The 144,179-nt window shown below is 35.5% G+C and overlaps 5 protein-coding genes and 1 long non-coding RNA gene across 7 annotated transcripts; 4 read left to right on the forward strand and 2 right to left on the reverse strand.

Moving 5' to 3' along the window:
• Positions 1-11,250: 11,250 nt before the first annotated feature.
• LOC132558755 (uncharacterized) lies at positions 11,251-12,195 on the reverse strand. Its single transcript, XM_060223353.1, has one exon. It carries the CDS (start codon positions 12,193-12,195, stop codon positions 11,251-11,253), a length of 945 nt encoding a protein of 314 aa, XP_060079336.1.
• A 5,020-nt stretch (positions 12,196-17,215) lies between these two features.
• Positions 17,216-23,739, forward strand: LOC132558756 (dimethylaniline monooxygenase [N-oxide-forming] 2-like). The gene is made up of 6 exons (XM_060223354.1): positions 17,216-17,286; positions 18,520-18,735; positions 19,459-19,597; positions 20,701-20,837; positions 21,261-21,438; positions 23,107-23,739. Exons 1-6 carry the CDS (start codon positions 17,216-17,218, stop codon positions 23,737-23,739), a joined length of 1,374 nt encoding a protein of 457 aa, XP_060079337.1.
• Positions 23,740-27,443: 3,704 nt separating this feature from the next.
• Positions 27,444-43,581, forward strand: LOC132558757 (uncharacterized). Its single transcript, XM_060223355.1, is given in 7 exon segments — positions 27,444-27,568; positions 28,505-28,607; positions 38,892-38,960; positions 39,306-39,380; positions 41,022-41,066; positions 41,068-41,247; positions 42,949-43,581. Coding segments are annotated over 7 exon segments (1,230 nt in total).
• A 9,013-nt stretch (positions 43,582-52,594) lies between these two features.
• LOC132558760 (cryptochrome-1-like) lies at positions 52,595-70,414 on the forward strand. The gene is made up of 11 exons (XM_060223356.1): positions 52,595-52,607; positions 53,150-53,374; positions 54,634-54,828; positions 56,250-56,353; positions 57,258-57,412; positions 64,769-64,915; positions 65,925-66,089; positions 67,278-67,418; positions 67,969-68,120; positions 68,705-68,919; positions 70,119-70,414. The coding sequence occupies exons 2-11, from the start codon at positions 53,160-53,162 to the stop codon at positions 70,232-70,234; spliced, it is 1,605 nt and encodes a 534-aa protein (XP_060079339.1). The 5' UTR covers positions 52,595-52,607; positions 53,150-53,159; the 3' UTR covers positions 70,235-70,414.
• A 1,310-nt stretch (positions 70,415-71,724) lies between these two features.
• LOC132558761 (centriolar satellite-associated tubulin polyglutamylase complex regulator 1-like) lies at positions 71,725-97,183 on the reverse strand. Of its 2 annotated transcripts, XM_060223357.1 has the most exons (10): positions 96,874-97,183; positions 95,163-95,265; positions 94,891-95,021; positions 93,906-93,990; positions 93,436-93,521; positions 92,333-92,525; positions 92,024-92,133; positions 89,138-89,192; positions 78,565-78,630; positions 71,725-73,764 (listed from the first exon to the last, which is right to left on the reverse strand). In XM_060223357.1, the coding sequence occupies exons 1-10, from the start codon at positions 96,917-96,919 to the stop codon at positions 73,518-73,520; spliced, it is 1,122 nt and encodes a 373-aa protein (XP_060079340.1). In that variant the 5' UTR covers positions 96,920-97,183; the 3' UTR covers positions 71,725-73,517. The 2 variants fall into 2 exon arrangements, with proteins under 2 accessions (XP_060079340.1, XP_060079343.1); XM_060223360.1 differs by lacking the exon at positions 78,565-78,630.
• A 15,274-nt stretch (positions 97,184-112,457) lies between these two features.
• On the forward strand, positions 112,458-118,462 carry LOC132558759 (uncharacterized). The gene is made up of 4 exons (XR_009554568.1): positions 112,458-113,141; positions 113,519-113,636; positions 114,612-114,712; positions 115,168-118,462. It is a non-coding gene; the product is annotated as an uncharacterized LOC132558759 (long non-coding RNA).
• The last annotated feature ends 25,717 nt before the right edge of the window (positions 118,463-144,179 follow it).

Consider the following 144,179-nt stretch of genomic DNA (forward strand, 5'->3'; position numbering starts at 1 on the left):
AATATACATGCACTAGTGTTATCGTTATTCGACAGAAACTTCCGAATAATTTGATCGTAAGATCACCCCCCTCCGGTCTATGAAACATGATATATAGAGGCAAGTACTCACACTATCATTGATAAAAAAAATATATACTATTAACAACCGGAACTCGTATGTAATTAAATGCCCTGCTTACACTTTCTGAAAGAATGAACGAGATAATTGAAATAAGATTTGTTTTGCATGTTTACATTGTCTTCTAAACAGTTCTAAATTAGTCAACCCTATTCTCGTAAATAGAGAATACATGGTTAGTGTCTCAATCGTGAGCTGTATTCTGGCGAGGCTGAAGAAAGACAAAAGTGGCGAGGTTCTGGCGAAAAACACAGCTTATTTGTTTAAACATTGACCATATATTCCATTTATTCTGCAACATTGATTGAAAATCAGACTATAGTAACTTAAACAGTTTTTTGTTGTTCAATCTGTGTTTACCTGACAATGACGTTACGCTGAATTTGCCTGAGGACGGACGCCAAATTGATTGCTCCGCATGGAAACATAGTTCCAAACTTCATCGGATATAACAGCGATTTCATGAATTTTTATAGATCAACATGTTTATAACAACATTTAAAATCGTTTATTTCAACAAATATTTATATTTCTAAATGTGATATTTGTGATTTTCCGTCACTTTCGAATACAGCAAAAATATATGCGCCAGGTGCAAGCAGTGCCAGTTACAGGATAAATACCGATATTTAGTTTTATCAACACCTTACGCATTAATTTCATTACACGAGATCGTTGCGTATGTTTGTTTTTACTCAAATATGCTAAATGTAGATTCATTAGGGCTTTTCACCCTATTATGTAGAGGAGGGTAATATATAACCGTTTTTTTCCCTTAATGTATATAGAAATTATTTCAAATAAAAAAGCTCAGCAAGGGGTCAATGTCTCCTAAAAATAGAGAGAGAGAGAGAAAAAAACAACACAGAATGTGAATACGATCATTTTAGTGTCTACATTTCTTCTGTGCCGTCCTTCTTGGACGTTTAACGTCATTTTAAAAAAAATCACTATTTCAAAGTGCAAACAAAAAGTTGGAACTTAAATTAGTCCAAAACCCTACAATGAAATTTTGTTTAGTAGTTATGGAATAAGTTTGGTAACGTGCCCTCTAAATTATTACGTGAATTTCAACTTTGTGGGGAAAATGGCCAGCATGACGCCATTTTTGATTTTTGGCCTAAAGTCAATATCTCAATATTGACGTGACATTTTGAAATCATCTTTGGATATGTTGGAATTGGAAATAATGGCACTTCTCATAGAACATTTTTGTGTAAATCGTCAAGTTCCGGTTTTCGGTAGGGGTCAAAGTTCAAAAGTGCCATTTAGGGTACCAAATTACCAGAAACTTCTCAAGTTTGGAAAGGTCTAGACGTTCGATATTTCACACACATAATAGTAAGGTAATTGTATATTAGGATTGTTAATATGAAAGACCTTTACTTACTTTAAGGTGACAGTGGTCAATTATATTGATATCATTAAACGACGTTATCTTACATTTTAAGAGTAAAACAGTTTATGATTTGGTTAACAACCTCCTGTAGAGACTTGCTTTTGGTTGGTTGAAGCAAAAATTAGACAAAAAACCAACTTCCAGTTTTTCTTAGGGTCAAAATTCAAACTTCAATGTAGGGTACCAATGGATACGAAACTTCTTCTTAAGTTTGGAAATGCCTAGAGGTTCTATACATCACAGAAACAAAAATATAATGCTCAGATCATTATTTAATAAATTTGTTAATATGAATGACGTTGACCCACTTTCTAGGTCACGGGGGTCAATTATATTGATATCATGAAATTATGTTTTCTTACCTTTTAAGAGGAAAACAATAACGTATTCCGGTTAACAACCTTCTGCGGAGACTTCTGTTTAAAGAAAAACTTCCAAAGAAGATTAACTTCCTTTTTCCATAAGGGTCAAAGTTTTCATTAAGTGCTATTTGGACTACCAAACGTTTGGAGTCTTTTTATGTTCTGTGAAGCCTGAGGAATTGATATTTCACATTTATAGCATGCTGACATGATGGGCAATCGAGTTTGATAATATAAATGACCTTTACCCACTTTTAAGGTCACAATCAATTTATTAGTTTTAGAGATTAGCAAACCTCCTGTGGTACTGATACTGGTACTTATTGATAGCAAGTAATGTTTTTCAAAAATTCAACTTCTGTTTAATTTTCGGAACAGTTCAAAAGTAACATTACACAGCATAAATACAGTACGCGCAGGGTTATTTAACAATCGATGATTCCTTTTGTACTTTGATTCCATACAGAGTGCCAATGTATTGCAGTCATTGTCTTTAATTAAAGGTAAATATATGTGAAAAACCCGTCAAAATTGTCTATGACAATTTCTTGTTCAAATTTTCGTCGTTACTACTACACCCACTTCTGATTAGGATTGGCTTACAGCTTTAGCTGAAATTACATCATATATCCCACCAATAATTCAGAGGTCGAAGCACAAGTATCGACAATCATGTAATCTGATTAAAAAATTCATAATTTTATTTCACACCTTTGTAAGGTGACAATATATATATTAAATTCTCTTTCGTAATCATAATTATCGATGAAATGACAACGCTTCATGTACCTAAGGTAATTTGAAAAGTTTTAATTGCAAACAGTGCTTGATTTTAAGGATGTTTCTCACGCGAAAGCCTCTAAAATTTATGGGTAAATACATGTATGTAGGTTTGCAGTATTTAGGATGTAAAATAAGGAAAACCATTTTTGGCATTTATTTCTTGCAACGCTGTCCTGTGAATCATACGGAAGTTTAAAAACAATAACGTATATAGATTAATTGTTATGTAAAGTAAAAATATGTCATTTGGAACGGAATCCCTTGGTATCGAGGTTAGTGTTGACGTAGTCATCCATGGAATATGTTATCATTTTCTTTTATTTTGTTCTCCGCCACTACATAAACGTCCTCAGTACTGTTACGGTGCTGTGGTTCATCATAAGCCAACTGGAGTATTCCTTTGAATAAAATTTCTTGACGCCCTAATGTAAATGCAGATCACTAAAATCACATTCCTAACACAAGTCGATATGTGAAGCTAATAAACAAAAAGGCCCAACAGACCTGCATCGATCACCTTGTTATTAAATTCTTTAAAAAAATACATCTGTAAATGACATCAGTGAGAGTCAACTTGTGGTCTAATTGAATTAAATTAAAAACGACTGATACATTTTGGGAGAAATAATACGATCGCTGTCCTCGAATATAAATGTATTTGTTGTGTAGACATCGTCCGACCTCATCCTAGGACTCTGCTATTGACATGCGAAAATTTCTAAAAATGGCGATGTAATAGTTACAGCCGTACTTGTATATTATATGTTCACTGCAAACGGTTTCATGTTATATATAGAAAGTATGCTCTAAAAGTAGTTAAGATAAGGTCTTTACGAAAACCTATTTCTCTCGGTGGTCAGTTCAACAATCAACATGTATCTCAAAAATGCAAAGTGTATCAATATATACTATAAACAACACGTTGATATAGTCTAGCATTGAAAATAGGTCAAGTGATATCACATAGTACAGCAAAGACACAGTCAAGTTAAGATGCACAATACCATTAGTATGTAAAGGACATGCTAATTCATGCATAACACCGAATGATAGAATGATGTAATAAAAAAATCAGACATTACCAATACGTCAACAATATCATAATCCAAACTCAAATTCAATGAAATAACATGAACAAAAAAAAAAAAAAAAAAAAGAATGAAGCCAGGTCTTCTGTGACACCCGCCATGTTAATTTGAGATCATTTTGACGACAGTAAAAATTCTTCATAAATTTAATAAACTTATCATCTTATAAGACCCCGTGTTACGAGTTTGTCCGTCAGCTGTCGACTTGGTGTTAATATGAACAGACTCTAGGACATCAAATTAACTACGATATGTACATACCCTTGGTTGGAGATACAGAGATGTCGCTATCAGCACATGCAAATCCATGTTCCTAAATTTAGAACAGATAAACTACATGAAATATGCAGTATCGGTTTTGGATATGCATTTATATGCAAGACGGTTCTTAAGAAGCCTTCCAGTTTCGTCCAGCTGAAAGGATTAATTTGTTAAGATTTCAGTATTTGATTATAGGATACACTTATTGTCATATCAGATATATAACAACCCCAAATTCGAAGAAAAGAATTCTTCATAACAGTCATACAATACCTTAATAAATCGTGGGTACAAATGTAACATAAATGTGATTCTATTTCTCAAAAACGTGATATCAAACTAAACTTGTGATATAGTGCTTCCTCCGCAGTCAATATTGTTTCTAGTTAATATAACACTATATTGACTTATTCAAAGATCAATAACTTATAGATATGTGTAAATGAAATGAAACGTCTAATATTAACCTCATTTCAGAAAGTTGTACTGAATTTAATTGAATGAAGAGCGGATTTGCCCCCTTCTGATTCCAGTTTTTATATAGTGCATGATCATACACACCAGAAATACAAAATATGAATGTTTGTTATGATGTATTGGTCACTATATTACTTGCAGGAGTAAATCTAAATGGAAGAAGTGTGACAGGAACTCCTGTTCAAGTCCTACCTCCAAGAAGACCATGAAGTACCCCAGTGCTTCTCTGACGCCAGAAACATCAAGGCGAGGAAGAATGCAGTGGAAAGCAATGTTCTTCAAGTGGTGTGACGACAAAATGCTGGAAAGTTGTGAGTGGCGGCGAGAGCAATCTATGTAGGCCATCATTATCCTACCTGCTGTAATAATGTAGCAAAAGGTTTGTTCTCTGCAGTTCACATCGATGATGTACTTCTGCTAACTGCAAGAATTCTCTCTCCAGAGAAGGCTAGGAAGAGGAAAATCGATTGCATGGCGTTCTTCTTGATAACGGCATATGTGTCACATGTCATAACTAGTCCACTGTTGACACGATCAATCTGAAGGAGAAGCGCTGGAACGATGTCGAATTCAATGACTTTGTGCATCGATCTCAATATACTAATTCTGTCCAACACTTGCCTGGAATTGCCAATGTTCTCACCATTCAATCGTCCAAATCGAGAGATCTTTCCCATGAACACGACCGAAAATGAGCATTTGCAAGTTATTGGTATACCTAGACGCCAATATATCTCCAAAGACAGTATGGAGTGTACATTAATACGATTGTTGTTGTGTTGAGGCGTTCTAATCGGACGAACATATCACGGGATTGCTTTATGAATACGTCTTTTCGACATAATATATATGTACGGCTTTCACATATGCGGTTTCAGTCCTCTCCATAGACCGATAGAGAAGTTCCAAAACTTAGATTGCGGGAGGTCAATATGAGCTCGCGACGTCTTACTATCGGTAAAGTGAAGCAACGTCATTGTGTTGGTGGTCTGCATGGTGCAGGAAATATTTGCAATTCACCAATAAGGACTGGTCTGGCTATTATCTAACAAGTCCAAGTTTTAACGTGATAACCGAAGAACGTTACGCTGATGTTTCTATAATTTAACACTGTCACTTCAGCGGAGGAAGAATTATAGTCTGGGTTGGTTTTACGGTGCACTGACATACCCATCTTGTTATATTGAAGGCAACTTTACCGTTGTGAGCTTCCGTAACGAAATCATACGTCTTCACTTTCTTTTGTCTGTAAGTACCAGCATGCTAGCATATGACAGAACATTCCCATGTATGACTGCATAATTTGATCAGTTCCAAGCGTTGAAAATCAGTGGCATGCACCATTGCAAATGACGGACATACAACTTACTAAAATTGTGAGACCTTTTGCTTTAGTACCGGATGTTTTCAACACACTATCAGTGATATCAGCATGTGTGAATATTCTAAAAAAAAAAAAAAAAAAAAATGGAGCGTTAGTTTTTTCCCCATGCCTCAATGAATATTACCATGTTTTCTTTTTCATGTTTATCATTAGTGTGACTGAGTTGTAATATTTTTTTGAAATACATCAAAAATCAAGATATGGTGATCATGTTCTTTGACTGTTTATGTGACCAGTTGAAGGCTGCATAAAGTGGGTTATATAAATACGAATTAAACAAAAATCGTGGAAGCGAGATAGACACCTATTTTCAAGCAAACTTGTTAATGTGTACGAAGGACAATTCGGTTTTCTTAGTTTTGTTACACACAATAACATGACAAAACAGCTTTAACTACTGTTGTGGGATCAAACGATGCTTCAGAAACTTTGTGTGTGCACACGTACAAACCAGTATCTAGCACATAACTGTGCGATAGGATCGTACATTTTGTGCATTTTGGTACAAATGATTGATTAGTATTACAGATTGAAAAACAGTCGGAAACTATGTTTTGTCCTGACTGAACAGCGTGTTAGTGTTGAACAGTAATTAAAAAGTTAGTCTTTGATTTTTATAGTTATCGAAAAACAACCAGAAAAAGCTGTGTTAATTAGTTTCTCTAATGTATAGTTTATATACCTCAAACAGTGGGAGCGGTTTGCTCCCGACAGAAAAGTTTACTTGTGGTCTCTTGTATAACAGACACAAGCATTTAAAGTTTACCTGTGCATATATTTATGCTTCACAAACATCAAAGAATGGGAGTAACACAGAACGAATGTAAATAAATTGATTTTCTAACTGTATAAGAATTTAGCTGTTTTGTTACCAAGACAAGAAGGAGATGTTAGCTTTACGTCCTAATATCAGTCAGGATAATTTAAGGACTTGCGTGGTTTGAATGGCCTAATGGCGGTGCAATAAAACACCACTTTGTGCGATCCCACAATTGTACAAACCTTTTCTTATTTATTGTTTCGCACTTCTGCCCAATTGGATGCCAGCCAGATCCACACAGACTAGGTGCATATTTGTGAACAGAAAACAGAAACAAGACTTGCTTCAAGACGGTGTGTTGTCTCCAATGGTTATCGAGTAGAATGTAGCATTTTAATAAAGAAATAAATCAAATAATAATGATAAGGTGATATATCGAGTTTGTCTTTTGTACAATCCTTTAGATACCTTTTGGAAAATTGCGCATTTCAGATTCAAAATCGGAATTCCTTGTTCCTTTTACAGTCTTATGTAGAATTTATATGCAATCACACTTACAGTGATCTTAGTTAACGTATATCTATCATCAGCGCTCTTAGTTCACTTATATTTAACATCAGTGCTCTTAGTTCACTTATATCTATCATCAGCGCTCTTAGTTCACTTATATTTAACATCAGTGCCCTAAGTTCACTTATATCTATCATCAGTGCTCTTAGTTCACTTATATCTATCATCAGTGCTCTTAGTTCACTTATATCTATCATCAGTGCCCTAAGTTCACTTATATCTATCATCAGTGCCCTAAGTTCACTTATATCTATCGTCAGTGCTCTTAGTTCACTTATATCTATCGTCAGTGCTCTTAGTTCACTTATATCTATCGTCAGTGCTCTTAGTTCACTTATATCTATCATCAGTGTTCTTAGTTCACTTATATCTATCATCAGTGCCCTAAGTTCACTTATATCTATCATCAGTGCCCTAAGTTCACTTATATCTATCATCACTGCTCTAAGTTCACTTATATCTATCATCAGTGCTCTTAGTTCACTTATATCTATCATCAGTGCTCTTAGTTCACTTATATCTATCATCAGTGCTCTTAGTTCACTTATATCTATCATCAGTGCCCTAAGTTCACTTATATCTATCATCAGTGCTCTAAGTTCACTTATATTTAACATCAGTGCTCTTAGTTCACTTATATCTATCATCAGTGCTCTTAGTTCACTTATATTTATCATCAGTGCTCTTAGTTCACTTATATCTATCATCACTGCTCTTAGTTCACTTATATCTATCATCGGTGCTCTTAGGTCACTTATATATATCATCAGTGCTTTTTGTTCATTTATATGTATCATGAGAAACGGAAAAACAATGGTTAGACTGACTTACTTGTCACGTAATAATAAAAACACGTAGGTAATTGATCAATACAACCTGTTCAACACACTTTTCATGCTAATGCCATACGTAATACGACCATTTCTTCCTTGGTAGGATTTGTTTTATAAAGTGTAAGCAGACATAGAAATTTACGTGAGTGTGTGAAGTATCATTTTAGTTAAAATTAGGGTTTAAAAAGATCAATGCGTAACTTCAGATATCAAATTAACCCCCCATTCAGTTCAATGTTAGGAGGACACAAATAACAAGGATGACATGAAGTCCCTGTATGATTTTGTGTAAGTAATCCATTCAAAGTGATCAATTTGGTATTAAATATACAATTAAAAGGACTTCTATGTCAAGATGCTTTTATCGATAATTAAACCACTGGCGCAGCATTCATTGATATAGAAATATATAATAAAATGCATTTGCAAAATGTTAATATGTATCTGTATGAAAAATACTTTAATAAATCACTAACTTGTCTTATCTGCTATGTGCATGACGTGTCACTCACCAATAAGAAATATATAACATTGCAGTGTGGGTACACCTACCGTATTACTTGGAAAACATTGATATTCTCTTTCACTTTCATTTTAATGGTAACACTATAGGCTCCCTCCTACCCTTCACCCCTACACACACACTCCGATAAAATTTATTTTGCCTCAAAGGAGCACTCGAGCGCAATATTTGTTGAGTATAATAACAAGGTGTAGCAGTAGATTTTACTAGTATTGTGACTAGGTATTTGGATTATATTTGATAGTTTTACGGGAATCATCACCATCAATATTTCTTAAATATACCTAGAATTTTAGGCAGGGGCTGTCCAAATCACAGCACGACATCATATATGGAAGCTGAAAAGTACTTAGCGTATGCTGTATTTGAGACATCTTTCAGTTATATTTTGACTCATTTTTATTCACTGTTTACAACAATGTGAAAGTAACAATGTATAAACAATAAATAGGATTATTATATTTAAAATCACACCCTAAATATATATGTATATGATACTCTGTGACCTGATTAACGACAGATACAGTGTAATTCAAACATCGAGGGCTGCTATCAGGTGGAGGGCTGTTAAAGGATGTGATATCAAAATAGTTGTACCATGTATTTGTCACACATTCTGGAAACAAACTAAAGCAAAATGTGATTCGAAAATGCAACTATGTTAATATTATCAACAATAAGAGTAATAGATAAACCATGTTGAATTTCCTCACCACGTGACAAAAAATATAAAATCATTTGCAGATTCGGAAACAGGATAAATAAAAAATTAGTGTTTAGTTGAAAGCGACAACTTGGAGGCAATAATCCTGCAAATTACAGGCCTATCGCTCTACTAAGTACTGTTGGTAAAGGTTTTGAAAGGCTAGTTGCTAAAATTTTACATAACTTTCTTTTAGAGAACTTACTCTTTCACAAATTTCAGTCAGATTTTCAACCAGGACATGCCACAGTACATCAGCTAGTTGAAATTTATCATAATATATGTGACAATCTTGAAAATAATTAGCCTATGTGTTTAGTATTTTGTGACGTTTCTAAGGCATTCGATCGCGTGTGGCATAGGGGACTGGAAATGAAATTGGCTAGTTATGGGATACCAAGTAAGCTACTTGACAGCTTGCAAACCAAGTTAAGAAACAATGCTAGTGTTCTTGAAAGTGATCTATTCCGAGTAAATCTATCTTCCAAGGATCATTGTACATGTGACTCTCCTGTTGAATACAACTATCATTTCTTTTTTTATCTATGATAATTTTATTGACCAACGAATATAGTTGTTTCGTCAACTAAATCAATATATACCCTTAAACTTGAATTTACTCCTGTTCGGGGAAACTTCTCCTTCTGAACAAGAAAACCAAACCATACTTTTGCATACTCAGCAATATAGCCATGGAACAAACAGATTCTAGCAAGAATATTTCTGAATTTCTCTATCCCGCTCTTCCTCACTCTTCTGAAGTCATTTATCTTATTATTAGTATTTGTAAATGATATCATTGATATGAAATGCGATGTAACGTCTAAAATTAATACAACGTTTTATTATGGAAAAGCATTTGTAGATGTGTACCGTGTACCTGCTCTTTTTCTGTGCAAGCGAACAAATGGAGACGGATATATACATGAAAGCAACGAGTGACAAGGAGAAAGTATACAAAGCACGGGAAGTGATGAACATTGACAAGTTGTGAGTTTAGGCATGTGGACAGTGTTTCGCCTGTTTCGCTTGCATGAAGCAGGAACAGATTCATGATCTACACATATACAAAGTATATATCTCGTGTTATACAATTCCTCCCCCTACCCTCCTCTCTCTCACTAAACTTGTTCATGATTATTTCATTGCTATCACATCCTACTGCCACCTTTTAAATATATTGTGTGTGTATTAATATGTTTGGAAAGTTGTAAAACTTGTGCCCAATCCTACTGCTACTTATGTGCACTAAAATATATTTATATCAATTTTAATCAAAAGGAGTCAAAGACCTCTGCGTTACGTCGTATCTCCTCAAGTTGATGGCAGTCTTCAGTTCCATGTGTGGAGGCATCAAAGCAGATGATGGCCACACACGGCCAGTAACTTCAGGACTTGATTTGTACCTCACTTCCTTGCTGTGGCTATGAGTTTCAATTCCGATTGAACAACTGTCTGATTCACTGTGTCATTATGAATTAGAGAAGCTTTGTTACCAAATGTAACATATCATTTTGTTTATGAATACATAAATTCATTATTCGAATTCACATTTTTCTGCGTAATAATGTTCTCATATTCATTAACTTAGAAAAAACGAACGACAACAAACTAATTGGTTACATGATTTATTAGCCATTAAAATACTTAATGTTAAAGTGGACAGTAGGAAGAAATATAAATGCTAGAACAAGCGAGAGAGACACCCATGCTCTATGCCAAATTGTCCATGCATTCCGATTAGCATGACTTATAATACGCAAGCGAAATGGAGGCGGTCCAAATTTCCGGCCAAGTAATATTGTATGCTCTCCCCACCAGACCAGCGTGTAGTTGTGAATTGCAGTCTTTGACATGTACAATACTACTCTAAATGTTATTGTTCTAATGAAGCGGGAAAAAAATCCATATAAGCTTGTATATAACACCAATGTTCTAAATTTTACAAGTGTTCCATGAATTATTGGTCAGTGTATTCTGTAGATTTTTACATCAAAATGCATTTACCGCTTTCATCATACACAGAGCAGAGTTCTCTGAAAGAATCTATCTTCTTAGGGTTACAAAGTTCAAAGCTTTCGGCGTAAAGTGGGCGCAAGTCAGCTTGCATCCGTCCTAGAGAAAGCCGAGCCTGTACAAAATGATCTCCTGGGATATGTTTCAGCAGATTGAGACGTTTACTGCCGATCTTTGGTGAGAGCATTGAAAACATATCAGCGATATTTGAATTACCGTAAAAATAGTGTGGCAAGAACTCCTTTTCAAGGCCTATCTCCAGAAAAATCATGAAGTAGCCCAAAGCTTCCTTTACGCTGGAAATATTAATCTGCAGAAGAATGCAGTGGATCGCAATGTTCTTCAAGTGGTAAGACGACAGGAGACTTGAAAGCTGTGAACAGCCGCTAGAGCCGTCTATGTAAGCCTTTAAAACCCTACAAGCTGTGAGGATGTAGAGGTACCTTTCGTTTCTACAGCTAATATCGATGATATGTTTCTCGTATCCGCATGTGCTTTCCCTCCAGAGCAAGTCAGGGCTAGGATAATCATCTGCATAACGTTCTTTATGGATCCATTTCATAACAGCGTATCTGTCACATGTCATTGGAATCCAAGAGTCCGGATTAGGAACTAAATCTGTTTGAAGGAGAAACCCTGGAACGATGTCAAATTCGATTATTTTTCTTTCTTGGTTCCATTCTTGATTTGAGCTTTGTGCACAAGGATAATCCCTGCTGTGAACGCGGTCATCTTGCAAGCGACGAAATGTATTTCGAATGTGAGAGAGTTCATCAAAATCAGCATCGCTATTCATGATTATTTTGAATCTGTACGTTGGTGGAAACACACTAGCTTTACAGAGAGTGAAAGAACAACTTTCATGTGGCATCTCTTCGGCGATTGCTTTCTTTATCTCTGCAATCGCAGTATCCATGATTGATAATATCGTCAGGATAACGAATTTTTCGAATTACCTTGTTTCACAAAGTCCAAGAGATAAGGCAAGGGTATTTCCTAGAAGTGAGCGTCTTCTGAAATAATGATCCGTGATAACGTAGTCTATAAAAATCTCATACCTTTGTCACTGCGCTGAGTTTAATCCCTTTAACTGTCCGAAGGTTTGTGCATATCAGGATAAGTTCAAATGACTATTTACTTTATTTACCTGTGGAACGTTCACATGAGATACGAATATTACAGGAAGAAGTATAGAAAACTACACTCGACTCGTACTTGAATCGTGTAGAATGATTATAGCTTAGTAATTTATGACATGACAAGGCCTATCTACAGTACAATACGTCCGTACTCTCCTACGCTGAGCCCTCTGCACATGATACTAATTTACAAACATTGATATCATATTCCGAATGCATTACTGTTAGAGAGAGAGAGAGAGAGAGAGAGAGACAGAGAGACAGAGAGACAGAGAGAGGGAGGGAGAGAGAGAGAGAGAGGCATTACCTATATATCGTCGTCTTATCTGTTGGATGTGCTTCGTGCAAATCACCAACAAGTTAGCGCAAAGAAATGCATCATGGGTTTACTTAGAAGCAGTATTAATCTGTCATTTTCGGTTTCGGTTTTTGCTGCATGGGTCAAGAAAGATAACTCTTGAATTCTATGTACACAAGATGTTTATCGTTTCCCCTAAAGTGTTTTAAACATGCCAGAATATCGTAATAAACAGAATCAGCAGATGTTTCCAAACTGTTTTCTGGATAATTATGTGATATTATCAACGAACAACTATTAAATAAAAATCAATCATAAAAATATTCAGATTATGAAATGAAAAGTTGATGTGACAAAATAATATATATTGATAATTTTGACAATTTCATCATAGACTGAAATCAACATCAATTACAGGAATTAAATCTAAATTATTATGATGTTCTTGTGTTTCTCTGTTTACAAAGAGAAGAACATTTTCCCCCATTTATTTCATGTGCTTGTACATGCTTATTTTTTCAATAATTTTGATTAAGGTCAAACAATTGTAGAATTCTCGATAATTATAAGCTTTAACTTTTTTTTAAAATTTCAAATAATTAATAATATTCTATTAGGTTACTTGAAAATCGGTTATAAAGTCACAAAGAAATAGATATACACATACATGTTTAATTATGCACAGCAGAAACGCCTATATTATAGCATGTTTATATACGTATGTGCTATAACAGTAGGACTTATATGGTTAAATTATCTCTTTTGTGTGACTGTCACATTCTCTTGTATGGTTAACAGTGGACAGGATATTACTTTGACGATTTACAATGTAAATAACGGGTGCCTGTGGAAAAAAAATAAAAATAAAATCGATTAGTTAGTGTTGTCAGGGATGTCGCCATAGTTTTGCCTGACGTCATACTTTGACCTGACCTTGAGGTCAACTATTGGCAGTTCGTAAGCAATTTACAGAGGTGCGTGCACTGTGACTGTTTAGGAACAACTCTTAAACATTTGTCGAAAAAAAAAAAAACTTTTTTCGCATTTCTATCTGACATGAAGGATAGTTTCTGGTTCGTTTATCTATTATTCCTAATTAGAGTTAAGGGTTTAACCTCTCTGGTAAGGCTATGAATACTTGTATATTACACTGCATTAACAATTCGAGTCATTGTCGTGTATACTGTACAATTATACTGTATCTACAATGCATTATTTTAATTAAAGGTATCTTCCTTATTAAAAAAGAGATACATTGTTCTTTTTATCTGTTCCTGAATTTAATATTTACAATACAGCTGAAGCAAAATGTAAAAATGTAAAAATGTTTCTCTTTCCAGCAATTTGGCAACAAGCGCAACTGTCACTACTAAGAGGTATTTTTAGAACAGGATAATATGGCTAACTGAAACAGGTTGTCATGTGTCGTCCTTATTCTTATAGATTTTTCCATTACTTACCTATCTGGAAGTATTTTGTTTAACTTTACTAATATAGTATGATATCGCAATGAAAAAATAATGATAATAAATAAATAAATAGGAACGACCTGCATTGCTTAAATGTAAGCCCTTTATGCATTTCTGTTTTTTTTTTTTTTTATTTTGCACATGCCAATGACTCGCAGGCAGTACAGGTAACAGGTAAGAAAATCTAAAGTAATTTATCGTCAATGTTGAGTGCATTACAAGAATGTCGAAACAACATCACACACATACGTATATATATTTAGTACCAGTTGATACATACTGTACAAATGTCAAAAATGAAATAAATTGAATAAAATCAGCTGCAACTTCCAATATACATTACTTTATATGAATATATCACGATGACAAATAGTTGCTATTTATAGCCCGGTAACATGGAACAATCTGCATTTTAAGACGTGTTATTGTTTCAAATCGATTTTCCTTAAAATGTCTATTTTTTTTAATTTCTGTAACTTATTATTATCATTATTACAATCTTAACGGCCCATCAATACATAAAAGGTCATAAGGGTCATCAACCGGTGAAGGAAGCACCGATGATCCGAAAGTAAATGGCATCAACACACTAAAAGGTAAAAGACAAATGCTAAAAATCTCAAATGGTTATATTATCATAAAAGATAAAAATGATCAGTCATATTCTGTAATATAGACCAACATCTTTCAGATAACCTAGAATTTTATAAATCTCAACAGTTTCTAAAAGAGTCTTTAGACTTGTAACGTTAATATAACGTCTCGATGGCTGTCAGTATATAAATGTTTTTTTTTTTTTTTTTAATTTTAACTGCAATTTCGAGAAGGATGAACGAAAGCTGCAAATGTCTGTGTCTGATTTACCCATTTCATGAATTGAAAATTCAACTTGAGGTGAATTATATATAATACAATATAGAAAGAAAAAAACAACAAATATCATCATACTTTTGAAATATGTCAGATGATACATTTCAACAGTTACAACACTAGCTACAGGAATGTAGTAATTTGAACAGCAGAAGAAATATAAACGGCAAGGGATGGGTATTTAGTGTAGACCAGGAATGAAAAAAATATATCAAAACACTATTTTGCAAAGGGTGTGTGGAACACAAATCTGTATAATATATCATAAGCTTACTTATTTTGGTGCAATCCAGTTTAATGAATAACCAAATATAAACAATTAGGAGCAATTATCAATTGTCGCATTCACTTGTTGAAGAGAGCAATGTACATAAAATATATTTAGCGCAATCAAAATATAGCGGAAAGTTTTCAGCACGAAAATCACTAAAATAAGACTACCACCAGAATTTAAACGTTAACAGTAACTATGTTTGTCGATTATATCATTTGCAAAGCTGATGAGCCTTCGAAGTATATAACAAAAATATAATTAAAAATTACGCATTTTTTTTATAACATTTGAATAAATATTGACGAATTAAATGTTTCGCCATGCACCGCCATGATCATAAATATATGATAGGACAAACGTTGCAATTCACGTACCTAGTTATCACGATTTCAAATAGGGAGTCCATAAAAAACCTTCTCGCCTCAGCATTGCCATGTCTTGCACTTTTAAGATAACCAATCGCTAATCTATTCATCAAGATAACTGTCATTTAGTGATAAATTATGGTATAAAATTGGTAAAATATCAGAAAAAGCATATAAATTCAATAATAATAATAACAAAAATCACACATGCTAGTATAACGAATACATAACAGACAAGCATAAAGAAAAGGTAATCGTTGGTTTGAAATATCCTGGTTTTGAGTATGTAATTTTGAACGGCTTGAAAAACTGTAGTATTTCCTTGATGGGTCAAGGAATCATCACCAAGGAGTAGATAAGTGATGCGGCAAACTAAGGATATGATTACTTCTAATTACTGCATATTTGTTACATTAGTAAATTATATTGTTTAGTTTTCAATGGCAACGCAGGAACAAAGCCGGGAGAATATGACACTATTAGAATAGAAGTGTTCATTTAGGGAGTAACATGGTGTACCAGTCTTGCATGATAAATGTTATCTGGTTGGCGTGTGATAAGTCAGACTATTCAACATCACAGAACCTATTGACACTTAAAAAAAGAAAAAAATATAAGAACGTAAACGGCAGGCCATTAAATATCCTCTAGATCCTTACTTATTTTTGATACATGTTCATTGATTTTCCTGCGTGATTGTGAAAATTCGTTTATATAAATGTTGATAAAACCAATCGCAGGTGCCTGAGTTTACCTATACTTATTTTCCCCCTAGAGTGAGCGAAACCAAATGCGGTGTTAAGATATGACCTTTATTTAAATACCGCTAAGTAACATACAGCACTAATAATAGCAAAATCGTGTAAATTCTTTGTCAATCTATGAAAGTAATGTTACATTCACAAATGAGAACAAGGCAAACAACAACAGATATTAAAATCATAATACAGCGTGAACGAAAGCTGTCCATGTTTGTCTTATTTTAACAAAAAGGATCAAGGAAGGAAGTTGACTGACGTATAAGAGACTCTCTTGTCGTTGGTTTCCAGTTCTGTGTGGTTTATACGACGGACGTGACATATAAAGTTCTGATAAAATCGACGCTTAAGAAAACTGAATACCTACACACTGCACACATATATATATATGTTCGTGTGTACTTATAAATGTAATTATTCATGCATTCAAGAAATATAAGATATTCTTTTGTGTAACTATGTAAGATTTAAAAAGCTGGTTTTTTTCGCTTTATTACAACAAATGCATGACCTGAATATTCTAGCGCAATAAGACTGGAATGATAAGTTATGTATTAACGGTTTACATACAGACTGGTACGAGTGTTTAAAAACAGTGTGGAAATTGCCGAGTCATTTCGCGTATTTTTTATTGGATATTGCGTCACGTGCACACAGAAATTGACACAAGATGCTTTGCTTCATTACAGTTCGCCTTCATTTGTAGATATATTAGTGTAAATAGTGCGCAAAGTCTCTCATCGTGGTGTGTAGCGATTAAAAGATGGAGTTAAGTGACTTTGAGAAGACCTGGATTTTTCCTGTATCTAACACAGACATGAAAATTGCACCCAGGTAAGCATAACGTGACACTATTCGGATGGATCTATTTTAAGGAATAAAATATGTCCTTCAATCCTTGTGACGGAAATAATTCACACTGATGGCATGAAAACATCAACATCTAAACGTTTATTCAAGAAAGATTTATTGTACAAAACAACACGAACCTATATAAATAGCTAAACCTGGCCTAAATGTTTAACTTTTACTGTTCTAGTCCTTTTGAGTACCTTTTAACATAAGCAAAAAAACTTTTATTTCATAGCGAACTCAAAAATCCAGTATATATAAAATTAGAGCACATCCTTGTATAAGTTTTAGTCAGTGTAGTCTCTTTAAGTATAATGTCCTTGTACATAGAGTTTTTTTATCATATGAAACTATTTACATATTCCATTTAGCTTTGTTTACCTGATGTAGAACTTTACTTTGCAATATTTCTAAGTTTTTAAAAACGACTTCAGAGAAGATCTCTGTCTTTCATTATCTTGGTTTTCTTTGTTTTTCCTGTCAGATTATGTGTCACCTTATAATAGGCCTAAATTGATATTGAAATAATGTTTTAGCTCAAGTCGCATAAATGTTAGAGACGTCATTACAAAAATAGAATGATCCTGTCAATTATGAAGCTTATACTTGTAATTGTTTCAGATCTAACTAAATTTATTTACCCATTTAGTCATTGAAATACATTTGAATTGAACTTGAACAAACATTATCTTGTTCCTGGATTCAGGAACACAAACTTTCCATTATAATATACAACAAACACACTATGGCGGTACGCAGTATTTACATAAATATCAACAAAAATTATTGTCGATAAGAGAAAAAATTGATATGCCTATTAACACAAATCGAAAATACCAATATTTCCACTTAATCATAATCCAAAGCCAATTAATTTCCGAATTTAATAAAATTATGGCAAAATATGGACAAAAGAAAGATTGACATAGAAGCTCCTGAAAAAGTACTGGGAGAATAAGACCAAGTGTTCTTGAAGAGTAAGCGTCCTCTGCTTTATTGCTGCCACCTGCCACCTTGGTCAATGTAATCAGTAATGTCACGTATTACACGAGTACAAGGTATACAAAAGCAAACTACAAGCATCAAAAACCTCCAGCTTCATATTACACAAGGAAATTTTTAAAAATCCTCATTTAGATTACTACGACGGTTATAATCTTTCCTCGTACTTTTCATCAATCTGATTGTGTGTGTATATATATATATTACTTTTAGAAGTGAAGACCGCTTTGTAAACAGAAAGAAAATAGCTGTTATAGGCGCCGGAGTATCTGGGCTTTGTGCGCTCAAACATTTGACAGAAAACTTGGAGGATTTTGTACCAACAGCCTTCGAAAAGCTTCATGGAGTCGGTGGTATTTGGTCCTATACAGAAACCGCTTTTGACGAATGTGGCAATCCAACACACTCAGGGGTATACAACAACTTAATGTAAGTCGTATGCATTTAAAGTTTTCTCTGCTGTAGTCATGAACGTGACACCTAAACGTAACGCATTCTCGTTTGTATATCCAAAAGAAAAGACGACCCGAAGGATAATGAGAAATTAAAATAAGTACATATTGTTATTTTTTATACCCAAACCCTTCCTTTCTGGATTAAAAAAAATAATTTCATGTTGCTCCATATTTTCGAGTTTTTACTTTTAAATAGGAAACAAAGTGCCTGTTTTATGACACATTGTACTTGAAACATGGAATTCTTACACCAGTTATCAGTGTAGATATACCTGTCCAGGGTTTATCTCACATGAGGTGGAGAAAGACAGCTGAAAGGCTTCTCACAATGCGTTGCGCCATCATTTTATGTGGAATCGTCATGTCGCAAATGTATGACGTCATTAATATTGATGCCCGTTTTATGGGACATTGATGACTGCGCAATGAAAAGGTTTCACACCAACTTACAAATGTACATAGTGTTAATGTTTATCAAGGATGCGAGAAAAAAAAAATCCAATATACCATCCCTAACTCTTTCCTTGTGTATCTTTCGAAACATCCTTTACAACACCATCCTTCAGAAAATTGTCCGATGATGTTTACTACTCATTAGATTTAGTTTCATTCTCTCAAAACTGAAGGACAATCAAACATATGTACCTAGAGCTTTGATACAGGGATTTCTGTGACCCCTGTTGGTCTTTCGTTACAGGACAAATGGCCCTAAAGAGCTAGTAATGATACCCGGATACCCGCACAAACAGACCGGAATATCCTATCTTCATCACACAGAGATGCTAGAGTATATTAAAGGTTTCACTAAGCACTTCCACCTGGACAAGTATGTAAAGGTAAAAACATAGAGAATATCTATTATCATAGAGACATTTTGATTTATATGTATATGTATGAATATATTCCATTCCCGAAGGTAATAAAAGTGGCAAAAACCCGAGGCTCTGACTATGCTAATTACACACGTTTAAAATGTATTTGAATCCGATTTTCACACTCTGCGATATAAAAACAATTTATTTATTCCACCGAAAACCAAAGGGCGCCATGTGGTTAGAAATTGAATTTTTTTCTGATATGTTAAAAAATTTGAATCCCCACATCCATATCTAGGAAACGTCGATAAAAGCAATGTCGACAAAAAGCAACAACATTCGAAGTCAATGCGTATATCATGTTGTGTCCAGCGACGTTCAAAGTGGACGAGTCTTTTGGTCATCAGTCAAATTAGGATGCTAGTTAAAATATAGTTCTGTATCATTTAGACTTTTGAATTTAAATAATTTTATCACTTGATAACTTTTACAAAAGACAGCGCCATTAGTCACTACATTTTGATGAATTTTCTAAAGTGTTCATTATAAATGGTAGCCGTAAAACTACTCGTATCGATCCGAGGCTGTATTACCCTAACCGACTTGTAATACATATCCAGTTGAACGTATTACTTCCCACAGAGGTATTATACACAGGTAAATAAAATAATGATGAGTGAGAATGTTGAAATTGTTTACTTCCAACTTGTTTTTTGCTCGAGTCTAATTACATTAAATATCAAACTAACATCTTTGTTTAGTTATTTTATGCCATATATGATCATATTTTGGTAAATTTGAAGAATAGAGACACTGCACAAGTTTTATCATCCAATATATTAAAAGTAATAAGCAGTTGCCCTATTATCTATTAAAAGATCCCAACAAAACTGAAAAATGTGACGGGTTTTATAAGTCACATATGAAAAAGAATCAAATCATGTCAACACGATCATTTGTTTTTTCTTCAAATATTGCCGATGACCTTTTATCATCATCTCAAACTTGTATCCAATCTTTTCTTTGATACCTTAAGTGAAGTAATAAGCAACTCTTTTAATTATCTTCAGTTGAAGTCACATTAGGCCATACACATAAAACAAGACCTTATTATTCAATTACAGTTCAATACCGTTGTTAAGAGTGTTCGTCCTGTGCAGAACGAAGGCGATCAGGTTAAGTGGGATGTAACCTATTGTGATAGGTACTATGCCGAGGAAATTCATACAAATACATTCGATGGAGTCATCATTTGCAACGGGTACAGATAATATATTATCTTACTCAAATATGTCTTTCTTTTAAATTTTTATTCACTGCGTTATATATTATCATATATTATATGACACGTTATATATATTACATTATTTGTGAACATAATTTGATAGCATAATTGTGAAATATATTTATACATTAGCATATTTTACAATACTTCATCCAAACTTTTTTTAAGTTGAAAGAAATTACTTTAAAACATGCCAGTCATGCAAGCCCCTGTAGTACTATAGTTACCAAATACTATATGTGTAAATCTTCATATGCAGATTATCAATATAAGGAAATTTATGAGTTGTAAGGAATTACAGATCATCTAAACGATAACATTGATGTATATTTTATTTTCGTGGGTGGTTTCTGAAGATTGCTTTCATGTTCTGTTTTTAATTTATTAATTTCCTCATAGTAACTACTCGAAGTGTCATATTCCCAATGTGAAGGGGATCGAAAATTTTACTGGGCATGTGATTCACAGCAGGGATTACAGGACGCCGGAGGTTTACCAGGGACAGAGAGTACTGATTCTTGGAGCGTCATTCTCCGGTCTGGACATAACGTTCGATTTATCAAAAAATGCTGCACAGGTGAGGCTGATAAAATTAAGGAAAGGTTTGTTATTTCATTGTTTTTGATAATTTTATAATCAATATTTTGTTTGATTCAAACAGATTTACTTATTTTGTCTTTTGCAAAATCTGCTAATGGTTTTCAGTGCACGAAGTTAGCCGTAACCTATATGCAAAGGTTTGATTGTGATAGTGCTATGGTTCAGAACATGTATATCCGATATTGAGTGAAAAAATATGAAAGTGAACAATGCAGCTACATTTATACCTTTAAATAACTACGAGGCGACTAGTAACGCTCAAAATTGATGGAGCGAAACATTATAATCTCAATGGGGAGACACAGTGACCGCATACTGAACTTACTGAATGATAATGACATAGCGCACCTCCATATCTTCATTTTGACATTCACTGACGAGTGCTAGAAGGACGAAACAGGTGTATGATGCAGTTAAACTCATATATGGCTCTTTTTTAATTCTAAATTAGTTCTCATTTGGTTTCATTTGCGCAATCCTTCATCATTGATAAATTCGTTATGTTTCTTAATAAAACCAGAACATGGTACGAGGGATTTTAAACGAAAGATTACAAAAAAGGTTGCAATGAGAAATGAGGAACAAATTAGGTAGTTATGATGAATATAGTGTTGTGAGTATTTTCATCCTATTATTATAATCTATTGTTTATTCATTCACTGCAGTCAATGCTTTACATGAAAATTTATGAAGTTATGACATTGTATATTATCAATCGCAATACAAAATGAACTAGACATTCTATGAAATAGTTATGAAAAAACCCACGTTAGATAATTTATTTCAGAAAAATTATCATTATTAAACATTCGTGAGTTCTAACATCACTTCCGAGACCATTCTCGGTCCCCATCGGCTGTCAAGCTTGTGAAACAAAAGGCAGTAACTCTGCGAGATGAGAATGTTTCCAGACTGACTCGGAAATTGCCTTCAACGATAAATGAATCACTGTGTAACTCATCGATATCGCGATCTGTAATGTGATGTAAAGAACGAAATGTAATGTTAGATTATCAAATCTTCATGTTTCCTGGTTTTGTTATGGTTTTTGTTTCTTCTTTCGAGAAAGACATTTCCGTAATATTACAAAGTGGGATATTCATAAAAATGAGTATATTGATGAAGTGACATTTTAATAAATAAGTTATATATCATTTATTATCATATTTATTCATTAATTTTGTTTTTAAAATCTCCCCTTTTAAGAAGTCAAGATAGGAATGCACGTTTCAACTAACCAAAGTAGGATCAATTTACAATGCGTGCCTAAAAGTGCAGCGGTCGGGTATCACACGAACTTTGAGTATGAAATGCAGGCAAACTATATATAACACTGCAATAAAACTAATGTTGAATTTGTCAGTGGGCTATCGTTCACCTTTATGCTTGTCGGAGTATCCCAGAAATATCGCGAGAGCCATTAGGTTATATATATTTAAACATCAAAGTAATCGGTAAGATCAGACATTACCTTCATATTCATACACAGGTCTTAAATGATAAAGAATTGATCAGTCATCAAGCGACAGATGGAATGATTCGTCAGTTTATCGAAGACGTATCCGCGTGAGAATAGAAAATATCTATTAGCATACATAATATGATGAAATGCATTTTAAGTCTTTATTTCCATTTTATTTTAAAGATTTACATCGGACATAGGAAAGATAAAATGCAAATTAAGTTACCAGCAAACGTATCAGAACGTCCGGATGTGAGTCATCTAGATGTTGGAAACAAGGTCGTATTTTTAGATGGATCCGAAACGGAGGTTGACAGTATCATATTCTGCACAGGTTACAGTTATGATTTCCCATTTCTGGCTGATGACACCATACAAGTAAAGGATGAAAGGATTAAACCCCTGTATAAGCATTTAGTACATATCAAATACCATAATCTATTCTTCGTAGGAATTACGCGTCATGTGAGCTACTTTATGCAGGCACACGAACAAGCCAAGGCGGCAGTTGCTATTCTGAAAGGTGGAATCCAATTACCATCGGAACAGGCGATGTTGGAAGACGCCGAGCGAGAATTCCAACAGAAGAGACAAGATTACGGCATGTCCCATTTACATGCGCATTACTTGGGAATGGGTGATCTGGAGTGGAAATTGAACAAAGACCATGCAGAATTATGTGGTTTTGAACCATTACCCCCAGTTTTGAAAAGCATAATGGAACATGTTAAAGAATCTAGATCTGCTGATTTTTGTAACTTCCGCAAGAAAAATTATTTTTTCAAAGATGCTCAACACTTCGGTGTCATTGATTAAAATATGAACAAAACTTCCCGGCAACGTGAAGACATATTTTGGCTCAACTATGCTGGACTTACAGAAAAAATAATCAGCATATCAGTTAAAAGTTTATACTATGTCATTGTAACGTCGATGTTCCATTTGAAGGCGTTATCAGAGTCCTAGCGAACTGGTCGAACTGCCAGCGTATGTAAAGGACCATAATATTTTGGGAAATTTCGGGATTCAGGGTTGAAGTGTAAAGGTCGTCTTTACCTTTTTATCTGATAATCCTTGTCAACACTCTATCGGCTTCATATCTCGATGTTTTTCGATCACATATCACACACTATAAAGGATCATTGTATTTCAGACATGTAGGAGTTTCGGGGTTGTAAGATCTACGTCATGATCACTGTTACTGCATTAAGAAAAATTCTGTAAAAACACGAGAGGCCTTAATCTTTGAGGAATTTCTGTTAAATCTCACGTCATATAAACACCATAATGTGAAAGACATGATTTGACCCCGTGTGTTTACTCCGACTATGAGCCGGTTAATGTCTTATGGAACCTTATTTAAGGTATATTTATTTATTGTTCTGCAACCTTATCCAATTTGTCTACCTGATGTATGTATCCGAAAATGCTCATCCGGTGTCCAGTCGTCATTGCCATGTTAACGCTGTATACCCTGCTGCTGTGTTTACATTATCTGTCTGTTGATCCTGATGCGTCCCATACATTGTCAATCCACTATTTTTGATGATGGCTGAATATAACTCCCCTCTAACCTCTTGTGAAGGGACACATCAGTATATTGGAGAATTTTATTGCATTGAATCTATAAACAACACTACATATCATTCTTATATTCATAAACTAGTACTGTTTCTTTGTAATGATGTACAACTTAATCCAGGTCCTAATCTTGACATTGTAATATCTCACCTCAATGTCAAATCTCTTAAATATAAACTTGATTTTGATAAGATGAATAGAGCGATTGATAGTGTTGATTGGGAATTACTGACAGAAACTCATAATTGTGAGGAATTTAATAGTATTTTAACAGAAATCATTATCAAACAAACAAAATTATGTGTACCATGTAAACTTATAATGGTCCGACCTAATGATAAACCCTGGATGAGAAATAATATCAAACTCAAAATTAGACAGAGAAATAGAATACATGCAAAAGCTAAATCTAGTAATTTTGCTACAGACTGGGCTAACTTTAGACAAATAAGAAATAAGTTAGTGGATCTTGTTAGGGAAGCTAAAAAAACATATTTTATCAAATTAGATGAATCTCTCCAAGACAATTCTATTCCTGCTAACAAGTGGTGGAAAATTGCTAAGTCAATAATGAACTCTAATAATGTTTCTACCTCTTTACCACCTCTATATGTAAATGATCAGTATGTCAATCATCCATTTGATAAGGCTGAGTGTCTAAATAATTATTTCATTTCGATTTCAACAACATCTGAAAATCTGGATCCTCTACCTCAACCTGATAGTTACGTCCCTTTTAAACTAGAAAATATTACCATTTCTGAGCAGGACATTAAAGATCAACTTCTCTTACCTAATGACAGAAAACCTCCTGGTCCTGACAATATGATACCTAAAATGATAAAAAGATTAACCCCCTCATTTGTACGCCCTCTTACTCTTCTTTGTAATAAAACTTTTGAAACAGGTACTATACCAGCATCTTGGAAATCAGCTGATGTTAATGCTATTTATAAAGGGAAAGGCTCTGAAAATGATGTATCTAATTATAGGCGCATATCTATCACATCTTGTTTTAGTAAAATTATTGAAAAAGTAGTTTTTAAATATATGTTTAATTACCTAAAAGATTGTGAAGTAATTACTAAGCATCAATCAGGCTTTTTACCAAAAGACTACTGTAAATCAATTATTGGAAATATATGAAACTATTATAAGTAATTTGGATAAAAATAATGAAATCAGATTTGTATTTTGTGATGTTAGCAAAGCGTTCGATAGAGTTTGGCATGAAGGCCTAATTTTTAAATTAGAATCATATGGTATAAGTGGTAATGTTTTGAATTGGTTTAAAAACTATTTGTCTGATAGGAAGCAAAGGGTACTAACTGAGGGTTTTCATTCAACATTTAAACATGTAAAAGCTGGTGTCCCTCAAGGCTCAGTTCTTGGTCCATTCTTATTTTTGGTTTATATTAATGACATAACTGACTGCATCACAAGCAAGTTGAAGCTGTTTGCTGATGATACATCAATTTTTGAAGTGATTGAAAATAATTCTGGTGAAATTGCACAGAAATTAACCTATGACTTAAGCAATCTAAATATATGGGCTAACAGATGGGATATCAAGTTTAATCCTCCGAAAACAGAATCTTTACTTTTTTCAAGAAAAAGGGAACAAATTAATCCTGATATACTGTTTGCAGGTGATTCAGTCAGCTCTGTCAAGATTCATAAACATTTAGGTTTAACTTTTAGTAGTGATGGTAAATGGTCTCACCATATCACTAATATATACAATAAAGCCTACAAGAGAATAAATATTTTGAGAATGCTTAAACACAAAGTAGACAGGAAAAGTCTAACAACTATATACACTTCCTTTATTAGACCAATTTTAGAGTATGGGGATGTCATCTGGGATAATTGTACAAATCAGGAAAAAAACTTATTAGAATCAGTTCAGTTAGAAGCACTTAGGATAATTACTGGGTTAAGAAGGGGGACATCTCATTATAAATTCTATACAGAAACTGGAATTGAAACTCTTTGTAATAGGCGAAGCCAACATAAACCTCTTCTTATTTATAAAATTCTGGGAAATGAGACTCCAAGCTACTTACGTAATATTATTGAACCTTTTGTTTATACTAATGAGAATGTAAGATAGCCTCTAAGAAATACTCGTTTATTCAATCCTCCTGTTTGTAGAACAGAAAGTTACAGAAATAGCTATTTCCCATTAACTCTAAGTGATTTTAATATGCTCCAACCTGACTTAGTAAACATTAATTCAGAAATTTCAGAAATTATAAAGCCCAATGTAAATAATCAAACAGGTGCCATTAAAACTTTTAAATACACAGGACCTAGAAAATATAATATGTTATTATGCCAGCTTAGAAACAATGCTAGTAACTTAAACTCTGATTTATTTAATGACCATTTGCTTGACACTTCAACATGTATATGTAGTCATGAAACTGAAAATGCTCGGCACTTCCTACTTGAATGCCCATTATACACTGACTATAGAAATCGGTTAATTCAAAACATAGCTGAAATAGACATACACCTAGATCATGACCACTTAAACATTGAAACTCTTTTGAATGGTTATAATGGTATGTAATGCTGACATCAATTTAGCCTTACTTCATATAGTATTTGATTATTTCCATCTTACTAATAGATTTAATGTATAATTTCTCCATTTAATTTAATCTTTCTCCATTTAATCTTTATCCACGGATCACTGAAATAATACCTGATGTATGTAAATCAGCAATATCAAGCGTTTTAATAGCATTTCTGACTGAAATTGATGAGCATTTTGAAAGTATTTTTTGAATGTATTCTTTAAATTCATGATTGCTACTTATACTTATGTAGTAGTAACTGATTTGTTAACTTATTATATACTATGTTAAGAGGACCAACTCCAATATAGATGAAAAAAACTTAAATACCATTTTATAAACCTCTCAAACTTAACCATGATCTTACCTATCAACATAGTAAATGCAGAATTGTTGATAAGTTATTATGCATATCCTTGGGTGGATGGTCGAGGTGTTTATACACATGGACTTTATGACCTGAATCCCTGGATTCTTGCATGGTAAATTATCAGTAAACCTGTATTATTTCAACTTATTTATAATCCTATGAAAAATAATCTGACAAAATGAACTACTTCACGTTCCACAATAAATTGGAGTTACCTCCCTTTACCTGTTATATCCTAATTTAATATATACAATATTTTATTCACTGGATTTTCTTGCAGATAAATGTAATGTATTTATGTATTAATTCTGGAAAGGACTGATATAGGCTCAGCCTGTTGTCCAATCCGTTTGACATATGGAATGTTAATAAAATTGCGTTGAAATTGAAATTGAAATTACAAAAATAGAATGATCTAGCTAATTATGAAGCTTATTCTTGTAATTATTTCAGGCCTAACTAAATTTATTTACCCATTTAGTCATTGAAATACATTTGAATAGAACTTGAACAAACATTATCTTGTTCCTGGATTCAGGAGCACAAACTTCCCATAATAATATATAACAAACACACTATGGCGGTACGCAGTATTTATACAGATATCAACAAAAAATATCATAGATAAGAGAAAAAAATTGATATGCCTATAAACACAAATCGGACATACCAACATTTCCACATAATCATAATCCTAAGTCAATTAATTTCGAATTTAATAAAAATTATGGCAAAATATGGACAAAAGAAATATTGACATAGAAGCTCCTGAAAAAGTACTGGGATAATAAAACTAAATGTTCCGGAAGAGCAAGCGTCCTCTGCTTCATTGCTGCCACCTGCCACCTTGGTCAATCTAATCAGTAATGTCACGTTTTAAACGAGTACAAGGTATACAAAAGCAAACTACAAGCATCAAAAACCTCCAGCTTCATATTACACAAGGAAATTTTTAAAAATCCTCATTTAGATTACTAAGACGGCTATAATCTTTCCTCGTACTTTTCATCAATCTGATTGTGTGTGTATATATATATATTACTTTTAGGAGTGAAGACCGCTTTGTAAACAGAAAGAAAATAGCTGTTATAGGTGCCGGGGTATCTGGGCTTTGTGCGCTCAAACATTTGACAGAAAACTTGGAGGATTTTGTTTTACAATGATTACACAGGTGCAATAAATAAGAAGTCTGTATTGGTAAGAGACAGCTGAAAAGGGTTTCTACGATGATAACACTGCCTCTCTTAGTCATGACACCTCCAATCGAATTGATAAACGAAGATGACACCTGTAGAAAATGCCATTTGAATACACATTCCGCATTAAGCCCTGCCTTAGCCTAAAATGTTAGAAAGATCGAAAGTATTCTTTCACTGAAACTGTCGAGTGGAATTCGGATACAAAGGTTTCTAGGTTCGAATTAAGCTTAATTAGTAGATGACGTGGTACGACTTTATTCTCCGAAGGGATTCGATAGATAATGAAAAACTTCTCAAGAGATATAAATTACAGTTCTACATAATACATTAAACTAGTCGTTAATAGTGAGTGTCCGATTACGAATTAACATTTCTTGGCTTTCAGATTTGAAGAACGGTGTTTGATAACAGCCTTGGCATAACACATTACATCAATAGCCAGTGTGTTTTCGTCGCATCGACAATAGGAGTCATTTAAAGCCAAATAACAACAGAAAATGACGCCAACAAAAAGACAAAAACAATATCTAGCTCAGTCTTAAAAAGTGTGGAAACCTGAAAGCAATCGAACTGAATGTAAAACATATTTTGTCCTGTGTTAAATGAATTTAAATATGTATTTCATATCGAAAACAAATTCATTTTTCTTCATAGCTATTTGGGAGTTTTACAACCTGATCTTGGAAGATCTTTCAACCAAAATTTGATGTTTGAATATATACGTTTATAGCTTTCAGAATGGTGAATATGTTTGCATAAATGACACCATGTTGACATTACACTCGTACTTTTGGTATAATATTTAGTCCATGAAAAAAAATCAGTTGCATTATCAAAAGATCTCTTCATCGCTTTCCCTAACGCATGGCCGTTTTCAAAGTCCTTAGCATCTAGGTAAGAACCGGGTGGGAGAAACAGGGAGTAGTTAGACCCACCTCTTACAACTGAGACCGTAGAGGGAGAGAATGTATAGGTTTTAAATGCTTTTTCTGTAATGTAGTCAATACACAGAGAGTTTTCAAAGGCCAAGTAATATCTGTAATGTTTTTGAAGAAGTTCCATACAATTGTTTTCGTTTGATCTGGCGCATCTGTATTGACCACAGCCACCGTAAACATGAATATCGATGGAGTTTTTAAGACTCTTCATATATTGCATTCGCTTGCTTGGGGTGTGACAGTTAGACACCATCCAGGCAGTATTTCTGTCTTTGGATTTCCACTGTTTACGTATATTTATTGTAGTGTTATTTCGATGCAACTGAAATCCAGAATAAGGTGATAGAACATCAGAATCCCTTCTAAATGAGAACGTCCAATTAAACAAATTATTCCACTTTGTCAAGTCATTATAATAGTGATGTGGAGATTCCATACCATGCATTATCCAAACTTGACCACGTAACTTATTTGGTGGTTTGGTTTTCGTCCCTATTCTGGGTCCATGAAAAACGACGAAATTTGCCGAGTCTAGCTTTGAGCCAGATATCATTTTGCATGGGTATTCACAATTATTGAATACACTTTTATCTACCCATTCAGGTTTGTTGTAGTAAAGAACATTAATCTCTTTAGAAGATAACTTTTCCTGAAATGCAGGTTGGTCTGGCTTGACAAAGTAAGGAAACATCACCTCGGATTTCAATACGCTTATGTTAAAAACTAACATCCCGATGCCCATCGTCACTACCAGGATTCCTCCGCATATATATCTGGATGGTCCGCTGAAAAGAAGATCAAAGTAAAATGAGAATACATTTCAGTAAAACAAATGTTAACATGATAAATTAAGATCGATCGGAGAACAAAGAATTACTTATTTTATTTCACAACAATTGTGAAATAAGTTTTATCAACTTGCATCAATCACTGTTATAGGCACGAATGGAATCACGCGAGGAGTTTTACTGTTGGTGGAAAACGGAGTACCATGGGGAAAACCCACATGGCGTTTGCGTTATCACTGTGCCACCCAACCAGCCCGTCAGGCTGAGAGCAGTGTTGTTTGAAAGCACGGAATGATTGCCACAGGGAACCGGTCGTCCCAGCATCAATCACTCGTCCCTCTGCTGACTTTATATGCATTGATGAAGAAAAACGAAAATTGTGTATATGTTATCATTACTTCACATTTTGCTTCTACTGTATATAACTCTAAATTTGTATTGAAAGGAGCTATTCACTTGTAGGTCTTGTAAAATCTTCGAGAATGCAGGTGCACTGCTGGCGGACTTTATATCCGCGAGGTTTGCCATAACTTGCATGCTACGTTTTGATTCATTCGAATAGTGGCATGGTTCAGGATATGCACATATACTTGGCGTTCTTCTATAAATTATCAGAAATATCAAAATTACGAAGATTGTTTTAATTACGCGGCTCATGCACCTCCTGATCGTCTCCCAAGCTTCACTGACGAGACCTAGAAGGTTGAACGTTCCTTATTATATAATAATTATATAAGTGTTTTCGTCAATTCTTGATTAAGAAATTACTTTGAACTACTTTAATGGAAAATAAAGCTCTCATAACAAGAGGACGAAGACGTTCTTTCAGCTTCAAATTGGGCATAGTTGTGTGCAGTGTTGATCAAACAAATGGTCTTAGAGGATGTTAAAGATTAGTCAAAAGCTCTTTTGAGTTCTTCAAAATCAACATACTATTAATTCCTTTTCTTCAACAAACGGTACCACTATAAGACTACACCCCAGAGTTGCTAAGAATAGTGGTTAGTAGGTTTGACAATGGCTTGGTTAAAAGCTGGACGATCCAGAAATAAAACAATGAAACATTTTAATAAAAAGTTTACGAATCCAATATAAACGAGGTAGGTCCGTAACCTTATCATTTATCGGCAAATTAAATTATTGTGATACCGAAGCTAGTATTTCGTCTTTGGAAATATTGCATAATGTGTAGGTGGAGTCTTCTATGTTCTTTTTGTATACAGGAAATATAACGTTTGCAGAGAAGCATCAAATTATTGGACATCTAATCTGTAAGAATGATGGACCGATTGGATTTAACCCACTCATAGAATTAATCCAACACCTTGTTTCACCAATCACTGGCGTCGTTTTCAGAAGAATCTTTAAGTATCTTGATATTCATATGCCAATTAATGGACAGGGTTGCCCGATATTTAGGACTCTAATTCTAAGGTCATCAACATTCAGTTGTTGCAACTTTTGTTTATAGTTGGAAAGCTTGGAGTAAATGTGGTAATTTACAGAGATGCTTCTGTTTTTATAGCATCCATTCCTTAACTTACAAATTCAACTTTCATCAATTCGCGAGTTGTTGGAAAATCGCGGCCATCTGTATGGACCGGCTTAAAAAGCCTGATTTGCGGGACATTATCAATAATTTTATGAAGTCTCCAGGCTAATTTTAAAATGTCATCTGAAGCAGTATTAGCTGAATTCACTTAAAATTTTCGTAGCACGGAAAGAGGAAGCGAATATAACGTAGTTCGAACATGATAGACACATAATGTTTTTATAAAGAAACTCATCGACAGTATAGAGTGGTCTGGAAGCTTGAAATGTTGATATAAACACAGAACTATTGTATTTCTATTCAGTTAGGAGGATATTACAGGTTTTGCAATATTGTTTCCGATTGTGTCTGATTGACTAATCAATCCGGGAGCTTAATTTTGCATGCTTGTAATTTTGATGCAGGATCCGAATTTTTGAAATAAAATCTAGATATCTTCCATGGTTTTCAATGGAAAATGAATAAATTATACTGAAAATGTACTTTTCCTATATATACTATTGTAAACTGTATCTCAATCCTATAGGGAAATGCGAGACCCTGAAATAATAGAATTCACAATTTAAAAAAAAAAAAAAAAAAAAAAACCTTCATTGCCTTCCATCAGCTGTCATCCTGCACTAGTAATTTTATCAAAGTTTGAAATATTTCCAATAAAGATGAACAAAATATAAATGTTTAAAATTTACGAACGGACGTTGCTGGAAGAAAGGCGATCGCAAAGGCTACCATGAGACAATGTCTCGGATGACCTTAAAAGGTACAACACCAAATCAAGAAACAAGTTAGGTCATTTAAGGACAACTCCTCCCACGTTGTGTGCGAGGAAGAGGCGCCATTAGGACATTCCACGCGATCACATTATATTGGGAATGAGCGAAGTAGCTTTTAGGGCCCTTACCAGAGACCTAATAGCAGAGTTGGTGTTTTTGTGCACCGGAAGTGCATTTTTGTTAACAATTTTTGTTTAAAAGATGGAATGTTAGGGTTGCTGAAATTAAGTATGGAACGATACACTAAGGTGAGGTGAACAGAGATACATTTGGTTATCATAGATTGGTATATTTTGGAGATTTGTATACACTATCCTCATATAACTCATGTGTCTTATTTTAAGGTAGCATACTCCACATCGAGAGCTGTAATTAGATCGGCGTATCAATTAATACAGTGCATCTATCGACTCAATTTGTAATAATAACCGGGAAATATGTTTTATGGTATAAAGATGTATATTCCCGCATTTCATACATATTGTGACAGGATGAAGTGGTGAGGTGTGAAACGCGTATATTATGAACGGTAAACTTATGAAATTACGTCTATAATGTGAGGAAATGGCGAGAAAGGGTTATATAACTACGTATTTTCCGTTAAGGGTGAAATAGGCTATTTCCTCAAACTCCAAAGCGGCTGTCTAGTCTTGTATGTCTGTTCTTGTGTATTCCTGTTTTAAATGTGGGATTTAGGATTTATTTTGGGAATTTCTTATGGAGGAAAACTTAGGTTACAGTAGGCCTTATCTTAATTTCTTGGGTGGGATGTAAAGACTGGTTAGGGAACCTTGTAAATGATGGGATTTTGTAAGATAACTATCAATTCAAATCATTACTATTTTCCTAGATTTTTAAAACCATTTCATTATCATTCACTCATAAGTTAGAGTATATTATTTGGGGAGTTTTTCTAGGCTGGAGCTTGCTGGATCTAGGGTTTTTACTTGCACTATTTATTCTATTGTTATATTTATTCTCATTATTATTCCTGGAAATATAAAATTATTACTCTAGAAGTTCATCTTCCATTGTAAATACCATTTGTACATTTGTAAGCTATAGTGAGAATGAGGTGTGAGAGTGCTAGGTTAGGTTATAATTTATTGTCATATGAAATAAGAATCCCTAATTAAATTATTGAACTTTATACTACTCTTGAGTGGAATCGCTGTCCCGGGGAAAGTGATTGTGACTTGATTAAAGCCATTCTGGTCTTATGTCATTATTAATGGTCAAAAGGGCAGACAATTCTTTGGAGTTCAGTTCTGGGTATGAATTATCCCTCAGTTGTATGGAACTAGGTTCTCGGCAAAGGTCATTATCAGAAATACAAGTATAAGTCAATGTTGCGGACTTTAGACGGATGAAGAAAGGATCCAAGATGAAGAAAAACACATTCAATTATAGAGTAACATTTATTTAACAAAGTCAAAGAGTTTTATTTAAGGAACTGGTATCAATCAGAATGATTATTCAAACTTCTTTGTAGCAGTCGGCTGCGCTACCAGGATTAGTGGCTGAGTTATACCACTTGCCTGTTACAATATTTATCACACGATATCACTCTCAACCATTGGTGTATCTATCGGAAATAAAATTCAAAGATATGCAAATTTGACAAATTACTGTTTGTGTTATATACTAGCAAAACGAAATGTTAACAAATATGTGCTTAACGCTTCACTGAAGTCATATATAGTTAATGACGATACGCAAGTGAAAATTGTTAAAAAAAAACACACAAGAAAAAGTTAAGTTAACCGACCGGGTCAAAAGAGAAGCAAAGGAGAACGAAATTATCAAACTCTTAAAGCCGGACTTGAACTGCATTCAATAGGTGTATACAACCTAAATGATATTATGCCCCTTTATCATCTATGACGTCACGAATAAGTGGACAATACACATGACGTCATAGATTCTTTGCATAGTTACATTGCACTTACGAGCAGCTAAGCTGTGAAAATGCTTAACTTTTTCTTGTGTGTGTTTTTTAAACAATTTTCTTTATATATATATATATATTGTTAAATCATTAACACTTGCTGTTGTACATTTCAAAATAAAGTTTTATCTTACGGTAACTGCATTGAGACTTAGTTATACCTCCATATACCTCTTGTAGTACTTCTATTATGAAGAACGGTAAACAAGAAATAACAACTATAGTGTCCGTGCTAAAATATTCAAAGGCACATATATGGTGTCAATGTTTCCATCGTGTCAAAAGGCATTAGTCTACATGCTATCCGGAATCATCCAAATCTATGGCAATAACATTGTGACAAATAGCATTGTCACCTTTAGATTTAGGGCACACGTAGTGGAACTCAGTTCATTTCAACTTCAAATACGACTAGGACACGTGAATACAGATATAATTAAACGTTGTATTCTGCGTGTTTAAAATGATCAAAAGTACATGTAGATAAAGTACAAACAGATAAATATGTTCATGGGGAAGAGACAAAGCCAATAAAACAGTGTCGTAAACACGCGTGCTCTCTTGCGAGTCCAAGCTCTGTCTGCTAACACAAAGGAACACTACTCACGCATGAATCCTCGTACATCATTGGGTGGCAATTTGTTTTATTTCTGTTTAAATACATGGGAATTCATATATATCTGTCATTAGATTACTCTTCAGCTCATCATATACAGTGCAAACGTCAATTTCACTTATCAGCAACGTCAATCACTGACAAGAAATGCACCCTCAACAAATAGTTGTAGACCTGTAGCTGTGATAGTATAAATAAAAATTATCATTTAGTGGCACCGAATAAAATTGAAATTAAATAAGTATTGATAAGTGGTCATGCTTTTCATGCACAATATATTGGTAAAATGTGACTCGTATATCTGTTAAGTTCAAACAATCAAAGAAAAAATGTTATGCTGTTTCAAATCTGAAGCCACATGATCAAGCGTTGCTTAATGGTTTTTATGGAGGTCATTGTTTAAATTGCTACGACAGCTTCTTAATTGGCATGCTATACGAATTTCTTTCTGTATCTGTAATTTGGGTGTTTAAGATTTTCTTTGTAGAAATTAATTCGATTTTAGAAAGGGAACAAACATTTTGTTAACATGAAGCAATACTGTTGAATTCATTAGAACGTTGACTGTTCGACAAGATGGGAGATAAAATATTCAAACAATAGAAAGATGTTATGTAGAGAGCGTTCAATCATTCAGTTTTGGCTCAATTAATTCTTCCAGATAGCATCTGTCTGCTCATTTATAAAATTCATACATCTTTACAAATCTATATTATTTTATGGAAAATGAAGGAAGCATTGTGCTTTTTTAGTTATTAATACAGACCGTGGCGTTTTCTGCGTTCGGAGCACACGAAATAATATGATTACTACGATTTCCTATAATTTCATGTGTGCGGTTGTGTGGTTGTAGGTGGTTTGCTTTAAGAGTAATAATTTTATGTTGCATGTCACAATATGCCTGCTTAAAAGTGCCTCCTTTATTTGATATCTGTCATTTCAACAGAAACTTCAACAACAGCAAACAAATGTTTATTTATAGACAAATTTTTGTACAATAAAGGTTCTCACGCATACTTAGGTTTTATGTGCACGATGTTTCAGTTTATATGTAAATGTATGTATAGTAATTCAGTCAGGTAATCACCGATTGATAAATATAATTGGCTCCTGTGGGGCTTCGGTGATCCAAGTTTGTCGGACCAGGAGTCAGTTTGCCCTTGCGGGGCTATTCAAAACCCCACTTCAGCAGCATTTTTCAGAAACTTCGATGCTATATTGATTTTTTAATTTTCTCTACAAGTTTTCTTCTTATTTGCACCCTAACTTTATTATTCACCTGGATTTATTTTACAACACGTCCCACCAACCACCCCATGCTACCTCCCTTCAATTGGTATGTGTGAGTTTTTATTTTTTATCTTCCAAGTTTGAGACCGACTATGTTTGTAAAGATAGTTCTTATAAAATTTTGTGTATATAACACACTTAGTTTGCAAAGGTAGTTTTCATCAAGATGTATTTATGTGTATATAATTATTATTATTAAAATAGTTATTCACAAGAGATATGTATGTATATTAGATAAGCAGAGTCCCAGCGCTTCCATTTTGGTCATTTTGCCTATCTGCCGGGCGCAGGTTTCCTCTCGGAGGTTTTTTCCTGAAGTGCACTATGATCGCGAAGACGGTGTTAGAAAGTTTGGTGTTTACTCGAACGTAGGCTTAGTTTCGCTCACCTTTTCTCCAAATTAGTTATGAAATATTTATAGGTACATGTTAATTAAACTAGGTTAAAATAAATGGTTTCCCTACTCTAAAAAAAGGATATGCCAAGATTTTACAGCCAATTTGATTGTTTGGTATTCTTTTCTTGACATTTAGAGTAAACAAAACTCGAGGTATGGATTATTTCTTTTATACTTTAGCAGGACAAAAATGATGCATTAACTGTCTTAGAGCTCTTTAGATACAACTTTTCAGATTCTTGAATCGCAGGATTCAAATAGCCTACCCATTGGCGACTACTATATAGACTTTACCACTCTAGCAATCAAGGTTATTCTTCAACAAACGAAATCAGATTGTATCAAATAACCAATATACACCTATAACTATTTCGAAGGACACTCGGATATGAATTTTGGTGAGTCTTGTTTAACCTTGTTTAATATGAATGGATTTCGATCAAATGTCGACTATCGACATCATGCATCTGTTTCTTCGTCGTTAACTAGATAATTGGCCAATCGATAACTTTGCTAAATATTAATGAATGTCAAGAGGGTTCGGTTTGACATGTGCATATTTACAATCCTCTAGCGTATCCTTTGTCGCCTTACGAATTAGAAATTGCAAGCTTGTGGGAACTGTGATATGTGATAGTGAATTTTATGTTACATCCTTCTGCTCTCTTAAGTTGATTCCTCTCTTAACTAAAATTAATCTTTTATGATCTTTCAAAACCGTAAATTGCTAAGTCACATGTAACGATTTATTTCCTCCTACATTGTATGATATATTAATGCACATAGAGGCATCGGTTTGCCTGCGTCCATTATTTACTTACCTAAATATGTCAAACACAACACATAACAGTGCATATTATCAGTGTGGTGTCGCTCCAAAATCAGGTTTAAAGAGATATCAAAATTATCAAGTATGAGCTGTATTAAGTATCAGTGTATGAAACTTCCGCTGTTAAACTTATTTTGTAGCGTACTTACCTCATGTTGGTAAATTTCAATGGTAAGTTAAATTTTCAGCCATCCTGGATTGAAATCGTGGGTGCACTTTATGTAGCAAAGCCTGGGTATTTTACGCCTCAATAGATCCGTCTAATCAGTGAAACGTCCTATCAGTGGGGTGTTCCCGGACAGGGCAATAGGTAGAAACACCAAAGGGAGGGTAGTTATAGTCTGTTTCATATAGGTACTGTATTTACCCGAGATATTTTACCTGTGGATCTACCTGTAATTTTTACTTTTTACTGCAAAGTTACATGAAGGTCATTAGTTACAAATATTAAAAAAAGTAACATTAATAATAACTTCACAGAAGAAACTTAATCACAGCACTAAAAGTTCAATTTAATGCTCTACACAGTATCGTCTATGCTGATATGCTCTAAAGTCCACAGTTCAACCCAAGTGCAGGAGTTGGGATGCTGCATCGGCGTAGGTCATGATGTCGATTATTTTTTCCTCCAGTCTCTGTTTCAGTAGGGCAAGGCGAGCGTCATTGTTTCTGTACTTCTTGGGCCGAGGTCGTTTGGTTCCTCGCGCGTCGCTGAAGTCTTGTGATCTCGTTGGTGGCCTGGATGTCCGTGAAAATCTGTATGATGATGAAGATGTTTGGATGGGCATGGTGTACCAGCTTCTTAAGCTTTCCGTGCCAGGTCTCCGAGTGGTTTGTAGTGCGTGGTCCCTCAAAGTGGTTCCACACTGGTCTGTCTCCGTCTATCCACTGGTCAACAACTTAGTCTGTAAATGGTGTAACATCAGCTGGTAGGTCGGCGTGTTCAATGTCCTCTAGAGCTTGGAACAATACATCCTCAACTTGGTGCAGGGGTATAAAAGGCAAAACAGTTGTCATGGTTGGGAAGTTGCAGTCCAGTCGTCTGTGCCTTTTGCCATATGCATTGTGTAAAATGAAAAAAAAAATCCTTTGATGCTGGTTCCAGGGAAGACGGTGCTTACGGCGTTGTGGACAGCTGTTTCGAAGTAGACGAATACAGTTGATGGCATCATGGGTATGTTGTTGTCTGTCATAAACGTCGGAAGAAGCGTGAAGAATCTAGTGTAGATGTGTTGGCTTTTTTCCGGGTAGAAGGGCGTATACTACTGGGTACATGGATCCGTCTAACTCGATGTGGATGGTATATATCTGATGGAAGAGGCTGGGCAGGTATAGAAGGTTCCATCGCAGTATATCTTGTCGGCTGCAGCGAGGTCAGCTAAGTCCTCTGATGTAGCAAAGACGAGGATCCTACATTGGTCACAATTATCAATCTGTAAGAAGCGGTCCCCAGTAGTGGTTTCGGTCCATCGTCCACTAAGGCAACAATGCTAGCGTGATATCCTGTGTGGTTGTGTAGATGTCGTCCGACTCCTACTATGGTGTTGTTGCGGGTATTGGCAGTAGCAAGACAGGTGCTGATAGTACATCACCAGTAAGTTCTGAAAGGAATAAAAACAGATTTCAATTTTGATATCAGTAAGCCGGTTGTTCATAACAACCACAACTCTCCGCTTTTTTGTATGTATTTTAACCGTAATAGCTTGAACATTCAACAACGTTCAACAAATTCGATCATTGACAGCAGGTCATATGATTCTCATTTTGTCATATCAGTTGAAGTTTAAAAAACCAAAAAGAATCGTATTCAAATCCAAATTTAATACAAGAGGCCCAGAGGGCCTGTATTGCTCACCTGGATCTTTATGACCAACACTACTATATCTGTTTATATGTTCCACATTTAACACATTTGACCCCTGTGACCTCGACTATGGGTCAAGGTAATTTCTTTTTGCAAACTTTCTTGGACTTCATAAAAGGAACATACTGGCAAAATATAATGATTCTAGGCTTTTCGATATTTCAGAATAATTGTTTCAACGTTTTAACACATTCGACACCGGTGACAATGCAGATTGGTCAAGGTCATTAACCCCAGCCAACTATACAGTATAACACTAACACCAGGCTTCTATACAGTATAACACTAAAACCAGCCTTTTGTATACAGTTTAACACTAACCTAAACCTTCTATACAGTATAACACTAACACCAGCCTTTTGTATACAATTTAACACTAACCCAAGCCTTCTATACAGTATAACACTAACACCAGCCTTCTATATACAGTATAACACTAACACCAGCCTTCTATATACAGTATAACACTAACACCAGCCTTCTATATACAGTATAACACTAACACCAGGCTTATATATAGTATAACACTAACACCAGGCTTCTATATACAGTATAACACTAACACCAGGTTTCTATACAGTATAACACTAACACCAGGTTTCTATACAGTATAACACTAACAGCAGCCTTCTATTCAGTATAACACTAACACCAGGCTTCTATACAGTATAACACTAACACCAGCCTTCTATATATAGTATAACACTAACACCAGCCTTCTATATACAGTATAACACTAACACCAGCCTTCTATATACAGTATAACACTAACAACAGCCTTCTACATACAGTATAACTAACACCAGCCTTCTGTATACAGTATAACACTAACACAAGGCTTCTATATACAGCATAACACTAACACCATGTTTCTTTACAGTATAACACTAACACCAGCCTTCCGTATACAGTATAACAGTAACACCAGCCTTCTATATACAGTATAACAGAACACTAACACCAGCTTTCTATACAGTATAACATTAACACCAGCCTTCAATATACAGTATTACATTAACACTAGCTTTCTATATACAGTATAACATTAACACCAGAATTCTATATACAGTATAACATTAACACCAGAATTCTATATACAGTATAACATTAACACCAGAATTCTATATACAGTATAACATTAACACCTGCCAACTATACAGTATTACACTAACACTAACCTTCTATACAGTATAACATTAACACCAGCCTTCTATATACAGTATAACACTAACACCAGCTTTCTATATACAGTATAACACTAACACCAGCCTTCTATATACAGTATAACACTAACACCAGCCTTCTATACAGCATAACACTAATCCCAGCCTTCTATACAGTATAACACCAACATCAGCCTTCTGTATACAGTATAACACCAACACCAGCCTTCTGTATACAGTATTAATTTCCTCATAGTAACTACTCGAAGTGTCATATTCCCAATGTGAAGGGGATCGAAAATTTTACTGGGCATGTGATTCACAGCAGGGATTACAGGACGCCGGAGGTTTACCAGAGACAGAGAGTACTGATTCTTGGAGCGTCATTCTCCGGTCTGGACATAACGTTCGATTTATCAAAAAATGCTGCACAGGTGAGGCTGATAAAATTAAGGAAAGGTTTGTTATTTCATTGTTTTTGATAATTTTATAATCAATATTTTGTTTGATTCAAACAGATTTACTTATTTTGTCTTTTGCAAAATCTGCTGATGGTTTTCAGTGCACGAAGTTAGCCGTAACCTATATGCAAAGGTATGATTGTGATAGCGCTATGGTTCAGAACATGTATATCCGATATTGAGTGAAAAATATGAAAGTGAACAATGCAGCTACATTTATACCTTTAATTAACTACGAGGCGACTGGTAACGCTCAAAATTGATAGAGCGAAACATTATAATCTCAATGGGGAGACACAGTGGCCGCACACTGAACTTACTGAATGATAATGACACTAGCGCACCTCCATATCTTCATTTTGACATTCACTGACGAGTGCTAGAAGGACGAAACAGGTGTATGATGCAGTTAAACTCATATATGGCTCTTTTTTAATTCTAAATTAGTTCTCATTGGTTTCATTTGCGCAATCCTTCATCATTGATAAATTCGTTATGTTTCTTAATAAAACCAGAACATGGCACGAGGGATTTTAAACGAAAGATCAACCGGCTCAAAATCTCGCTGGTTGCAATGAGAAATGAGGAACAAATTAGGTAGTTATGATGAATATAGTGTTGTGAGTATTTTCATCCTATTATTATAATCTATTGTTTATTCATTCACTGCAGTCAATGCTTTACATGAAAATTTATGAAGTTATGACAGAGCATGCGCAGTATTGCAAATTGTATATTATCAATCGCAATACAAAATGAACTAGACATTCTATGAAATAGTTATGAAAAAACCCACGTTAGATAATTTATTTCAGAAAAAAATATCATTATTAAACATTTGTAAGTTCTAACATCACTTCCGAGACCATTCTCGGTCCCCATCGGCTGTCAAGCTTGTGAAACAAAAGGCAGTAACTCTGCGAGATGAGAATGTTTCCAGACTGACTCGGAAATTGCCTTCAACGATAAATGAATCACTGTGTAACTCATCGATATCGCGATCTGTAATGTGATGTAAAGAACGAAATGTAATGTTAGATTATCAAATCTTCATGTTTCCTGGTTTTGTTATGGTTTTTGTTTCTTCTTTCGAGAAAGACATTTCCGTAATATTACAAAGTGGGATATTCATAAAAATGAGTATATTGATGAAGTGACATTTTAATAAATAAGTTATATATCATTTATTATCATATTTATTCATTAATTTTGTTTTTAAAATCTCCCCTTTTAAGAAGTCAAGATAGGAATGCACGTTTCAACTAACCAAAGTAGGATCAATTTACAATGCGTGCCTAAAAGTGCAGCGGTCGGGTATCACACGAACTCTGAGTATGAAATGCAGGCAAACTATATATAACACTGCAATAAAACTAATGTTGAATTTGTCAGTGGGCTATCGTTCACCTTTATACTTGTCGGAGTATCCCAGAAATATCGCGAGAGCCATTAAGTTATATATATTTAAACATCAAAGTAATCGGTAAGATCAGACATTACCTTCATATTCATACACAGGTCCTAAATGATAAAGAATTGATCAGTCATCAAGCGACAGATGGAATGATTCGTCAGTTTATCGAAGACGTATCCGCGTGAGAATAGAAAATATCTATTAGCATACATAATATGATGAAATGCATTTTAAGTCTTTATTTCCATTTTATTTTAAAGATTTACATCGGACATAGGAAAGATAAAATGCAAATTAAGTTACCAGCAAACGTATCAGAACGTCCGGATGCGAGTCATCTAGATGTTGGAATCAAGGTCGTATTTTTAGATGGATCCGAAACGGAGGTTGACAGTATCATATTCTGCACAGGTTACAGTTATGATTTCCCATTTCTGGCTGATGACACCATACAAGTAAAGGATGAAAGGATTAAACCCCTGTATAAGCATTTAGTACATATCAAATACCATAATCTATTCTTCGTAGGAATTACGCGTCATGTGAGCTACTTTATGCAGGCACACGAACAAGCCAAGGCGGCAGTTGCTATTCTGAAAGGTGGAATCCAATTACCATCGGAACAGGCGATGTTGGAAGACGCCGAGCGAGAATTCCAACAGAAGAGACAAGATTACGGCATGTCCCATTTACATGCGCATTACTTGGGAATGGGTGATCTGGAGTGGAAATTGAACAAAGATCATGCAGAATTATGTGGTTTTGAACCATTACCCCCAGTTTTGAAAAGCATAATGGAACATGTTAAAGAATCTAGATCTGCTGATTTTTGTAACTTCCGCAAGAAAAATTATTTTTTCAAAGATGCTCAACACTTCGGTGTCATTGATTGAAATATGAACAAAACTTCCCGGCAACGTGAAGACATATTTTGGCTCAACTATGCTGGACTTACAGAAAAAATAATCAGCATATCAGTTAAAAGTTTATACTATGTCATTGTAACGTCGATGTTCCATTTGAAGGCGTTATCAGAGTCCTAGCGAACTGGTCGAACTGCCAGCGTATGTAAAGGACCATAATATTTTGGGAAATTTCGGGATTCAGGGTTGAAGTGTAAAGGTCGTCTTTACCTTTTTATCTGATAATCCTTGTCAACACTCTATCGGCTTCATATTTCGATGTTTTTCGATCAGGATCATTGTATTTCAGACATGTAGGAGTTTCGGGGTTGTAAGATCTACGTCATGATCACTGTTACTGCATTAAGAAAAATTCTGTAAAAACACGAGAGGCCTTAATCTTTGAGGAATTTCTGTTAAATCTCACGTCATATAAACACCATAATGTGAAAGACATGATTTGACCCTGTGTGTTTACTCCGACTATGAGCCGGTTAATGTCTTATGGAACCTTATTTAAGGTATATTTATTTATTGTTCTGCAACCTTATCCAATTTGTCTACCTGATGTATGTATCCGAAAATGCTCATCCGGTGTCCAGTCGTCATTGCCATGTTAACGCTGTATACCCTGCTGCTGTGTTTACATTATCTGTCTGTTGATCCTGATGCGTCCCATACATTGTCAATCCACTATTTTTGATGATGGCTGAATATAACTCCCCTCTAACCTCTTGTGAAGGGACACATCAGTATATTGGAGAATTTTATTGCATTGAATCTATAAACAACACTACATATCATTCTTATATTCATAAACTAGTACTGTTTCTTTGTAATGATGTACAACTTAATCCAGGTCCTAATCTTGACATTGTAATATCTCACCTCAATGTCAGATCTCTTAGATATAAACTTGATATTATTGAGGCTGAATTACATGATAGTGATATATTATGCCTAACAGAAACACATCTTACCCCTAATAATCTTGATTAAGAGATCACACTTAATTCATTCTCCCACAATATACATAGACTTGATAGAAGTACAGGACCAGGAGGAGGAGTCATTATTTACTGCAAAAATACTATACATAGTAAGAGAAGGTTAGATCTTGAAAGCAATGATGTAGAAATGATTTGGATTGAAATTTCTTCTAATAATAAAAGAGTATTGTTAGGTTGTATCTATAGGCCGGAATCTACTGTAGATTATTGGGATAAGTTAGACCACATTCTAAAATATACTTGTAATACAGGTCTTGATATTATAATTACAGATGATATTAATGTAAATATGCTAAATATACCAGAGAATCACACTTAAGTAGACTCTTAGTAAAGTATAATTTTGTAAGTTTAATTAATGAACCAACACGGATTACTGAGACAACTGCTACTGCTATTGATATATTGTTCACTAACAACATAAGTCTAATTAGAAATACTTGGGTGAATACTCCAATATGCAGTGACCATTGTATTGTTAACTTCTCTTGTTGTAATTCTGTATTCAAAAAGAAATCATATTTGAAGAAAATACTAGTTTATGATAGAGCAGATTTTGATAAGATGAATAGAGCGATTGATAGTGTTGCTTGGGAATTACTGACAGAAACTCATAATTGTGAGGAATTTAATTGTATTTTAACAGAAATCATTATCAAACAAACAAAATTATGTGTACCATGTAAACTTATAATGGTCCGACCTAATGATAAACCCTGGATGAGAAATAATATCAAACTCAAAATTAGACAGAGAAATAGAATACATGCAAAAGCTAAATCTAGTAATTTTGCCACAGACTGGGCTAACTTTAGACAAATTAGAAATGAGGTAGTGGATCTTGTTAGGGAAGCTAAAAAAACATATTTTATCAAATTAGATGAATCTCTCCAAGACAATTCTATTCCTGCTAACAAGTGGTGGAAAATTGCTAAGTCAATAATGAACTCTAATAATGTTTCTACCTCTTTACCACCTCTATATGTAAATGATCAGTATGTCCATCATCCATTTGATAAGGCTGAGTGTCTAAATAATTATTTCTTTTCGATTTCAGCAACATCTGAAAATCTGGATCCTCTACCTCAACCTGATAGTAACTTCCCTTTTAAACTAGAAAATATTACCATTTCTGAGCAGGACATTAAAGATCAACTTCTCTTACCTAATGACAGAAAACTTCCTGGTCCTGACAATATGATACCTAAAATTATAAAAAGATTAACCCCCTCATTTGTACGCCCTCTTACTCTTCTTTGTAATAAAACTTTTGAAACAGGTACTATACCAGCATCTTGGAAATCAGCTGACGTTAATGCTATTTATAAAGGGAAAGGCTCTGAAAATGATGTATCTAATTATAGGCCTATATCTATCACATCTTGTTTTAGTAAAATTATTGAAAAAGTAGTTTTTAAATATATGTTTAATTACCTAAAAGATTGTTAAGTAATTACTAAGCATCAATCAGGCGTTTTACCAAAAGACTCTACTGTAAATCAATTATTGGAAATATATGAAACTATTATAAGTAATTTGGATAAAAATAATGAAATCAGATTTGTATTTTGTGATGTTAGCAAAGCGTTCGATAGAGTTTGGCATGAAGGCCTAATTTTTAAATTAGAATCATATGGTATAAGTGGTAATGTTTTGAATTGGTTTAAAAACTATTTGTCTGATAGGAAGCAAAGGGTACTAACTGAGGGTTTTCATTCAACATTTAAACATGTAAAAGCTGGTGTCCCTCAAGGCTCAGTTCTTGGTCCATTCTTATTTTTGGTTTATATTAATGACATAACTGACTGCATCACAAGCAAGTTGAAGCTGTTTGCTGATGATACATCAATTTTTGAAGTGATTGAAAATAATTCTGGTGAAATTGCACAGAAATTAACCTATGACTTAAGCAATCTAAATATATGGGCTAACAGATGGGATATCAAGTTTAATCCTCCAAAAACAGAATCTTTACTTTTTTCAAGAAAAAGGGAACAAATTAATCCTGATATACTGTTTGCAGGTGATTCAGTCAGCTCTGTCAAGATTCATAAACATTTAGGTTTAACTTTTAGTAGTGATGGTAAATGGTCTCACCATATCACTAATATATACAATAAAGCCTACAAGAGAATAAATATTTTGAGAATGCTTAAACACAAAGTAGACAGGAAAAGTCTAACAACTATATACACTTCCTTTATTAGACCAATTTTAGAGTATGGGGATGTCATCTGGGATAATTGTACAAATCAGGAAAAAAACTTATTAGAATCAGTTCAGTTAGAAGCACTTAGGATAATTACTGGGTTAAGAAGGGGGACATCTCATTATAAACTCTATACAGAAACTGGAATTGAAACTCTTAGTAATAGGCGAAGCCAACATAAACCTCTTCTTATTTATAAAATTCTGGGAAATGAAACTCCAAGCTACTTACGTAATATTATTGAACCTTTTGTTTATACTAATGAGAATGTAAGATAGCCTCTAAGAAATACTCGTTTATTCAATCCTCCTGTTTGTAGAACAGAAAGTTACAGAAATAGCTATTTCCCATCAACTCTAAGTGATTTTAATATGCTCCAACCTGACTTAGTAAACATTAATTCAATACAGAAATTTAAGAAATTATAAAGCCCAATGTAAATAATCAAACAGGTGCCATTAAAACTTTTAAATACACAGGACCTAGAAAATATAATATGTTATTATGCCAGCTTAGAAACAATGCTAGTAACTTAAACTCTGATTTATTTAATGACCATTTGCTTGACACTTCAACATGTATATGTAGTCATGAAACTGAAAATGCTCGGCACTTCCTACTTGAATGCCCATTATACACTGACTATAGAAATCGGTTAATTCAAAATATAGCTGAAATAGACATACACCTAGATCATGACCACTTAAACATTGAAACTCTTTTGAATGGTTATAATGGTATGTAATGCTGACATCAATTTAGCCTTACTTCATATAGTATTTGATTATTTCCATCTTACTAATAGATTTAATGTATAATTTCTCCATTTAATTTAATCTTTCTCCATTTAATCTTTATCTACGGATCACTGAAATAATACCTGATGTATGTAAATCAGCAATATCAAGCGTTTTAATAGCATTTCTGACTGAAATTGATGAGCATTTTGAAAGTATTTTTTGAATGTATTCTTTAAATTCATGATTGCTACTTATACTTATGTAGTAGTAACTAATTTGTTAACTTATTATATACTATGTTAAGAGGACCAACTCCAATATAGATGAAAAAAACTGAAATACCATTTTATAAACCTCTCAAACTTAACCATGATCTTACCTATCAACATAGTAAATGCAGAATTGTTGATAAGTTATTATGCATATCCTTGGGTGGATGGTCGAGGTGTTTATACACATGGACTTTATGACCTGAATCCCTGGATTCTTGCATGGTAAATTAACAGTAAACCTGTATTATTTCAACTTATTTATAATCCTATGAAAAATAATCTGACATAATGAACTACTTCACGTTCCACAATAAAGGTACAATGCACAACTAGGGACCAAGGGGAACCTGCATATGAAATTTGAGAAAGATCCATCCAGTACTTTTCCAGAAATAGCAGTAACAAGAATTGTTTACGGACGGATGGACGGAAGGATGGCCGGACCACGGACCACGGACGCAGGGCGATTTGAATAGGCCACCATCTATTTGAATAGATGGTGGGCTAATAAAAAGATCTTCTGTATTTGTTTAGGTTTGCATGAAACTGAAATGATATCCATGTTTTCTACTAAAAAAGCATGTCCTGTAGTAAAAATGTCAAAATTAATAAATCAAAAATAATACCTGATATTTCTTTGTCTTCGACATTGCATAAGCAGTGAAATAGATTAAATTCAACATGATCAATGTCACAATGTCAAATGTTTTATCTCTTTAAAACTTTAGAATACTTACAATGCTTTAGATAATTACTTAATTATCTGGGCAGCAAATATGATAAAAACTCCTAACTCGCATCAAGTACAGACATACGTTGCACTGTAATCGGGTTTCAGCAAAACGAATAATAGGAACCCAATTCACAAATGCAAAAAAAACATTCTGAAATATTTGTTAAATTCATATTTAGATTATTTAGATTAATATAGAATACCATTTATTTCAGAATAGATTAGATGAATAATACTATATCATTTTTTAATGTTGCTTTTTTGGTAGATTAAAGTAATGGTCCTTTAATGAGGAGGCCTCCACGTGGCAAGGACTGGAAACAGCTTACGCTCATTATTTTAGTAGGCTGGCTGATATCCTCATGCAATATGTTGAACTTTAGGAACAATGATAAATCATCATTTTTTTTATTTATTTTTCAAAATTTTTGCATGATACCTAAAAATAACAAGATATGACACACATACCAACATTCACACATCATCATCATCATCATCATCACAACAATGTAAGAAAATTCTATAGACATGAAATAATGGGATACATTTCACCCGAGGATGAATTCCTGCATAGATCAAACACCAGACTTTATTTTATACTTATTTAGATGATATGAAAATATGCAACTACGTCTAAAGTCTGGTTTTCAGCTAGGCACAGCTAGAATGTGACATTCTGTAGCTCCGAATTTTTTAGTCAGCTTTTAGTATTACTTTTAGTTTCGTATTTTTACTGCACTTCCGGATGCTGTTGTTGACACTGGCAATGCATTTACTACAATGCTATACTATTTCTAAATTAATGTTTGTCTTGTTTTATGCAACTCATACGGAATCTTGATATTTTTCCACGCATAAAACATGCCACTATTTCTTTGAATCTTCGCTGGGCATTAATAAGTCGTAGTTATATTTTTCGCAAGTTTGATTTTCAAGACTCTGTGACATACCTTTAGCCATAGTTTTACAGTTTGACAACACTGAAAATACACAGTATTTGGTTTCCATGAAAAGTGCTATTTTAGCAGGTCGGTATCCATTATGTACTTTAGCAGGTCGGTATCCATTATGTACTTTAGCAGGTCGGTATCCATTATGTACTTTAGCAGGTCGGTATCCATTATGTACTTTAGCAGGACGATATCCATTATGTACTTTAGCAGGTCGGTATCCATTATGTACTTTAGCAGGTCGGTATCCATTTTGTACTTTAGCAGGTCGGTATCCATTATGTACTTTAGCAGGTCGGTATCCATTATGTACTTTAGCAGGTCGGTATCCATTGTGTACTTTAGCAGGTCGGTATCCATTGTGTACTTTAGCAGGTCGGTATCCATTGTGTACTTTAGCAGGTCGGTATCCATTATGTACTTTAGCAGGTCGGTATCCATTATGTACTTTAGCAGGTCGGTATCCATTGTGATCATACTGCTTGGAATGACCATGGACATGGATGGCCATTCTTATTCTATGGTAATTAAAAAAAAATTCACAATGGAAACAAATGTGTGATATTACTGTTTCAAGTGAGCTGGATGGTACCATCCGTATGGCTAAATTTATTGAAAATTCTACATGGATAGCCTGAATGTGTGTATTTTATGTTTCTCTGTCATATATATGATAATATGGAGGAACTCTATCTCAATATAATAGTATGTTTATTATATTCCAAGTGTTTTAGACACTTTATTATGTCAGGGCTCTCACACCCCATTTTGGGTCTGGGACCTGGGGCCCTTAGATTTGGGGAAAATAATGGTGTTTTCCTTAGAATTGGGAGAACTTGGGATTTAAATTGGGAAAAAAGATACTATTTTGCATTGGGTATTCGGCCCCAAATCTGGCAGATCGAGAGCCCTGGATGTGTACATTCTATTTTATAAGGAAAGGGCGTTAATAATACTAGCATTACTTGTGTCCAACCCTTTCGTCTTTTGGTACTGAAATATTTGAACATTTACTTCACAAATTTCCTTACAAAATTCTGCTTCAAATTAAATAGAATACTATAAATTTCTGTGTACAGTGCACACTTTTTTTAGGTTAAAAGTGTCTTGTCAAAGCGGGGGTGCATACTATACACAGGAATATGCGATTCTTGGGGTTATTCTTGAGTTCTCTGGTCCGCCATATTGGACTACCTCCTTCACCTAGTTAGAGACTGAAGATAAAAACAACAAAGAATAAAACAAATTTTGAATGTTTTAATGCAAATAAGTTTCATTATTATTTATATAAAGTAAAGAAACAAAAAGTTTGTGATAATACTACAAATTTTAACAGAACAGGTTCCATAGTACTTACACGAATGGAACAGTAGACCGATAACTCCATAGAGCACTATGTAATTATAAACAGTTCATCGTACTGAAGTCACTTTGCACCAATCACAAACACAGCCACTGATTACTAAACAAAAATCCTTCAAATTCCTCATCATCGTCACTGTTAAAGAAGAATGCTGCATTAAAGTCTGCCTCTATAGTATTCCCATTGTCATGTTAAGAGGTCATCATCCATCATCCTCTAAGTCAACATCAATGGTCACCATGAGACTTTGTCTCAGACAGCCCAATAATTAACGGTCAAATTCAAGGTGATCACTTTTCAGCCATTTTGCTTTTTTAAACAGCACAAAATTCAAACGGCCTAACTACAGACCAAAGGGAAAGATATAAGAGAAATATTCCTGCATTACTTCAAAAAATGATAGCAAGGATTGTTTATGGATGAACAAATCTGAGATGAAGAGCAATTTGAACAGCTCACCATCTCATGATGGGCTAGAAATGTCTAAATGTTCACACCTGAAGCCTGATGAACATCATTTAGACAAGATCGTAAAATATGACAACACAGTGTCTGCAAGGACTAATAATATTTCATACAAGCAACATACTTTAATACTTGAACTGTGTGCTACGCAAAGCTCCATGTAGATCCAAATTATGGGAAAAAAAAATTTTAAATGGCACTATTAATGGCAAAATTATTTAAGTCTAAATAATAAGAAATTTTAGTTGAAAATCAAAATCTGAAATGTGTATTTAGATGTTAAAGTAGATTCTATGTTTCTTTATGACAGATTATTATATACTTGGTTAGAAATTTAAGCTCAATGATGAGTTAAAACAATTAACTCTAAACATGGTACAAGTTATCAATTAAAGTCCAGTTAACAGGAGTAAACTGCTGGTGGAAACTAGAATTTAAAATGTGTGTTGGAATGGCCATACAGAGATATACAAACACTCCAAATTTGGTTTATGAAGACTGCTTCGGTCTTTAAACTAAAAGGTATAGAAATTATTTTATGTGTCCAAATATGCAATAAAAAATATTTCATTTAAACTAAATTTAGAAACATCTTGGTCATGCCAATAATAATTCAATAGTTGTTTTCCTATATTTCTATATTATCTACAGGAATTCCATCTTTAAATGAGCGCGAGGCAGCCATGAACTCGTATATGCAGTCAACTACACAACCACTTCTCCAAAGGAATTTGGATACTGTGGTGCCACATATCAACGCATCATCACGAGTCAATCGCTTTATATGCGAGGATCCTACAACTGCAATCCTAACCTTCTTTTTAGAAAAAAATTCTGCTTTTGAATTCGCTTTACAAAACGAGAAATAGAGTTTGGCGCGAAAGGAAGTTTCAAGACTTTCGGAATACTTTAATTTCGTTCGGGGAGAAGGATGTCTCTGGAGTATACCAGTTACTTTCAAGGTATGTTTATGCCAGCCTTCTGTAGTGTTCTGATGGGCTGACTTGAAATTTACGTTATTTGTATGATTAAAATGGTAACCGCATGTGAAATTATGTGGTTTTTTAAATTAGGTATTGTAAACTGTATAGTACATTTTGGCGCGATAAAATACGAAACTAAAGAATAATACTAAAAGCTGACTAAAAAATTCAGAGCTGCAGAATCACGAGGTCTTCCGATAGAACACATCATTCCGAATAGAAAATCCGCGCTGAGTTTCAAAACAAATTACGTAATCAGCTGATAGCTTTCCTACTCGATGACAGAGAGTCGGTAAGATTGTTATAAGTCGCATCGCTTTTGTTGGCATGTCATTATATTTACAGCAATTGATATCAAAATCTTGTGATTAGAATGATAGCATAATAAAAGTGAAAAAGCTGCTAAAATCTGATGCAAAAGCACGAGTTTCATGCGAGACCCAGTTTACATAAGTTAAGGTAGATCAATTGTCACGTGCATGTGCATGCTAATACTTTTATCTGTGCTTAATTATTACAACAACAAAAAAATTATTCACGAAAAATCAATGCAAACAATTACTGTATAGACAGGTTCTTTGTCCGAATTTGCTCTGGCTTTTCACGAGACAGCCAGACGTGCATGGTGTCTGGTCACAGATTTGGAGATGCCAATAAGTTTTAACGTGATCCACGTCACGAAAACCTCACTCGGTTGGGACTGATACGTGTACACAACACTTATTACAAAAATACCAATAGTCATCTCTTTTTATGTTAATTAATAAGTTGATATTTGCAAAACAGATATTCAAATAAATACGAAATTAAGTTTTCTTTCCCGTTTTACTTCAGGCAACAAAAAATGGCAAAGAGGTCAATCCATTGGTTTAGGAAAGGTCTCCGTATCCATGACAATCCATCATTGATTGCAGCCTGTGAAAATGCAGTGGATGTTAAGCCAATCTTTATCCTCGACCCCTGGTTTTCTGAAAATGGCAATGTTGGCATCAACAGATGGAGATTCCTCCTGCAAACTTTACTTGACCTAGATGCCAATCTGAAGAAAATAAATTCGCGGTAATAAATGAATATGTGTCATTCCGCACCACAACTGTTCCACATCAGTAGTTTTATACCAAGCACTTGGTCGTTATGTACCAAAATTGTTGGTCAGTTCGTACCAAAGCCAAGTTGATATGTACCACTATACATCCTTAGCAAACAAATTCTGAAGTTGTTATGTGCCAGACAACGATTCATGCCCAATCTTTAACCTTTTTCTATACAACTTTGTTAGCCTGTTGTGTAACATGTTTATAATTGAAGCAGCATTGTTGTTGTTGCTTCCCATCAATCAGGTTTGAAGATGCTAGCGAACAAAAGAAAATTTTAACTAAATTGTTAGGAAGACATAAAGATATCATCAACATTGCTATCTGTGTCAAGAATTTGTTTTTTCATCTAAGGCATTTAGATTATACATGCGCTTCATGGACAAGAATAACAATAAGTAGTCAGTAGTCGTGATTAATTCTGTGGAATATATAGAATACATATCAATATAATCAGCAAAAATACTGAAAAATGCATCTATTTTGTTTAGTTATGTGTCCAAATATAAAATTTGGAAATATGTATCATGTGGTACAAAGTGATTTATTTCATTGTACATTATCAACAAAATAATGGTATGTATGGACTTTTGTACAAAATGACTGGTAGAAACCAGTTGTGGTATGGAAAGACAAGAATAACAGTGCTATTGCACACCATCATGTACATGTATATGCTGTGTAAATGAAAAATATACTTGGTTTGATTTGTAGTTTTATTTACGATCTTACGCAGCAGCTGAAAGACAGATTAATAAAATCAATTATTTTTGAATTGATGATTTAATTTTGGAAGTTACTTTGATTTTTTTTTTAAAACTTACATTGTCAGTTTTAATTTGATTTAATCAGATGTGAGGAGAAATAAATCTGATCCTTATTACATTTTGTCCTTGTAACAAACCCTTGCTTCAGTTGGATAAATGCTTGATAAAGGGACACCTGAACTAGCAGGGTATGCAGCAGTGAGTTTTGGGACTTATCCTCATTTTAAAACTTGCTATTATATCACTGCTTAAGAAGTCAGGAAGGTTTTGAAAATTATCTTCAGGACTTGCCCTTAAAAAAATCCTGAGATGGATTGTAGGGAACTCTTTTCAGCAGGAGGTGTCAAAGTAAGGTAGCATGAATCCTTAATCCATTCAAGTATTTTTCAAAAGTAGGAATACTTGGCATAGTATGTTATGTTAACTAATCATGAGAAGAACTTTTCTGATATTACAGGCTATTTGTGATCAAAGGGAAGCCACAGGAAGTTTTAATTGATCTGTTCAAAAAATGGAATATTACAACTCTAACCTATGAATTGGACACAGAACCTTACGCGAAACTCCGAGACGCAGATGTTGATGACCTCGCCAGAGAATGTGGAGTTGAAGTTATCAGATGTGTGTCCCATACCTTGTATGACACAAAAAGGTAAACCTGTAATGTAATCAGATCATGTCAACTTGACCATGTACCTGATAACTAGCTGTCCAGGACTCCAGGGGAAGGTCTTGTTGAATCTTCCTGTTTTTCTTTGTGATGAAATCATAGAGATCCATCAACTAAAACAAATCTTTCCTACCCATTTTTGAAATTGCTATCAGAAAACCTTATCTGTTCCTTGTTTTGGAGATGATTTCTCAAAATTCTAACCCATAGTCTTGTTTCCCTTTATGCTCTGATAAATTAATGCTACTACACATTTCACTTCAACAGGTAACTTTATATCCTCTTCATTCTGAAAATAATTTCATGCCCTGCTATTGTATTGATTGGTGTATTAGTGTCTGTTTGTGACTTTGGTTCATATTCACCTCATAGAATCATAACAACAAGTTCTACCCTTTATTAGATCGAGATCCGTAAAGCTTAAAAGGTCAAAGGTCACAGTTGACAATTCCTGCAAATTTGTCATACAGTAATACATTATGCTTTTCAGATATTGTCCACTTTCTTGTGCATTTGATTTATTTTTCACTTGTCAACACAACTTTGTCTTACCAGCACAACTTTGTCTTACCAGCACGACTTGGTCTTACCAGCACGACTTGGTCTTACCAGCCCAACTTTGTCTTACCAGCCCAACTTTGTCTTATTAGCACGACTTTGTCTTACCAGCACAACTTCGTCTTACCAGCACAACTTCGTCTTATCAGCACGACTTTGTCTTACCAGCACGACTTTGTCTTACCAGCACGACTCTGTTTTACCAGTCCGACTCTGTCTTACCAGCACAACTCTGTCTTACCAGCCCAACTCTGTCTTACCAGCCCTACTTTGTCTTATCAGCCCAACTTTGTCTTACCAGCACAACTTTGTCTTATCAGCCCAACTTTGTCTTACCAGCACAACTTTGTCTTACCAGCACGACTTTGTCTTATCAGCACGACTTTGTCTTACCAGCACAACTTTGTCCCACCAGCACAACTTTGTCTTACCAGCACAACTTTGTCTTACCAGCACGACTTTGTCTTACCAGCAGAACTCTTTCTTACCAGCACAACTTTGTCTTATCAGCCCAACTTTGTCTTACCAGCACAACTTTGTCTTACCAGCACAACTTTGTCTTATCAGCACGACTTTGTCTTACCAGCACAACTTTGTCCCACCAGCACAACTTTGTCTTACCAGCACAACTTTGTCTTACCAGCACGACTTTGTCTTACCAGCAGAACTCTTTCTTACTAGCACAACTTTGTCTTACCAGCAGAACTCTTTCTTACCAACACAACTTTGTCTATCAGCACAACTTTGTCTTATCAGCACAACTTTGTCTTACCAGCACAACTTTGTCTTATCAGCACAACTTTGTCTTACCAGCACAATTTTGTCTTACTCTGGTTGTACTTTAGAATCGTAGATAAAAATGGTGGATCAGCTCCTCTGACTTATAAGAGACTTCAGACTGTTGTGTCAATGCTTGGACTTCCTCCCAAACCTGTAGCAGAACCTTCAAGTAAGTGACCAGTAGTTAAGATAATTACCATAGGGACCCCACAAACCTTCCAGTAAGTGACCAGTAGATAAGATACTAACCATAGGGACCCCCACAAACCTTCCAGTAAGTGACCAGTAGATAAGATATTTACTATAGGGACCCCCACAAAAACCTTCCAGTTAGTGACCAGTAGATAAGATACTAACCATAGGGACCTCCACAAACCTTCCAGTAAGTGACCAGTAGATAAGATATTTACCATAGGGACCCCCACCAAAATCTTCAAGTAAGTGACCAGTAGATCAGATATTCTCACCATGGGACCCCCTCGAAACATGTACCCGAACTTTCTAGTAAATGACCAGTAGATCAGATATTTTTACCCTTGGGACCCCCTTTCAAAACATGTACCAGAACTGTCTAGTAAATGACCAGTAGAACAGATATTCTCACCCTTGGGACCCCCTCCAAAACCTGTACCAGGACTTTCTAGTAAATGACCAATAGATCAGATATTCTTACCCTTGGAACCCCCTCCAAAACATGTACCAAAACATTCTAGTAAATGACCAGTAGATCAGATATTCTCACCCTTGGGACCCCCTCCAAAACTTGAACCAGAACTTTCCAATAGATTACTGATAGATACCTACCTAAGGGAAAAGTCTCCACCTATTCCTATCCTTTACCAGAATTTTTCAGTTAGTGACTAGTATAATTACCTAGTATTAACTGTAGTTAGTGACTAGTATAATTACCTAGTATTAACTGTATGTTCATTACATTTCCTGTCACTTATGAGTATATATATGCACTATATTCAGAGACACATGTATCTCATTCTTTGGAAGAATATGTAGATTAAAATTGAAAATGTGATAATATCCTATTAGATTGTTTTAAATATTTTTCTCTCTTACAGAATGCCCAACTGCAGTATCTATGAATCATGACCAACATTACGGAGTTCCAGATTTAAAGAGTCTTCATAAAAATCCAAATGAATGCGGGCCATGCTTGTTTCCTGGAGGTGAGACTGAGGCTTTGAGCAGACTGGACAGAATGATGAAGAAAACGGTAAATCATATATTGAGTTTTCATCTCATACAAGACTTGCAAAAATAACAACTTCTTTGAACTGTTTTTTATAAGCTATTGTATGAAATGAATAATTTAAGATACATTTTATCACATCAAATTACATTTTGACGCAATCAGTTTTTTTTGTGGGGAAGACAAAATGAAAGGGAGGCAGCCATTGTCCATATTAGGACATTGGAATCAATTATGATTGGTGCAGTAGTAAAAAAAAAGCAACAATGTATTGCGGTATATTGCATTAGTGACATATATGCAGAAGAATGAATTCTCTGGACAACAGGTGGATTATGAGATAAGTAATTGCACAATACCCAAGAACCACAAAGTACCTTGTGAAATGTATACAATCCTTGAAATTTCGTATCAAGTTCCCATAGAGGAGGGTCTTATCAACTAACTGTAAACATTTTTATTTTGGTTACTGGTTTAGATAAGGGATATCTAAAATTTTATGTACATTTTGGAAATTTGAATTTTTCAAGGAAACAATAGCTATTATGTTTACAAATGGAGGTAATGATGTCATTTTCTCTATTAAACACACCACACATGATCTGGTCAATAACAGGACATGCCCTATATCAAATACTCTCCTCTTTTTGTGCATGTACCAGGCAATTCTAATTAATTGTGTAATTTGACTTTCTCTCATTTCTATCTATGTAATACTGGTCCGTCTAGGCTCAGGGTCACAGTTCTTGTATTACACATACATTCATATAGGGATGCATGTGGACGTGTCGCTTCCAAACGGACGTTGTCCCATGATTCAATGTGTACACATGTGTACCCATCATTATTTGCAGTGACTTTATATTTTGTTTTAATTTTCAAGGACCAACTTAGTTTGCCAAAACTAGGTACAGAGAATTCGTTTCTTATGTCAACTTATTGATTAATTGCAAAATAAGGAACATGATTTTCATGTAACATGGCCTCCTTTACAGTATATTGTCAACATTTGAAGCTATACTTCCAACAATTTAGAATGAGAAATAAAAACTTCTTTTTATACCTTGGAGTAAAGGATGGGATATTACGCATGGGAGGTCACATAATGTAGTAAAACCCCACGGCAAAGTCTCAGGTTTTACAACATTTTGTGACCCCTTGGGTGGAATATCCTACACCCCAACATATATCCTACACCCCAACATATATCCTACACCCCAACATATATCCTACACACCAACATATATCCTACACCCAACATATATCCTACACACCAACATATATCCTACACCCTACACACCAACATATATCCTACACCTCAACATATATCCTACACACCAACATATATCCTACACCCCAACATATATTCTACACACCAACATATATCCTACACACCAACATATATCCTACACCTCAACATATATCCTACACCCCAACATATATCCTACACACCAACATATATCCTACACACCAACATATATCCTACACCCCAACATAAACCTACACCCAACATATATCCTACACCCCAACATATATCCTACACCCCAACATATATCCTACACACCAACATATATCCTACACCCCAACATATATCCTACACACCAACATATATCCTACACACCAACATAGGAAAGAGTCTTTCAAGAAATACCAGGTATGTCGAATAGATGAATAAAGACACATGTTCTATTTATAGTTTAGTTTCTACTTTATGTTTTGTTCTTGCTGCCAAAGACTTCAGATAAGGTTATATATATATATATATATATATATATATGAAGGCTTGGTAAGGCGATGCCACTCTGTTTATTTCTATAGAGTTATGAGGCGATGCCACTCTTTTTTTCTATAGAGTTATGAGGCGATGCCACTCTGTTTATTTCTATAGAGTTATGAGGCAATGCCACTCTGTTTATTTCTATAGAGTTATGAGGCAATGCCACTGCTTATTTCTATAGAGTTATGAGGCGATGCCTATCTGTTTATTTCTATAGAGTTATGAGCAATGTCACTGTTTATTTCTATAGAGTTATGAGGCGATGCCACTGTGTTTATTTCTATAGTTATGAGGTGATGCCATGCTGTTCATTTCTAGAGATATGAGAAGATGCCACTGTTTATTTCTATAGAGTTATGAGGCGATGCCACTCTGTTTATTTCTAAAGTTATGAGGCAATGTCACTGTTTATTTCTATGGAGTTATGAGGTGATGCCACTCTGTTTATTTCTAAAGTTATGAGGTGATGCCACTCTGTTTATTTCTATAGAGTTACGAGACGATGCCACTCTGTTTATTTCTAAAGTTATGAGGTGATGCCACTCTGTTTATTTCTATAGAGTTATGAGGCGATGCCACTCTGTTTATTTCTATAGAGTTATGAGGTGATGCCACTCTGTTTATTTCTATAGAGTTATGAGGCGATGCCACTCTGTTTATTTCTATAGAGTTATGAGGTGATGCCACTCTGTTTATTTCTATAGAGTTATGAGGTGATGCCACTCTGTTTATTTCTATGAGGTGAGAGTTATGAGGTGATGCCACTCTGTTTATTTGTTTATTTCTATAGAGTTATGAGGTGATGCCACTCTGTTTATTTCTAAAGAGTTATGAGGTGATGCCACTCTGTTTATTTCTACTCTGTTTAAGAGTTATCTAAAGAGTTATGATGATGCCACTCTGTTTATTTCTATAGAGTTCTGTTTATTTCTATAGAGTTATGAGTCGATGCCACTCTGTTTATTTCTATAGAGTTATGAGGCGATGCCACTCTGTTTATTTCTATAGAGTTATGAGGCGATGCCACTCTGTTTATTTCTAAAGTTATGAGGCAATGCCACTCTGTTTATTTCTAAAGAGTTACGAGGTGATGCCACTTTGTTTATTTCTATAGAGTTATGAGGCGATGCCTATCTGTTTATTTCTATAGAGTTATGAGGTGATGCCACTCTGTTTATTTTTATAGAGTTATGAAGCGATGCCACTGTTTATTTCTATAGAGTTATGAGGCGATGCCACTCTGTTTATTTCTATAGAGTTATGAGGCGATGCCACTCTGTTTATTTCTAAAGTTATGAGGTGATGCCACTCTGTTTATTTCTAAAGAGTTACGAGGGGATGCCACTCTGTTTATTTCTAAAGTTATGAGGTGATGCCACTCTGTTTATTTCTATAGAGTTACGAGACGATGCCACTCTGTTTATTTCTAAAGTTATGAGGTGATGCCACTCTGTTTATTTCTATAGAGTTACGAGGGGATGCCACTCTGTTTGTTTATTTCTGTTTATTTCTATAGAAGTTATGAGGTTTATTTCTATAGAGTTATGAGGCGACGCCACTGTGTTTATTTCTAAAGATGCCACTCTGTTTATTTCTATGATGAGTTATGAGTTATGATGATGCCACTCTGTTTATTTCTATAGAGTTATGAGGCGATGCCACTCTGTTTTTTTTTATAGAGTTATGAGGTGATGCCACTCTGTTTATTTTTATAGAGTTATGAGGAGATGCCACTCTGTTTATTTCTATAGAGTTATGAGGTGATGCCACTCTGTTTATTTCTAAAGAGTTATGAGGCGATGCCACTGTGTTTATTTCTATAGACTCTATTTATTTTAAAGAGTTATGAGGTGATGCCACTCTGTTTATTTCTGTTTATTTCTATAGAGTTATGAGGTGATGCCACTCTGTTTATTTTTATAGAGTTATGAGGTGATGCCTCTCTGTTTATTTCTAAAGAGTTATGAGGTGATGCCACTTTGTTTAATTCTATAGAGTTATGAGGTGATGTTTATTTCTAAAGAGTTATGAGGCGATGCCATTTCTATAGAGTTATGAGGTGATGCCACTCTATTTATTTCTAAAGAGTTATGAGGTGATGCCACTGTTTATTTCTATAGAGTTATGAGGCGATCTGTTTATTTCTAAAGAGTTATGAGGCAATGCCACTCTGTTTATTTCTATAGAGTTATGAGGTGATGCCACTCTGTTTATTTCTATGCCACTCTGAGTTATGATGCCACTCCTATAGAGTTATGACTCACTGTTTATTTCTAAAGAGTTACGAGGTGATGCCACTTTGTTTATTTCTATAGAGTTACGAGACGATGCCACTCTGTTTATTTCTAAAGTTATGAGGTGATGCCACTCTATTTATTTCTAAAGAGTTATGAGGCGATGCCACTCTGTTTATTTCTAAAGAGTTATGAGGTGATGCCACTCTGTTTATTTTTATAGAGTTATGAGGTGATGCCTCTCTGTTTATTTCTATAGAGTTATGAGGCGACGCCACTGTGTTTATTTCTAAAGAATTATGAGGCAATGCCACTCTGTTTATTTCTATGGAGTTATGAGGTGATGCCACTCTGTTTATTTCTATTGAGTTATGAGGCGACGCCACTGTTTATTTCTATAGAGTTATGAGGCGATGCCACTCTGTTTATTTCTATAGAGTTATGAGGCGATGCCACTCTGTTTATTTCTATAGAGTTATGAGGTGATGCCACTCTGTTTATTTCTATAGAGTTATGAGGTGATGCCACTCTGTTTATTTTTATAGAGTTATGAGGTGATGCCACTCTGTTTATTTCTATAGAGTTATGAGGTGATGCCACTCTGTTTATTTCTATGGAGTTATGAGGTGATGCCTCTCTGTTTATTTCTATAGAGTTATGAGGTGATGCCACTCTGTTTATTTCTAAAGAGTTATGAGGCGATGCCACTTTGTTTAATTCTATAGAGTTATGAGGTGATGCCACTCTATTTATTTCTAAAGAGTTATGAGGTGATGCCACTGTTTATTTCTATTGAGTTATGAGGCGATGCCTATCTGTTTATTTCTATAGAGTTATGAGCAATGTCACTGTTTATTTCTATAGAGTTATGAGGCGATGCCACTCTGTTTATTTCTAAAGTTATGAGGCAATGCCACTCTGTTTATTTCTATAGAGTTACGAGGCGATGCCTATCTGTTTATTTCTATAGAGTTATGAGGTGATGCCACTCTGTTTATTTTTATAGAGTTATGAAGCGATGCCACTCTGTTTATTTTTATAGAGTTATGAGGTGATGCCACTCTGTTTATTTCTATGGAGTTATGAGGTGATGCCACTTTGTTTAATTCTATAGAGTTATGAGGTGATGCCACTCTATTTATTTCTAAAGAGTTATGAGGTGATGCCACTCTGTTTATTTCTAAAGAGTTATGAGGCGATGCCACTTTGTTTAATTCTATAGAGTTATGAGGTTATGCCACTCTATTTATTTCTAAAGAGTTATGAGGCGATGCCACTCTGTTTATTTCTAAAGAGTTATGAGGCGATGCCACTTTGTTTAATTCTAAAGAGTTATGAGGTGATGCCACTCTGTTTATTTCTAAAGAGTTATGAGGCGATGCCACTTTGTTTAATTCTATAGAGTTATGAGGTGATGCCACTCTATTTATTTCTAAAGAGTTATGAGGTGATGCCACTGTTTATTTCTATAGAGTTATGAGGCGATGCCTATCTGTTTATTTCTATAGAGTTATGAGCAATGTCACTGTTTATTTCTATAGAGTTATGAGGCGATGCCACTCTGTTTATTTCTATAGAGTTATGAGGTGATGCCACTCTGTTTATTTCTATAGAGTTATGAGGTGATGCCACTCTGTTTATTTTTATAGAGTTATGAAGCGATGCCACTCTGTTTATTTTGATAGAGTTATGAGGTGATGCCACTCTGTTTATTTCTATAGAGTTATGAGGTGATGCCTCTCTGTTTATTTCTATAGAGTTATGAGGTGATGCCACTCTGTTTATTTCTAAAGAGTTATGAGGCGATGCCACTTTGTTTAATTCTATAGAGTTATGAGGTGATGCCACTCTATTTATTTCTAAAGAGTTATGAGGTGATGCCACTCTGTTTATTTCTAAAGAGTTATGAGGCGATGCCACTTTGTTTAATTCTATAGAGTTATGAGGTGATGCCACTCTATTTATTTCTAAAGAGTTATGAGGCGATGCCACTCTGTTTATTTCTAAAGAGTTATGAGGCGATGCCACTTTGTTTAATTCTAAAGAGTTATGAGGTGATGCCACTCTGTTTATTTCTAAAGAGTTATGAGGCGATGCCACTTTGTTTAATTCTAAAGAGTTATGAGGTGATGCCACTCTGTTTATTTCTAAAGAGTTATGAGGCGATGCCACTCTGTTTATTTCTAAAGAGTTATGAGGCGATGCCACTTTGTTTAATTCTAAAGAGTTATGAGGTGATGCCACTCTGTTTATTTCTAAAGAGTTATGAGGCGATGCCACTTTGTTTAATTCTAAAGAGTTATGAGGTGATGCCACTCTGTTTATTTCTAAAGAGTTATGAGGCGATGCCACTTTGTTTAATTCTATAGAGTTATGAGGTGATGCCACTCTATTTATTTCTAAAGAGTTATGAGGCGATGCCACTCTGTTTATTTCTAAAGAGTTATGAGGCGATGCCACTTTGTTTAATTTTAGAGTTCTGAGGTGATGCCACTCTATTTAAAGAGTTTTGAGGTGATGCCACTCTATTTATTTCTAAAGAGTTATGAGGTGATGCCACTCTGTTTATTTCTATAGAGTTATGAGGCGATAACTTTCTTATGTGGATATTCACCAGCATGAATATTTTTGAGCGAGTTTCACATAGTGCAAATCCGGGTTATAGTATGGTGAATGTTGGACGGCCAGGCAGGCGGGGAAAATGTGTACCAGTTTTGTAGAATCAACTCCTCCTAGAGTTTTCGACGTAGAAGCTTAAAACTTTGTAGGATGTTTATATATATGTTGAAGATGAGCACCTCCTATCCTGGATTCATTTCGGACATTTTTCTATATTTTCCGGGCTTTGGAACTTGGTTATTTTCCACAGTTTGGCAGGGAAAAGGGGTACCAGTTTTTAGAATCAACTCCTCCTAGAATCTTTGACGTAGAAGCTTGAAACTTTGTAGGATGTTTATATATATATGTTGACGATATGCACCGCCTATTATGGATTCAATCCAGACATTTTTCTGGATTTTCCGGGCTTTTGAAGTTTTTCTTGTTATCACAGTTTCTCAGAAACTACTACAACAATCTTTCCGAAATTCCACATATAAATCACCTTGGGGCCCTAGATGTCCATTGTCTATTTTTTGAACATCTCCAAATCAAAAATGGCTGCAACTTCTTCCTTCAAATTCCCTTCTTCTGCATCGATTCATAAAATACAACCAAACTTTCTCTCTTATTAACAAATATTCTACATACTCAACAAATGAAACACCCTTAACTGTCTTAAAAATACCATGTAGCATTGCACTCATCCCGCAACCCGGCCAATTGTGACTTTGCCCCATTTTGTTTTATAATCAAATACTTTTTTTGCAGAATTGGGTTTGTACTTTTGAGAAACCAAAGACAGAACCTAACTCCCTACAGCCAAGCACAACCGTCTTGAGCCCATACCTGAAGTTTGGATGTCTATCAGCTAGAACTATGTATCACAGACTCCATGAGATTTATAAACAAAATAAGGTATGTATCAATTAAATATGTGCTCTCATCCTTCATCCCACCTGAAGTATGTAGGAGTGTTTTCACCCTATAGTATCATAACATGATATTCTACACCTTTTTCATCTTAAGATTATAATCATCAGTCAAGGTTAAAGAATCAAAGGTCACATTGGGCAACTTTTGCATATCCTTCACGGCATGGTACTTTATTTTACAGACATTTTCTAGTTATGTATAAAAGATGATGAAGGTAAAAAAATTCACACAGTACCAAGTCATGCCATAGATATGTTGATATGTTTCAAAATCTAGTCCAACCACTTTTGCCTTTAGCAAAGCGTGAACAAATGCTCATTATTGAGAGCATAGTTCCAGATGAATGGGTCTATGATTACCTTCCTCTCATGTAAAATTTGTGTATAGGAAATATACACAATTAAATTCAAAGCTATTTTGATACTTTGTTAATGGGCCCATGTCTTCCTTTGTCAGTGTTCATGATTGAGAACTTAATTGAGTCTGGAAAACTGAATTTCTTAGGTATTGAAGAATTATTTTTGTCATTTTATACTTGTATTTGTCGTTGCTATAAATGTTTTCTTCTCTTGAAAAATATTGCTAATTACTAATATGTTATTAAAGCAGTTACTTATACCATTATATGTGTTAAATATCCAGTGGCTGAGTCATCATTTTATTTTATTTCTTTAATATAGTGAACATTGTGGAACTCTTTTTTGGTAGGAGATATATATCATTTTAATATAGCATATACCCTTAATGAAATGAAAGATGAGATGTATATCAAGGCAAGATTACATACACCCTTAATGAAATGAAAGATGAGATGTATATTACATGAAGATTACATACACCCTTAATGAAATGAAAGATGAGATGTATATCCAGGCAAGATAACATACACACTTAATGAAATGAAAGATGAGATGTATATCAGTGCAAGATAACATACACCCTTAATGAAATGAAAGATGAACCAGCTGCTATGGGAATGTTTTCGTTGCAGAAACACACAGCACCTCCTGTTTCACTTGAAGGTCAGCTCTTATGGCGAGAATTTTTCTACACAGTTGGTTCGGTCACTCCAAATTTTGACCAGATGGTGGACAATCCTATCTGTATACAGATCCCCTGGGATACTAATGTAGAGTTCTTAGCTGCATGGAAACAGGTGACCATTAGGCACTAAACACGTTAACAGCAATGTTTTCTCCCTGCTAAAAATTCATATCTGCATTTTATAAACCACACTCTTAAGTTTGATAAAATACCACTGTGTAGACTATATGGTGAAATCTTGTTTGTCCCCTTTGAATTCTTATCCTCTGTCTGAAAACAATTTACCTGAATATTTCTTACAAATTTAGATAACTATATGAATGGTATATTTTACCTCTATATCTATCAATTCACCCTCGCATCCTAGACATAGTTTGAAAACATGATGAGATTGACCTTGAGGCAAGAAAGATCCTCTGAAAGAAATCTTAGATACTTCATATTGTAAAATAATTAATTTTCATTGCGTTTTGTTTTGGTTGATTTCATGGGTACCCTTTATCAACAAAGTCATGTTTCCTCAAAATGATAAACAAGTAAAGAATGCATATTATCTTAGCACAAGTGGATTTAGTGGGTACTATTTATCTGCCAAATCAAATTTCAACGAAAATGTATTTTAATGGAAAACAGCAAAATAAGAGGCCCTCAAAAAATATGATTTACCAGTAAATGATCATTAAACATTGGTTAAACATGGGTAATTCTTTTCATGGATTTGTATTGCTATTCTGCGAAAGAAAAATGACAAAAATAGCAAAAGGAGAAGGAAAAATGGAGAAAATGTCAATCTGATGATTGTGGCAACAACTGATTGTTTGATAGGTTGAGTTAATTAATTAGCATCTTTGATACAGATTGTGACGTGTGGTCCTTTCATCCTTCTGTCTGTCCATCCAAGCTGATTGGGTTGAGCTATATGTACTGTGGTACAGAGTCTGTCCTTTCATCCATCTGTCTGTCCCAGTTGATAGTTTGAACTAGCTTTAGTGCAGAGTCTGTCTGTATCTGCAGCTTATCTTATATTACCTGATGACCAGTAATAAATGCCCACTGGATTCCTAGTTCCTTTTTTTTTTTTTTTTTTTTTTAGTAAAGTTGGAAATTAAAATGCAGGAGATATCCCTTCCCCACTTTTATTTGAGGACTTAAATTTTATAGGTCAATAATTTTTCAGAAAAATTGATAAAAGTCCTTTAATTCCATTGTACAATGTCATTATTTTCTGAAGTCTGACTTTAGGTAGTGAACAACTTCAGAACTCTTCAGCATTATATTGATATGTTGTGATTGTTGACAGGGAAGAACCGGCTATCCTTTTATTGATGCCATCATGACACAGTTACGAGAGGAAGGCTGGATCCATCACTTGGCAAGGCACGCTGTAGCCTGCTTCCTTACTAGGGGTGATCTGTACATCAGCTGGGAGGAGGGGAAAAAGGTACATTTTACAACTACAGAATTTATACATTTGAAGGTTTCATTTGTGATACTTACTGCTAAAATATTGCTTGTCAAATGCTTGTTTGTTTGAATGCTGGTTTAATCATCCCATGATCAGCTAGGGTCATTTTAAGTGGATTTTTTTCAAAGCAGCTGGTAGTTACCCAACTGAACAACATACAGAAGATCCACCACATGCTATGTATATGTTTTTATTCATTGAATGGTTGATTGGTCAAGTGATTGACATTAAGCTTACTTCAGTATAGAATCATTGATATGTTAAAATTAGTAAAAAGTAGGCCTCTCCCCATTTTTAATCTGATTGTATAGTCCCACTATCCAGTCCAATGGCATGTATCAACTCCTTTGTAAAATTTACCTCAAGAATAGGATGTATTTTATGTAATGGGCATATTGTTTCATGGATCAAACCTTCACCACTATTCCAAGGATGAAAAATTTCATGGATACCATTGCAATAACAAAAGATTATACACTATTTTTCCTACTTTGTATTACTGCCTATGGTAATTGTTTTATGTCAGGTATTTGAGGAATACCTACTGGACGCAGACTGGAGCCTTAATGCAGCTAACTGGATGTGGTTATCTGCTTCCTCATTCTTCTACCAGTACTTCAGAGTCTACAGTCCTATTGCATTTGGTAAAAAGACTGACAAAGATGGCAGCTACATCAGGTATAGGAAGAGAGAATGAATGATTGATTCTATTACACATAAAATCCTACTGTTTTGACAAATTAAATTTGACCCATAAATCTTGTGTGTGACATTATGATTTAATTAATACTATCTAGTAGTCTACATTTAGTGTTCAAAGCCTACAAGATTTTGTTCCATTTTTACTCTCCTATTTATACCAGGTGGAAAATTCATTTACCCAACAGCATGCATATAATTGCTGTTACACAAATATACAACAGCTTTCATCACAAAATGAAACAAATCCTATGACAAATAAATTTGCCTTATTTCTTTCAAGCTTTACAGCTTTAAGGGGGAGGGGGCTAGGTTCCCAAACCAGGGGACAGAGTGACTTACATATTTCAAGATCCACATCATAGCTCTAGAATGCTTAGGATTTGTGGAGAACACAAACAAATTCCAAAACACAGCAAAAGCAAAAATCGTTATAAGGGCAAGAGTAGCTGTTGAAATGGTATTCACACAAAATCTATTATAAAACTTTTTTGCTTATAAATCTGTATAAAATCTTAATCAAATTATGAAAAAAATAATTTTTCAAAAAACTTTAATATCAGGAAGTATTTGCCAGTGTTGAAGAACATGCCAACACAGTATATCTACGAGCCATGGACAGCTCCACTGAAGGTTCAAGAAAAAGCTGGGTGTATTATTGGCAAGGATTATCCCAAACCAATAGTTGAACACGATAAGATTCGCCCTATCAACATTCAACGCATGGCTCAGGCATACAAGAACAGGCCAGACAAGTCATGCAGTGGTGAGACAAAAGGTAATGTTTATAGGTCCCAAGGGAGACAGTGGTGAATCCCAAGCTGATGTTTATAGGTCCCAAGGGAAACAGTGGAGAGTCAAAAGGTAATGTTTATAGGTCCCAAGGGAGACAGTGGTCAATCGCAAGGTAATGTTTGTGGGTCCCAAGGGAAACAGTGGTCAATCCCATGGTAATGTTTGTGGGTCCCAAGGGAGACAGTGGTCAATCCCAAGGTAATGTTTGTGGGTCCCAAGGGAGACAGTGGTCAATCCCAAAGTAATGTTCATAGGTCCAAAAGCAGGCATTGGTCAGTCACAAGGTAATGTTCATAGGTCCAAAAGGCAGGCATTGGTCAGTCACAGTGTAATGTTCATAGGTCAAAAGGCAGGCATTGGTCAGTCACAATGTAATGTTCATAGGTCCAAAAGGCAGGCATTGGTCAGTCACAAGGTAATGTTCATAGGTCCAAAAGGCAGGCATTGGTCAGTCACAAGGTAATGTTCATAGGTCAAAAGGCAGGCATTGGTCAGTCACAATGTAATGTTTATAGGTCAAAAGGTAGGCATTGGTCAGTCACAAGGTAATGTTCATAGGTCCAAAAGGCAGGTATTGGTCAGTCACAAGGTAATATTCATAGGTCAAAAGGCAGGCATTGGTCAGTCACAATGTAATGTTCATAGGTCAAAAGGCAGGCATTGGTCAGTCACAAGGTAATGTTCATAGGTCAAAAGGCAGGCATTGGTCAGTCACAAGGTAATGTTCATAGGTCCAAAAGGCAGGCGTTGGTCAGTCACAAGGTAATGTTCATAGGTCCAAAAGGCAGGCATTGGTCAGTCACAAGGTAATGTTCATAGGTCAAAAGGCAGGCATTTGTCAATCACAAGGTAATGAAGGGAGACAGTATTAAGCCACAAGGTTAAGTTTATTGGAAGTAGAACTGACAAACCAAAATCAGTGATCTGGAGGATTATTACATTGAAATCACCCTGTCTAGCCTTGAATCAAGTTTATTTGAAGCAGTGAAGTTTAGGTCACTGTATCTCTATAACAACATTGAGCGTTATTCTGACCTTTCACCTATAATGTTTACAACTAGGTTGACATAACAGGCAATGTAAGTCCTATGTTTTATTGTAATCAGGTATTCCAACCTTTATAAAAGAAACCAAAATTTATTTTCAAATGAACTACATTAGAACTTTTCATTTTCTCTTTAGGGAAAGGTCAAAAGAGAAAACCTGAACTGAAAACAGAAGAAAGGAATTCAAAGAAGGCCAAAACAACCAGCAAAACAAATAAAAAGATCACAGACTTCATGAAAGAAGGAAAATGAATCGCTCGATGTCAGTACCAGTTTATAGAACAAGGACTGAACTGTTAAGATTTATGTTTAGTTTGATAAAGAAACAAGAACTGAACTGTTAATGTGTCTGTTTAGTTTGATAAAGTAACAAGAACTGAACTGTTAAGGTGTCTGTTTAGTTTGATAAAGAAACAAGAACTGAACTGTTAAGGTGTCTGTTTAGTTTGATATAGAAACAAGAACTGAACTGTTAAGGTGTCTGTTTAGTTTGATAAAGAAACAAGAACTGAACTGTTAAGGTGTCTGTTTAGTTTGATAAAGAAACAAGAACTGAACTGTTAAGGTGTCTGTTTAGTTTGATAAAGAAACAAGAACTGAACTGTTAAGGTGTCTGTTTAGTTTGATAAAGAAACAAGAACTGAACTGTTAAGGTGTCTGTTGAGTTTGATAAAGAAACAAGAACTGAACTGTTAAGGTGTCTGTTTAGTTTGATAAAGAAACAAGAACTGAACTGTTAAGGTGTCTGTTTAGTTTGATAAAGAAACAAGAACTGAACTGTTAAGGTGTCTGTTTAGTTTGATAAAGAAACAAGAACTGAACTGTTAAGGTGTCTGTTTAGTTTGATAAAGAAACAAGAACTGAACTGTTAAGGTGTCTGTTTAGTTTGATAAAGAAACAAGAACTGAACTGTGAAGGTGTCTGTTTAGTTTGATAAAGAAACAAGAACTGAACTGTTAAGGTGTTGTTTAGTTTGATAAAGAAACAAGAACTGAACTGTAAAGGTGTCTGTTTATTTTGATACAGAAACATGAACTGAACTGTTGAGGTGTTGTTTAGTTTGATAAAGTAACAAGAACTGAACTGTTAAGGTGTCTGTTTAGTTTGATACAGAAACATGAACTGAACTGTAAAGGTGTCTGTTTAGTTTGATAAAGTAACATGAACTGAACTGTAAAGGTGTCTGTTTAGTTTGATACAGAAACATGAACTGAACTGTTAAGGTGTTGTTTAGTTTGATAAAGAAACAAGAACTGAACTGTAAATGTGTCTGTTGAGTTTGATAAAGAAACAGGAACTGAATTGTTAAGGTGTCTGTTTAGTTTGATAAAGAAACATGAATTGAACTGTGAAGGTGTCTGTTGAGTTTGATAAAGAAACATGAATTGAACTGTGAAGGTGTCTGTTTAGTTTACCAAGTAAAAGTAAATAAAAAAATTTGTCTTGTGTTTTTTGCTGTATTTCTTATTTTATCGTTACATAATGCAATATTTAATTTTTATTTACAACATTTATTTTCATCTCTCAGAAAATAAGTTTCACCAGAATACAAAATGCATTTGAAACTTATCATTGTGTGAGGACCAAATAAAAGACAAAGACGTGTCTTTAAAAGATTTATACGGTAATAAAATAAAAACAGAAAATAAAATTTATCCAACATTTTAATAATTTTCTTCACAATTTTAGTACAAAAATGATGAACTTTGTAAAACATAAAAATATAAATAACATTGCAATATTACACAGTCAAAACACATACATCTGAAAGAGGTCAGGTTTTTAACAGTCAAGAAAGCTTTAATCTATGATTTTGTAGTGTTTACGTTTCACCAGATTGTGATGAAGAATTTTATGTAGGTCAATGACTCTATCCAATATGATATAATTGCCAACCACAATAAAATCAAAGGCAGTGAAGCTGCAGTGTAAACGTACAGCACCAGTAAACACTACCTTTACCCAAAAACCTACACAGCTTCTATTCATGTGATTAGCCATGTGAAACGCATTATTAAATTGGGGCCCAGTCTATGCAAGGTCATTTTACAGACTTAAGCTCTGAATGAAACTATTCTATATGATTTCTCAAAACTTTGTAAAGCTATCTAGCTAGCAATGTAATTTTTCCTATGGAGAAAATTTCTCCATTTCAACACTTTTTCTTTTACCATTGAAACAGAAAAACTGAATCACAAATTTCACCTTTCAGAACCAGTGCTCCGAGACCATTCAAGATGAAGAATTGAAACTTGTTCTTAATCTAGTACTGTAGAAGTGCCTTTTTGCTATGATAAAGTTTTCTATTTAAATACTTTTTCTCTTACCATTGAAACAGATAAGCCTTATCACACATTTTAAATTTTCTGGACCAGTGATCTGAATCCTTTAAAGATTATTACTCGAATCTTCATACAGTTATTAATCTTGTACTGTAGAAGTGCATTTTGCTGTGGGAAAGTTCTCGATTTGAAAACGCTTTTATTTGCACAAGATGTCACACCATACAAGAGTAAAAGGTGATCCACATGGAAATATCAGTAACAGTGGTGGAATGGAGTTGATACCTGTTGCTGTGATATTTACATCTATACATAATTGAGTGTGTTTTATAAACAGTAAGGTGTGTGGGAAAATGTCTCATCCTGCATTATCTTGTTAATATTGCAATACACTACATGACCTATACTTGATTTCAAAATTGAACAAGTGACTTCTATAAGAAATGTATATCACACATATTGTTTATGATTTTTGCATGCAATTTTAGTATATTGTAATAATGATCATTTTTCCATTTAAATCATATTGGCATATGAATTGTTTGGTACAAATGGTTTTTGTGCCATTAAACAATCTTATCTGATCTTTGTGCCATTCCAAGATATTGTTGGATATTTGATATCTTTGTGCCAATACACAATGTTTTCTTGTACATTGTTTGGTACAATAGGTTTTTGGACCATTATACACTGTGCCATAACAATATTGTATGGCAATATAGGTCATTGTTCCAATACAATATATTGTTTGATGAATGACCTTGTACTATAGGTTCTTGTGCCATTACTCAATATTCTGTGGTACATCATATTGTACAATAGAGTTTTGTGCCATTACAAAATATTCTGTGGTACATCATATTGTACAATAGATTTTTGTGCCATCACACAGTATTCTGTGGTACACCAGAAGGTACTATAAATTTTTGTGGCATTACACAAAATTCTGTGGTACATCATAAGGTACTATAAATTTTTGTACCATTGCACACTATTGTGTGGTACATCATAAGGTACTATAAATTTTTGTGCCCTTACACAATATTCTTTGGTACACCATAAGGTACTATAAATTTTTGTGCCATTGCACACTATTGTGTGGTACATCATAAGGTACTATAAATTTTTGTGCCATTACACAATATTCTGTGGTACATCATAAGGTACTATAAATTTTTGTGCCATTACACATTGCTTTATGTGACAAGAACACCATTTTAATGGACAACAACTTAACTATTGCATGTATTGCCTCAATTTGTATCATCACTGCTGTCTGTTTCTGTATCAGAACTGCTTTCATCTGAACTATCCTTTCTCTTCTTCAACTTCTTTGTATTAACATGAGAGTTCTTTCCCTTGGTAGAATGTGATGAGAGGGAGCCACTGGATGGCTGTGTGGTGTGAACATTCTGTGTACTTGACACACGGTCTGTACTAAGCTTGCTGTTCCCAGTCGCTGATACTGGCCTCATCTTGGTTTTCATTCGAATAGTTGGGCTGAAAATATACAAATTCTATAGAAAAAGAACCTATTAAGTAATATCAATGGTATGATCCAATATTGGTACTTGATCCTATCAAACAAATGTTTTTTAGTTACATATTAATAAAATAGGTATATGATGAATGAAGTAATGATAACAGTAAGGACAAGCTAATTGCCAAATTTTCGAGGCATTCTTCACTAGACATATATCCATTACCAGACAAGTGTTGGAAACACTCCATGAGTACTTAACTTGGACCAAAAGTCAATTTAAATAAATTCAGCTCCAAAATAAAGAAATTTTTGTTATATTCAATTATCATTGCAAAAAACTAAATTAAACCTTTCATGGAATAAAAGAAAACTGTGCATTTTTTTTTTTAAAAATGAAAATTCTGCACTTTTTTTTCAAGTTTTAAATTGTAATCCTTGGTTTCTGAAAGGGAATACCTGCTTAGGAAGAAAATAACATGCTTATGACTATAAAGCAAATCAAGTTTGCAGACTGATAAATAAGGAGTGAGGCTTGAGGCAAACCAAAAGGTTAGTATATGCTATCTTATACACTCTTACTTACACACGTAATTATCCATTGTCAGGTGTTAAAAGACACGCATGAATTCACATACAAGTGGTTACAGAAGAGAAACAAGAAACTCAGGCATTACTATTGTAAACTACACCTGTTTTTAAGTTTGTTTACCAGGTAAGATTAAGCAATAAACTTGTTTATCTGGTTGTTATCTGTAATTAAAGAAGCCCTGAGAAATCTGTATATATTTATCCTAGGTCTGATTGTAACCAGTCTACACTGGCACCTGTATAATTCAGAATCTTGTAAAACATACATTCAACATTATTCTACAGCACACGTTAGTACGGAAATCGTGTTTGTGTAATGTAAATACAGGTTATAGTGTTAAGTTTGACAGGTTTTATATGTCAAATTAAGCATCCTTGAAGTATTTCATAATTGATAAAATGCATATGAACAGGAAATAAACATGAATGATCGTGTTTCATCCTTTCATTAAATCATTAAAGTTGTAAGAGCTGTAGAGTAAACTGCTCAATTTAATATGTTAAAAGTTCAGTGTATATCTCTAACTCTGAATGCAAATCATAATCTTTAAAAAGCTTGGAAATAAAATACGAAATTTAAAAACATACCGGGTATGTTATATCACATAATTACAAATTCAAATAGTTCATTGACCATTAAAATCATACTACAAAAAATCATGCCATGCTTGAGTGTACGAAATCACAAACCAAATTTTAATAGCTATAAACATGCAGGTATATAATACTTGATGCGGTTTTTATATTTCACATACATAACGGCAGACAATTTTACACTGCATATATCAAGGGAGCTCTATAAAGGGGGAGAATGTTCTATAGGAAATCTGAGGAAAATAAAACAATAATTTTCCAGTTTTTAATATTATGATCGGATCTACATAAATTAAGCAGATGCTTATTCGGAATGATATAATCTTTCATTCTTTTACTTTTTTAAACATCACCACTTCTAGATTTTCCAATAATATAGAATTTTACGACTTGAATATCTATATGGACTATTTACTTGAATGTAGAAACAATATTATGACGGATGAGTGTCTATTTAAATTACCATTTTAATTTGAACAGATATGAATAGAAAATACATATGCAATTTAAGTTCTGTTTTATTAGTAATCAAGTTGTGTAATCCATTTGCCAGCTGTTAATGTTAATTAATATTTAACACCTGTATTCTTGTTTCTATACTAGATATCTGTTGTAATCAATTATGGTTCATATCTACAGAAGGCGTTTATCCTTTTAACACAATTGGTCACGAACGATTCATCTATAAAGAGGAATATTGAGGTTATTGTTATGTTTTATTAACAGTCTGGGTCATTTAAGGTCATGCCATATTTGGGTGTTGGAGAAAAACTGGAGTTCCTAGAGAAAAGCCCTTGAACTGCTGCAAGCATCTGGTGACTGTCACATAGGCCTCAATCCAGTGACCCAGAGGTGGAGGTTTAGTGAGGATATCTATCAGGTGTTATCAAATTATTACTGATATCTGGGGGGTTGGGGGTGGGGGTGGGGGGTATCCAACATGGTTTATATTTACCGAGGCAGAATATCTAACAAGCAATAATCAAAGTTATGTCTGATATCAGGCGAGAGGAGATCTCATGTGATACTGATATATACTGTATGTAAAGAGAATTTGTGTATTCAACAAGTATTATTGATAATTATAATGAAACCAAATAGAGATGTGATGACATCACAATGCTGATGACATCATAACAATGTGAAATTATCTTAAAGATATATGTGAGCTAGGTGTGATAAGAATAATGACTTGACACAGGATAAAAAAACAAGAATACAGAATAGTAATTGTATGTCTACGTAAGCAGATTATAGACAAAGTAAAATTATTACCTAGATCTGATACACAGAAACCAACGTGCAATAAAGCATTAAAATATGTTAGTATGATACATACCAAAATAAAATGACTTATAGTTAACAGCACTGCCAGTGTATTGGTATATATTGGGATAACAGAGACAATTACAAGAGAGGGGGGATAAATAAAAGCAAATATAAAAATCTAGATAATAGAGATAAATTATTATACAAAATCAATAAATAAATAAATAAATAAATAAAGGAAAAATTTAAAAAAAAAAATATTTCAAATGTATCCTGACTCAAAAAGATTTAACATATTAACCGATGCATTTAGTTATATCTAGGTGTGTTAAATATATGGTGTATATCTAAATGTAGGTGAACTACCGGCTCCCATGCAATTTAACAACTGAATGAAGTCACAGAGGTCTGTACTGTTCTTAAATATCACCTCCAAAGGATATGTCTAGTTAAAGAGGGTTGGAAAAACTGTAAGGCTTACTCTGACAGAACATAAAGCATTGACATACCAAAAATAATGATACATCATCATTGTTAATTCATACAGACTGCAAAGTTTGTTATTTTCGAGGGCGCTTAATTTTCGTTAGTTTCAAGGCTTGAATAAAGTTGCAAAATATAGAGACATCCTAAAAATAATCATAAAAAATTAACGAGACAACCATTGTATGTTGCATTACGTTTGCAGAAAAACATCCTTTTTGTTTGAAATTTTTGTTGAAATGGCAAAAAAATTTAACCATTAAAGAAAATGACTTTGTCACCCTGGTGTCTGCACCTGACTAAATAGGAACCTAAAAATTGAACATTTACTTCTATCTCGGCAATATTAAATGTATGTCGTATGAATTTAGAAATTTTAGCTATTAACACAAAGTAGAATGAAATAAAATTTGATTTGATCCTGAACATTTCTAAACGTATGTAATACTGGTACATGTACATACATACTATTCATAACAAATTTAAATCTCCTCAATAGCTTTCATGATCAGTTCCAAGTTGGGAACATTTCAGCATCAGAATTCACAAAAATAAACCTTCACATGAATTTATGGACTGAAATTTTCATTTCACAGAGAATTCACAAGCTGCACTATCGTAACAGTGTTTTAGGAAGATGGAGTCTACAGAGTTTGAATTAAGGAGACTAACTGGTTCAATATCCACTATGTACATCACAAGACAGAATGTTTTGTACGGCCAGTTTGTGTTTTAGAGGACAAATTTTGCCCTCTGCAACTCTTTTGTGTCAGGGGCAGGATTACCAGTGTCTCTGCCTACATTTTTGTACTGTATTTTGTGAACAGACACATCTCTGAAAAGCGGAATATTAAGAATCAATAAAAAACCATAGCTGTGACTTCAACCTAACATTTTGGTACCTCCTGTTATCTACTGACATAACATGCATTAATACATCTACACATATATACTTTTAAGCGACACCAAAAATTAAAAAAAAAAAAAAAACTCTACAAAATCTTGAGAAGATAAATCTACCTCATTTTCCAAACCTTGAATTTGCTTCCTTTTATTTGCAAATATTTGTAAATATGCATGTGATATATCCGATACTTGCATCAAACTTAAGTGTGACTTTTTCTTTTTCCTGAAAAAATACGAACACTGTAAAGTTTATATATTGAAATCCTAACACTTAAATAATTTTGTTTTTTAAATTTCTTTCACAAAAAAAAAAAAATAAAAAAATCCCTGCTCTTGATTATCCCTTTAACAACAGATGTTTAATATAAAAAGATTGTTACAAACAAGTTTTTTTTCTCCAAACCTCCCAACCTTTTTTCAATGACTAGCTTGCTGTTATTTCATTACATAACTTTTCTGTTTCAAAGATAAGCCCATGTCATGCTTTGCTCACTTCTGTCATTAACAAGTTTCTACTGGTTTATATTTGTAAAACTCAGTCTGTAGTTTATTTCGCCTGCTACTGAAATTTTTCACAGGAAATATTGTCCTCCCCGCTTGAAAGAAAAAAAAAAAATAGAAAAGAAAGCATTCAGTTGAAGATGGTTGTACGATCTGAAAATATTACCTACGTACAAAAAGGTATTAACGGCATGAAATATACCCAGTAATCTTGCATGCATGACTTCATTAATAGCGTGTCAGATATGTAAATCACCTATATTGGTGGTGATCTATATTATATACAGTGTATATACATATATAATATTAGATTAGGTTTTTTTTTTATAAAATCTGTTGCTGCAGTATTTAGTTATAAGAGATAAGTAGGCAATTAACAAACTCAAGTAGTGAAATTTCAAGACAATAAAAATTTGCAAAGCAATGCTGCATGAGTGTCAAATTAGCTTTGGATAGCAGAGCAGTTAGATATATACCTGGCATGGGGATTTGGCACGGTCAGTTGAGGATTATTGGCCACAGTAGACTGACCACTAGGGTTTCTGTAAAATGGTCAACATGGTCACACAACATACACTTTACATAGGATAGATATATTTAAATGTACAATAGAGACAAAGACCATACCACACAGTATGTTGTTATCTATAGACAGGGCAGAATGAAAAACATCCACAACATCTATAGCTAAAAATTGTTGTACAGGGCAAATTACAAACAATAGTATATAATCACCTCAATATATATATATATATATATATATTAATAATAAAACGTTGGGGACAGATTAACATTGATCCAAGACAAATTAACAATTAATGACTAATTAACTTATGCTAAACATGTTTATGTATCAGTATACATGTAACTATTACAAGGTCAAAATCAAGGTCACACAAACAACATGAAAGTACGTGTTCAAATCCCACCGTCACCACTAAAGATATTCGGGCCAAACATGGATACACATACCTAACTAATTAAACAAATTGAAAGCGAATGAGTGTTACAGTGCGAACCTTCGAGAAAACCCTAACAGTTGGGCAGGTAACACAATAACTTTTCTCGTTCAATTGAGCACCTCAGTTGATAGGTAAAAGGGGAGTGTTTTATCACTGCTCCACCAAACCACAATACCAAGAATGTCCTTATGGACATCTGGGAAATTATCTTATAGTGATATATAACTTACCTCTCCTGGCTTAAAGAATTTCAAAACTACATAACTCTTTATTTCAGTAAAACTTTCTTATTTTATTTTAAAGCGTTGAAACAAAATTTTGATAATACAAAATGTAGATATATTGTACAGTAATAAAATCCATTGTAAGTAAAAAAAAACTTAAAGCTTTGTATAAAAAATTCTTGGTTAGGAATGAAATAAGCACCTCACAACACACCTGTAGAATTAAAAATGTATTTACATGTACCTAAGAGACAGGAATGTCTGATGTACACAAGGGATTTAGTACTAGCCTCAGTTAGCTAGATAGATAGATATTTTTTCTATCAACAACAATTTACACAAGGGAATTTCTAGTCTCAGATGGCTAGATAAAAATAAATTTTGCAATCAACAAGAATTTTAACATCAGTTTGCATACAAAATGTTTATAATAAGCATATCTCTTTAACAAACATTGTTTTAACAATAATATAGAAATGCATATACACTTTATTAGCAACTATTTGAGTTATCTACCTTGATCAAAGCCTCTTCTAACTAAACATGCAGAGTACTTTTATAGATTACTGTTGATTTTGAGATGCAGACAATATTTCTGAATAATTCATATCAGTAATGGTGGCCAGTATTATCAAATTTTCCTATAAAATATTTGATTACATCAAAAGATTTTCCCCAAAAAATAATAAACTGTCTTTGTAAATAGAAACAATATCTATTGCAGTCCATCCTATTATAAAACCAAATTCCTAAACCATAATCCTTTGTAACACCTCAAATGATTTGTCTGAATGTTCAGAGTCAAATCTGGGAGGAAAATCCTTTCTTTTTTCATTTTGGTCACACAAATAGAGCAGAAAAGTCATATATATATATATATATATCTAGTGTGTTTTTTTTTTTTTTGCAGACTGGTGACAAATATTTATTAACATATCAACTGAGCCTCTTCACAAAATTTGAACACAAAAGTTTTACATTGTAGAACACATAATACATGCACATAAATAAATATAAATGGTTACTACATCACAGAACTTGTTCTAAAATATATTGTTGTAAATATATCTGGTATGAATTTCACTACTTACATTATTGTAGAAATCAATTAACTATAGAACTGATGTAGATACCACATACTGCTGTAATGTCAATTATTTTTGTGGGCTCAAATATTCTGATTTTAGATTTAAGAAATTAACTCATGCTGAAAATATAAGTCTTTTTTAAACTATTTGATATTATGTAGATATATTAGTTTGAGGTTTAAAATTGATCACAAAATCAATGAAAATAAAATGCCCACAAAAATAAATAAATCTACAGCACTTCATAATATTGTAAATATAACAAAAAACATTACATTTTCTGTTTGTAAACATGGCTTTTTGTAGCAAATAATACTTACTGGAGTAAACATTATTAATATATGTATTTGATAACAAACATTATTCATTATTGTAAACACACTCTTTTTAATGAAATATGATGAAAATATAAGCTAAATATTGTTGGAGTATAGTGACAAGTTCATCACAGTTTGTGGCACAATAACAAATAAAGCATGTCTTCTAATTTGAGACCTGAGAGACGTGACAGATTAATGTTGACAGTCTAAGATAAGTTTGATATTATCATAAGATGTTATCTGATCATTTTTGTTTGTACAAACCAATCTTTAATGTGTTATGACTATGATTTATCATCATGATTGTCATTGTACAATGTATAATGTGGATTACAAATTGGTCAAAATAAAAACAGAAGCTGTAATTTGTCTGGTTTTGTTCCATATTTGTCACTATATATATATGTTTCATTATTTTGTTTCAAGTATTATGGAGATAAGGGTAAGAAAATAGTAATTCCAAAGTTTGAGTGTAGGACAGAGAAATCTCTACCCTCCGAGGGAACTCCCGATAGTCTAACTCTCTGCACAGCCAAGGTTTAGACTGTCCTACCCTTAAGTTAAGGAGAGATTCTATTAATCTCTTTAGACTGTCCTACCCTTAAGCTAGGAAGAGACAGCCAAGGTTAGGGAGAGATTCTATTAATCTCTTTAGACTGTCCTACCCTTAAGGTAGGGAGAGATTCTATCAATCTGTTTAGACTGTCCTACCCTTAAGCTAGGGAGAGATTCTATTAATCTCTTTAGACTGTCCTACCCTTAAGCTAGGGAGAGATTCTATTAATCTCTTTAGACTGTCCTACCCTTAAGCTAGGGAGAGATTCTATTAATCTCTTTAGACTGTCCTACCCTTCTAGGGAGAGATTCTATCAAGAGTTTATTCTATTAATCTGTTTAGACTGTCCTACCCTTAAGCTAGGGAGAGATTCTATTAATCTCTTTAGACTGTCCTACCCTTAAGGTAGGGAGAGATTCTATCAATCTGTTTAGACTGTCCTACCCTTATCTCTTTAGACTGTCCTACCCTTAAGGTAGGGAGAGATTCTATCAATCTGTTTAGACTGTCCTACCCTTAAGCTAGGGAGAGATTCTATTAATATGTTTAGACCGTCCTACCCTTAAGCTAGGGAGAGATTCTATTAATCTGTTTAGACCGTCCTACCCTTAAGCTAGGGAGAGATTCTATTAATCTGTTAAGACCGTCCTTCCCTTAAGCGAGGGAGAGATTCTATTAATCTGTGGGTCTAAAGACATAAAAATATCACACAGATATGGAGACTGTTGCTTCTAGGCTGTGAGAAGAAAGAAACAAAATACATATCAAATCTGAATTTCCAGTTAATGAAGCATATTTTTGTTTAATCATCTTAACGGAAGAAACATTTGGTCCTACTAATCAAAAATTTAACTAATTTAATATGATATATATAAATCAGCTATATCTAATCCTGTTCTTAAAGCAGTAAGCCAGAATTCTAAGTGACATCTTGGCCTTCTAATATTGTGACATTTGAATCATTTTCAAATACTATGAAAAAATTTTATTCAACACTGATTTTAATAAAGTTTCAAACTTTTTCTGGCACAACTAAATGAGTAGAGTCAGAGAAGGTTGATGAAATTGATTTCATGCTCAGAAAAAACTATCTTGGAAAACTATTCTACATATAGGCAGACTATGATACTTACTTGGCAAGTTTAACTGGTTGTCTGTCAATTACAGTAGAGTACATATAGCTAATAGTCACTTAAATCAACTTGAATGATGATAATAAGTTCATAAAAAATAGCAAAACATAGTTTTTAATTTTCATTCTATTGCTTAAACTTTTTTATGTTGATCTGAATATTTGGACCAAAAAAGTTCGTATCAATCAAGTACCGCATTTCAATTTTATTACCAGTTCTAAAAAATCTATATATATTATCACTGGAAGGGGTAAACATTCTACAGAATGCATGCAAATAAACAAATATACTATATTTACATAAAATCATCCCCCACTTCTATCTTCTATAATGATCTATCTAGGGGAGTTATTGCATTTAAAAAGTTTTTGAAAACTGGGTGTACAATTCTTGAATCTCACCATTTTTGCATGTTTTATACTCTCATTCGGAGGTAACAGTTACTGTATGATATCCATAAAATTCATTTATTGTTACATTTAACAGTCAGAGATGTGCAATAAAAGGATTTTAATAAATGTCTGCATTGTTAGCTTTGTATTTTACTATATATGAGGTGAGAGAAAAGACATCATCATGAAAGTCAATATAATGGTAAGCGTATGGGATTAACCCTTTATGTAGGACGTTTGATGGGAATGTTAGCAATTCCACAAAACTGCTCCATATTCAACCAGAGTTCTACATCTACATAGTACAATAGATTTGTTGAGTAAAGTGACTGGACTAGAGTATGTAAACTGGCATTATACAACACTGAAACACCGACGAAGATATTTCTGAACACAATTCTTCATTTCTATTGTCAAGGATCTGATATGGTATCTTCCAGATTTAAATTCTCATTATTTTGTGTAATTCAACTTAAACAGGATTTCATCTGCTCTAAGTTTAGCAAACACACAACATATGAAAAGAAATATGTCTAGTTTTCATTATATTTTTACATGTTTTTAACATTTCCTGAAATCAAACCTATTCTGCAAGTGGAGTCCAATTTTTTTAACATGCCAATGTAAAAACTGTACTGGATTATAAAAAAAATTATGAACAAAAATCTGTGTAGTTAACCCCCTGACCTTGTCTGTCCTAACTGACAAAGCACATTACATCAAGGACATTTTAATATTCCATGATTGATGGCAGCTACTTGTGAGTATGATCTCTGGCGTGAAAGAATGAAATCAATAATAAATTTAATGGGATTATTAAGTGGAATATATTCATAGTCAATACCAGTTTTTTCATGACCAAAGGGAAGTAACTCCCATAACTATTTAATATACCAATAACAAAAGAAATGACTGCATGTCCAAATCGACTCACTTGAAAACGATATGACAAAATGATAATGAGATAATAGTAAGATGCTGATCATGTCAGGTAGACTAGCAATTGTCATTTTCAGAGAAAACTGTTATCTTTCTTAACTTGGGAGAAACATTGTAAGACATACCTGAACTTTTTTCTTTCAATTTAAATAATATTCAATTTCTTTAAGCTGATAAATCAATCCTTACTAAGGCATTTTGTATAACATGCTATCAAGAGATAATTTTTGTTTTGACGATGGAATATTTTGTTTTTCCAGAAGATCAGCACATCTATGACATGATGTAGGTCCTCCTTGACAATAGATTTGCTGGCACTAAATAAGATATTTCCACGAACAAAAGAGATATATGTAAGGATAAAACTGGGGTGGGGAGGGATCAGGCTAAATGATACAGTAATATATATATATGAACAAGCAATGGGAAGACTATAGAGACTTACTTTGTTGGCTTTTTACTGTAAATTCAATAATATGAAAAAATTCAATCAGTCACTCGTCTCCATTAAACATGATGAGATAAGGATACTATCTGAGTTAATTAAGCTGACATTTCCTTCACCCAGCCCACCACCTTAAAAAACAACTGCACATAGCCACCCCTCCATATAAAATATTACCTGAGGGTAAGGTCAGGGCAGGACCCTGAGGGCAGCCATTGGGATGGGTGCATGGTCAGGGAGGATAAATGAATTAGAGAAAGAATTTATAAGACCTGTATGCCCCCATTGAGAAATTCTCAGAGGGGAGAGGGAAGGCCATTACAGATATCCTTGAGAGAGAGAGAAATAGAAATTTTCCAAAGAGGGAGAATAGAGGGAAGGCCATTACAGATATCCTTGAGACAGACAGGCAAAGATATTCTCAAAAGAGGGAGAACTGAGGGAAGGCCATTACAGATATCCTTGAGAGAGACAGAAAAAGAAATTTTCCAAAGAGGGAGAACTGAGGGAAGGCCATTACAGATATCCTTGAGAGAGACAGAAAAAGAAATTTTCCAAAGAGGGAGAACAGAGGGAAGGCCATTAGATATCCTTGAGAGAGACAGGAAAAGATATTCTCAAAAGAGGGAGATCTGAGGGAAGGCCATTACAGATATCCTTGAGAGAGACAGGCAAAGAAATTTTCCAAAGAGGGAGAACAGTGGGAAGGCCATTAGATATCCTTGAGAGAGACAGGAAAAGATATTCTCAAAAGAGGGAGAACTGAGGAAAGGCCATTACAGATATCCTTGAGAGAGACAGGAAAAGAAATTCTCAAAAGAGGGAGATCTGAGGGAAGGCCATTACAGATATCATTGAGAGAGACAGGAAAAGAAATTCTAAAAAGAAGGAGAATTGAGGAAGGAGGGAAGGCCATTACAGATATCATTGAGAGAGACAGGAAAAGAAATTTTCCAAAGAGGGAGAACAGTGGGAAGGCCATTAGATATCCTTGAGAGAGACAGGAAAAGATATTCTCAAAAGAGGGAGAACTGAGGAAGGAGGGAAGGTCATTACAGATATCCTTGAGAGAGACAGGAAAAGATATTTTCCAAAGGGGGAGAACAGGGGAGAACAGTGGAAAGGCCATTACAGATATCCTTGAGAGAGACAGGAAAAGAAATTCTCAAAAGAGGGAGAATAGAGGGAAGGCCATTACAGATATCCTTGAGACAGACAGGCAAAGATATTCTAAAAAGAAGGAGAATTGAGGAAGGAGGGAAGGTCATTACAGATATCCTTGAGAGAGACAGAAAAAGAAATTCTCAAAAGAGGGAGAATTGAGGGAAGGCCATTACAGATATCCTTGAGAGAGACAGGAAAAGAAATTCTAAAAAGAGGGAGAACTGAGGGAAGAGGGAAGGCCATTACAGATATCCTTGAGAGAGACAGGAAAAGAAATTCTAAAAAGAGGGAGAACTGAGGGAAGAGGGAAGGCCATTACAGATATCCTTGAGAGAGACAGGAAAAGAAATTTTCCAAAGAGGGAGAACACACATCACCAAAATAAAGAGTTAATTACATATTAATACATAGGGCATCTTGTAATGATCACTACAATGTTGCAACAAACTGCAAGATGTATATATTATAATTCTGTCTGGCACATTAGCAAAAGCTGCAATACATAAATTGTATAAAGCATTCTGACTGGAGGGTTGAAGTGAACAACTGTATATCAACATTAAACACACAGTACTGTTATCACACCACACAGCACTCCACCCAGCTACCACTAGTAAAGCTCTCAGAAGACAATGATCAACCGAAATATACGACTTACAGATATCTGTAACATGACACCAATACATAGAGTGACGGGAAAAATCCAAATATAAAACATGAAAGTCATAATTACACCAATCACATGAAGCATTAACTGATTACCGTTAAGAAAGCACAAGAAATTTACAAAATATCTCAAGATTGGAAGTTGAACAAATGTAATTTTTCCATGAAATAACAAGATTTGAAAAAAAAGTATGAAAAAACATTATTCAACAGTTTTTACAAAATTCCCATGAAAGACAACCATTGAAGGTTTTACAAGCACATTTCATGACAAAAGCATGGTGTGATGATGGAAGGTTTTATAGATTGTTTTCGAGGCAAAAGACAGAGAAAACCAGCTCCACTTTCTCAGGCTCTAGCCTGTATCAGGGTGTATTAAGATATAGTCCCATTAAATAGACCACTTTTCAACTCATGGATCCTTGGAAATCTGAGGAGAAGAAAAACGTGTCTGTATTACCATGATGTATTTACTCAAATGATCTTTTTCTCCTACAAAAAGATATTTCTACACTATGATGATCTACACTTGTCACTTTAAACCCTCAGTCAGTTAAATACAATTTAGAAATATCTGTTACTTCTTTCTACATTAATGTATATCTTACTATCACAATTATTTATTGGGTTAACTACCCCATGAACAGCCAGGGTTATTCTGAGGCAGGGTATCCTTGTAGTAGTATTTGGCTAGTACCTCACTGAACAACATACAGGAGGTCCATCACATTGTAGGAAGGGGCTGGGGTGGGACAGGAGGGTGAAGGGCCTTAAATTTAAATGAAATGCTATTTGTAAGAACCCATACTGAATGAAAATAAAAATGTGTGAAATTAATGGCAGACTGGGTCTATTACTAGAGAAGTACGAAAATATGTGAACTCAACGACTTGATGGAGGATGTGAGTGGAACAATGTATTTAATCAAACTTGTCAAATAGAAATAGTAAGTAAGCCAAACTGTACTTCTTCAATACTGCATTGTTACTAGAAAAATTGTAAAAGATCTCTGGACTAATATAGAGGCATCTAAAAGAAACTACCATATGCAGACACTTTATTAGTGTGTGTAGTCACAAAGCTATTTTAGCCGAGTGAAAAAAAAATTCTGTTATAGTGGAGAGTAAGTTTCTGAATTAGAACCTGATTTATAATACTATATATTATAATTACCTTACATTTCCTGTTAAATAACTAGGATGGAAACAGGTAATGCTGGTAACCTTCCTACTTCAATCACTAACCTAATTTTTTAATGGTATATAAGTATATTTTTTTTTCATTATTTCACAATATACCAGAATATGTTTCAGCATGATTTAATTAATATATTCTGTTATTTGCTATGTTTCAAATTTGAAAAATGTGATCCAACGTGAAAACCCACCATGAAAACAAAAATAAAATAATAAATTGACTATAGGATTGAAATAATTCTTCACATTAAAGTATATACCAATAGAGTGTCATCATCACAATTTGTGATAGAATAGAATAAAGGACATCATGATATTATAGTCACTACCACACAAAACATAGATTACAACTTAACACTAAAAACTTAACTACAGAAGAAATGTTTCCAGGATATGTAACAGTGGACATCCTGAAATGTTTCCAGGATGTGTTACAGTGGACATCCTGAAATGTTTCCAGGATGTGTAACAGTGGACATCCTGAAATGTTTCCAGGATGTGTAAACAGTGGACATCCTGAAATGTTTCCAGGATGTGTAACAGTGGACATCCTGAAATGTTTCCAGGATATGTATCAGTGGACATTCTGAAATGTTTCCAGGATGTGTAAACAGTGGACATCCTGAAATGTTTCCAGGATGTGTAACAGTGGACATCCTGAAATGTTTCCAGGATGTGTAAACAGTGGACATCCTGAAATGTTTCCAGGATGTGTAACAGTGGACATCCTGAAATGTTTCCAGGATGCGTAACAGTGGACATCCCGAAATGTTTCCAAGGAATCATTTTAGTGGTCAAATAAGTACTGCTTTAACTTTAGCCATTAATTTCACTAAACCTTGATTTGACTAGGATTCAAACTTATTTATTACTAATCTGATGCTTAACCCATCAAGCTATTTGTGAGTTTCCCTGGGGTTACAGCTATGCTTATGGGGCATGGCTAAGTATTAATCAGGAGTCCCTACATGAACGCCAATGTAAGAGAGGTCATTATCTTCACTTAATACCTCCATTAAGATTTGAACCCAGAACCTCTGGCTTACTGGTCTGTCAATCAATCGATCAAGGTAAAATTCTTTCTAGCTGAGAGGTATATTGTGGCTAATATTTACCAGGGTTACATATAGGTAACACAAAAATAATCATGACCAATTACACAAGCTACAAAATTACAGATGTACTTAAAACACTAGGAATTATATTTGTGTTTTTTCAAGGGAGAGAATTCAATCAATTTGTTTTGTATGGGAGATAACTTAAAACCCAAATATTGCAATTCAGCTGTAATCAACTGCTGCATAAAAATGTCTTCCTGCAAAAAATGTGATCAATGAAGAAGAAAACATTTTCAAATGTAAAAAATGACAGAATGACTTATGATCAAGTCTACACAATATATACTGTTCAATAGCTGTGGAAGAGGAGTTTATTAGGAGTTAGTCTGAAGGGAAGACAGAAGTTAAAAATTGAGAGTTGGTGGAGGAGGAGTGATGTTAGGCCACACATATAATTCTGTCTAATTTCAAATATGCCAGGCTATTTTCAGCGAAATTTTTGTCATGATTTATCAGTCTCCGCTTCTAAAGTGGAACTCTCTATTCAACAGTTGTTTCGAAGTAAACCTTGAGCACCCAACCAATAATATAGATATTGATATATAGCCCATAACTGTGCTAGGAAATATTTTTTTGATATTGGAAAATATTCAGAAAAAAAAAAAGAGAGAAAGTCCTATTTTGACAAATTCTCTGCATAACTCTCACCAATCTTGTTACTTTTGAGAAATTTATTTTTCATTTTTTTGGGGAGATATAAATTACACAGATTACTGCAGGCCAATAACACTCTGTACTTACTGACAAAGAAAGGGATACACCCTCACCAGTTGACACTAGGAACAGTAGAATTATTGAGACTATTAGATACTATGTGTACAAAGAGAGACAAAGGGGATAGCTTACGATGTTAATTCAGAGTCTGCTCCTTCTAAAAGTTCAGCCTTCGGAGGGAGTCTCCCTGAAAACAGTGTAAAAAACATTCACACTATAGTGCACTGCAAAAAGGTAAAAGAATTCACAAACAACAATTTATGACAATTGTGAATGAAAAAAAAAACATCAAGAAGAATCCGTCCCACCCCTGTTAAGACAATTTGTATGAAACATATGTTTACGATATGCTTATCAGGTATATCATAGAATTTTAAAAATTGCCTAAAAGTCAATCATTTATTCTCAAAATACTGACTTAGTGCATTTATGATTTCATTATTTTCTGATGTCAGTTTAGAGAGGAAAATTGGGTGAAATTCATAAGGCTATATATACAGTCATGATTAATTATCTTTTCCTGGTTTTTTTTTTTCCATTGATATTTTTATGTATCGGTATGCCTTGTGACAGTGCCAATATTTTGATGCATTTAATCCTAGTTACATGCCTCAGAAATTGAGTGAAACATATGACATAACAAAACAACAACAAAACAACACTCCTTCGTGAAAATAAGTTGAAAATGTTAAAATGAGGAAATATTTTCTGGAAAAAAATTATGGATAGTGCAAAAAGGAACTTGGTACCTGTTTTCAATTCATTTTCACTTTTCAACAAAGTCAATAAGAGGAGGTCTTATTGATAACAAACATATCAGGAAGGAGAGGACAAAGTGAAAATGTGTTCAAACATTTGTGGTATAGAAGGAATCACTGTGCTGAAGTCAGAAAATGTGTAAAAAAACATATTAAGACATAGAAAATAAACACGCCAGGTCTCCTTACAATGCTATTTCTGATTCTGGTCCCTCCAAAAGTTCTGACTTTTGGGGCATCCATCCTGTAAATAGATCACCAGGCCAATGTACAATCCTGAGAAATACTTTTAGAACCTAGCTTGGTATTTACCTTTTTAGGCCAAAGATTACTGACTTTGAGATTTAAATACATGGAGGCAGCTCATATAAGTTTCTTTTGTAAAAAAAAATTGTTCTTTAAATATTTTCTTTTCATGCATTGTAATGTAACATATCTTACTGAATTTTTATATCATCCTTTTGTATTTTAGTTCCTTTCACTGTTTTATAGAAGTGTTTAACAATTATTAACAGTGTATTAAGAAAGTATTTTTCTTGTTTTTCTGATATATTAGATAAAAACAAAAACACAATTAATTATACATGTATCTGGAAATTACACTGTCAGATTAAGGACTAGCAACATCCAAACCTTCTCTAGGAATCAAACTTCAAAACGTAGCCTAGGAGAGACAAAATAATATACGCTTTCTATCCTGGTATAACTCTAGAATTATGTCATTGTTTGTTCACTGATCGGTATGACACAGACAAATCAAATTTTGTAGATGTGAAAACTGAAAATTTTCATTTTTGTTTTCTAGATTCATCACCCAAATGAATGACCAGGCTTATTTTAGGAACATGGTCAACCTGGAGTCACCTCAGACTGGTCTGTGTCTCATTTCCATCAAAACAAATATATTTAAATGCTTGATACACAAACCCTTAATCAAGACTGATAAATATTATCAAACCTATTGTTACTTTGAAACAGTTTACATATAAAACCAATACCAGTTTTAGAAGTATACAGATCTACAGGTGACATCAGGTGGGTGCGATTTCATATCTAAAACACAGCACTAAAAACTAAAGGCAGATCTGCTAACGGGAGTCACCACTAAATAACATTACAGTGTAACCTGAATGGTTCACCATGATTATTAAGCTAGTGAATAGTAATCTACTGCAAAGTGATCTAAGATATTCCGTATACAGAAGTGACTGTACTTAACTTTGTTCAAATTTCTAAAGAAACCTAACAAGGGCCTTACAGAGTAATTTCCCTGCCTGTGTTATAAGATAGACTACACAAAGCAATAGAGCTATATAAGTTGTCTATATGTAACAGAAGTCATTATTCCCTCTGCTAAGGTTCGAACCCTGAGCCCCTGGTTTACTAATTTGACGCTAAACCAATCTAGCTGAAGAGAAGTTCTCTCTAGCCAAGCCGTATTTTGTGTCTAGAATTTTACCAGGGTAACATACTCCCCTCTAGAAAATTACTCATCCTTGAGTTTCAGCGAATACAGCAATGCTTGTGAAGGGAACACAAATATTCTCGAGTCCCTCAATGGACACTTATGTAACAGATAGAGGTCATGATCAATTTCAATGCCCCTGTCAAGATTTGAACCTGTGACAAGCTAATGTGAGTTCTCTCCAGCCGAGCAGTATATTACGGCTGGTGTGTTACCATGGTTACATAGGTATTAATGTAAATATACCACACAATTATAACATGAGGGATACGGAGTATTGCAATGTTCTATTTTTGGTTCCAATTTACACATAACAAAACCCATATCAGAATGACTAGTTTGCGGTGTAAACATTCAATGTGTTTTGTTTATTTGAACAGCTAGAGTCATTTTTTTAAATCGGGATATCATTGCAGGATAATATTGCTGAACATTGTGTGATTGGTCGCAAAATGCTATCCAAAGCAATTAGGCTACAGCGTGTTAGCAAAGGACACAACTGCAGCCCAGTCTCAGCTGTGGTCTCAGCCTCATGAGAAATACTAAATGCTTTACGTAGGGAGCAAACCACATACCTTGAATCTTCACCTATGAAAGCATTGATTTTTGGCCCTACTACTTACAATATGCAGATCAACCCCGTATTTATTGTGTGTTCCCTGACTGCAGTACAGCAAACCATAGTGGAATATAAGCACTATTGATTATCCCTAAAAGTGGTCTATATATTGATACATTATGTATATAATTGTTTGTGCTGTTTATTCATCGCTATAAGTGACATCCAAAACTTACCTATGTGTTCATTGATAGATTCACTCTTAGCTAGAGCCATTAAGAACCCATAGAAGGAAACCCTTGGAACATTGAATAAAATCTCTTTCAGACAGTTTCCTGGCGGGGTGCTGAAAATAAAGAATAAAATCAGTTACAGTTTAAATTATTTCTTTGTCCAAAAGAATTATACCAAGAAAAATCCCATTTATTTCACATTAATTTTTTATTGATGAAATTTAGTATACTTAGGATACTTGTATCCAGGTGTCATTGTTTATTTGTTTTATATTCATAAACATTTTAGTGTGACTATCTGCAAAAGTTTACCTGAATGTAGATCGGTCACAAAGAGGATACACAGCCCTGAAATATTGCATGGCATCTACGCCGTCCGAGGGGTGGTGACTGTTTTGATGAACCTTAGTGTCCTCTGTCCCAGATGGTACCACAACAGGGTCCCGGGGGCTCCGCTGGGTCTGCATCAGGGACAGGTAAATCTCATGACACTTTTCCATGAACTCTACAATAAAAGAATCAAGTGTATTGAGGTTAAAATTAATGAAATCTCAATTTGTAAAATTTTAACAAGGAATTATTTTTTACTAGTGAAAACATGAAAGGAACAATTAACTGATAAAACTTTAAAGTTTGTTGTATCCAAATACAAACCTAAAACTGAATAAATCAGTATTAAACATTCAATTAATATAATTCATGATTATTTACTTTAAGAATTATAGGACATTGGATTCAAGACTGTTAAAGTGTAAGCAAAGTAATCATTTCTATAAAACTGTATCATAACACTACAAGATACAATTGGGATAAATGTATTTATCTTTGATGTCTTTAGTACAGAACTTTTTGTAAAATTGAACAAAAAACATAGCTTAGAGAGTGTGATGTGTTTAAAGAATACATTTCATAAACTAAAAATACTGGTAAATAACCCAAACCCTTGTCCATAAGCTTTTGCTATCTTTATAGTAAAGTGGATTTTTTTGCAAATGATTATTTGTACTAGGTATTATGAAAGCATTTTTACTGAATTCTGCATTTTTTTTAAAGAAAACTTTCTAGCCTCACCATGTACCATTTACTGGACTCAAACCTTCTGTTTGTATATTTGATTTTAGACCTGGTACACTGTATGTGCCTTTTAGTTGTTATTTCACACGAGGTTTGGCAATAAAGTAATATGTAAATGTAAAGTATAAATTTTAACCAAATACATTTAAATTTCAATATTGATTTTCCATAAGATATCCAATCTTCAAAAGACAACCATTAATTTACATTGAATTTACAATTGATATTTATTTAACAAAGCAACGTTCACCTGGAGTATTATAATCTTTGTTCAAATAGTAAGTTACCCTTATAAATCACTCTGCCACATTAACTATTAAACCTTTCAATCATCATCCTACCTTCGTAATAAAACTGTACTTGAAAAGCATAAATAAAATCAGCAAAGGAAATCAGGCAGTCTAGAGCATCATCCAGCAATATAATTCTGAAATCAATAATTCCAATACATGTACAGCATCTATGTAAAACATTCCGGAGAATGTTTGGTATGTATCACAGCTCCACACAAAAATAAAACAATTTTTCAAGAGTAGCATCAGTGGTGATCAAGAAAGATGGCAATATGCTCTTTAAACCATGCCATTTTTTTTTTTTTTTGAGGAAAAAGATTTTTTTTTTATAACACCCTTCTTCCTTTTCTGAAATCCTGGATCTACCATTGTGTAATATAAATTTAAAAAGGATCAAAGTTCATGATATTAAATAAATGTCCTGAAGAACAATTATCTTGATCATTTCTGAAAATATTTCTTGCCTTGCTTACATTTACTTTTCTATTACTTTTGATTACAGGACAAATTCTACCTACCTTGCTGTCTTCTGGACCGGTTCAAATGGAAAGTCTGGACATAACAGTGATAACAATGAATGGTACTCCTGTATACTCAGCAGATCTACAACAAACAACAGAGGACTACAGCAAAACAACAAAGTAGGTCTATACTGAAACAACAGAGGACTACAACAAAACAACAAAGTAGGTCTATATTGAAACAACAGAGGACTACAACAAAACAACAAAGTAGGTCTACATCGAAACAACAGAGGACTACAGCAAAACAACAAAGTAGGTCTATATTGAAACAACAGAGGACTACATCAAAACAACAAAGTAGGACTACAACAAACAACAGAGGACTACAGCAAAACAACAAAGTAGGACTACATCGAAACAACAGAGGACTACAACAAAACAACAAAGTAGGACTACATCGAAACAACAGAGGACTACAACAAAACAACAAAGTAGGACTACATCGAAACAACAGAGGACTACAACAAAACAACAAAGTAGGACTACATCGAAACAACAGAGGACTACAGCAAAACAACAAAGTGGGACTAAATCGAAACAACAAAAGACTACAACAAAACAGCAAAGTAGGACTACATCGAAACAACAGAGGACTACAACAGTGTCACATATATATTTAGTACACATAATTTGAATGACAATGTGATATATTTATACACAGATTGTATGTTCAATATTATATACGATATATTTAATGGCTTGTCTGCATAAATGTACTCCATAAATGAAATTTTACACACATATTTGTTATGCATTAGAGTCGTTTGTATACTATTTAAACTTGATTTAGTGAATGTGATATCAACATAAAACATTTTACATAAACAGTTTGTAAACATCAGGACTCTTACATCATAGAGGAAACAATTAGAAATGTTCTGATGGAAAAAGACTTGGGAAAATTCGAACATAAAATACAAATATTACATTTGTACTATTTTTTATCTATCTATATGGTGAATCATTACTTCTAACTGACCTCCTTTTTTACCAATCTGTCTGTAGCATTTCCAGAAAAGTCGAACAAATGATGCTCTGTTGTGTGGAGTGGCTTGTACAAAGTTGTACTCTCTAAACATGGTGTGGTTGCCATCTCGTAAACTGTTGAAGCTATTTGTTCAGAAAAAAATGCATTTGTTATAGCCAGTGAACAAAAAGACATATATTTGTTATAGCCAGTGAACAAAAAGACAAATATTTGTTAAAGTAACACGTAAGGATAAAAAGAATGTAATCATATTGTTTACTTACTATTCACTGAAAAATTTAACAGCATTTGTTTTGGGGTTTTCTTCCCTATGTTCCAACAGCTGTGCAACACTGTCCTCTAAATACACAAGGATGTTGTGTTTTGCTGAAACAATAAACAAATCCATCTAATCAGTTTAAATAACACAGTGATTTTAAGATTAACTACATGACTTTTACTTGACAAGGCAATGTGAACTCAAGACATCAGGGAAAATATGAATTTGAGTCAGGGCAAGAGATTCATATAAACGTATAATGTGACGTCACTTAGGGCGCTTCATATAACAGACTTAATATGAATTATTCTTACTTTCTATCAACATTTATTCTGATGTTCTACCAACTTTTACAAATCTGTCCATGAACGTGATTTACGTCATTTACAAAGGAAGTGAAATTCCTGCCTATGTTAGCATTCATAGGAAAATTGTAAAAGAAATTTCCATATGTAATAACATCTAAAGATTATGGTTTCTTTTCATAATTGTAGTTTGAATGTCATGCCTGAAATAAGGCAGAATTTTGACTCCTGACCAATACAAAAAGTTCATATATATATCAGAATGATATGGACTAAATTAAGACCAAGAAATATTAAATACAATATGTACCCAGGGAGTTACTCCAGAAACAGGTTGCAACAAGTAACAAATCCTTGGATTTAAATGTTCTGAAACTCAAATGAATCTTTTCAACTCTGAATATGATGCATTTGAGTTTACTTGCTCCAGAATTAGTGTCCCAACCAGGGATCAAACCCAGGCCAACATCATGATAATCGACTGGCTCTACCAACTGAGCCGAAGAAGCATGCGCTGTCAGCTGAGTGACAGATTTAACAATACACTGCTATATACAAGCTAGACCCAAAACTTGTCTCTTAAATGAAAAATCAACTGCGTTGCCATTACAAGTGATTCTTATGGCAGCCTGGGATAACCTGAGTGAACAGTATCAGGCTTTTCTGGTATACTGGACAGTACCGGGCGGTCCAAGCTGCTATAAGTATTTTTAAGTCAAACGGTAGAGAAAAAACACATTAGAATCGCTTAAAAGTAGCAAACTGTGAGGTCTGAAAACATTAGCGAGGCATATAAACTTATTTTGTGTTGACATGAACCTATTTTATAGGCTTTATGGGTAATCCAAGGCCAAAGGCATTTTCATCTGGTTTTATCAAATTTCTCTCTTTTTTATTGATATTTCTAAATTTTCAACTATTTCACTTAGAAGATTTGCAAGCACAGTGTAATTTAATTTCTGTGATACTAGTTTAAACTGTGATATTTTAAGGTATGTGAAATTCTTCTGTGATATCTTATATTTTATAATTAATAATTTTAAGAAATCCACAATAATTTATTACTGATTTTAATTGTTATGGAATTGCTTATGTAATATTTGTAATGTGTAATTTTATTATGCCTTTGACTGAATAAATAATAATAATAATAATAACCCATGATTTCTGGTAAATTGTGGGAATAATTGTTCAATTCACTGCATCCATGATGGATGTGTTTCTATCAATTCTATGAACATGTCCGTCTCTAAAATGAGCATAGTCAATAAAATGTTAATGTTAATAACAGCATAATAAATCGAATATTGACAAATTTATCATTTTTGAGACAAAAAAAAAAATTGGTCTATGTACATGCCACATCAACCCGCTCCTTTTACACAGCTGCGCGAGCAATGGAAATCTTACCCAAATACTTTTCGGCACTCATGGAAAATCTGTCTTCTGTTGTCATTTTAAAGCAGTTGATCTTAAATTCGTTCACGTGCTGTACTTTTATTTAACGATTAGTATGCTGTCGTACAGACATCAGCAAATGGCAAGAGAATATGATAAGCGTCCATGACACCTTCCTAGCAACCGAGAAATTAACATCAAGAACATTCATGGAAAAGAAAGTTTCCGTGCAAGAAATGCATAATGCTCATAAATTTGTATCAAAATGAACCAGAGTTCAGAAGTTACTCAGTTATACTGCAAGGTGTTGAGATTTTTCAAGAGAATGCAGAGAAAGAATATCACTCCCTATTTTCATTTCGGAGAAGTAGAGCTAGCACGGGTACCTGCTTCCCTTATTTTCGTATAACACAAATATTCACGCGTTTTATATAATTGTAAATGTTGTTACAAATATTGATGTTAAAGGTATCTTAAATAGACATAAGTGATATTTTCTGTTTTCATTATCATTTCATAGTTGTTGATATGATCTATTTACGAAAACATTTAATCCGATCAATGAAAAATTAACTGTTTATCCAGTTTGCCAAATGATTGTTGAAACGAAACGCACTGGTCGATATATCTAAAGATCGTCTGTTAAAGAACAACAAGATTTTCCATTTAGATAAAAAAAATAATAAAATTGAAACTGCTCTTTATAACCAGAACGAACGAATTTCAGCCCACTCTCACGTTTAGCTTTTCAGTGGATTGGTAATGTATATAAATCCTTTCTTTGATAACATATCTTATTCCTGTACGACTCTAGCGATAAGAACAATTTCATTTATTTTCTCTTCATTCCCATCAAATTGATGTTTATATATAAATACATATATATACATATGTATACATAATTTCTTTAAGATATTTTTTCTGACTGACCATTTACTTCAGTTATAACTGAAAAGTCTTCTAAATACTGTGATATACAAAGTCTATCAGAGGCGAGCGGACGGATTGACAGAAGAACAGCTACACGGACGGACAAAAAGTTACACGACGTACAAGCCTCTATATAGTATTTTCCCAAAACTTTACTTTTCCTGTAGAATTTCCTTGTTTGTGAGTGTGTGGGTGAAACCACGGACTTATATACACATATAAGTCCGTGGTGAAACTGAAATGTTGTGTGTTTACAAAGATGTTATCGTGTTCATCATATCGATGTCTCACTTGTCAGTTCGATTTTCTGAGAACGATATCATTGATCCTGATGTTACAGATGATGATGCTGAAGATGATGAATACTTTTATTGCATTGGGAATGAGCGTGTGTGAAAGCTGTAACTTTGTGTATATTGATGTAAAATCTTCAAATATATCATTATAATATATATAAAGTTCCATAGCAAATTCATCTAAATAAAACATCAGATATCTTGGTGAAAAGCGGGTAAGATTTAAAACGTTTACCGGAATTGAATGATCATCATTATCCGATTAGTTTGCCGAATCAGGATCACATGAAGACACTGTCCACTGATTGCACATATGAGACACACTTTCATAGGACGTGGGTTCGATTCCCGGGAAGGACGTGAACAGGTTTAGGGTCACCTTCCCGACCACATGGATTTTTCCCCGGGTACTCTGGTTTCATCCCAAAGTAAAACCGCTTGCATGCTCCTATGCGGGCCAACAAGAGTGATTAATATAAGTTCGATAAAAATGTTGCTGTAAAATAAATAAAGTTTAAGACAGGGAGATAACTCCAACAACATCCGAATCTGCCAACCATTGATTACTTCTCTCGTACATAAATAGATCTAAGCTTGCTCTATTAGCTTGCTCTATACTATCTACAGATATAGAAACTAATCATTTATGGTAAAGATACGGACCTTCCTCGTTTATATCGGATTAACAGAGCTTTGCTGCTGTCTCGTCTAGTTGTTCAACCAAACCTTTATCAAAGCTTTTTCATATGTTTCATTAGACTATCAAATCTTGGTTACAATTTTATAGTGATATGTTTTTCTCAAGAAGTTAAACCACGATGAGGTTTGTTTTATATATATATATATATATATATATATATATATATATATATATATATATACGTGTGAATTATACTGGAGCGTAAAAGTAAAAGCGGAAAGTACGTCTACAACCAAAGGAAATATACATACGATGAAAGGAGACAGATTTATATAAGTGTTCATCACTTGTTTCTGAATCCTTTTCTTTTGTATACCTAAGTACTCTGTAATATGTTATGTAATAAGAAAGAAATAAAGTTTAAACTAAACTAAATCGTAAAAAAGATCAAATTTCTAATTGACCACATTTCATTGATTTTAGCGATACGATCTTTCAAAACACTGTTGGTATACCTATGGGGACAAACTATGCTCCTCCAAAGACTGACTTGATTTTGTTTAACACGAGACGGAGAGCTTATCAAAACAGGTCACAAAACCTTTCCAAGTTCTTCAATTTTATTTTCAGAAATTCTTTTTTTTTTTTTGTAACTTTTTATTTTTTTTCTTCAAACAGGATACATTGCAAGACAATAAACATACCACACTTTCTCATTTATATTTTATATCCCATTCAGCTTTTCTTCTTTCAGTCACTCATCATACACCTACATTCATACATCACCTTCACTTCATCTATACAACACTCCCAACTGGTATATTAATTATATAGGATATATTCATTCATCCTTCACCTATACTACATTCACTCATATTTCACCTGCACCTCATTTATATAACAAAAACACTCATAAAAGATTGATTCACTTATATTTCATACACTACATTTTCACTAATTCTTCATATATATATCATACACCTATACAAACTCCCCTGAAGGATGTGTTCACTCATTTTTCCACTATGTATACATATTCACTCATTCTTTACCTATACTACACCTATACAAACATTCTTACATGTTATAATCACTCATACTTCACCCACTCAAAAAACACAGAACAAATACCCATAACTACATAAAAGGAATAGATCTCAGAAGGAGAAAGAGAGAGAGAGAGAGAGAGAAAGAGAGAGAGAGAGAGAAATTAAGAGGGAGCTGCCTGGGAATGTATAACCACATAATAGAAACACAAATTTATGATGCTAAGTTATCTCAATTAACTTTTCCCATTTCCTCCATACTTTTTTAAACTCATCCAGTACCAGATTCCCTTTTCCAGTAGCTATGAATTTCTGGACACAATATGTTTCCTTAATTAGATTCTTGAGACCATGAATAGATAATTCCGTTTTTAAACATCTAGAGCTATAGATGTACTGTTTCATTATCAATAGTATTGTGTTGTCCACTACAAAATTGATATTGTTCCTATTCAATATTCGAAATAAAAAGGATTCTTTATTATATGCAAAAGGTATTGAAAGACTGTCCACAAGATATTCAAAATTCTGTAAAAATCTTTGTACTTTTTCACATTCCCATAGGGCATGAATAATTGTTTCTGGTTCTGTTCCACACTGGAAAGAGGAAGAACTATTTTCTATCCCTATTTTTGATAGGTAAGTGTTAGTAGTTAAAATATGCTGATTTATCCTATACTATAACCAGTGTAATTTGGTATTTTTTGTTACTTTAAAAGGCAATTTGTATATTTGTTTCCATTTTTCGTCACTGTATTCAAACATGGTGTTCCATTTTTTTTTACCTGTAGACAATGTATTGTTGTGACATAATAAAAGATAAAAATCTTTTGATCCTTTTTTATTTTTAAAGTAAATCTCAAAAGCCTTTGGTAAATATGGGTATACAACTGGATGATTGGTAATATCTGTGTCAGAAATAAGCTTTTTAACAATATGAATTACCCTCTGATATTCTAAAAAATTAGTTGGCACGCCATATCTGGTTTCAGAAATTCTTTGATAAGTTCCATAGTACATTACCGACTATAATAGGAAATCAAGAACAGGACAAAATTTTCTACCCGAACAAGAACAGCTCTCTACAAAGCAACATAAAATTTAATTGGGAATTTTCGATATCATCTGGCAATGTTTTTCATGGCAATATCTGTACCGCTAATAGGAACAACGAATGATACAGAATTAGGAAATTAATGGACAAATTTTGCAAAAATCGAAATAATAAAAAGGAATGTACAGCGTTTTTATTCGAGTATGTATAAATGTTATGTTATGTTCGTGAATTTCTTACGGTTTATATTTCACTCTTTCGTGAGAAATTCCTTTCATATTCTAAAACTCGATCATCAACTCGTTTCCATTCATGAAATATTGATGAACAACCGAAACTTTTATCAAATACCATCTTCGATACTCCAGGGGTTCGATCCCCTTCGCTCTATGCACCCCTGGAATATTTCATGGCAAAATTGAAGGTTCCATGTGCGACACATTGTGGACAAGGCGAAAAGACCAGTTTGATCTTTTGATGTACAACAAACGAACCTCGAAGTCGCGTAACGGTACATTCTAATGGCTTTGAAGTGAATTGGATAAAGTTGACTTGTAATCATCAAAAGAGCGAATCATCCTGTGATTGATAAAGTTTTTTTTTCTCCGGAGACCAATCAAATTACTTTGCTTAGGCCTTCAATTTTGCCATGACATGTTTCGGGGGTGCAAAGAGAGCGAAAGTGATCGTAACCCCTGAAGTTTCGAAGATAGTCAAATATTTGCATATCTTTTTTATACATGAAGATCCCTAGTGATCCCAACTGTTATCAATCAATCTAGATAGCTCGCAAATAAATCTGTTTCCGCTCCGGAAGGAAAATTCTATGGTTTTAAAGTAAGGAACTAAGTGAAACTCAGGATTATTTTTACTTAATAGATATATGTTTTGTGAATAAAACTAAGGCAACGATGTCGGATCATCGACCAAGGTCTTTCATAACTTATCAGATTCGTTATTCGACGACTGACCTGTTAATCACAAAATCACTTGATTTTTAAAGTAGAGATGTTTTAAGCTATAGGGGAGACCGGGGCACAGTGAATCATGGGGCACAGTGAATCATTGATCATTTATAGAATTTGGTTTGTGTTAATAGACTGATGATATCATCAGTATATGTGTGTTGAAGAGTTCCTGCCAAATTGTCTTGCAGTATCAGTTATCTGGAGCCAGAAAAAAAATGCAAGGTAAAGTATGTTTTACACCCCCAAAAGTAAATTTTTGTGCTCTCAATCCCTTTGAGATACTCACTTGATAGTCAGTTGAAAGACACTCAATCATATTTCATTAGTTACATGGATGTTTGGAGATGTTGACGAAGTTGTGTTATCCATGTGATACTAAGCCTTGTCAGGATGGTGGTCACATGATTAAAATATGACCACATGGGGCACAGTGAATCGGGGCACAGTGGCTCACTTTGAATAGTGATTCAGTGTGCCCCGAGTAATGTTTTTTCTTTATCTCAACTCTTGGCATTGATTACTTTGACTTTTCACTTACTATGCAGATAAAAGTTAATTAGTATAATTGCATATTATATTCTTTTTCAGCATCATAAAAATATGGTGCGTAATAGAAATAAAGAGGATAGGAAAATTGGAAAGACTACCAGTACTAAAATGAAAGAGGCCGTTCAGAAAGTTATCGGAGAACAAAGGAGTATTAGAAATGTCTGCAAGTCATATGATATTCATTTTTCAACCTTGCGTCGTTATGTACAGAGAGCACGGGAACATGGAAACAATGTCATATTCACCAAATTACAGCTGCCGTCAGGTTTTTACTGAAGAAGAAGAAATACTTCTACAGGAATATCTTATCAAAGCCTCTAAAATGCACTATGGGTTGACACGACAGCAAGTGCGTGAATTAGCATTTGAATATGCAAATCGCAATGATAAAGTATTTCCGGAGTCTTGGAGGCAGAACAGACGTGCTGGTGAAGATTGGTTTGCTGGGTATATGAAAAGGTATCCTAACCTGTCCTTACGTCGTCCAGAAGCAACCAGCTTATCGCGTGCCACAAGTTTCAACATGAAAAATGTAAAAGACTTCTTTGATAACCTGGAGAAAGTAATGAAGGAACGTAATTTCAGTCCAACTGACATATACAATTCAGATGAAACTGGGTGCACAGCCGTTCAGAAAGTTGGAAACACTAAAGTAGTTGCTTGTACAAGTGAAAAACAAGTTGGCAAAATCACTTCGGGAGAAAGAGGAACATTAGTAACAATGCTTGGCACAATAAATGCTGCTGGGAATTCAGTACCGCCATTCTTGGTATTTCCTCGTGTGCATTTCAAACAATCCATGCTATATGGAGCTCCGCCTGGAACTGTTGGTGTAGCAAATCCATCAGGATGGATGACCTCAGAGAACTTTACTGTGTATATGCAACACTTTATTAAGGCAACCAAATGCTCGAAAGAGCGTCCTGTTCTGTTGATATTAGATAATCATGAATCTCATATATCAATTGAAACAATTGTCCTTGCCAAAGATAGTGATGTTACTATGTTTACACTTCCGCCTCACTGTAGTCACAAAATGCAGCCCCCAGACCGTTCTGTGTATGGTCCTTTCAAGAGCCTCTACACCGAGGCAGCAAATGATTTTATGATAAGTCACCCTGGCCAGCCAATCACAATTCATAATGTAAGTCAGATTATTGGCAAAGCTTACCCACTGGCATTTACTCCAAGGAATATTAATTCCGGATTCAAAGTATCTGGTATCCATCCTTTTGACGCCAACATCTTCAGTGATGAAGATTCCATGTGCTCATACGTAACAGATAGGCCAATAACTGAAAACGTGAAAGACATTGAAGGGACCATCGTTGATCATGTTGTTTCAGCTTCCTCATCAGTTAACCCTAATGTGTCAACTTCAACAAATGTTGAACCTGTTGCATCAACATCTACCAACACTGATCTTGTTGCATCAATTTCGACAAGCGTTGATTTTGCTCCGTCAGCTTCCGCCAACGTTGATCCTGTGACTTCTCCCCATGCCAACACTCTAGCAGCAAATTTAATCAGTTCTGATTCTGGTTCAATGTCGTCTGAAAATAGGATATCTAGAGAAAAAATACAGGCAGTTGTTTTACCAGAAGAAATAAGTCCCTTTCCAAAGGCGCCACCAAGGAAAGGTAGAGGAGGTCAAAAGAAAGGAAAAACTCTAATTCTTACGGACACACCAGTAAAAGATCAGATCAAAAAGGATGCCGAGGAAAAGAAAAGAAAGCAAACCAAAGAGAGACAAAACAAAGCAAAAAAGGTAAAAAGGGATTACGGTTTGAATTTCAACAGAAAGATAATCAAGGTGATTCAAGTTCAGAAGAGGAAGTTAACGAAAAAAACATTTGTGACGATGACGATGATTCCTTTGAATATGATGAATCTGCTGAGGAAGAGGAAATAGTACCGCCTGATGCTGATTCTCTCGTCCCTAAGGATTTTGTCATAGTACAATTTCTTACCAAAAAGACGAAAGTTATTTATATAGGACAAATAATAGGCTGCAATGGAGACATTGATGATATTGGTGAAAAAACCTTTAACATTAAGTTTATGAGACGTAATTCCTCATCATACAAATTTGTCTTTCCAACAGTTGATGACATATCTGATATTGCATTTACTGATATAATTGGAAAGCTGCCACAGCCTCTTCAGCATGGTGGCACTGCTCGTGTTGCCCGTCATTTAATATTCCCAGTGGATTTTTATGCCTATTCAAAATTTCTTCGGTAAATGAATTTAAAAATCAGACAACCAGTCAAACATCTTGTCACCGGACAAAAGGATAGACAGCTTTGATGACTTACTTTTTGTTTCCCAATTTCAATTTGTTTATGCGACTTTGAAAGACACTTAGTCACACATGTTGCTGTTCATGAATAGACAGTTCCTTTACTTACGATGTTTTAGTGGCAATTTTACTCCTGTGACTTTAGAAGACACCTAGTCACACATGTTGCTGTTCATGAATAGACAGTTCCTTTACTTACGATGTTTTAGTGGCAATTTTACTCATGTGACTTTAGAAGACACCTAGTCACACATGTTGCTGTCAATGGATAGACAGTTCCTTTACTTACGATGTTTTTTTAATGGCAATTTTACTCATGTGACTTTAGAAGACACCTAGTCACACATGTTGCTGTCAATGGATAGACAGTTCCTTTACTTACGATGTTTTTTTAATGGCAATTTTACTCATGTGACTTTAGAAGACACCTAGTCACACATGTTGCTGTCAATGGATAGACAGTTCCTTTACTTACGATGTTTTAGTGGCAATTTTACTCATGTGACTTTAGAAGACACCTAGTCACACATGTTGTTGTCTTTGGTTAGATAGTTTTGTGGTCTAAATTACTGCATTTAGACTGAATTTGGTTTTTCTTAATTATTGAATAAATAATTCTGTTTGCAAAACATGTATGTTTGTAATTTTTGATCCTTTTTAGAGAAAAAAACCCCACTGATTTCACTGTCTGATTCACAGTGCCCCAGGTGATGGTCCACTGTTCCCCGGTGCCAGGGCACAGTGAATCAGCTTTTTTTTTTAAAAATTCAAACACTTGTATATTTAAAATTGTCAAAGTTGGCATGTAATATTTGCCATGTTTAAACACTGACCATGGGTCATTATCGTTTGCACTTAAAAGACAATCAATTCTGCCTTTTGATAAGGAGTAATATTCAAAAACAACTTTTCCGATTCACTGTGCCCCGGTCTCCCCTAACTAGAACAAGACAGAGGCCATGACGTTATCGTGTATCGGTACAGCCATGCTGCCTGGGTTCTTCGCTTATGAACAAATATACTCAGCATTTTATCAAATGCACATGCATTACGTTCTTAATGCGTTTCCACACCTGCTTACGTCACGCCTCTCCAACTATTCGTTCTGTTGCTGGGCGTCAGCGCGTATTTACTGTTGTCAAATAAACCTGGGTAGGTTGACAATAGTGCAGTCGTGATGTTGTGTATTTTTCGTATGCGCATGTGCGACTGTTTTCCTTGACTCTGTGATTTCGCGTCGGTGCATTAAAACGAAAATAATTATGAACTTTGTCCCGAGTTTCATTTCCTCGCCACACCGACATGTGAATTAACAAAGAAGTTGTATCATCTTACAACAAAATAAACCGAATATTAAAAATTATATACATGAACAATGAATTACCTTTAATCTGCATCCATGAGCAATGTGAATGCCAACTGTGAAATTCAATTTGAAGATTTATCATTTATCTATGAGGGGTACATATAATGATGGTTGTCAGAAAAATAACTAGGGGGAACGAGGTTTATATTTAACAAAATATAGCAATAACGGACATCAAGAGATAAAGACAGTAATGGTATAAGAATTTACCCATTGGTTTTGCCCCACCAAAGAGCTTAAGTGACAGAGCTTTAATTTGGAAATATTTAAAATATCCAACCTATAGGCATGTATGACATTGGTGGGCTTTCAGATCCAGAGCGTTACAGACCTTATGGGCCTCTTGTTTTTGTACACATTCTATAAAGCCTGATGCTTTCTGCTACATGTGACATAATAAATGAAATGATAGAGCGACTGATTTTTTCCTTCTTGTTTTGTATTCTAATGAGCCAAAGACTGGTTCCTGAAATATTGAAATAAAGACTTGTATGCATTGTAATTGTTGTCAGTAAACTGTCAAGGATTCAAGGCTTCCAGGATGATGGATTCTGACCAGTTGCATTTCTGAGTAATCATTTATCAGAGGGGAACTATATGGTCTTTGGTCTTTTACATGAAGTGTAAAGGGAGGTACGTGTGTGGCACAAAGTATAGGTAATACTGAATTTGACTTCCAAAATATGATGCAGAACATTTTAAAGTAAAAGAACACACAGTATAGAATTATTATATGCCCCTCTCCATAATATTTCGGAATAAAATACCCTCTACATACTATTCTAATGACTTTCATAAATGTATCTCCTTCCTAATATTTCAGACAATTGTTCTCTAGATACTGTTCTGATAACCGTCATGGATGCACCCCCTCCTAGATAATCTTGAGTATGAATTTTTCTCAGAATAATATCTTACAGGTGGATCCTGGGATGAGCTGACCTGACATGGCTGTATTTAGCTGTTGTATGTAATGGTGATGGTTTCAGGGATTGATATGGTTATGGCAGTGATGGTGATTGGTTTCATGGAGATGATGATTGCGAGGTTTAATGAAGATGATATTGGGGATTCACAAAATGCTGACTGTACCGTACTGGATCTGTTTTAGCTGATTACCTGGCATGGCTGCCCTAGTTTGGAGGATGGATTGGAAGTTTAGGTATGTTTGATTGACTGATCGTGATAAATGTTAAATAGTGTAGGTTGCAGAGAGGTACATTTAGACCCTACTCCTCTGTCTCCTGGAAGGTCAGCACAATCATTTGTTCAAATATATTATCTACACTCCCCTGAATGCTGCCAAACAAATGTGAAGTGAAGAAGTTGTGACCCTGTCCCTCAGTCCCCTTGTGGGTCATCCCCCATCATTGGTACATCTGTTGATCCCCACCCTCTAGGGATACTACCAGTCCATTTTGAGTGATATCCACTGCTTTGTTCCATAGATTTATACCAATTGTAGCCAAATAACCATTTATCGCTCAAGATAAACTGACAGAATATAACAATTTATCGCACCTTGGGCTAGAATGTCCTAAAATCATCGGTCGAGAGACGTCACATGGTGACCTACTATAATTCGATAGTGGGTCACTGTGTCCCGTTCGATGGTGTTATAGGGGGTCTCTTTGATTTAATGGCGCTGACCACATCAATCGCTTCGGAAAATGAACTGTGTTTTACTTAACAAAATCGCCTCTTCGGCCATGATGTTGAATACAGTTGCTTCCTTTGTCTTTCGAAAAAACCATGACAAGAATAAGTTATTCCCCTTACATCGTAGAAAATCGTAGAGGCTCCGCCCTGGCCCCCTATAAATTTTACTGATCCTCTATGGCTCTATAGAGGGTCAGTAAGTGGCTAACTTATAATAACTACCTGTAACAGAAACAGGTGTACAAAATGGTAACTACCTGTAACAGACAGGTGTACAAAATGGTACCTAATTGTAACAGACAGGTGTACAAAATGGTAACTACCTGTAACAGACAGGTGTACAAAATGGTACCTAATTGTAACAGACAGGTGTACAAAATGGTATCTAATTGTAACAGACAGGTGTACAAAATGGTACCTAATTGTAACAGACAGGTGTACAAAATGGTACCTAATTGTAACAGACAGGTGTACAAAATGGTACCTAATTGTAACAGACAGGTGTACAAAATGGTACCTAATTGTAACAGACAGGTGTACAAAATGGTACCTAATTGTAACAGACAGGTGTACAAAATGGTATCTAATTGTAACAGACAGGTGTACAAAATGGTATCTAATTGTAACAGACAGGTGTACAAAATGGTACCTAATTGTAACAGACAGGTGTACAAAAATAGTAACTACTTGTAACAGACAGGTGTACAAAATGGTACCTAATTGTAACAGACAGGCGTACAAAATGGTAACTACCTGTAACAGACAGGTGTACAAAATGGTACCTAATTGTAACAGACAGGTGTACAAAATGGTACCTAATTGTAACAGACAGGTGTACAAAATGGTATCTACCTGTAACAGACAGGTGTACAAAATGGTAACTACCTGTAACAGAGACAGGTGTACAAAATGGTATCTACCTGTAACAGAGACAGGTGTACAAAATGGTACCTAATTGTAACAGACAGGTGTACAAAATGGTACCTAATTGTAACAGACAGGTGTACAAAATGGTACCTAATTGTAACAGACAGGTGTACAAAATGGTACCTAATTGTAACAGACAGGTGTACAAAATGGTACCCAATTGTAACAGACAGGTGTACAAAATGGTATCTAATTGTAACAGACAGGTGTACAAAATGGTACCTAATTGTAACAGACAGGTGTACAAAATGGTACCTAATTGTAACAGACAGGTGTACAAAATGGTACCCAATTGTAACAGACAGGTGTACAAAATGGTATCTAATTGTAACAGACAGGTGTACAAAATGGTATCTAATTGTAACAGACAGGTGTACAAAATGGTAACTACCTGTAACAGACAGGTGTACAAAATGGTATCTACCTGTAACAGACAGGTGTACAAAATGGTAACTACCTGTAACAGAGACAGGTGTACAAAATGGTATCTACCTGTAACAGACAGGTGTACAAAATTATGTTTACCTGTAACAGACAGGTGTACAAAATGGTAACTACCTGGAACAGAGACAGGTGTACAAAATGGTAACTACCTGTAACAGACAGGTGTACAAAATGGTATCCACCTGTAACAGACAGGTGTACAAAAAGGTATCTACCTGTAACACAGGTGTACTCACTGATATCTACCTGTAACAGAGGCAGGTGTTCAGAACTATATCCCAGTGACAACTGGTGCAGGCAAAAATATTGAAATATGTTAATCTGGAATTACATTATATCAACAATGTCTGGTGTTTTAATATAATTTTAGAAACCTTCAAGAATCTGAAGGATTTTAGATACTGGAATTTTGGATTTACATGATGTCAACATTTGTGTGTGATATGCTATGGAGAAATATATGTATGGTTATATATTGTGCATCACCCATTGAAATTAAAGGGAGACAGTATTTAAAGAGGGACTAATTGTAAAGAACATGTAAATGTGTGGTTCACCCTTAATCCAATCTCCAGTAAATTAACTTTGGACAACTTTTCAATCAAAATTTGTTAAATGTTTGCTAAACTTGCAGTTTTTATCTTTGTTGCCCATTGTGGGTCAGAAGTACATGTTTTGGTTGGTACATCCTGCACCACAAAGTCAAAATGAATGTCATGTAAAGTTCTTTTTTTATTATATACAAGATTGTGACTTTTTATCAGGTCAAAGGTCAAAAGATGTCCAAAGTGAACAGCATTTTAGGTCACAAGATTGTGACCTTTTATCAGGCCAGAGGTCAAATAAATATAAATTAATCATCAGTTCATTTATGTATATGAAACTATACCTGCATTAGTAACGGTTGCAGTAGAACACTGTAATGAAACAGCAGCACAGTCTTTTAAATCTTCAAAGTATATGCAAATACTGAAATATATGCAAATATATGCAAATACTAAAAATATATGCAAATATATGCAAATACTAAAAGGTATGACCTAAGCACAAATAGAGCATAATCAATGTTAAATAAATACATCTGGAACCCTATAGGTACTTATATATTGAAACATCAAATAAAAAAAATTAAAATTTAAAATTTGGTAAAGAATTGTGCACTTTATATCTATTTGTGTCTTATTGACTATAAACATGTAAAAGTGATGTAATTAGTGAGATTGTACTGAATGCAGAGTGCAGGTTTGTAACAAATAAATTTCATATTTGATATCAGAATAGATTTGTGTAATCTATTTTTTTAATATTTCTGTTTTTTGGTAGCTTAGAGAAGTGGTCCTTTACTGAAGAGGCCTCCACATAGTAAGGACTTGAAACAGCTTACATCTTTAATTTTCTATGTACACAGACAAACATCCTTTTATTACTGAGTAGATTGTTTGTTATTATTCATATGTTTATGCATGTCTATAAATACATGTATATATAACCAGAGAAGAAGGCGGCATCGTCGTCCGTATGAAAGTTTTCCAAGCTTTCTTCGATAATGCTTTGGGTTATCAAAATGAAATTTGGCATATGACTTTTTGTTGCAAGGGTACAGATTAAGGTCAATTCCCAGCTTTCTGTGACCTTTTTTGACAGAGTTATGCCCCTTTCAACTTAGAAAATTCTTTGGGAATATTGTTTTCTTGACTTTCTTTGGTTATGCTTTGAGTTATGGAAATGACATTTGCTATATGCTGTCTGTGACCCTTCTTGGCTGAGTTATGCCCCTTTGAACTCAAAAAATTCTCTGGTAATGTTGTTTTCCAGATATTTCCCAATTATGCTTCGAGTTAACATAATGAATATGGCTTCTTGGTGGAAGATTACAGATCGAGTTCAATTCTCAGCTCTCTGTGACTCTTCTTGACCCATTGAACTCAAATTCTTTGGGAATATTGTTTTCTGGAATTTTCTTGGTTATGCTTCGAGTTATGAAAATGCAATTTTGTATATGAGTTCTTGTCAAAAGTTATGCACAGTGTTCGCTTCTTGGCAGTCCGTAACCCTTCTTGGCAGTGATATCTCCCTTTGTCAGGAATATTGCTTTGCGCATTTTTCCCTTTATGCTTCAAGTTATAGAAATGAAATTTGGTATTACAACTTTATGGTTGATCGTTACACATCCAGTTCACAATTTCTGGGTGACCATGACCTTTTATGCAGGTGACACATACATTTCCGAGGAACTCTTGTTGGGGTCCCATCTTTCATCCTCTCATTCTCATACAGTTTCTGGCCGATGGCCTATTTTGAGGTCTCATCTGCTAATCTTTCATTCTTATACAGCTTTTGGCTGATGGGTATTTTTTATGGTCTCATCTTCTATTCTCTCATCCTCATACAGCTTCTGTAGTAGTAGATTAATGGATGGTTATGTAGACATGTGACTGCAGCAGAAGATGTATGGATGGTTATGTAGACATGTGACTGCAGTAGTAGATGTATAGATGGTTAAAGACATGTGACCACAGCAGTAGAAGTATGGATGGATATTTAGACATTTGACTAGAGCAGTAGATGTATGGAGGATTATGTAGACATTTGACTGCAGCAGGAGATGTATATAGCTTCTGGCCGATGGCCTCTTTTTGAGGTCTCATCTTCTATCCTCTTATTCTCATACAGCTTCTGACTGATGGCCTATTTTTGAGATCTCATCTGCAAACCTCATTCTCATACAGCTTCTTGCCAATGCCCTCTTTTCGAGGTCTCTGAGGAAATAAATGAGGACGAAAATACTTCAATAGAGAACTATTTAGAACAGGATCCTAACTGGGATTTTTTTCAGGGGGACGCCGTTTCGGAAAGTGGAGGTAGTGAATCAGAATGTAGTGAAGTGTATCTCTTGCTTTCTTAGTCTATTCACAGTAAATCTTCAATTACTGTGTCACAGCAGGATAAACAGGAAACTGACAAGTCCCAACTTGAGAATGAACCCTCTGATGATATGAGTGATGAGAGTGATCTTGATGTAGAGACAGTGTTGAGAGATGTGAAAAAGTTGTACATCAAGAGAGTAATGAAATCTGACACCTCCAAAACAGGAAAAAAAAAGAAAAAGTATAGGGCCTATAACAGCTATCAGTTTTGTGGTGTTTGTAATATCAGAGTTTCAACTTTGCACAACATATAGAAAGAAGTCGCCACAAAAACATGAGATACAAAAAGAAAAAGACTCAAAAAGGAAAAACAGACTCCATACTTTGCTCAGAGGCAGGTTTAAATCCTGAATTTAACATGACATCAATAAAAAAAAGTGTGAAATAATCCTTGAAAGAAGGTCATCATCTTTTTAACAGTTGCCCATGACCAAATAGTTTTCGCTGGGTGGGGAAAAAATGAAATTGCAGAAGCATCAGAAGACTTGTTCGGCAAGGACAAAGGATGTTGAACGAAAACCTCATCTAAACTTTAAACAGCATCAGATACATTTTTCAAAAGAATTCAACCAATCACAAGCAGGAATTTTGTGAAAGAAGTATTTGGGAAAATAAAGATGGGCAATATAGGAAAGACTGCAAGAAATAACAGTATCATCACCCAATTAGGAAACCAGTGGATGGAGAAGAATTGGAATAATTTGAAGAGAGCCAGCTATCCATCAGAAATTGTTGGTAGATTACTGCTTAATTTAAAAAAAAACTTTGAAACTGATTCCATTAGGTCCTAATGGTAAAGAGTCAAGTCCTTATCTGAAACCTGAACATTTTGATGCAATTGTGGAGGCCACCTTATTGGTTGCATCTCCTTCAGTCGAAGATGACGACAATCCCAAGCACCCAAGCAATGCAATTAAACTTGGCTTTGACACTAAGCGTATGATTTCTGGAAAATTTGGTCTGGTAATAATACAGAGAGACCAAAAAACACATGGTGAAGCGGAAGACCTCCTGCAGGCAATGGCAATCTACTGGGCAACAGGAGTAACAAAATGGCCAAGGTTTTTCTGCAGCAGAGGATGTATAGGAAAAGTCACAAACTTCCAGAGCCTGATGACATTAACAAGCTCAATGTACAATCAAAGCCGACCTGGAGAGCTCCAGGCTATTGGGTAAGATTTTATTCATTTATGAAGTTGAATTTGAAAAGCTGAGGAAAATGAATCGCTCATATGATCCACAGCTGAAAGCACTATCAATTATCATAAGTTCCTTGTAAATATTCTCGTGTTTCTTTTTCATATGGACATGTGCAAGATCAAAATATTCCATCAAAGAGTACATTTCGTCAATTTCCATATACAAATGACATACAATATTAGAATGAAAAAAATCCCATATGAATCTAACTAGGTTGATATCTGAATGTTCATGTAACCTTGATAGTGTCAGGACAGTATGTAAAGGTATTTAGATGCAATAGTTTCAATAGTCATTAAATAGAATGCAGCCAGAAAATGTGCAAGATATCCTATTAAACCATTTGCAGATTGACAAGACTACAAAGAGTGACAAGAGGAGGAAGATGTCGAGCATTTGATTGGAGATTGTACAACATTTGAAAAGAAACTGTGGAGAACCAGGTGGTTATCACAGTGTAAGGAAAGGTATTTATTTAATTTGTTATATCTGAATTGTTGGAATGAATGGTGCATTGGTCAAGCCTTTTATTAGGCACATAGCGTTACACCAAACTGAAACTATAGTACTCGCTAATAAGAAGGCCTGTGGATATAGCTACAATCAACAACACTGTCATGGTAACATACCACATGCATCTCGGCAAATTCCAACTCGGAAGTCCTTTATAATTTGATCACATGTAAACACTATGAAAATTTCACCAGTAAAGCTGATTTTTGGTGATATAATGAACAAAAATATCACCATGGCCACACCGCGAAAATAACCTTAAAATAACTATATAAGAATAATCAATATATGATGACAGTTTTGATGGAATGCATGTATTGACAGTCTTTATTCAGTGTCACAATTACCTTTTTTTGACACTTGATGACCATCCTTTAACCTTTATTGCACAAAGCCTCTTGTTCCACTTTATTTATCAACCTGTAACTTCTCTCATAAACCATTTGTCAGTTGCTACGAAACTTGGCATAAATGGATCAGCAACATTGATATTGGATTTTGAAAATTTGCTTCTATTATCAGCAGAATTTTTTTGCCTTGTTTTGCATCTGAAAAAAAAGTTTTCCTCTAGCCAAAATTTTTTGATAAAATGCAATACTTTTGGCCAAGAAAAGTTGGTGGCAAGAAACACTAACAAAAAAAACTAGTGAAACTCCACCGATACACATGTCATTTAAAACCATTGCGAAAAAGTTGGCTAGTTACAAAAATATCGGCTAAGAACAAATGCACTAATTTGTTCAGCCATAGATATTTTTCAGGAAAAGTTTTGAAATTGATGTTAATTATTTCTAGATAAATAATATATAAACTTTTATTTTCTTTGAAAAATTCCCATAATTCTTTGACAATATAGTGCTGTGCTACCAATCATAGGGATTATATTTCAAATATGATTTTTATAAATATGTAACATTGTTATGCTTCAGGTGCACAGATGATGTCTTAGAAAAAACAAATAGCCAAGATACTACTACAAGACCGTGTGGGAGAGTTTCGGATAAATCCCTACAAGACATCCAAATAGAAGGTTTGTTTCCTTTGAATCAGATTGATGGTGCTTCAATTCAACTTATAAAATAACAAATTTTTACTAATCCAAAGAATATTTCAAAGTTTTTTATCTGTACATCAATCTTGAGTCCTAGTATTGTTTCCTGCTCTGACACACCAGAGAATCATTACTACTATACTAAAAGTGTGAATTAAAATATTTTAGTAATGAAAAGTGCATCAGTTCTAATGAAAACAGATTCTTTCTTGGACCACCATCTTTTCTGAATAACCTTAAAACACTATTTTGTTATCACCAGGCTTAGTAATTCCTTCCTTCTAACCTTCATGACCTAGACCCAGTATTTTTTGTATATTTTCACATTGCCAAAGGACTGTAAATAACTATCTGAACAATATGAGTTTAAAACAATTAAGTAGAAATAAAATGACTGAAGTGGCCATTATTATATGAAGATATCTTTATTACAGGCCTTATCCAAGAGTCATCATTCGCTGAACTGGATGAAAATGAGGATTTACACATGACATCACCAGACATTGTAGGTGCCATTGAGCCATGTGATTTTTGTGTTGGATATCGCCAAAAAATTTGAATACATATCGAAGCCCATAAAAAATACGAAAGTCTGCTGCTCTTCAAGAAACAGAAAAATAAGACCAACACCACATCAATGTGGGAAAGCAATTGACCCAAGCAGGGTTAATGATGGAAAAATTTTGGAAAAGAAAAATTGAAGATGTACTGGAAAAAAAACTTTCATAATTGTGGATAAACTGAATGCAGGTCGGAAACTCTAAAACTCTTTGATGCTATTTCTGCTGTTCTAATTTGTAGAAAAGCTGATTGTGGGTCAGAAACCTACAAGAGATTGTCTTGTCATCATTGGGGAGCAGTTTGTAGATGATGGATTGATCAAAGTTCTAATGTGAAGTCATTTATTACCAACTTTTTATTAACATTGTCAAACATGGCTCTTTATGTTAATACTTAATTTTGACCACTTGATTTGTATCATAAATTTTTAACATCTTGTGCATCCGTTGTCATTCCTTCATGCAACAATCTTGAATAAACTAGGATCAAGGTGTGTGTATATATATCATAGTACAGTTTTGTATAGAATATATATATATTCGTTTTGTATATATTTATAATGTACAGCTCCATTTTGTGGAGAACTTTTATACACAAAACATTCAATGGAGTTACTTCTATTTTTCAAATTGTTGATACCAAAAATATAAATGATTAAAAGTATTTTTAAACGTCAAGAAAGAGCAAATGCAGATTTGTATCTTGCATGAATTGTCTCTTGATGAAAAATCACCTGCAAGCATTGAAACAGTGATTAGTTTTTAATCAAAAGGAAGAAAAATGTGCCAATACTAATTGTAGATAACGAATACGATATTTCCATTGACTTGACCATGGATGGATGAATTTCTAAGTTTGCAGTATTTCAATATGCTCAGTATTTAAAAATTCCTGTCAAGAATGTTTGATCAAATGGAAGACCTTGTTCCATTTTCAAGGTCACAGGGATAAATGTTTAATAATCTTTAAATGGATTTCTTAATATCCAAAAAGTTCTGATAACCGGCCCGTAGTATGCTGGAATGAATTACCAATTATGTTCATGTTATTCATATTTTCACTTTTTAAAGGTCACAAGGGTCAAATTTGTTGCAATCTTTAATTTATTGACTTCTTGTCAATAACAAAAAGGTCAAGGCTGTTGAAACTGGTTTTTCAATGTTCGTGGATGAAGGACAATCGTTTTCAAATTGACCTTGACCTTTGTTAAAGATCTCTTTGATTTTTTTTTCAATAAGCAATAGGTTCGGAATAATGGCATTTGTGTAGTAGCATGTATAAATATGATTTTAAGTTTGCAGAAAATGTTTCTATGACCAAACAGTATCTTTGTATGCTGTAGAGTAGTTGAGCGGTTTATCTTGGGCTTATTTGTCCTTTCATATATAGGTCTTTATATTCAGAAGACTTAAGGCCCATGGGCCTCCTGTTTATAAAACATTGGCTGGGTAGTTATTACTTAAATTAAACAGCATTTCATACTAGATAGTAAAGAGTTGTAAAGAATTTCTTGCATTTTGCCCATATATTGTTAAACAATATACATTTTTTACTTTTGAAAATCCCTGAGCCAATTTTAATGAAATTTGGTAGATATTTTCATGGCCAAAGGAATGAAGTACTGTCTCCGACCTAGGGGACTTTGGCAGTGTCGAATTGAATCAAATTTTTGAAAATCTCCACAGATATGAAGAATCAAATACTTTTAATAGATGAAAGGGTTTTTGAGATGCTTTAACTCAAATTATGAATTTCATGATCCTTGCATTTTTCCTTGGGAGGGGTATTACGTCAGAAGCTTATATAGAATCTTTTTCTCCAATTCAAAATCTATTAGAATCCATAATATAGGATGACAGTTAATTGTTAACAAGATCAAGATGATTTATGTGATATATGTAACACAGCACAAACAATGTTAATGGAATTTAGGTGACTGTAAAGACCATTGGGTCATTTGTCAGGACACTATCATGCAGTGTTGAAATTTTGGTCAAAGAATTGGAAGATTTGATATGAGTAAGGTTGCTACCAAATAGTTCTACATTTTTTGAAATTCTTCAATGGTGTCCAGATCTGGAAAAGGAAGTTTTCAATTTGTCATTTTTAGATCATCTGACCATGGGTAAGGTTTTGTAGTCAGATGACCTTTGGCCCATGGGTCTCTTGTATATGTTGAAAATTTGAATTTACAATTATGTAAGAATACCTTTGTTTTTGGATAATTAAATCAGATCTTGCCTCTAGCCCAGTAAACTCTCTCCATATTTCAATACATTCACGTTCTGTTTTTTCTCATTTTGTGGTATGTGTGGGTGTAAAAGTTTGTACTTGTATATTTAGTGACGATGACTGAGCTAGTGAAAATGATTGTACATGGATGATACTGATTGTACATGGCACGATGTTGACTGGATGATGAAGAGTATGCATGTGGTAATGTGATGAGTGATAATTGTACATGTGATAATGATTGTACCATGGGTGGTCGGGAGGCGCAGTGGTAACACTCGCCTTTCACGTAGACGACCGGGATTTGATTCCCGGAAAGAACGTGAAAAGGTTAAGGGGTCACCTGCCCGACCACGTGGGTTTTCCCCGGGTACTCCGGTTTCCTCCCACAATAAGACCCCTCGCGCACTTGCATCCGGGCCAACAAAGTGATTAGTATAAGTTGACATAACTTGTTTCGCAATTGTTGTAAAAGAAATCAAGTTTATATCTATTTATAATGATTGTACATTACATCATGATTGTACATGGCACGATGTTGACTGGATGAAGAGTATGCACGTGGTAATGTGATGAGTGATGATAATAGTTGTACATGTGATAATGATTGTACCATGGGTGGTCGGGAGGCGCAGTGGTAACACTCGCCTTTCACGTAGCCGACCGGGATTTGATTCCCGGAAAGAACGTGAAAAGGTTAAGGGGTCACCTGCCCGACCACGTGGGTTTTCCCCGGGTACTCCGGTTTCCTCCCACACTAAGACCCCTCGCGCACTTACATCAGGGCTAACAAGAGTGATTAGTATAAGTTGACATAACTTGTTTCGCAATTGTTGTAAAATAAATCAACTTTATATCTATTTATAATTGTACATAGGGTGATGATTGTACAATAAGATGCATGAGGTGTACAAGTGCTTTGGTGTGTAAGGTGCGCAAGGTTATTAATCATTATTTAAAATACTTTGAAAAATTAAATAAATATATAAAAAAACCTTTTGTGTTCATGTTTTGTATTGTTGAAACTTCAACCAAAGTGTTTTCTATGTACAATGATTGTAAATGGATCATTTACAAAAAATTCGTTTGACTGTGATATTTTATGATCATGATAGCAGATATATCGGGTCTTTTTGTACATTTGGCAATACCCGAGTATAATTCGTAAATTCTTGGGAGACTTGTCCATAATTGTGGGCTTCAACTGTTGTATTCAAGCATATGACCGTCTGGAATATCTGAGGTGATTCGTCCACGACGTCTAGGATGACTTGTCCATAATTTTGGGCTTAAATTACCTTTAAATTCAGGAAGTTGCTGACTGTTATATCTGAAGTAAATCGTCCGGTTAACAATATCGGAGTTGATTCATCTGTGACTTTTGGGATGACTTGTACCTAATTGTGAGCATCAGCCGTGCCAAACAGGTCATTTTAGACTTCATGGACAATCCATAATCCACCATATTTTTAACACACAATTTACAATTCAATCTTTCATGAAAACTGACAAATATATTGTTGGAAAAACGTTGGTTATCATTTATTGGACGCAGTATTCGTGCACGATATATTTTATGATTTGTTCCACATTGACGTGCATTTTCTTTTTTATTAACAAAAGTGATATGGGGCGCACCTCGTATATTTGGATTAATATCCTCGCATATATGGATTTAAAAGGTGCACCACAAAAGTGCTCTTTGTACTTTTTGCAGCTTGCATGTCGAAATACCTCCTCAACTGTACGTACGTGTGTACAGTGAGCTGCTCAGTCAAAAATTACTCGCGTATAGCTCTTCTATGCTGTGAGTGGTGTGTGAACCAGTCTAGCACTTCCCTGTAACTCTCGAGGCATTGCGAATGTACAGCAAGCTGCTCATCCAAAAAAGAGCTTTGTGTAACTCCTAGCCAGTGAGGGAAAAGGTGAGCATTTTATATCATAACATTTTTTCTGTAGACGGAGTGTACAGCATGCTGCTCATCCAAAAAAGAGCTTTGTGTAACTCTCCTAGCCAGTGAGGGTGTGTGAGGGAGAAGGTGAGCGTTTTGTATCATAACATTTTCTTTGTAGACGAAGTGTATAATTCGACACTATTTCAAGTTCACATGTGAAGTTATTCAGTAGTACTCTACTAAAATTAGTAGTGATGATGTCTGCAACTCTCGTGAGAACTTCAATTTTCACATTTAAGAAAAACCCATAATGAATGTCAACTATGACCGGAAATAGATAAGCCGTCTTTTTTATGGTCAAAAGGCCAAGATTTCGAATTCCCTAGAGTATTTTGGAGTTATTTGTAGACCGTAGGTAAATACTACACCAAAATGACAATGTATGGTCCTCTATGTTTGATACCTGTTACAGTTGTGTCGAAACAGGATCTACATTGGTCCTCTGTTTGATACCTGTTATAGCTGTGTCGAAACCGGATCTACACTGGTCCTCTGTATGTTTGATACCTGTTACAGTTGACAGTTGTGTCGAAACAGGATCTACATTGGTCCTCTGTTCGATACCTGTTATAGTTGTGTCAAAACTGGATCTACACTGATCCTCTATGTTTGATACCTGTTATAGTTGTCGAAACTGGATCTACACTGGCATTGTTTAACTGTGCGGGATGTGTTGTCGTTAGTCAGGGCAAAAAAGACACCAATGAACATTTTCACTAGATTGTTTTGATAATATCTAGACACACCTCATTGTTAGTGGTGCTTTAATATAATACAACACACTTAACTGTATAGTACATATCAAATTATTACACCAAATTAAAATTCACATGGACTTCAAAGATCTTTGCATCTTGTATTAGGTCCTGTCAAATGGAGGTATGAAATACATATATAGTTGACTTAAATTCATACGGAAGACATTAAAACTCATTGATAACAAGCAAAATACAAAATGAAATGATCACATTTATGTTCAACGAAACGGAAAGCATTTGCCTTTTTCATTGACATCTAACTTTCAGCTCGGATTTCACAGGGCAGCTTTCGTATTGCCGATAATGTGGGAGGAAAATTGGTTAATTTTTTTCGTGTGACAACTTGGGCTACTACAAAGTTATATTCATATCAACATTATTGTGCACTGTACTCCAGTTAAGTCCCCTTGAAATCGAATTGAACTTGTACGCTCAATGGTGACACCAAGCATTTTTTGTAAATATTTTATTTAAATGTTGACTAATGTGTAATACTATTCCTTTACAACGAGTATGTATTTGCTAGTTGAACCATGCACCTATTAAACTTTGTTTTGTAACTATTACACACTTAAAAATACTGTAAAACAATTTCACAAAGCCGGGAATAGGCGTCTTTATACATTGCCTAACAGCAAGTAGTTGTGATGCGTGGCAGAAAACCCCGATCTCAGTTGCATGGAACTTGACCAATCACCTATTACAACCAGCAACATGTCATCAAATAGTACATGATTTTATCCAATATAATTGATTCTATTTTTCAAATTGGTTTCACCTGTATTGTAGGAGTTTCTTTAGGTAGTTTTCTAACCGGTGTAAATGGAATTAAGCGCCAACCAAATTGGACCGGCTTGAAAAAAGTGAACAACGCATTACTTTCATTTCATTACATTTAATACTGATAAAACAAATACCTTTCAGGCATTTCAACAAATAAAATAAATAAAATGAAAACAATAAATAATAAAAAAACATACATATAACAAACGAAAAATAAAAAGTAAAAAATACAGACATTTGTAATTTAGATATATGTAAATTGAGAACTTATTCATGCTCTTGTGTCTAACAGACATTTTTGTGCAAATAATCTTTTTAATCCATCTAGATTTCAAACATTTTTTTCAAAATACCTTAAGCTTTCAGAGTTATATTGCTTGAGGAAAGCAAAAACAAAAATGTGTTTCACCTTTTTGTAATTTCATGTAACGAGAGAAAAGGGGTCTTTTCTAAATGAATGATCACAATATTATGAACCATAAATGCGTATACTGGTAAATAATCATCTACTGGATATATAATGCTTTTTGGCACTTAACAAGAAAATAATTAAGAAAATAAATTTGAATCACAAAACATGTAATGAAATACCATTTTGAATGGATATTTCAATTACATGTATACACCAACAATATTCAAATGTGCATTATACAATTAATGCAATTCAAATTGGATTATCCAATCAATATCTAGAAAGCAATATCATTTTAAATGGATATCTATGTCTTATGTAAAATACCATTATGAATGGAGATGCACCATGCAAATTACCCACCTAGAATCAGATTCACAATGCAATAAAAAATTTGATGTCCTGACAACAAACGTTTTGTATAAATTCAATATTCATTTGGCATGACAGGTTTTGGAGTTATGGTCAGTGGCCACACATTTCCAACACATTCTTCTCTCCTTTACTCTCTTTTTATGTGAGAGAACTGTGAGTCTGTTTTGCTTTTCTAACACTTGTTTAAGCGCACATGGCACTTTGTGAGAAGTGCCTCTGAAAAACTGCTTTGTTAAAATTTCGCTGAGCTTTTCTAAGCCCTGCTGGCTGTATTGGACAATAGCACCATGTCTTCTGATGAGTTCACCTACATCATACCTAAGCATATGAATGTACGGGGTGACATCTTTGGCTTGATAACAACTTATGTACAAGTCACACCACAACTTTGCTTTGTATTCCAAGTCATCAGCATCTGGGGTGTCAGATTTAATAAACATGTTCAGCTCTCTAAACCCATCCCACAACTTCTGAATCTGAACAGATTTATTTCGGTCATCAAAACACTCAGCTGCATCAAAACGTTAAAGCAGCAAAAGTTTCTCTGGACCAGTGAGCTTACGATACTCTAGCTTTTTACTATTAACGTTTACACCAAGTTCAAAATGTATTCCCAAGATTTGCAACACATTTTCGAGCTTTAAGACATTCTCAAACTTATCTCTATCTGGCACTGTAGAGGTAAAAGTAGAAATTTCTGTTATGCTTTCCATGCAGTTAAGATCAGCAACAAGAAAATTCAATAATTTGCCAGCAGTGCGTAAAAACATGTGAAGGTGATCAATCACAACACGGTGGGGTGAAATTGTAGGGAATAAAGGTTTGTTTGACACAGAGAAACAATTATTGGTATTTTTTCTCCTTTTTCCCTTGGACATATTTTGCCCTTGTACCTCATTGTACTTGTATTCAAGCCTAGCCCCTTGTGTAGTATTATCCATAGACCAAGTTTTTGACAGATCTAATTTCTCAGTTTTGCTACATTTGCAGTAAAGGCAGAAGCACTCTTGTTCTCATTGATAATGGTAAAAGTCATATTTACAATATGAACTCTCTTTCCCACATTTGTGCCATTCCCAGAAATTTTAATTCTGGTGTCTCCATCTGGTGCAAAGTTTTTGTTCATATCTAATATATTACACAACACATTTACCAAGTGTTTTTTCAGAGATTGTTGAACACCAAGACCATCTGGAGTAATTTCAATATTGAACCTAGAATTTAATTCAGCCACAACCTTACTGATAGCATAATTTCTTGGAAGTGCTTTAAATAACATACTCAATTCATGGTACGTTTCATTACTAATACTGAAAGTATCCAAGATCTATATAAGGGTATTTATGTCATCAACATTTTGATTCAACTCTGAATTTTCTTTAGACTCGTAATCAAAAAGTTTCAAAACCTCTTCTTTGTTATTTTTCATAACTGTAACTGAAATAGGAGTAACCCTATTTTCTGTTAGAAAACTCAATGCTGTTCTACACTTATCTGTGTCTCGTTTCCTAAGTTATGATTGATACCCAGGCGTACATTCTGTGAATGGTTTGCGCTTCAATGTTTTTTTCATTTCTTGAGTTTCGGTTGCTAAACTAAACTTACATAACTTTTTGCTTAAGTCATTGTTTTCTTTTTCCTTTTCTTCTAACTGCCTCTGACTGACTGTCTTTATTGTCTCAACCATTAACTGTGTCTCTTCCTTGTCAACCATGACATCCAAACTATATTTTGAAAACCCGAGTCCCTCCTTAAACTTCTTGATCCGATTCCCACCCTTTACTTTAGCTTTCAAAGCCTTTGTCTTTAATCTGAAAAGCTCTGCTCTTAAATATTTAAGACTAAGGTCATTTGGCAAAAGTTTCAGTGTACAATGCTATTGCACAGCAAAAGAAATTTGTTCAACTGTTTAGATCTAAAGCTTTCTTCCAAAACTGATCTGATGATAAATCTCATACAAAATTTCTATTTAAAGTAAGGGGTCATTAAGGAGATGTGGCAACATTCTGTGGTTGCTGGCACACTTAACAAAAGTAAACACTAGCTGTGTTCCTCTAGAATTTGAACAAGCTTTTAATTCCAGTTGATCACTCTCAGGTTGCTTCTTGATTTCACATTCTCTCAAATCTCTTCGTACTCTTAAATAGAATTCCAAAGTGGCAGTCTTAACATAGCAATTGTCCCCTTTAACACACACAGTAGGCCCAAGTTTTCCCCGAAAATTTTGGTCAACATAAATCTGGATGAAATGGTGTATATGTGGTCCTAGATCTTGTCACTTTGTGGACAATAGCAACATCTCTTAATGTCTCAAAATCTTTCTCAACTAATGGAATCCTTAGGCATACAATACTGTCAATCTAGACCATTGGTGGTGAAGTTTGTAAAGAAAGATGTTAGGAACAGTGTAATTAAACAGAGGAAAAACTTGATGGGGACCATGAAGCTGGTGGATGATTTGACCAAGGACAATGCAGGACTGATCAACAGACTGAAAAGTAACGAGCGTATGAGAACGCTTGGTATTTCAATGGACGTGTTTTCGCAGTCTATGATGGCATCAGGAAGCCAGTGGACTTGTTCCAAAGTGTGAATGATGTTTTCAGAGGCAGATAGACACAAGTGCATTTTGTTTCTAATTTCATAATTGTGTGTTTCAAATATGTGTGCAATTCCAAATTATTGTGAGTGATTATGTGTGGGATTTAAGAAACACCATATTTTAAGGTAAGCATTTTTGTGTCCAAATTTCTGAAAACTTTGAAGTAATCTTTTTAATCTATTAACTGTTTGTGCATATATCTATTAGCTTATAGATCAATATTATAGTTCAGAATTCTAAGTATCTCTGATTTTGAGCAAGTAGAAGTTTGAGTATGAGTGATCTCTGTAAGTAAATAAACTATACACGTTACAATTTTGTATAGTGCAGAGCTTGAGAGTGGCCTACACATGTGCTTAGCTATGGTTGTTAACTTTTTAACTAGGTGGTGTAAGGGGATATGTGTTGTTTTGGGGGGAGGAGACAAGTTTGGTGTGTGCAGGGTCATCAGGGTAGGGTTAGGGGGCTGCCCTCTGGGTCAGCATTGTTGCTATGGGTAGTATAAAATGTCTTTCTATGAATGAAAGGGGTTTATATTCCGATACCACTAAAAGGAGAGATGTGTTCCACCGGTTTAAACGAAAAAAAGCAGATATTGTTTGTTTAAAAGAAACGCATTGTACAGGTGAAGTAGAAGCGTTATGAGAAAGGGAGTGGGGGTATAAATGTATATTCAGTAACTTCAATTCACGATCAGCTGGGGTAGCAATTTTGCTTCGAAATACGTTTGAATTTTCTATTCATGGTAGCAGAGTAGACAGAGTGGGTCGTTTCATCCTTTTAGATATATCAATAAACCAAAATAGATTAACAATAGGTTGTGTCTATGGTCCTAATCAGGATTCTCCTACTTTTTTTAATACATTTTTTAACACTTTGCAAGCTTTCAATAATTCATCAGTGCTATTATGTGGGGATTGGAACTCTGTTCAGGACAAGAATATGGATACATATAACATATTAAACATAAATAATCCAAAAGCACAAGAAGTAATTAGAGATATAATGGACAAATATGATTTGATTGATCCTTGGCGGCAGTTTTATCCTGAATTAAAATCTTTTACATGGAGGCAAAGAAATCCAGTTCGACAAAGTAGATTAGATTACTTTCTTATTTCTAATGATATCTATTCAAGAACCAAAGATTGCAAAATTATACCAGGTTATAGAACTGATCATTCATGTATTATTTTAGAAATAAATTTCAAAAATTCTGAAAAGGGTAAAGGGTATTGGAAACACAATACATCATTATTGAAGGATTTAACTTACATACAACAAGTAAGAGATTGCATTGAGGAAACCATTGAAGAATACTATAGTTCAGGGAATAAAGAAAGGCATGAGACATTAGAGTTAAGAATTAATGACCAATTATTTTTTGAAATTCTGAAAATGAAAATAAGGTCTATCACTACCTCATACTCAGTATCTAAAGCCAAAAATACTAGGAGGGAAGAAAACAGTCTAGAAACTGAAATATCGGTATTAGAAAATCAAATCAATGAGTCGCCCAACAGAGAACTATGTTTACAATACGAAAATAAAAAACAACAGTTGGAAAATATTAGGAAAACAAAGATAGAAGGATTAATAATTCGATCCAAAGCAAATTGGTATGAAAATGGAGAAAAGGCAACAAAATATTTTTGTGATTTAGAAAAAAGAAACTTTGTAAATAAATCTATAGTAGAGCTTATTGCAGATGACGGTAGAATTCTTGACAGTCCAAGGGAGATAATTCAGGCTGAAGTTGATTTTTTCAAAAACCTTTATAGTTCTAGACAAGTAGACAATATTCATGTTGATAATTCTTATTTTTTAAGACATGAAATTAAATTAAATCAAACTGATAGGGATAGCTGTGAAGGAATTATAACTATAGATGAATTGTCAAAAGCTTTAAAAAATATGAAAAATGACAAAGAGTCCAGGTTCAGATGGTTTTGGTGCAGAAATTTATAATTTTTTCTGGAAAGACATAGGAATATTTTTATGCAGGTCAATTAATTATGCAAACATTTCTGGTCACCTTTCGGAATTTCAGAGTCAAGGAGTTATCACATGTATTCCAAAGACAGAAAAAGATAGACGATATTTGAAAAATTGGAGACCAATATCACTCTTGAACATTGATTACAAAATAGCGTCTGCAGCAATAGCAATTAGAATCAAACAAGTACTTCTGAATATTATTAGTGAATCTCAAACTGGTTTTATTAAAGGTAGATTTATTGGAGATAATACTAGGCTATTGTATGATGTAATGCAATTTCTAGATGAAAAAAATCAGCCTGGGTTATTGTATCTTTTGGACTTTGAGAAAGCTTTCGATTCTGTAGAATGGAATTTTATTGATAAAGCTTTGGAATCTTTTAACTTTGGTTTATCTTTACGTAAATGGTTCAAGACTTTGTATAATGATTCAAAAAGTTGTATTATTAATAACGGTCATATATCGCCTTTCTTCAATCTCGAACGTGGCTGCCGCCAAGGGGACCCATTATCAACGTATATTTTTATTATTGTTGTTGAACTATTAGCACTATCATTGAAATCAGACAATGGTATCAAAGGTTTGGTAATATCTGGGAAAGATTTTTTACTTGGGCAATACGCAGATGATGCTTATCTCCTCTTAGATGGATCCAGCCATTCTCTTTCTACTGCTGTACACATTTTAGAAAATTTTGCTATTTTATCAGGGTTAAAGGTTAATTTACAAAAGTCAAGCTTATATTGGATTGGGAGTAAGAAATTTTCAGAAGACAGAATATGCCCAGAATTGAATTTGAAATGGTCAACAGACAAATTTAAGTTACTTGGTGTAACTTTTTCTCTTAATATTCAGGATATGGAAAGGATAAATTTTGATAGTAAATTGCACCAAATAAATAAAATTTCCAGACTCTGGTCATGTTGTGATCTCACCTTAATAGGTCGAATAACTATTGCAAAGACTCTTATTATACCAAAATTTGTACACTTATTAACCTGTTTACCAAACCCTTCTAGCCTGTTCAGAAATAAACTCAATCAAAGTATTTACAATTTTGTATGAAAAAAGTGAAAAGATCAAACGAGATATATTAATTGCTAGCTTAGAAGATGGAGGACTGAATATGACACATTTGGTTTCTTTTATTAAAAATTTAAAGGTTAAATGGATAAAAAGAGTTTATGGAGAATTCAATGCATCATGGAAATCACTACTTAATGAAATCTTTCCTGTTGATATTGATATCTTATTTGATCTTGACAGAGTAAAACTGAGAGAAATTGGAAAAAATGTAAAAAATCAATTTTGGCAGGATGTATGTTTTGCATTATCTGAAATTCAATTTGAAGCAACATCTATTCAGGAATATTTGGGCAAGAGTTTGATAAATTTAGTTCCATACAAGAAAATCAAAAAGGCTGTTATCTGGAATCAGCATGGGCTGAAAAGCATTAGTGATCTTTATGAAAATGGGGTACTTAAAAACTACGTTGAATTCTCTGATGTACCATCGTTTGATTTTATTGAGCATTTGTCTTTAGTTAATAAGTTGGAAAGAAAGTGGAAGTTAGAATTAAGACAAGAAGTAGAAAATGCTAACACTATCACTCCTATTAAAGGAAAGGACATCATATCTTCAATTATGATTGAAAAGAATTTAAAGTGTGTGTATAAAATGTTCATTGAAAAGATAGTTATTAAGCCATTAAGATGTCAAGTAAAATGGGCAACAAAAATTAATTTTAACGAAAATATTAGTTGGGGTGATGTATACACTAGTTGTTTTAAATGTACAAAAGAGACCAAACTTCAAGCATTTCAATATAAAATTTGTCACAGAATACTTCCTACAAACTATATCTTATTCAAAATGAAAATAGCATCCAATGAACTTTGTACTTTCTGTGAAAGAGAACCGGAAACAGTGGAACACATCTTCACCCAGTGTTATTTCACAATCCGACTAATTGAGGAATTTACTGCCTGGTATGTACAGTACAATAATCTACATATATATATACATCGTTTAGAGAAGTAGATATTTTGTTTGGAAAACCTGAATTCGGACTCTGTTTGAATCATTTAATACTATTGTTAAAACAGCACATTTACTCTTGTCGAGTTAAAGAGTGCATACCTAACTTTGAAATTGGTAAAATTTTATTTAAAAAGACAATGAAAACTGAAAAGTGGGTTAGTATAAAGAATAATAGATTAGCGGAATTTCAACAAAAATGGGAATGTTGAAAATGCGTTGGACATATAAAAATACTTAACGTTGCTTATATATATTCCCCTTTTTATATTGTAAGATCATTAGTAACAAAACACATATCAAGAGTGATGTTTCAGTTGGGTAAGGCCCTCTGACAATGCCCCGGGGTACCCTTTTGCACACAATGTCACTCTTTTTTCTTGGGGGAGGGGTGGGGGGAATCCTGTAAATGTGAATTGTGTACATGTGGTAACAGTGAGAATGGTGAGAGGTGTACAGTTATGTAGCCAGTGGGACTAGGTATGTAACCAAGGAAATAATGTATGTAGCCACGGCGACTAGGTATATAGCCACTGGGACTAGGTAAGTAACGACGGGGACTAGGTATGTAGCCAATGGGACAAGGAATGTAGCCACTGGAACTAGGTATGTAGCCAGGGGGACTAGATATGTAGTTATTGGGACTAGGTATGTAGCTAGTGGGACTAGGTATGTAGCCAATGGGAAGAGGTATTTAGTCAATGGTACTAGTTATGTAGCCACAGGGACAAGGAATGTAGCCACCGTGACTAGGTATGTAGCCAAGAGGACTAGATATGTAGTTATTGGGACTAGGTATGTAGCTAGTGGGATTAGGTATGCATCCACGGGGATTAGGTATGTAGCCACTGGGACTAGGTTAGTAACGACGGGGACTTGGTATTTAGCCACTGGGACTAGTTATGTAGCCACTGGAACTAGGTAAGTAATGACGGGGACTTGGTATGTAGCCAGGGGTACTAGATATGTAGTGATGGGGACTAGGTATGTAGCTAGGGGGACTATATATGTAGTTATGGGGACTAGGTATGTAGCCACTGGGAATAGGTATGTAACCAGGGGGACAATTTATGTAGCCAGGGGGACTAGGTATGTAGCCTCTGGGACAAGGTGTGTAGCCACTTTGACTAGGCATATAACCACTTGAACTAGGTATGTAACCACAGGCAATAGGTATGTAGAACTGGGACTAGGTATGTAGCCACTGGCAGTAGGCATAAAATAACTTGGACTAGCTATGTAACCACGGGGACTAGGTATGCAGCCTCTTGTAGCAGGCATGTAACCACTGGGATTAAGTATATAACCACGGGAACTACGTGTGTAGCCACTGGAACAAGGTATATAACCAGGGGAACTAGGTATGTAGCCAGGGGGACTAGATATGTAGCCAGGGGGACAAGATATGTTGTTTTGGGGACTATTTATGGAGCAATTGGGACTAGGCATATAACCACTTGCACTAGGTATGTAACCACGGGGACTAGGTATGCAGCCTCTTGTAGCAGGCATGTAACCACTGGGATTAAGTATATAACCACGGGAACTACGTGTGTAGCCACTGGAACAAGGTATATAACCAGGGGGACTAGGTAAGTAACGACGGGGACTAGGTATGTAGCCAGGGGGACTATGTATGTAGTCAGGGGACAAGGTATGTTTTTATAGGGACTAGGTAAGTATCCACTTGCTCTAGGTATGTAGCCAATGGTACTAGGTATATAGCCAATGGTACTAGGTATGTAACCATGGAGAATAGGTATATAGCCACGCGGACTAGGTCTAGCCACTCGGACTAGGTATATAGCCACTTCGACTAGGCATATGACCACCGGGACTAGGTATGTAGAACTGGGACGAGGTACGTAGTCATTACTACAAGGTATGCAGCCACTGGGACTAGCTATGTAACCACGGTGACTAGGTATATAGCCACTGGGAGTAGGTATGTAACAACTGGAATTAGTTATATAACCACTGGGATTACGTATGTAGCCAAGAAGACTAAGTATGCAGCCACTGGGAATAGGTATGTAGCCACTATTACTAGGTATGTAGACACTGGGATTATGTGTGTAGCCACTTGGACTAGCTATGCAACCCAGGGGATTTGTATGTAACCAATGGATTAGGTATGTAGCCACTGGGACTAGGTATATAGCCAGGGGGACTAGGTATGTAGCCAGGTGGACAAGGTATGTAACCAGGGAGACAAGGTATGTAGCCAGGCGGACAAGGTATGAGGCCACTTGGACAATGTATGTAGAGAGGGGGACTATTTATGAAGCCACAGGGACTAGGTTTGTAACCACTGGGAATATGTATGTAGCCACTTGGACTAGGCATATAACCACTGGAACTAGGTATGTAACCACTGGGACTTGGTATATAACCACTGGGACTACGTATGCTGCCACTGGGAATAGGTATGTAGCCACTGGGACAAGACAGGTAGCCAATGGGAATAGGTATATAATAACTTGGACCACTGGGACAAGGTATATAGCCAGGGGGACTAGGTATATAGCCCTGTGGACTAGGTATGTAGCTAGGGGGACAAAGTATGTTATTATGGGGACTAGGTATGGAGCCACTGGACTAGGTATGTAACCACTGGGACTAGGTAAGTAACGACGGGGACTAGGTATGCAGGCAGGGGGAGTAGGTATGTAACCAATGGGAAGCGGTATTTAGCCGCTGGGACTAGGTATGTAGCCACTGGGACAAGATATGTAGCTACTGGGACTAGGTATGTAGCCAGGGGGAGTTGGTATGTAGCCAGGGGACAAGGTATGTTGTTGTGGAGACTAGGTATGTAGTCACTGGGATTAGGTATGTAACCACGGGGACTAGGATTGTAGCCACTGGGCCTAGATATGTAGTTTTGGGGACAAGGTATGTAGCCAATGGGACGAGGTATTAACCACTGGGACTAGGTATGTAGTCATTTGGACGAGGTATGTATTAATTTGGACTAGGTATGTAGCCAATGTTACGAGGTATTTACCCGCTGCGATAGGTATGTAACCACGGAGAATAGGTATGTAACCATATGAACTAGGTATATAGCTACGATGACTACGTAGGTAGCCTTTGGGACTAGGTATGTAACCAGTTTGTCTACGTATGTAGCACCTGGGACTATGCATGCAGCCACTGGGATTTTTGGTATGTAACCATGGGGACTAGTTATGAAACCACTGGGAGTAGGTATGAAGCCACTGGGACTTTGTATGTAACCACCTGGAAAATGTATGTAGCCCATTTGACTAAGTATGAAGCCACTGGTACTAGGTATGGTACCACGGGGACGAGGTATGTAACCACTGGGACTAGATATGTAGCCACTGAAACTAGCTATCAAACCACTGGGACCAGGTATGTAACAACGGGGCCTAGGAATGAAGCCACATTGACTAGGCATATAACCACTGGAACTAGGTATGTAACCACCTGGACAAGGTATGTAGAACTGGGACTAGGTATGTAGTCATGAGTACGAGGTATGAAACCACTGGGACTAGGTATATAGGCACTGGGACTACATATGAAGCCACTTGGAATATGTATGTAGCCACTGAGAGTAGGTATATAATAACTTGGACTAGCTATGTAACCACGGGGACTAGGTATGTAGCCACGGGGACTAGGTGTGTAACCAAGGGGACGAGGCATGTAACCACTGGTAATAGGTATGTAGCCACTAGATCTAGGTATGTATCCACGAGGACTAGGTATGTAGCCACTGGGAGTAGTTGTGTAACAACTGGGACTAGGTATATAACCACTGAGACTAAATATGTAGCCAAGAGTACTAGGTATGCAGCCACTTGGACTAGGTATTCAGCCACTGGTACTAGTTAGGAAGTCACTGGGATTAGGTGTGTAGCCACTTGAAATAGCTATGTATCCACTGGTATTTTGTATATAACCGCTGGGATTAGGTAGGTAACCACTGGGACGAGGAATGTTGTTAATGGAGACTACTTATGTAGCCACTGTGATTAGGTATATAACCACAGGGACTAGATATGTAGCCAATGGGACTAGATATATAGTCACGGTGACTAGGTATGTAGCCACTGGGAATAGGTATGTAGCCACTGGGACTAAGTATAGAGCCAGTGGGATTAGGTATATAGCCACTGGGACTAAGTATGAAACCACGGGGACTAGGTATGTAGCCACTGGGACTAGGTATGTAGTTTTGGGGACTAGGTATGTAGCCAATGGGACGAAGTATTAACTACGGAGACTAGGTATGTAGTTAAGGAGACTAGGTATATAGCCAATGGGACGAGGTATTAACTTCGGAGACTAGATATGTAGTTAAGGATACTAGGAATATAACCACTGGGATTAGGTATGTAACCACGGGACTATGTATGTAGTTACGGGGACTAGGTATGTAATCACTAGGACTAGGTATGTATCCACGGGGACTAGGTAAGTAGCACTGGGACTATGTATGTAACCACTGGGACTAGGTATGTAACCACCAGGACTAGGTAGGTTGCCACTGGAACTATGTATGAAGTCACTAGGACCAGGTAGATAACCACTGGGATACTGTATGTAGCCACGGTTTGTAATCACTGGAACTAAGTATGCAGCAACTATTACCTTCTCTGTAGCCACTGGGACTAGGTATGTAGCCACTGGAACTATGTTTGCAGTCACTGGGACTAGGTATGTAGCCACTGTGACTAGCTATGTAGCCACTGGGACTAGGTATGTAGCTACGGGTACTCGGTATGTAACCACTGGAACTAGGTATGTAGCCACTGGGACTACTGATGTAACAATTCGAACTAGGTATGTTGTTACGGGGACCAGGTATATAACCACTGGCACTAGCTATGTAGCCACGGGAACAAGATATATAGCCACTGGGACTAGGGATGTAACTACTGGGACTAGGTAAGTAACGACGAGGACTAGGTATATAGCAAGGGGGAGTAGGTATGTTGCCAGGGGGACTAGGTATGTAGTCATGCGGACTAGGTATGTAGCCAGTGGGACGAGGTATTAACTACGGAGACTAGGTATGTAGTTAAGGAGACTATGTATACGGCTAATGGGAAGAAGTATATAGCCACTGGGACTTTGGATATAGCCACTGGGACTAGGTAAATAATGAAGGAGACTAGGTATGTAGCCACTGGGACTAGGTATGTAGCCACTTGGACTAGATATGACACCACTGGGACTAGGTATGTAGCCACTGGGACTAGGTATGTAGGCAGGGGACTAGGTATGTAGCCACTGGGACTAGGTATGTAGTTATGGGGACTAGGTATATAGCCACTGGGAAGAGGTATTTAGCCGCTGGGACTAGGTATGTAGCCACTTCGACAAGGTATGTAGCCACTGGGACTAGGTATGTAGCCACGGGGACTAAGTACGTAGCCATTGGGACAAGGTATGTAGTTTTTGGGACTAGGTATGTAGTTTTGGGGACTAGGTATGTAGCCAATGGGATGAGTTAATAACTACGGAGACTAGGTATGTAGTTAAGGATACTAGGAATATAAAATATAACCACTGGGATTAGGTATGTAACCACGGGGACTAGGTATGTAGTTACGGGGACTAGGTATGTAGTCACTAGGACTAGGTATATATCCACGGGGACTAGGTAAGTAGCACTGGGACTATGTATGTAACCACTGGGACTAGGTATGTAACCACCAGGACTAGGTAGTTTGCCACTGGGACTATGTATGAAGTCACTAGGACCAGGTAGATAACCACTGGGACATTGTATGTAGCCACGGTTACTCGGTTTGTAATCACTGGAACTAAGTATGCAGCAACTATTACCTTGTATGTAGGCAATGGGACTAGACATGATGACACGGGGACTAGGTAAGTTGCCACTGGGATTAGGTATGTAGCCACTGTGACTAGCTATGTAACCACTGGGATTAGGTATGTAGCTACGGGAACTCGGTATGTAACCACTGGAACTAGGTATGTAGCCACTGGGACTATTGATGTAACAATTCGAACTAGGTATGTTGTCACGGGGACCAGGTATATAACCACTGGCACTAGCTATGAAGTCACGGGGACAAGATATATAGCCACTGGGACTAGGGATGTAGCCACTGGGACTAGGTAAGTAACGACGAGGACTAGGTATATAGCCAGGGGGATTTGGTATGTAGCCAGGCGTACTAGGTATGTAGTCATGGGGACTAGGTATGTAGCCAGTGGGACGAGGTATTAACTACGGAGACTAGGTATGTAGCTACAGGTACTCGGTATGTAACCACTGGAACTAGGTATGTAACCACTGGAACTAGGTATGTAGCCACTGTGACTAGGTATGTAGCTACGGGTACTCGGTAGGTAACAACTGGAACTAGGTATGTATCCACTGGGACTAGGTATGTAGCTACAGGTACTCGGTATGTAACCACTGGTACTAGGTATGTAGCCACTGGGACTATTGATGTAACAATTCGAACTAGGTATGTTGTCACGGGGACCAGGTTTATAACCACTGGCACTAGCCATGTAGCCACGGGGACAAGATATACAGCCACTGGGACTAGGGATGTAGCCACTGTGACTAGGTAAGTAACGACGAGGACTAGGTATATAGTCAGGGGGAGTAGGTATGTAGCCAGCGGGACAAGGTATGAAGTCATGGGGACTACGTATGTAGCCAGTGGGACGACGTATTAACTACGGAGACTAGGTATGTAATTAAGGAGACTATGTATACAGCTAATGGGAAAAGGTATATAGCCACTGGGACTAGGAATGTAGCCACAGGGACTAGGTAAGTAACGATGGGGACTAGGTATGTAGCCACTGGGACTAGGTATGTAGCCACTTGGACTAGATATGACACCACTGGGACAAGGTATGTAGTTTTAGGGACTAGGTATGTAGTTTTGGGGACTAGGTATGTAGCCAATGGGACGAGGTATTAACTACGGAGACTAGATATGTAGTTAAAGATACTAGGAATATAACCACTGGGATTAGGTATGTAACCACGGGACTAGGTATGTAGTTACGGGGACTAGGTATGTAGTCACTAGGACTAGGTATGTATCCACGGGGACTAGGTAAGTAGCACTGGGACTATGTATGTAACCACGAGGACTAGGTATGTAACCACCAGGACTAGGTAGTTAGCCACTGGGACTATGTATGAAGTCACTAGGACCAGGTAGATAACCACTGGGACACTGTATGTAGCCACGGTTACTCGGTTTGTAATCACTGGAACTAAGTATGCAGCAACTATTACCTTGATGTAGCCACTGGGACTAGACATGATGACACAGGGACTAGGTAAGTTGCCACTGGGACTAGGTATGTAGCCACTGGAACTATGTTTGCAGTCACTGGGACTAGGTATGTAGCCACTGTGACTAGCTATGTAGCCACTGGGACTAGGTATGTAGCTACGGGTACTCGGTATGTAACCACTAGAACTAGGTATGTAGCCACTGGGATTATTGATGTAACAATTCGAACTAGGTATGTTGTCACGGGGACCAGGTATACAACCACTGGCACTAGCTATGTAGCCACGGGGACAAGGTATGTAGTTTTTGGGACTAGGTATGTAGTTTTGGGGACTAGGTATGTAGCCAATGGGACGAGGTATTAACTACGGAGACTAGGTATGTAGTTAAGGAGACTATGTATACAGCTAATGGGAAAAGGTATATAGCCACTGGGACTAGGAATGTAGCCACTGGGACTAGGTAAGTAACGATGGGGACTAGGTATGTAGCCACTGGGACTAGGTATGTAGCCACTTGGACTAGATATGACACCACTGGGACAAGGTATGTAGTTTTAGGGACTAGGTATGTAGTTTTGGGGACTAGGTATGTAGCCAATGGGACGAGGTATTAACTACGGAGACTAGGTATGTAGTTAAAGATACTAGGAATATAACCACTGGGATTAGGTATGTAGCTACGGGTACTCGGTATGCAACCACTGGAACTAGGTATGTAGTCACTAGGACTAGGTATGTATCCACGGGGACTAGGTAAGTAGCACTGGGACTATGTATGTAACCACTTGGACTAGGTATGTAACCACCAGGACTAGGTAGTTAGCCACTGGGACTATGTATGAAGTCACTAGGACCAGGTAGATAACCACTGGGACACTGTATGTAGCCACGGTTACTCGGTTTGTAATCACTGGAACTAAGTATGCAGCAACTATTACCTTGATGTAGCCACTGGGACTAGACATGATGACACAGGGACTAGGTAAGTTGCCACTGGGACTAGGTATGTAGCCACTGGAACTATGTTTGCAGTCACTGGGACTAGGTATGTAGCCACTGTGACTAGCTATGTAGCCACTGGGACTAGGTATGTAGCTACGGGTACTCGGTATGTAACCACTGGAACTAGGTATGTAGCCACTGGGACTATTGATGTAACAATTCGAACTAGGTATGTTGTCACGGGGACCAGGTATACAACCACTGGCACTAGCTATGTAGCCACGGGGACAAGGTATGCAGTTTTTGGGACTAGGTATGTAGTTTTGGGGACTAGGTATGTAGCCAATGGGACGAGGTATTAACTACGGAGACTAGGTATGTAGTTAAGGAGACTATGTATACAGCTAATGGGAAGAGGTATAAAGCCAATGGGACTAGGGATGTAGCCACTGAGACTAGGTAAGTAACGACGAGGACTAGGTATGTAGCCACTGGGACTAGGTATGTAGCCTCTTGGACTAGATATGACACCACTGGGACTAGGTATGTAGCCACTGGGACTAGGTATGTAGCGAGGGGACTAGGTATGTAGTTATGGTTACTAGGTGTGTAGCCAGGGGGACAAGGTATGTTGTTATGGGGACTAGGCATGTAGCCACTGGGATTAGGAATATAAACAATTTTATTAGGTATACAACCACGGGGAGTAGGTATGTAGCCACTGGGACTAGGTATGTAGTTTTAGGGACCAGGTATGTAGCCACTGGGACAAGATTTGACACCACTGGGACTAGGTATGTAGCCACTGGGACTAGGTATGTAGCCACGGGGACTAGGTATATAGCCGCGGAGACTAGGTATGTAACCACTGAGACTATGCTTGTAGCTACAGGGACTGGGCATGTAACAACTTGGACTAGGCATGTTACCACTGGGACTATGTGTCACGTAAGCATGTATAGTTCGTCTATAAATGGTAAGTTTTAATTTGAGTTTGTTTTGCGGTGTAAGGACTCTTAATTGTCCGCACCACTGGGCGGATATACGTCACGGGCTTGACCGGTTGTGCACGGAATGGACACTTGTTTACGGTCCACAGTTTTGTGAGTTCGTGTAGCCGATATGAAAATATAGCTGTTTCCGATATTGTGAACAAGGCACAGACGACAGACTGTGGTAAGTTATGTTTCTTTCTTCCGGTTCCATATGGTTTTTTTTTCTGGCATTATTTTATCCATGCCGTCAAATCTATCGGGTCAAGCAATCGAGGTGTCGGTGCGCTCCAATCATGCGTAACTATTGTTGATACATGTAGTACACTTGTTTTGTGGTGTGTTTCTGCTATATCATTATAATTTCATACTTCCTATTGATTTCTGGTGTATTTAGATAATATAAACATAATAGATTGTTGTGTGTAGAATTATTTAATAAATATAGGGTGATTGTTGTGTGTAGAATTAGTTAATAAATATAGGGTTCTTGTCCGTTTTAAAATTCTATGGAAGCCCTGCGCTAGAGCTATAGCGTTAGTTGGAGTGTGTACGCGCACTGGGTAAAAAAGTATGGAAGCCGTGAGACGCCAACTTCTATGAATTGTGCTGAGTCGTGTTTTTATAGCCATTTGAAGCCGCACACTTATCCCTTTATCTTTATTATATTGATTTACGTATATTTACAATATATTAATTAATATTTATATTATTGATAATTAATTATTAGTTAATTAGTATGCCAGGTAAGAGTGAATCTGTGTGACTACAGCATTATTTTCAACTATGTATTATTGTAGCTTCACATGACGGACTAGGAGTCTCAGCTATCAAGCCAGGACCAGTCAGCTGTGCCAACTCATTGTGACTCCAGTGTCAGGACCGACCGGATGAGTTCTCTTCACCAGGGTCAAGGTCAGCATGGAATACATGTGTTGGGTCGTTACGTAGGCCATGGTCAGCGACTTGCTTGGAGGCTGAGTCACAGTATATCTACTATTGGGATGGCTGTCGTGTCAAGGACACTAGTGTGTACATCCCAGCTTTCCTGTCGTGTCTTGGACACCAGTGAGTTTGCCAATTTGGGCGTTTCAAGCAAGCATGGTGCTGCTTGATGTGTTTATACCTCTTGGCTCTGGATTGAGCGTGGTTGCAGGTTAGCGACCGTCTTGCACCGGAACTGTACCAGGATCCCATTCGTCGTTGTGTGTGTAGCTACAGACTGTAACTTGTAATAATTGTGTTTGTGAATGAGTGAATTAGTGAGTGTGACGTGTGGGTATTATAGGTTTTTTTTTAATTTAATCTCTTTATTGTCATCATTGTAAATAAACATTTGTCATTGCAATCAATCTTTTCGGTGTTCATTCCCCGGATCGCTGACCGACGCTCGTTCCACGTTAACATTATGTATGTAGCAGCGGGTACTAGGTATGTAACCACTGGAACTAGGTATGTAGCCACGGGAACTAGGTATGTAACCACTGGAACTAGGTATGTAGCCACTGAGACTATGTTTGTAGCCACTGGAACTAGGCGTGTAACCACTGGGACTAGGTATTTAGCCACTGGGACTATGTATGTAACCACTGGAACTATGTATGTAACCACTGGGTCTAGGTATGTAACCACTAGGACTAGGTATGTAACCACTGGGACTAGGTATGTAACCACTGGGACTAGGTATTTAGCCACTGGGACTATGTATGTAACCACTGGAACTATGTATGTAACCACTGGGACTAGGTATGTAGCCAATATGACCAGGTATGTAGCCACTGGAACTAAGTATATAAGCACTGGGACTAGGTATGTAGCGACGGGGAATAGGTATCTAATAACTGGGACTAGATTTTAACAACTGGAACTAGGTATGTAACCACTATGACTAGGTATGTAGCCACGGGGACAAGGCATGTAATAACTGGGACTAGATTTGTAACAACTGGGACTAGGTATGTAGCCACGGGGACTAGTTATGTAACCACTGGGACTAGGTATGTAAGCACTGGGACTAGGTATGTATCCGCTGGGACTAAGTATGTATCCGCTGGGACTATGTATGTAGCCACGGGGACTAGTTATGTAACCACTGGGACTAGGTATGTAAGCACTGGGACTAGGTATGTATCCGCTGGGACTAAGTATGTATCCGCTGGGACTATGTATGTAGCCACGGGGACTAGTTATGTAACCACTGGGACTAGGTATGTAGCCAATATGACCAGGTATGTAGCCACTGGAACTAAGTATGTAAGCACTGGGACTAGGTATGTAGCCACGGGGACTAGGTATGTAGCCACGGGGACTAGGTATGTAACCACTATGACTAGGTATGTAGCCACGGTGACTAGGTATGTAATAACTGGAACTAGATTTGTAACAACTGGGACTAGGTATGTAACAACTGGAACTAGGTATGTAACAACTGGGACTACGTTTGCAGCCACTGGAACTAGGTATGTAACCACTGGGACTAGGTATGTAGCGACGGGGAATAGGTATTTAATAACTGGGACTAGATTTGTAACAATTGGAATTAGGTATGTAACCACTATGACTAGGTATGTAGCCACGGGGACAAGGCATGTAATAACTGGGACTAGATTTGTAACAACTGGGACTAGGTATGTAGCCACGGGGACTAGGTATGTAATAACTGGGACTAGATTTGTAACAACTGGGACTAGGTATGTAACAACTGGGACTAGATTTGTAACAACTGGGACTAGGTATGTAACAACTGGAAATAGGTATTTAACCACTGGGACTAGGTTTGCAGCCACTGGGTCTAGTTATGTAGCCACGGGGACTAGGTATGTAGCCACTGGAACTATGTTTGCAGTCACTGGGACTAGGTATGTAGCAACTGTGACTAGCTATGTAGCCACTGGGACTAGGTATGTAGCTACGGGTACTCGGTATGTAACTACTGGCACTAGCTATGTAGACACGGGGACAAGATATATAGCCACTGGGACTAGGGATGAAGCCACTGGGACTAGGTAATTAACGACGAGGACTAGGTATATAGCCTGGGGGATTAGGTATGTAGCCAGGGGGACTAGGTATGTAGTCATGGGGACTAGGTATGTAGCCATTGGGACGAGGTACTAACTACGGAGACTAGGTATGTAGTTAATGAGACTATGTATACAGCTAATGGGAAGAGGTATATAGCCAATGGGACTAGGGATGTAGCCACTGGGACTAGGTAAGTAACGACGGGGACTAGGTATGTAGCCACTGGGACTAGGTGTGTAGCCACTGGGACTAGGTATGTAGCCAGATGACTAGGTATGTAGTTATGGTTACTAGGTGTGTAGCCAGGGGGACAAGGTATGTTGTTATGGGGACTAGGTATGTAGCCACTGGGATTAGGAATATAAACAATTTTATTAGGTATACAACCACGGGGACTAGGTATGTAGCCACTGGGACTAGGTATGTAACCACTGAGACTAGGTATGTAGCCACGAGAACTAGGTATGTAGCCACTAGGAATATGTATGTAGCCACTTAGACTAAGTATGTAGCCACGGGTATGCGGTATGCAACCACTGGAACTAGGTATGTAGCCACTGGGACTATGTATATAGCCATGGGGACTAGGTATATAGCCACGGCGACTAGGTATGTAACCACGAGGACTAGGTATGTAGTCACTTTTACTAGGTATCTAACTACTGGAACTAGGTATATAACCTCTAGGACTAGTTATTGAGCCACTGGGACTATTGATGTAGCCACGGACACTAGGCATGTAGCCTCTGGAACTAGGTATGTAACCACTGGGACTAGGTATGTAGCCACTATGACTTCGTATGTAGCCACTGGGACTAGGTATGGAACCACTGGAACTAGATATGTAGCCACTGGTACTAGGAATGTAGCTACTGGGAATATGTATGTAGCCACTTGGACTAGGTTTGTAGCCACGGGTATTCGGTATGCAACCACTGGAACTAGGTATGTAGCCACTGGGACTAGGTATGTAGCCACGGGGACTAGGTATATAGCCGCGGGGACTAGGTATGTAACCACTGAGACTATGCTTGTAGCTACAGGGACTGGGCATGTAACCACTGGGACTAGGTATGTAGCCCCGGGAACTAGGTATGCAACCACTGGAACTAGGTATGTAGCCACTTGGACAAGGTATGTAGCCACTGGGACTAGGTATGGAACCACTGGAACTAGATATGTAGCTACTGGGACTAGGTATGTAACCACTGGGACTAGGTATGTAGCCACGAGAACTAGGTATGTAGCCACTGGGAATATGTATGTAGCCACTTAGACTAAGAATGTAGCCACGGGTATGCGGTATGCAACCACTGGAACTAGGTATGTAGCCACTGGGACAATGTATATAGCCATGGGGACTAGGTATATAGCCACGGGGACTAGGTATGTAACCACGACGACTAGGTATGTAGTCACTTTTACTAGGTATCTAACTACTGGAACTAGGTATATAACCATTAGGACTAGTTATTGAGCCACTGGGACTAGGTATGTAACCACTGGGACTAGGTATGTAGCCACTATGACTTCGTATGTAGCCACTGGGACTAGGTATGGAACCACTGGAACTAGATATGTAGCCACTGGTACTAGGTATGTAGCCACTGGGAATATGTATGTAGCCACTTGGACTAGGTTTGTAGCCACGGGTATTCGGTATGCAACCACCGGAACTAGGTATTAAGCCACTGGGACTAGGTATGTAGCCATGGGGACTAGGTATATAGCCGCGTGACTAGGTATGTAACCACTGAGACTATGCTTGTAGCTACAGGGACTGGGCATGTAACAACTTGGACTAGGCATGTAACCACTGGGACTAGGTATGTAGCCTCGGGAACTAGGTATGTAGCCACTTGGACTATGTATGTAGCCACGGGTACTAGGTATGCAACCACTGGAACTAGGTATGTAGCCACTGGGACTAGGTATGTAGCCACGGGGACTAGGTATATAGCCGCAGGGACTAGGTATGTAACCACTGAGACTATGCTTGTAGCTACAGGAACTGGGCATGTAACCACTGGGACTAGGTATGTAGCCACTGGGATTAGGTATGTAAACACTTTTACTAGGTATATAGTCACTGGGACTAGGTATGTAACCACTGGGACTAGGTATGTAACCACTGGGACTATGTATGTAGCCACTGGAACTAAGTATGTAAGCACTGGGACTAGGTATGTAGCGACGGGGACTAGGTATGTAACCACTGGGACTAGGTATGTAACAACTGGAACTAGGTATGTAACCACTATGACTAGGTATGTGGCCACGGGGACTAGGTATTTAGCCACTGGGACTAGGTATGTAACCACTGGAACTAGGTATGCAACCACTGGAACTAGGTATGTAACCATGAGGACTAGGTAGGCAGCCACGGGTTCTCGGTAGGTAACCATTGGAACTAGGTATGTAGCCACGGGGACTCGGTATATAACCATTGGGACTAGGTATGTAGCCACTATGATTAGGTATGTAGCCAATGGCACTAGGTTTTTAACCACCGGGACTAGGTATGTAGCCATGGGGACTAGGTATGTAGCCACTGGGACTAGGTATGTAACCACGGGAACTAGGTATGTAACCACTGGGAGTAGGTACGTTTTCACGGGGACTAGGTATGTAGTCACTGGGTCTAGGTATGTAGTCACTGGGTCTAGGTATGTAGCCACTGGGACTAGGTATTTAACAACGGGAACTAGGTATGTAGCCACTGGGACTAGGTATTTAACCACTGGGACTAGGTATGTAGCGACTGGGACTAGGCATGTAGCCACCGGGACTCGTGTCTGTTTTGAACGGGAGTGTCTTATTTCAACGGGGGTGTCTGTTTTTTCAACGGGGGTGTCTGTTTTTTCTACGGGGGTGTCTGTTTTTTCTACGGGGGTGTCTGTTTTCGAAGGCGGTGTCAGTATCTACGGCTACTAGTCTCATTTTTCAACAATCGAAAATGCCACACGGGAGTGTCTGTTATCATTTCCGATAGGTATTTTATTTCACCACTACTACTACTCAAAGTTCACAAAATACGTAACAGATTCATCATAGACTGATATCAAATCATATTTTTAAAAATATTCATTTTGAGATAGATAACGGCATAAACAGTTGAAATAAATACAATATAGAATTAAAATAAATAACAATAAGTATGACTTACCGTAAATAAGTATTCCAATCGTCGGCGATCACTAACCTCGGACAACACGTCACGTGACGGGTGTCATTAACTGTAAATTGTAAACTGTTAATTCTTGTTACACAGAAAAGATAAACTGAAGTCAAGCAATTTTGTAAAGTCAGAAATTATGTAATACACACACAAAAACTTTTCTTCACTAACAATGTAAAGCCCAGTAGTAACATCCGGGGAATTATCAGGCTAAACACCAGCCGACGTACGGCCTGTGATCCACCACAAATCAATTAAACGATTTCATTAACATCAAATCATCTGACAAAGTCAACACATAACACATATTGACGATCTGATCCAA

This window comes from Ylistrum balloti, unplaced genomic scaffold, assembly GCF_031769215.1.
Source record: "Ylistrum balloti isolate Yb309-2 unplaced genomic scaffold, AGI_CSIRO_Ybal_v1 Utg370822, whole genome shotgun sequence".
Taxonomy (NCBI): domain Eukaryota; kingdom Metazoa; phylum Mollusca; class Bivalvia; order Pectinida; family Pectinidae; genus Ylistrum; species Ylistrum balloti.

What these genes read in the sequence shown, in the direction of transcription:
- LOC132558756 (XM_060223354.1), top strand. Translation starts at nt 17,216, where the DNA reads ATGGAGTTAAGTGACTTTGAGAAGACCTGGATTTTTCCTGTATCTAAC. An exon ending in ACCTGGACAAGTATGTAAAG is followed by an intron (nt 19,598 to 20,700) that starts GTAAAAACATAG and finishes ATTCAATTACAG; the next exon opens with TTCAATACCGTTGTTAAGAG. An exon ending in GGAGTCATCATTTGCAACGG is followed by an intron (nt 20,838 to 21,260) that starts GTACAGATAATA and finishes ATTTCCTCATAG; the next exon opens with TAACTACTCGAAGTGTCATA.
- LOC132558760 (XM_060223356.1), top strand. Translation starts at nt 53,160, where the DNA reads ATGGCAAAGAGGTCAATCCATTGGTTTAGGAAAGGTCTCCGTATCCAT. An exon ending in CTGAAGAAAATAAATTCGCG is followed by an intron (nt 53,375 to 54,633) that starts GTAATAAATGAA and finishes CTGATATTACAG; the next exon opens with GCTATTTGTGATCAAAGGGA. An exon ending in ACAGAATGATGAAGAAAACG is followed by an intron (nt 57,413 to 64,768) that starts GTAAATCATATA and finishes CTTTTTTTGCAG; the next exon opens with AATTGGGTTTGTACTTTTGA.
- LOC132558755 (XM_060223353.1), bottom strand. Translation starts at nt 12,195, where the DNA reads ATGGATACTGCGATTGCAGAGATAAAGAAAGCAATCGCCGAAGAGATG.
- LOC132558761 (XM_060223357.1), bottom strand. Translation starts at nt 96,919, where the DNA reads ATGACAACAGAAGACAGATTTTCCATGAGTGCCGAAAAGTATTTGG. An exon ending in CCGGTCCAGAAGACAGCAAG is followed by an intron (nt 93,522 to 93,905) that starts GTAGGTAGAATT and finishes TATTGATTTCAG; the next exon opens with AATTATATTGCTGGATGATG. An exon ending in ATCTATCAATGAACACATAG is followed by an intron (nt 89,193 to 92,023) that starts GTAAGTTTTGGA and finishes CACTGTTTTCAG; the next exon opens with GGAGACTCCCTCCGAAGGCT.